The sequence below is a fragment of the Oryza brachyantha genome, chromosome 6 (assembly GCF_000231095.2).
Source record: "Oryza brachyantha chromosome 6, ObraRS2, whole genome shotgun sequence".
Taxonomy (NCBI): domain Eukaryota; kingdom Viridiplantae; phylum Streptophyta; class Magnoliopsida; order Poales; family Poaceae; genus Oryza; species Oryza brachyantha.
In genome coordinates, this window is record NC_023168.2 from 1,370,174 (window position 1) to 1,508,067 (window position 137,894).

Here is a 137,894-nt window from a genome sequence, read left to right on the forward strand (position 1 = left end):
ATAGCTAGTAGGATATTAATTATCAACACCTCCAACAACACTTAATCATTTCCACCCTCACTGTTTTGAGTTTTTTTTATGGAAGAAGCTAAACAAAATATTTCTAAGCGAAAAATAATTTATAAATAAAAATATATATGCGTTCTTAGTTATATAAAAGCAAATGATGAAAATAAATTATGATAAAAAACTCAAAAATTAAGAATAAAAATTTAAATTTTGGCTTAAAAGCGTAGGAAAAGAGAAAAGATGAGGCCCTTCATCTATTAATTTTACTACTCCATTCATCCCAAAATACTATAAGCATTTTAAATTATTTTACCAGAGATTAAGATTAAGAGAAAAATATATTTGGTATGTCTTAATAAGTGTAGGATGAATAGAGGTGGCCGATGGGTGCTAACTTCGAAGATACATGATAAGATGCATGGAAATAAATTTGAATTTACAGTGAATGACTGGACATGTGGTATTGTCAATGCTATTTAAAATACTTTTGTATATATATTATAAAACAAAATTTAAATACTAGAAATATTTATATTTTGGGACCGGTGGATGCGATTGTTATAACTACTAGAGGAAATTAATGATTAGAGCAAGCTAGATATGTAGGAGTAATCAAAGAGTTAATCATACATGCATACTTGATTTGAACATGCTCTTCAGGGTAAGCTTGCACGTACATATGCCTGCAATATAAGCAATATAATGCTGACCGGCTACTAAATAGTTGCAGTGTTAAGTACTTACGTTTAAACCATAAATTAATCGCCAATAATTAAGTGAGATTTAATTAAGCACGGCAGAGCAAACATATGCATGTATGAGTGAGTGATCGAGTGACAGAGTAGGCCGGCCATGCATGTGAGGCCGGTCGATCAATATGATTCGACAGTAGTGATAATGATGATGATGCAGAAAGGCAATTAATTAAAGTTGGGTCGATGGATGGATTGAGCTCATCTGAGCTGGTTAATTTAGACCGATCTTAGCTTGTATGTAACATGGATCATGGATGGGATGGACCGGCCGGTATAACCCACTCACGCACGTACGTACACCAGCATAATTAAACCCTTCTTTTAATTAATTAGTTAGTTAATCACACTGCATGATTACCACAACATGGCATTGTCGATCGGGCGCAATTCTATATATATATAGCCCGTGAGTCGGGGTGCAAAAACATATCAAATCAGCTCTAAATTTCGATTTATATGCTTCACTAGATTCTTCATATCAAAATCTGGTAGCACGCAAAAAAATTTCATTTTTGAAGTTTTTTAAGTATTTTTTTGAGATTTTTAAAAGTGATACATAACACATTGATTATTTTATTAGTACTATATTAATAAAATAATCAATGTGTTATGTATCACTTTTAAAAATCTCAAAAAAATACTTAAAAAACTCTAAAAATAAATTTTTTTTGCGTGCTACCAGATTTTGATACGAAGAATCTAGTGAGCCATATAAATCAAAATTTAGAGGTGATTTGATATGTTTTTGGACCCCGACTCACGGAGGAGCCCGTGAGTTGCAACTCACCGTAGCTATATATATATATATATATATATATATATATATATATATATATATATATATATATATATATATATATATATATATATATATATATATATATATATATATATATATATATATATATATATATATATCATCCATCACGCTCAACTATGTTCTTGTGAAAAATATCCTGCTTTGGTCAGGTTTACTCGCTCTATTTCAGAAATTCAAATTTTGTACCATAATACATGCATGCATTCGTGGACTGATTCAAAAAGATTCTATTAACTATTTCAATGACTCTAGAGTCAATTAATTGCTTGTAAAAGAAATCTAATTAATTCAAAATTTAAAAATTATTAATTGAAATCAAACCTTCTGTTCTCATGTAGTTGACCATAATATTTTAACTTTGACCACGGATAACTTTTAAATAATGATTATGGTTAACACAAACTTGTGTGATTGTGTTTATCTCACGTCACACATTGCAAATATGACATAATTTCAGGTATATAATTTTTTAAATAAGACGAATAGTTAAATTAAAAGCTAAATAGTAACAGCTGATAATTATTTGGAACCAGAGGGATTATATTTTTATATACATTAATTATTTTCACAATATATAATACAGCGAAGTAATACTTTTTCAACAAACATCATCATGATCGATATTCCACACCGAAGTTCAGTGCCCGTACGGATTCTATATTTGTGCACATGCATGATCAATGTTAATTTATCATTAATTATCCAACTAACGCGTACCCAATCAACAAACATATCTATCTGTTATGAAATGGAAGATTAATTAATTAGTTAGTGCAGCATCACATTACCAACATCCTGACCCAAACCATTACACTGCTAATTAATGGCTTAATTAGGAAATAAATCATGCACTACAACTCATCTGTACATGTACTCCCCCGTCTCAAAATAAATCAACTTTTTAGTTTTTAGATATAATATTTAACTCTTCGTCTTATTAAAAAAATTTACGATTAATAATTTTATTTTTATTAGATGATAAAACATAAATAATATTTTATGTGTGACTATTTTTTAAAAAAATTCTTAAAAATTTTTTAAATAAAACGAATGGTCAAATGCTCGACATAAAAATCGAAAAGTTGGTTTTTTTGGGACAGAGGGATTACTGATCTACTCCTATCATATATGCAAATCCTTATAATCTGCAACTTGCATACTCACAATTGGCTCCTCTCTGTCTCCAGATTCTTCTCCAAGTACAACTACTGTGCAATGAGTTCTGCTACCTAAAGCTAACCTAGCAACTTATAATTCAGACACAAATTAAGCTGGCAAATAATCCAGGAAGCTAGGGTTAAGCTGGCTTGCATAGTTGTGTGTCGATCCATCCATCATTAGGCCCATGATAGATGAGTTGAGTCGAAAATGATTAGCTAGGCAAGCAGCTGCTGCTGCTTAGGCTAAACCGACCGACCGACCGAGCCATGAGATCAGGGCTCCACCCAGCAACAGTCATCCCGACAAGGCCCAAACTACACTGTCGTCGCTTCACCGGGGACCAATAGTTCTGGCATGATTTATGTTCCCTTTTGTGTCATGAATATGTTTTAATCAGAGCAGTAACAGGAAATTTTATAACAACATTACGAGCATCAGTGATTTTAGAGCATCCACAACAGTTCATCTATCTTAAAAATAGAGAATAAAAGGTAAAAAATGAGCTCCAATAGAACATCATCTCATCCTCTATTTCTAAATGCCATCCATATTTAAAAAGAGTAACTCTATATCTATATTTGGATGGTATCCCTCCATTCTCCAAAGAAATATGAAGGATGTTATATATGAATGATCTGTTGAAGTACAAAGAGATATAGGCGATGAAACTGTTTTAGATGATTCAAATGAAGAGCTGGACATTCAGTTTATTATTATATAACATCTAAATAGTTATTAGAAAATTTTAAAAAGAATTAACAAGATATATTAAAATGAGATATATTGTTATATAAACATACATGTTTAAATTCGACTTCTACAAATTATAAAAAGACAAATTAACTAAAACTATTATGCACATGTTTACATTTAAAACTGTTATTTTTGTTACAACTTATATAAATTGAATTTGAACTTGCATATTTATGGTGTGATATATCTCGTATTGACTTATCTTTTTTTTTTAAAGAAGTGATATCCAGCTGAATGATAAAAATACCAACGTGTTCATGATTTGGAGCGTAGGAATTTTCGGAGGATCACATGAAGATCACGCAGAATTCCTGCATCTCAAAGAAACCCTCGACATTTACATTTAGATTATAAACTGGTTGCATATAAATTACTATCAGTCAAGCTTGTTAGCTCAAACACAGCTTGTGGTGGCTTTAGGCTCAAAACTGAAGCTCCTAGATTGGCACACCAATAGCACCTGAAACCGTGCAGCAGCATTCCATTATCTTACACAGATCGATAGCGACTGGAGCAAGCACGTACGCAAGAACAAATATTTTGGAGGCAGAGGAAAAAAAATATTCTCCCTTGACTGGACTAGTTTACTTCAATTAGCTGCTAATCTGATCACCTCACCTGGGAATCCTGAAAAAAGAATTATACTACTCACTTGATATATAGCCAAGGGGTGGATCTTTTAGCTTTCTCGGCTAAAAAACCAAACGATATATTTATAAACGAAAGATAATTTATAATTAAAATATATACATATTAAAAAATAAATTATGATAAAAAACTATAAATAAATAAAAATTTAAATTTTAGCTGATAAGCATAATCACAGGAAAAAAAACTTGTGCGTGATCGAGATCGATGTTTTGAGGTCAAAGCAGCTCGAGCCATGGCTGGCTCAAAGAATCTCCAAAGCAGATCCGCCCCACGCGCCACCAGCTCATCATTGTCGACCAATCTTTTCTTGTTTAGTTCCATGATTTGATCGATCCTCCCATCTATTTATACCCTCGATCGCTCTCTGCTCCTGATCACTTCATCGTCTCCGGCGCCGGCGTTAATTAGCTACTGTTCTAGGCTGGGCTAGGCTAGCTTGGTCATCGTTAGACATGGAGAGGCAGAGCTTGGATCTTGGCCTGAGCCTCGGGCTGGGCCTGGGAGTGACGTCGACGGCGGCGCCCCGGCTCGCCGCCGCCGGCCTCTTTCTGAACTCCGGTGTGGCCATTGCGTCGGAGCAAGAAGGGAGCCATGGTGCGGTGGCGGCGGAGGACGAGAGGGTGGCGCCGTGCTCTCCTGGGAGCCCGGTGTCGAGCGGCAGCGGGAAGAGGACGGCTGACAGGTCGGCCGGGAGCGGCGACGAGGACGACGCCGGCTGCGACGGCGGCGGCGGCGCGCGGAAGAAGCTCCGGCTGTCCAAGGACCAGGCCGCCGTCCTCGAGGAGTGCTTCAAGGCGCACCACACCCTCACTCCGGTAAGCAAGCGCGCGTCGTCGTGTCCCCCTCATTCCTCGATCGAACATGGCCGCTGATCTCCGTCGATCCGAGAATGACATGGCGTACGTTCTTCTTCTTCTTCCTCCATGGATGGATGTGCAGAAGCAGAAGCTTGCGCTGGCGAACAGCTTGAGCCTGCGGCCGCGGCAGGTGGAGGTGTGGTTCCAGAACCGCCGCGCGAGGACGAAGCTGAAGCAGACGGAGGTGGACTGCGAGCAGCTCAAGCGGTGGTGCGACCAGCTCGCCGACCACAACCGCCGCCTCCACAAGGAGCTAGCCGAGCTCAGGGCGCTCAAGGCCACGCCGCCGGCCGCCGCCGAGACGCCACTGACCACCCTCACAATGTGCCTCTCCTGCAAGCGCGTCGCCACCTCCTCCTCAGCCTCCGCCGCCAACGCCGGCGCGCCGTCGCCGTTCCCCGGCCACCACCCGCAGTTCTTCTGCGGATTCAGAGATAGCGCCGCCGGGGCCACCGCAGCGGCGTACGGCAGCTCGTCTGGACTCGCGAAGCCGGTCAGGGCGGCGAGATAGATCGATGCGCCGCCATGATCAAGCAAATCTCTAGCTAGAAGAAGACACTGAAAACTGTCACGACTCACACAAGCAAACTGAGGAAGAGTAGAACAGAGTTTAATTGATTAATCTCTCATTTTCTGTGTACTTCCAAGGATTAAGTGCAAGTTAATTAGTAGTTTTAACAATGTAGGATCAATCGATCAATGAGTTGCACAATAACCGTATGCACATGAAAGTTGATGAAATAACAAGAGCTAATTAATTAATTAATTAATCAAGTAACCCTCTGTATTGAATTCCTAGTTCTTTTCCCTCTATCAGTCATGTTTTTTAAAATATATAATTTGTGTATAATAATAGAATAATATTCCGGCATTTGCTCAACGAGCTATACCCAATCATTATAAAACCTGTGCATGAACAAATTCCACACGCACTGGCATAATTTGTGTAGGTGCTGAATCCTTCTTGTAGTTGTTTAAACACAAGTGGAAATGTTGTTGTGAGCTTAATTATGATCGAACAGTTGAGCTAGCTAGATTGGAAGTTGGTCTATCATTTGGTTAGTTGGACACACTTGCAGTAATGTGTAATGTAATAGTATCGTCTACGTCAGTTCTGAGCAGACAAACAAACTGCAACTTAAAGGTTGTGACTTATGATTTTAATTAGTCTGTTGCAAACTTACGATACAATTAGCGTAGTTGCACTTGTTCCCGTTGACACCTCGAAGCCTCGGAAGATTATTCTATTGGAAAGATGAAACAAAAATGAAGCAGTTGTCCAAATTAAGGCATAAATGAAAATTACATCCAACATGGTAACCTTCATTTTAAAATGAAACATTAATCATTGCATAACATGTATTTTATCATGCACCAAAATATAGTAGTAAACATGTCAATTTGTAAAAATAAGTTAATTTACAAAATATGATTGATAGCTAGCTAATCAAACATATTTGAAAATTGGTTGATATATGTAATTTGAGAAGATATACTGGTGATAAATAACTAAGCATTTTTAGGGACTAAAGGAGGCCTATACGAATCTATTCTTCGATCACCCGTGGCTTAAATCTCTTCTTAACCTTTTCAAAATCAAGTCATCTAAAAATCTCCTTCTCAATGTAGCACAAAATCAAGTGATTGAGATATTCATTAGACATCATATTGAGCAAACCGGGGTTGATTATATTCGTAGTTGAGAAGACTCTTTTTACATATGTTGTCGCTATAGGTAGACACAATGCTAACTCAATAAAATGATTGACCAAAGGGAAAAGCAATATGCTTTTGTGTTTCAAACATCTTCAAGGCTAAGTTACCAAGATCATGACAAGTAGTGAACTCATCAATATGTCGCACGTGTATAATGAATGTCTCAAGTTGATTACTTGTATTAAACAGTCAGGAGTTGAGAAATCTTGGTCACATCTTCGTCCATTGTGCAATCTAATCAACATCAAACTTAGAGAAGGAGTCTCTTAGATCAAGACTAGAGAAGCAAACAAGCAACATAGATGATATCTCATTAAAGGGATGGTCCATCTCCATGGTAATAGAATCAAGGCCGCCAAGAAATTGTGAACATGTTAGTGAAGCTCAAGTATGATTAAGTTCTCATCACACCTTGATTGATCTCATCTTAGTATTGGTTCGTCCATATTTGGTATTAATTGTTTTTTGGAGAGGGGAAATTTTCTTGATCCTAGAAAAATCACACATGTCAGCTAATCATCAGTATTGTCAAGCTCCAATGTTGTGATTATCCTAGACCATGGTTTACAAAATTGTCAGCCCATAAACACCGCTCAATAGTTTCATTGATAACCATAGTTCCAATTTGTTTTCACTTGACTGATTGATATGTTTCGAATATCTTACCATGTCAATATGTCCAATAACCGTCGCTTGATGATACTTTCCACCTTGACCCAGACTCTTACCTCTTGGTTGGCTACAATCTAGACCCATGAGCTAGTTATCGGGATCAGTCGCTCTTTTATAGGTTAGACCCTAGCTAGATACATGTCCAAGATGAGATCCAATGACAACCGCTAGACCCAAGTAAATTGGGCTAGCCCTGGCCCGACCCAACTAATCTCAAAATAAAGTAGTACATATTTTGGGCTGGGCTTGGGTAGAGTTTGGGCCCGATTGGGCTCGTTTCTGTTATATATGGGCCTACTCTGAGCCCGGCCTGGCAATGGAAGCTGTAACTGACTGCATGTACAGCATGCATGGATGGATGCCCATGTGGCACGTGCCTCCCGCACCGTGCGGTCGAATCAGATGCCGTGGACACGAGCGAGCGCACACCTGCTAACGGCGACGAAACTGCCAGGAAAGCGCTACGGCCGCATTATTTTAATCCATCACTTTTTTTTTAAAAAAAAGGTGTCTCATATACCATTTGGTCATATTCAAATCGAAGAAAAGAAAACATAAAAAAGAATCAAAGACGAACTAACTGAAGAGCAGAGGAGAGATGATCGATCGAGAGCGTGCAAGGTGGGTATAAAAAATATATGCACTCGATAGAAAAGTAATAAATGTGTACTATAAAGTATAATACTAAAGAAAAATAGTGGCGGCGAATGTTGACCAGGGCCTGCACGTGTGGGCGACATGCATGCCCGTACGCCCCCGCCCCGCTGGCCGCCTTGGGATTCCACGCGACGCCACCGCATCGCACATGCCATCGCCATTGCCCGCTCCCCCTACACCTTCGTTTGCTTACTTCTCTTCCTCCCTCTCTTCCTTCCGCCGTGTGGATTATTACTCGGTTTTTACGTACAGTTATCAAAATACTAAATACTTTATATTTTCGAAAATATATGTATAAGTTAAATATTTCATTTATATAGAGTATTTTTAAAAATTATAGTTTATCCTATTATATAGCTATGAAAAATAGAAACAATCTTTTGTAAATAAAAAGAACATAGCCTTCGGTGGTGGTGTTTGGGGGCATCAATCCATCATGCATGTTTGCACGATCACCGAGGCAGCCATACATGCAGCTAGCTAGGTAGCTGATGTGTGTATATGATTAATATATATCTTAGTTAGGCCAGTGACATTAGCATAACCCGCATGTTGTCGCCTACTTTAATCAGTGCTAGCTTAGAGCAAGACTAATAATATAGTCAACAAGCTGACTATAAGACTTTTTATAACCAGCTCTTAGTCCACCCATATATTAGTTGGCTCTTTATCATTAATGCATGACCCACATGTCACTCTCACAAAGTTTTTTGGTTCTTGTGCCTGAGCTGGCTGTAAGCTTACAGCTTGCTTTTAATCTCTCTCATCCTCTCTCTCCTTCACATAAACATTTAGCCAGTTTATAGTCTGCTATTATACTTGCTCTTAGCTTAGCTTACGCATCGATCGACCTAACGAAGAAGCTAGCTATACTATGGCTTTACCGGCTTTGTTGAGAAACCGACCGGACCCGGATTTGCTGCACTAAGCTCGCTGTCAATGACCCTGATTGCACGCATGCATCTGTGTCCTTTAGTGCTAGCTATAGCAGGGCATTTTTTTTATTTTTCTACTATCTGGAATTAATATAACCCTAGGTAAATTAAGCTTCCATTCCCCCCCTACAGCTAGCTAGCGTCTAATTAATGGCCGGCTACCAAATTTAATTAGAATATAAAAGAAAAAATATTTTATGTATATAGTACTTCCAACTAGAAATATTAATTTAAAGCCAATGGTATGGTTATTAAACAACAACGGCATCAAATATTATTGTCCGAATGGAGTATATATATGGTTTTCTAAGCTCAAACCATTTTCTTGTGCTAACCATTTCTACCATTAAAAATACTTCATCCGTCTTGATATAAATATATTTCTAGCACTGTACGGTCAAATTATTTATAAGAGAAAAATAACTTAATTATCTCTCATTAAATAAAGAGATTGTATAGAGCAAGAGATATGTTTGGGTAAAATGGACAGATATTTGAATATGATCAAAGTGATTGATGGGACAACTAGTACTAAACAAATACACTTTTTTTAGACAAATTTGAATTCTAGAAATGCAATTATCACGGGGACAAATGTAGTATGTACGTATTGCTTTTCTTCTTTTGCACTCTTTAATTAATCTATCAACAGTATAAATGTTTGTGCTCGTCGCGCGAGATCAACCGATGATTAGAATAACTAGTTTGAATCATCCACAATGCCACTATGGCATACGAGTATTTATTGACAAGCAAACAAACAAATTAACTAAGGCAACCACGCATGCAGCTAAGCTAGCGTCCCACGTACACAATTATTGGGAAAATATATTTGCTACTCTCTATTAACCTGTTTGGGGATCGAAGCTTTAGACTATGAGAAGCAGCTATTTATTAGTCAGCTTTTGAAAATCTGGGAAAACTCCTGAACCCAGCTTCTTCAACTTCTGGATTCATAGTTCATTCTTCAGAACTACAGATTCTTAGAAATTGTGAATCATTTAGGACAGCTTCTAGCAGAAACAACTTTTGGAAAAAGCTGCGGCTGTGAAAAGCTCCCTCCAACAGGCCATCTCTCTCAGATCATGCAGGAGGAGCAGGAAATGATGATGCAGGAAATGATTACGAGCACAGAGAGGCAGCAGCCATGTGCAGCAGCAGCACACAGCACCGGCCGGATCAACAATAATTTTAGCAGCATCGATCAGTTGATTAGTTGCAGATCCATCCAGCTTAGCTGCAGGTTACAACGAATGAAAAAAGGCAGGCAGGCAGGCAGGCATGCAGCTTCCTCCCTGTACATGTCAGCCTGCCACAGTACTAGCTAGCTTGTCTCAGCAAGCCAGCCGGCCGGTGTGCATGTGTGTGTGTTTTGTGTTTTGACAGCATGGAGATGTCGGCTAATGTATATGGTCAAATTGAATCAGCATGTGTGCATGATCTAGCTTGCTAATTAGCTAGCTATAGCGGCAGTGATAATTAAGGTACAAATGCAAGCTACTACATACTTCGGTTTTTCTTATTTGACAGTGCTGATTTTGGGATCTACGTTTTAACTATCCGTCTTATTTAAAAATTTTATGCAAATATACAAAATTATAAGTCATGTTTAATGTACGTTTAGTGATAAATTAAATCGTAAAACGTAATAACTATGTAAACTTTTTTTGTTGAAACTAATGGTCAAACGTAAACCTAAAAGTTAACGGTATCAAATTAAAAAAATAGATGGAGTAGCAGCAACGGTAGTATTATTGGCACATGACAAGTGGCCTACGAGGAATGTGGTGTGTGTGTGGATACCACAATGTAGTAGGTTCTCCGTTTGTTGTAGTGTTGTAGGTTGCTTATTTTGTGGAATTTGCTAGCTCAGGCAAAATTGTGGCAAATATTTATACGAGTCAAGGAAATGGTTTTAAAAGCCAATAAAAGATTCAAAAGATATATATATACATCTTAAAGCAGATCTGAAGGTCAGAAACTCCCTAAAACCACATCCGTGATGTATAACATTTCAGAAAAAAAAAGTTACAATGACGACCGATGGCCCAGTTCATGGATCGCATGCATGCACCAATAATCAAATACAAAACGTTTGGCTAATTACCTTTTTCCATGGACGTATGTATGCGTATGCATCGACCGATCCATATGTCGTCCAAAGTGCACTGATTAATAATTCGTCAGTCGTTTTGTGCGTCCTTCTTCTTCTTCCCCCATGGCCACACCAATCATTAATTCCATTGATGGATGGACCGCTGGCTCAGAGAGAAAATGATATTTGCACACATATGCTTGCTAATTGCTTCTAGTACTACTATACTGCTAGCCTCCATTGTTCCTAGCTAACTTTCCGTTGGAGCGAGTACAATAGCAGGCTATAAGCCAGTTATAAGTGATAAGAGAGGAGAGAGAGTTATAAGTGATAAGAGAGGAGAGAGAAGAGTAGCGGGCTATAGATTTGTAGTCAGCTACAACACAGACTCCAAGACACATGTATATATGATAGGTAGAGCCAGATATTAATTGTGTAGTATATGACTGTTAGAGCAAGTTCAATAGTATAGTCAACTAATAGCTCTAATTCATCTATAATCAATTCATATAATAGTTATCTACAAAACATTAGTACATGGTCCCACATGTCATCTTAGAGTCCGTCTGCAGCTAGCTATAAATCAGTAGCCTACATCTCTTCTCTCTCCTTTTTTATCTCTTTAAAATATGTTATAGCTGGCTTATAGCCTGCTATTGTACCTGCTCTTATATGAAGTGACAAATAAGTTGCTATAGACAATTTGTAGTTAGCAGTTGGCTATACTATTTGAATTTGAACTTGCTCTTAATGCATGGGTCGTTCGATCGATCGATCATTGAATTTATGGTCGCGCATACATGCATGCAACGGAAAGCTAACAGACGACGGTCGAGCTGGCCGTCACGCTGCATGCCGGCCGCCATTGTACCATCGTGTACTAGGACCAGACCTATATATCGATCTAATTAACTTCTCATTGCACATTTTGCAAACAGCTCTCCAACTAAGGCCCCGTTTTTTTCTCAATATTACTGATTATGCATCATCACGGACACACATTTTCTAAACTTATAAACGGTTTGTTTTGTTCAAGAAAAAAATATAAATATAAATATATATATATAAGTTTACCATCTGGCTTTAATTTTCTCTAAAATACGTAAATTTCTAACTTTATATTAGTTAACTCGGTCTGCTATAAAATCATACGAATGAGAACATGTAAAAATCTCGTGACAGAAAAGGGGTACCTGATTAATTAATACAACTATACTAGTGCCAGTACATTGCAACATGCATCTAAATTAACTGCAACAAAAGTAGATGGGGGGGGGGGGGGGGGGGAGAAAGCGTATGTGCACACATGTGGTGGCGTACGTATGCTTTGTACCGGCCGGTGTCTGACTTAGGTAGCTTTCAACTTCCATCATCATTTGAGGAGATGATCGTGCATCGATCTCATCTGCAATTTGTACTACTACACCACCATGTATGGTCCATGCATGAATGGCCCAATAATTTTCCTAATCCAATTCTCATCATCCATCAACAACAGCAATTAATCTTCACCACCAATCTCCAGCTAATTCAATTCCTGGGGTGTACTAGCACCACTAAGAGCAAGTTCAATAGTATAGCCGACTGCTAGCACCAAATTATCTATAGTCAATCTACATAAAAAAACTTATATTATATTATTAATATCCGGTCGTTGCATCTTAGAGTCCATTCTGCAGCTGACTATAAATCTATAGCTTGCTACTCTTCTCTCTCCTCTTTTATTTTTTTAAAATATATTTACAGTTGGCTTATAATCTACTATTGTAGCTGCTCTAACCACACATGCATTATTACCGGCCATTTTTCTCTGCCCAACACAATGCAAGCAGCTAATCATGGACACACACATTCTGCTCCAGTAGTAGTCAATAATAAGCAATAATATATTGTCAGTGATTAATAATGGGCCAAGCAAATGCAAAGGTATACCTAGCAAACATGCATGATTAATTTGGAGGGGATCTGGGATCCAATGACGAAATTAATCATAAGCTAAGCTCAAGTGGAGAAAAGCTTGAAAAAAATAATTAAAATTAAAAAAATGTGAGCACGACCACCGGGCTGGCGGCCACGAGGGCGGCACATGGGGGAGTCCCCGTGGGCCGCGTACAGGTGGGCCCGGGCCGGTCGAGCCGCCCGCATGATTGGCCGCACGTGAGCGACAGCTAGCTCACTAGCCATGGCCAGCCAGTCATCACCCTCAAGTGCCATGCTCCTACTACTTGTTGCTGTGTGCATTGGGGCTTGCACTCCCTAAGTTTTTTATTATTATTATTTTAAGAAAACAAGGCACCAAAATGTTACATCCACACACCAAATGTGTCACGTACTCCATCCGTTATTAAATATCGCATCTGTTCTAAAATGTAACCATTTTTAGGTTTAAGTAATTTAGTATGAATTAATGTTAAGAACAAAATGTAATAGTGCTCCTCAATTTATAAATGAGGATTAGATGGAGGTGTGAAGGTACATAAGGAAACATGAAATGAGAATAATTTTGAATGTGAATTGATTGACAGAAAATGCGGTAATACTGTAAATAGTGTCAAAAATATTTATATTTGGTAGAATATTTATATTTTAGAACGGAGGGATTACGTTACTGGTACCACCACGCAAAATTAACTGCGGCAGGGATAATTGTATAAACGATTAATTAGTTGGCGGTGGAAGGTTATTTGATCATGTGTTCATGTGTGTTTGAGTGTTTTCTTGACTTTGGAGTGTCAATTAAGGAAAGTAAATATTTTGGTGGTCTTTTAATTAATTGGGTGTAACCAGTGGAGCAAGCTAGCTAGATCATCAAATCACCGATCACTTTCATAAGAGAAAAAAGAGTAAGAGCATTTAGCCCAGGAAACGTCAAAAGTATTGAGGTGGAGATTATGGGGATATGTATGAATCTCTTATCCCTTTTTTTTCTGATTGATTGAGACATTAGACTCTGAATCACAAGCCAATTATTTGGTACCTGATGCTTTCTTTTTTTTCTAATTACCCTGTGACGCATTCTTAGTACATTTTGTTTTGACAGATAACCATTTCATAATCAAGAGTACATCCACATATTTATCTTATTTTTAAAAAATCTTCAAAATGGTGCTAACCTTTCTTAATGATCACATTCCAATTAGCATATAAACAAAAGTAGTAGGAGCACTACTACTCAACAAGTATAGGTAGCATATGCCTTGAAATCGGTAGGGTCAGCTCTAGTGGCCGTTCACTGGCTAGCTAGCTAGCTTGTGCATGTAGTGACTACTAATGATAATTTGATCACAAAAAATAAAAACTAATATAATTAAAGAATAGGAAATTAAAAAAAGAATCACCACTTGACCCGACAACAGCATCTAGGGGACTTGAACGCCACCCTAAGTGGACATCCTACAAGCATTATTCAAACACACCCCATCTGCTTAATGCAGCTTTGAGCACAAGATTGGACCTGTCCTCTCTGTCATGTCAAGATACATAAACATGGGACCTATCATTGCATTGCATGCTGCCCATCACCAGTTCCCTCTGCACAAAGGAAAAGCAAAGAAAAAAAAGTCCCCCAAAAGATAATCATGTATGTATGTAGAGCATTTTTTCCTGATGTACCAAGTACCAAATTTTTATATAGAAAACAGTGGTACCTCATAGTATCTTTTTAAGCCTTAAGGATAGAAAAAAATAACTTTCTATAACCTTTATAGGGAATTGGTTAAATTGGAAGTCTGACCAGGTTATAGGTTATGTTAATTGATTACTAGTCAATTACTTGGTTTGTGGAATGGACAAAAGTTCTAGTCATGGATTAATTAAATTGTCTAATCCCTCTAGCTAATCTGTAATTCTTTCCTGGAAGGCACATTAATTACTCCACCTTAATGATGTTGAGTGGCTTATTTCTAACTGATGGCTCAACTTGTAACTCGAGAATTTGTTGGTTTACTCCCCAAAATCCTAATATGATCATGTCTGGTCAGATTCCACAAGATTTGCGCACATTTGTTTATCATCAATCAATTCCAAGTCAAATTGAACAAAACGGCCGGTGAGGAAAAGTGCAGATTTTTCTAGAGCAAAAAAAGCAGAAGTTATCAGGGAAGAGATAAGAGATAGAGAGAGAGAAATTCATGATGCAATCATAGAGTGTATCAGGGCAAAAGTTGGTGGCCCCACATTCCAGAGAGAGAAGGGAGGAACAAACCATATGTTGGGATGGGGAGGCAGCCATGGCCCACCCAATAATTACTCCAACCTGGGGTGAGGTAGTTTGGTTGGAGTACTAATAGAGTTTGGAGAGATAGATAACATGTCTAATTAAAAGGTTGGAAATTAATAAATGAATAATAATGCTTCAAAAAAGCTGTGGAAATATGACCGGCCATTTTGCGAAAAATGGGCACACTGCCTTGCGTGGACAGCCACCACCTACTACAAGCAAACCTCTTTTTCAAACAGCCTGCATATCAACAACCTCAGTATACATCACCAATATATGTATAACTCTATTATATCCATAAGCCAAATTGATATAATATGTTTTATAGCGTTAAAAATAAAATTATTTCTTACAAAATTTATAACAATCAGAGTAATGATCCTCTCTCTAATGGTGTAAAATGCTTAATGTTAGTATAAGATTCACTCAAAATTTTAAAATTCCAATAACCAATTTTGTATTATAATAAATTCACAGTAATATCTAATAAGTGCATACAGTAACTTTCGAGGCAAATCTACCTATGCCATTTTCTGTCCTTTCTAATATAAGCATTGGAAAATTATTAACCGCCCGAATTGCAGCAAAGAGTTTGGTCTAATCTTATATAAAAATCAAATACTTCGACTTTTTTTAAAAAAATCTCCTGGGATTATTTATGCCATAGAAGCAGTGGAATTAAAGATGAAAAAGTTATTTTTTGGGGAAAAAATAATACAGGGGTTTGGGCGGGGGGGGGGGGGGGGGTAATGATGAAGGAATGAATAGTTTAAGTACAGCAGTTGGACTGGGGAGGCCCAATGATTGCGGGGAGGTTGTGGGGGTGTCAGCAAAAGTACCGGCAAAGCGAGCCGCACGGCCGGCCCCGTGGGCCCACCCTGTCTTCCCACTCCCTCCCACTTCCATGTGGGCCCTACTCCTCAGGGGGGGGGGGAATCGTGGCCCTTGCTTGCTTTGCTGCTGCTGCCTCCCTCCCTTCTTTTGTCTCCCCCGGCTTACTGATCGGCTCGGCTCGAGCTGGCTTGGGTTTTTTTTTTGGTTGTGAGTAAACTAAACTGGGTGAGTGATTTGGGAGAGGAGTTCTAGAATGCTTGCTTGGGACTGCCATGCATGGCTCACCAGCAACTACAGCTGGAGTGAAGCACTGCTGCAAGGAAAAGATTCATGCATGGTGATGCAGTTTGTTGGTTCAGCTTAATTCTGTTTTTTTTATCGAGGCAGATATATATACCCTCATCTTTTGTTTTCCGTTTATATTTATAAGCTAAATTTTAAATTTAAAGTAAATTTTGAGATTTTTTTATCATAATTTATTTTTCAGCTTTGGCTTTTGCATCGCTAAGGACACTATATAATCATAAATAATTTTTTATTTATAAATATATTGTTTGGTTTTCCTCTGAATAAGTCAAACAATCACCACTATAATCTTTTTGATACACTTGGATATTTTTTTTTGTTTTTTGGGTGTTCTTGAGTGCTAGAGAAACCCACTTGATTTTATACGATATAAAATAACTAACCATTTCCCAATGCCACTTTTTTTATGGATATGAGGATTATCAATTACTACTATATATAATATATCCCCGTGTTACTTGCTAGCTAGATGACAAAACCTTTGAGTAATTAGGAGGGCATATGTGCCTGTTGCTGCTTAAATTGCTGTGTAGGTTAGCTAACCCCAAATTGCAGGATTAATATTCATGTACCATCAGCCATGCTTGGAGTGATTAATTAGCAATTTTATTGGTTTTTTTTATTACCTAGCCTGAACGCGCAAACGCAGACGACATGTATGGATTGGAAGCTAAACCCGTGCTGTTTCGCCAGGGGACATCCATCGACTGATCGACAACCTACCGCCCCAGGAATTCAGACTTAAATTAACCTAAACGCGTGCGTGATCTGATCTTTCAGAATTCAGACATTGTTTGACCTCTTCTTCCTCTCGATCCATGATCCATGCAGTCCTGCTCAGCTAATCGCGCTCCATCGATCGATCTGTGTCCTGCGTTGATTGATCCATTGTTGTTTGCAGGTTTCGCTCCTTGGAATCTGCGTCGCTGCTAAATCGATCGATCTTCAGAGATGCGGTGCATGATCGATCTTGCTCTGAATTAGTCTGAACCATTAATTCGAGCTTTTTTTTTTTTTATCTCTGTCTTTCTGTCGGATTGATGGCATAGGCATGTGTGTGATCGATGGATGAACTGGTCAGCAGTAAGATCCAATATTCTTGTAGACGATTCCAAAGCAAAACATGTCATGCCGTTCCTTGACAGCAGCAGCAGAGGCAGCTTAGCTCGATCTGAATTTGTCTTTTGGACCGGCCAATTAACCTCGTATAGCTGCACCAGCTGCACTTTCGGTTTTCTTATTATTTTTTGGAAGAAAATTCAGTATATACTAGCTCATGCATGCTGGAATCTCTGGAAAAACAAGTGTATATATATGCATGCATGCTACTAGGATTCAAGGATCCCAACCGTAGAGAAGAAACAAGGCTGGTTTTGTCGTTCTACAGCTCGACTCATGCTTCCTACAATATGTACGTACAAACACGTACGCCTCAAATCTTTATGTGAAACACCAATATACTTGTCCCTGCATTTTCAAATACTAAATCTACTTCATAAAACTTCAATACATGAATACAATAATAATATTTACGAAACAAATAAACTAAGCTAAAAAATCATCATTTTTTCAGAAGAGAGAGACAGCAAGAGCATGTCCAATGACAAGCTATAAGACAACTGTAAACATATTTTAAAAAAATAAAAGAAGAGAAAAAAGAGCAGCTGGCTACAGAATTCAGCACAGACTCTAATACATAATGTGTGTATAACAAGTGGGACATGGTAGTATATTTTTGTAGGTAACTATTATATGAATTGATTATCAGATTAGCTATAAATAAATTGGAACTAATAGTTAGCTGTAGTACTTAACTTGCTCTAATGTGGTACTGAGAGCAAATCAAACCAAGCAAAGCGACAGGCGGACGAGCCGGCAAGAAACCAAGTTCCGACGCTCTCCCCGCGAAGCGAGCCAAAGCCAAGCCCGAGGCAGGGTCGGCTCAAGCTCAAGCTCAGGCCCAGATCGAGCCGAGCTCACCGGCGGCTCGGAATTAATAATTGGGCGCGAGCGAGAGCGCGACGAGATCCACTCGCACCAGCTCATCATTTGCTCCTTCTCCTCCACCTCGTCTCCTCTATTTAAAGCTTCCACCCTCCCACTCATCTCCGACCATCTCCATCTCCACCTCGTCGCCGATCCATCGCTCGCCAGCCATGATGCAGCGCACCATGGATCTGGGCCTCAGCCTCGGCCTCGGCCTCGCCTCTCAGGGCAGCCTCTCCTCCTCCACCACCACCACCACCTCCTCGCCCCCCGGCTGGGCCGCCGCGCTCAGCTCCATCGTCGGCGACGTGAGGCGGGAGGCGGCGCAGGCTGCGGCGGTGGTTGGGACTGGGGGTGGGGGTGAGGAGTACGGACAGGGGAGGGCGTCCACGTCGCCGGACAGCGCGGCGGCGCTGTCGAGCGCGAGCGGGAAGAGGGAGCTCGAGCGGTCGGGATCCGGGGTCGACGACGACGACGGCGCGGATGGCGCCGGCGGGCGGAAGAAGCTGCGGCTGTCCAAGGACCAGGCTGCCGTGCTCGAGGAGTGCTTCAAGACGCACTCCACTCTCAACCCGGTAAGCGCCCGCCTCCCCTCCCTCTCTCGGTTTACTTCCTTTCCGGCCATGATCCATCTAGAGGTGTTCGTCCGGCCATGGCGGGAGCTGATCGGCGGTTATGGTGGTGGTGTTCTTGTTGCAGAAGCAGAAGGTGGCGCTGGCGAACCGGCTCGGGCTCCGGCCACGGCAGGTGGAGGTGTGGTTCCAGAACCGCCGCGCCAGGACCAAGCTGAAGCAGACGGAGGTGGACTGCGAGTACCTCAAGCGCTGGTGCGAGCGCCTCGCCGACGAGAACAAGCGCCTCGAGAAGGAGCTCGCCGAGCTCAGGGCGCTCAAGGCGGCGCCCTCGCCGGCTTCCTCTCTCCAGCCATCCTCCGCCGCCGCCACGCTCACCATGTGCCCATCCTGCCGCCGCGTCGCCACCGCCGGCGCGCCGCCGCCTAACCACCAACAATGCCACCCCAAATCTAACACCACCACCACCTCCTCCTCCCCCGCCACCGCCGCCGCCATCGCCGGCGCCAACGTGCTGCCCAGCCACTGCCAGTTCTTCCCGGCCGCCGCCGACCGGACCAGCCAGAGCACGTGGAACGCCGCCGCGCCGCTTGTCACCAGAGAGCTCTTCTAGAATCGACCAATCCATCCGTCCTCGCCATGACAACTTGGAAAGGATCAAGCTTGATCGGTCAGACAGAGTTTTTACTAGGTGGTGATTTGGTTAATTAATTAATCAATTAATTAGTTAATCAATCAAGAGGAGGAGGAGGTGATTAATTGCCCTTGGTTTGGTACCTAATTAGTAATTAGCATCAGTAGTAGTAGCAGCAAATTTGGTTTGGATTAATTCAGTTGGATTTCTTACTACGACGACGACGATGATGATGAACAAAGGAACAAAGCAACAAAAAATGGCTGTCTGCTTTTTCTTGGACGGCATGTACCAATTCACCAAACCTGTTGGTTGGTGGATTAACAGCTTGATTGGTATATTGTTGTACTAGTACCACTAATTGATTGATCGATGAAAAAAGTTAATGAAATCTTTCACTTCATCTCTTTTCATATTCTTCAGCAACAAGAGTATTATCTGGAGCAATGTCCATTGATCAATCAATCAGATCGTACTATGTGTTCCTTCTTTTCTGCTGCAATGTTTGCAGGTGACCTAACATTTTGAGACTTCTTTAATCTCAAGGATATCTTTCTAACAGTGACACCTGATGAAAGTTGGTGATGTTGATCCACATTTCATCACAATACTACTTATTCAGTTTCTTTCTGGGATGGAAAAAAAAGGACAAATGATTATTGATAAAATATGTTGCAAGATTAACTTAGTCATGATCTTTAATAAAAAAAAAAGGTAATCTTCAGACAGGTGACAGGTTAAAGTCATGGTCATCAGATCTTTAGGAGATGATGATGTGATTAGATTATAATCCTCCCCTGATTAGTTTTTTTTCCCACCTGGGCCAAGTTGTTTTCAACCGACAATTGTATCTTTACGCGATTCGAAGAGATCAAAGTTAATTGAAAGTTTGCTTCCAGCTTTTCAGCTCTCTGCTCTCTCTCACAACAACTTGCAAGATCAATCAATGGAAGAGGGAGAGCTAACCTAACTCTCATCATGGCAAAGATGAGATAGGTAGCTGCATAAAACAGCAGCAGCTTATTTCGCCTATTGACTTTCCTGTCTTCTGAAAAAGCTATCTGCTTTGCAAATGAGACTGAGCCAGTGCTTCATTCATCATTATGTCCTGCTTTGCAATGCAGATTGCTGTAAGGTCCACTGATTTTCATGAGATATATCATTAATAGCTGAGATTATCTTAGTTGCTTGCAAGCTCTGCTTTTTCCCTGAGGAATAGACAGCCCAACAGTATACAACAATGACAAACTGACAGCATAGAACAACTCTCTGCAAGCTTCATATTAGTTTTTCATTAAGTTGTCCTACATTCAGGTCAAATGTTGAGAGATCACTAATTACAAGCTTACAACACATTATTACAAATGGCAAAGGGGAAAAAAATAATTGTTACCTTCACTAGGACAGTGAAGTGGAATGCCTGCCTATGAGCTAGGAAATAATTTCTATATTTTGATAAAGCTGCACAACTTGAACCTCTTTATGAACACCACTTATCTTTTTTTTTCTTTTTTGAGCAAACATGAATACTACTTCTACACTAGATCTGCCAAAACTTTACATTTTGAAAAGAAAAGAATTCATCAACTGCAAGATTGCCAACATTGTGGAGGATGCAACCCAGAATGTGCATCAGCTGCTAGCCCTTTGATCTCCAGTCCATGATTGCAGAACGAAGGGAGTGATTGGGTATCAGGTTCTTGTGGGGCAATCGCAGATTTGTCATAGGGGACTTGTCATTCATACTAAGCCACAGCTCGATTGCCTTACGGTCATATGTGTAACCATCTGATGCAACGTATGGATCAACCATCACTTCCTGAAACATCAGTAAGAACACATCAGTAAAGTTCCTTTGATTCTCTCTTTCAAAAAAGATAAAAGTAAAGTTACTGTCAGACTGTCACTACTATGACAAGTGAGGATTCCACACCTGAAGTATGGGGCAAATGAAGTGACTTGGAGGTGGTGTCTGGCCATGAAGAGCCATTTCTCTGGCCTTGGCTGCAACATCCTTCAGTCTCTCCAGTGCCGGAAGAACATGATCACTCAAGTCGGGACGGTCTCTGCGCCTCATTTCAGCACACTTGAGGGCTAGGACAGCCAATTCCTGTGCCTCTTTCTGAGGCCACTGCCCAGCAGATGCATCCAGAATGTCCAAAAAGTGTCCCTCTTCTAGTGCAGTCTCCACAACATGAGCAATTCCCATTGGTGACTTCGCTGTCAGCAATTGCAATATCACTATCCCTAGCGCGTACACATCGGACTTCATGGAGACCACACCAGTTCTCTGGTACTCTGGATCTATGTAACAGAAAGTGCCCACTGGGGCAGTGTTCTTGATCATTGTGGACAGGTATTGATCCATACTAGGAAGCAAAGTTGATAAGCCTACATCACCTATCTTGCTAACCAAGTTCCTGTCAAGTAGTATGTTTGCAGGCTTCAGATCCCGGTGTATGATAGGCTCTGGTTTGGAACTGTGAAGGAACATAAGAGCAGTGGCAACCTCCCAAGCAATTCTTAAACGGTCGAACCAGGTCAAGGACGGCGTATTATTTCTCCGTTGTAGCATGTCATCCAAACTACCATTTTCCATGTATTCATAGACCAAGCAACCATGTTCAGGGCATGCACCTAGCATCAGGAGCAAGTGAGGGTGCCGGATTTTACCTAGGACCTCAAGCTGAAAAAAAAAAGATGAGTTGCACCATTTAGATTGAAAATGTTATGATAAGTTGAATAAGGATGATCAGAAACAGTGTACTGAACAGCTAAGAACATGAGTGTTGGGGAGAAAGTGGTAGTACCTCCTGTTGTAATTGCTGAGTTCCACAGCCTTCCGGGGAGTTCAAAACTTTTACTGCTGCAACTGTATGATGAAACTTAGCCTTGTAGACTGTGCCATATGATCCCTTGCCAATCATAAGATCAACAGAGAATGATGAAGTCGATGCTTGTATCTCCTCCCAGGTATACCTATTATACTCATCAAAACACCGCCCAAAAATCCTCTCTTCTGTCTTATTCTCATCACCTTCCTGAATATCATTATTCTGTTTTGCTTCCCTTTCAGCACTATCACTTTTGAATTGATCCTCTCTTCTGGCAACTTCCTGTTGTTCTCTCTCTTTTTTCCTTATCAATCTCCTTACCTTTTCTTCTGTCAGTTCACTCTCTTTAAGCTTAATTTCATCCTCAATGTCCTGGATGCCCAACTTATGTAACTAATAGCAAAGATTCAACAGGAAACAGTTATAACTTGTAGGCTATGCCCAAATTTATTCTACTTTGGATAGCTCCTACTCCTAACATTAAAAATTAAAACTTACTTTCTGACTGGCATCAAATGATTCATTCTGAGCTATCTCATTAAGCTTCTGAAGATGCCGTAGTTTAACCCTCAGCCTGTCAATCTCAAGCTTTAGATACTCCTGCTTAACAGAAGAAGACACATCTGGGTATGAGAAACATGTTGGAAATTTGATTCATGTATATTTTCTTGAATGGATTCGATACCTGGTCATGAGAATGTTTCAGATTTGTTGCGATGTCCGAAACAGATGCCTGGTCAGAGTTATCAAATGAATGATCTCTATTGAAGCTCTTATAGATAGACTTCCCACTGCTGCTACTACTGAACTGTGCTTCTGAATTCACCGAGTGCGAACTTGTCAGGACTGTATCATCATGGTAGGAGATTTCAGTCCTACCACTGCCTGAAGGGCTACCTGTCCTGTTATATAATTTGTTCATGTTTGCCAGTGCTTGGTCACGCTGAGATGACAGAGATGACTGGTGGAATGTCACATTTGCTGACCCATACGTGTCTCCCCATTCTGCAGAATACAGCATATTCAATATAGAGAAAAAAAACACAAGATGATCAAATACACAAATATTACGGCATCTAATTAAATTCATTAAATAGTCTAGGGTGCTAATTATGCTATAAATCGGATATTAATTTCCGTGTTACACCAATATTCTTCCATTGAATTTTAAAAGTGCAAATATCAAGTACGTGAACTGATGAATCTCAAAACATGCAAACGAACTCTTCATTGACATCGTTCAATTAAAAGTTGTAGCAACAAACACACATGACAAAACATGCAGATTTTCTGTTACCTGAGGGTACACTGGATGCAAGGCTTCTAGAGCTAGGGGATGAAACAGTTGAAGAAGATATGGATTCAGGTGCTTCAACATTATCAGATGTAGCTGAGTGAACAGATGATAGTTTTCCTTTTGAGACAACGTATGCTGTGCAGAAGCTTGGAATGCACTCACAGATTCTCGATGCAGTCTTACTTCCTTTGTGTTTCCTGAAAGAATAATAAAAAGTGTTAGCAATGTGCCCAACATTGTAGGTATATATAAAGCACATGTTCTAAATCTATATTGTACATGCTGCGAATTCTCAAAATCATAAGAGTTAAAAGGTTTAGCCATTTAGGACATACATAATGATGACCATTTTAAGATTGTCATCAAAATGTTCTGGATGTACTATTGCCTTGAACAAAAAGTTTATGTGAAAAAACTGAACTTTTATTACTAGTGGCTACAATATGTAAGGACTCAGTACTAACAGAAACTTTTATTGCAGTACTCTTTTTGGTAGATAGTTAAATGATAATTACAAACATTGTTAAAGGTAGAAATTAGAATCAAAACATATCAGCCCCTGCAGTAACCAATGCCTTTTTTTTGCAGTCGAATTCTTCAGTTTGGGTTGTTTGTCCAATTTCATTATTGACAAATCATGCAATCAAGTAGTTGCATTGCACACCTCAATGGTAGGCCGTTAGCTGGGGTATTAAATGAGAAAGCATGGCCATTGTACCAAAACTTAACTTAGTTTATGATTTCTTATGATAGACAAGCTATCAACCTAAAAGTTAATCACATTTGCATATGTTAGGGTCTTTTCAGAAAGTAATAAGTAAGAATTAGGAAGGTTCCTGATGGATTAATAAATGTAAATAGATATATCGTTGTTGATTCTGATTTTTTTAATCAGAAGACAATTTTTTAGCACCTGGCCTACAATTTGCAGTTAAAAATGTTTTGCAAGCATTTTCAGTGGTCATAGGTTGGCACTATATTTGGTAATATAATAAATGTTCAGATGGATTATGAAATATCAGGGACTAGGATTTACCTTCGGAATATGCTGCTAGAAGAACCTAAAACTAACTTAGAGACGTTGAATTTGTTGATTTCTTCGCTTAAAGCTGTAGGAACATCATCAGATTCGAGTAGAACAGCTTCAGCCTCTACCTGTACATCAGATAGAGTAAAGATGCTATTTTAGTCACCGGTTCCACAAACTGCAAGTAGCACACTTAGAGGATTATGTAGGGCACCTTTCTCTGAGCACACATCTTCTTGTAAGGAAGTAGCATATTGTTCGCTTGCCATTCCACATCTTTCCTGTATGCAGTTGCTACGTCTTCTCGCACTTGTGTGATTGGAATGAAATTTCCCACTTACAAAGGAGACGGGAGAAAAAAATAATAGGTCAGTATTAAAATTTTCAAATAGTAATAACAAGAAAAAAATACACCCCCTAAATACAAATTATCCTCAACTGGTACACATAAGTTATGGAATTCGTACTCAGACACCTATTATTGCAGCACACTAAACCCTATAGTTGGTAGTCGGTAGTTGTGACATTACAATCACAACTTTGTTCATAGATGATTGGATGGTACTATTGGGCAGATCTAGATCCATTATTGAAAGTCTGAAACTGATAAAAATCACTTCAATTTCCTGCCTCCCTGTTCTATTGAAGCTAGGAGTATATCCTCAATGGCATGAAAGGATACCACATAGATACCTTGGGTACAGAGCGTCAAACATTTATCTTTACACTAGTTGCACAAGAATGAAATATTTCTTTATCATCCATTAGTCCCTTCTTGCAAATCAGAAGTTTCTTTCTTAAAAAAAATCAAGAGCTCAAGTTTTACACTCATCAACCGGGTTGGTAGGCAGGCAACAATGACAATGTGCATTGTATTTGGCCAGTCTCTGCAGCTTTTCGAAACAAATTCCACATTTGGTGCAATGACCAAGTAAAACCTCTAATTATAATTCACCTCTCTAATCTATCAAATGACACCTCCTCCAATTGAAACTTCCTAAACAACAATATATTTCCCCTCTTTGATAAAACAGAAAAAACTCATCACAGAGACTAGTATTCTCCATTTCTTTTTATCTCTGAAGACTGCAAGAACTGAAGCTTGTTCAGACAATCAATCAAGAGAGGTAGTATGGAGGGAAAAAAAATTCTCACTTGGAGTGGGCACCATCTTGATGATCGGGCGGACATGCAAGATCCGGAAGAGGACCCTCCCCTCGGGCACGAACTTGTCGAGCGCCCACTTGAGGGCGTGCCTGCTGCTCTTGCTCCCGTTCACCGCAATCGCCACTGTGCTCACGCTCGGAGCCTCCATTTCCAACCCATCCTCCCCGGCGCCCGCGGCCTCCTGGATCTCCATCCCCCCCTACGGCCGTCGATTCTTGTTTCCTCCTCCTGACTAATCACTGTTCCAAGAAAACAACCACAGGATTAGAAACAAAAGCAAATCAGCTCCTAGTTTTTCCCCCCTCCTTGCCCCCGTCCAAGATTCTTCCCCCAATCTCTCGCAACACAATGCACAAACAGTCCCGAGAAATATTAGAAACGCAAATGATATCCCCGTTAAAAAAAAATAAGCCATGATCCATTTGGCAAGGCAAAGAGAACGAACCCAAAAAAACACACCACGACAAGAACAGTTCAGAAACCACAGAGGCGCCAAGAAAACCCCCCCAAAGGCGACAACTTTGAGCCAAGATTGACGTTTCTGACGAAGCAAGAACTCGCTGGGCCAGAAAGATTCAGTTGCCCATACGTACGCACCTTGGAGCCATTGCCATGGAGGAGAGGAGAGGAGAATGACGACGAGAGGGGAGAAGACTGGAGCCCAAGGCGGCGGGTAGAGAGGAGTCAAGCTGCAGATGCCGACATGGACGGGGCGCCTCCAGTTAAATCAGTTGGAAGGTAGTAGCAGTAATAATTGCAAGAGAAAGAAATTGTGTGTACAAGATTAAAAATACACGTTACATTAGTTCTTTCTTGGATAGTGACACACTACATTAGTGCTATGCACACAGACAAATCTACCAGTAGACAGTTGAGTTATCAAATGGGTTGTTTCATGTAAAAAAGTTTGAGGGTGGGTTTTGGGTTTTCATTTGCATGCTTCTCAAACAACTAAAAATGTGTTTTTGGTAAAAAAAATATTCTGTGTAAAACTTTCTGAAATACTTTTACAGAATAAATTTCTCAACTTTGTAGGAGTCAATGGACTTGTTTACATCCAGAAATATCTATCATGAAAATTAGACAATCCATTAATTCATTATGTTTTCAGTGTGGCTAAGTGTGACAAGTAAAAATAGAGTGTAGAACTATTTTCCACAACAGCAATTGTGCACATGAAAAAAAACATGGTTTTTCAACATATGTTGGTTTAAAAAATTGTTGTTATGCATCAAAATGTCGTGAAAAGTCAGCAGGTATTATTTATATTTTCATTTCAGAAGTGAAATAGATTACTAAGCTTCATTTCCATATCTATTAAGAAAATGTCGTACTTAAAGAACACATAGCATTCTTTTGCACTGTTACAGTGCATACTAGTACTCGACTTTTACGTGCATGCTTTTTAAACAGTTAAATTGTGTGTTTGCGAAAAAAATTATATATAATTTCATCATTCGCCAATTTAGAGTGATCTTTTTTACTTTGTGCTAATTAATTTTATCATTTATACCATAAAATAACTATCAAACAACTAGATTATCTTTTATCTTTTATCATAACAAAACACAACATATAATATAGCTGTACAACAACAGTAATCGCTATCTCCATATATTATTGTTGACACAGTGATATGATAATATAAACAATAAGTACAATACCACTTGACAACTCATATTTGAGTCGATCACCTAATATGGTTCAAACCAGTTTTAGGTGTTTAATGTCATCAAACGAATCAAAATGTGAGTTCACAAAGAGAAATAGACAACCAACCGTTGTACACTGTAGGGATTAGGGACACAATTTTTTCAAACAAAAAACTTGTTTTTTTTAAGCTAGAGGACTGTCAATAGATGATTCCATTTGCATGGAACATGAAGTGACTGGTCACTGATGCAGGGTTGGTGAATAATGCATGTGGTTAGAAAGGTTTTTTTAGGTGTCATTGGGATGCTGGGGTTTCAGGAGTTCTTGACCTTGGCTCCACAAGGGAGCAAGTCAATAGTGTTAGGTGGCAAATCATGACGAATCTAGGGTATTTTGTTATGGTTAGGCTACCTTAACGACCTTCAGCGAAACACATGATTAAATTTTTTGGGTAATAAAATAACACTAAAAATAAGAAAGATTAGTGTATCTCAACACTAATGACACCGGTGAGCCAATTTTATAGCTTTGTCCCTTAGTAAATAAAGTATGAATCTTGTTGCTTGCAAAAGCTTGTTTTGATACACAAGGTAATTTGGTAATTTGTTGTGAAATAATTTACTATTTTTCTACGTGCAAACTATATAACTAAACATAAAACATACAATTTCTTCGTGTCAAACAAATTCCCCCCCCCCCCACACCCACACCCACAATAGACTATAATTTTGGATTGTGCTCTATATATACAACACGAAAACACTAGTTGTTCTCGCTACAACATGAGTTTTTAGTATTGTCAGACTTCCTGAATTGACTCATAAGTCTTATTTTGCTCGGGGAATTCCCGTGTGACCATAGCATTGCTCAACATGAGCACGAGATGATATGATTAGCAAGTTGGGTTTATTCAAGCAACTGCTTTGACCAGGATGGCATCTCTATCACTTCCAAGAGAACACCAATCAATCAATTTATAAATTCATGGTCCAAGCTGGATGTGAACACGAGCGAGATTGCAGAAATTTCTTCACATGGGAACAGACAGAAACAGGATCGGCAGAAATACCTTGCTCGATGCAATTGCTTCGAAAAAACACCTGTGATTCTGAATGTGGCAAGAGACATTTTGACCTGATTGCGATCGATCTGAAGGTCGCTGCCATGGCCAGTTCATCGCTTCAGCTTACATTCTCTTCTGGTCCTATTTACTGGATCATACTCCTGGGAGTAGACGAGTAGTCTTACGTGAATTGTCTCATCTTTGTAAGCTTAATTAGGTTGAACCTGTGAGGTTGTGACGTATAACCGAGTAACCGATGGACTTTGAATCACATAATATACTATTATGTTGAATATCATCACGACCACTGATACATGGTCTTATATATTCTCCTACGGACCTATATATCAGCGACTATAATATCATTGTCATAATGATAGAGAAAAATAGATAACGGATAACACATAAAACGCTACGATTAATATTTATGTACGCAACTAAAATAATTTTGTACAGATGTCTATGATTAAATGCTACGAAAATGTTACATTTCCCCAAACGAGTAACCAGCCATCACTAGAGATAAAATTTTAAAGTCGATTGATTTTAACATATATCCTCATCTTTTTGCTTTTGCTTTTGCTTATAAGACAAAATTTAAAATTTTAATATTAAATTTAGAGTTGATTTTGCGGTTTTTTCTCACCGAGTGATTGCCTCTAAATACGAGGCTATTAACTTTTCTAGAGGTTGTCCATAACAATATATCTCTATAGTATGAAAATGGATTTCCAAACTGTCTTTTTAATTTTTTAACATAAAACTAGATCGAACTCCATGATTTTTTTTCTCGAGGCACACCTCACAAATAAAAGAGGACGGTCCCTTTATTCTGTATGTTATGTTGATACTCCGTACATAAACATCTCTTATAACATTTAATTTGGACACACATAAATTTCATTAGCACTAATCCATTCTCCTTAATTGAGATGATCTTCTGGCTCATTAAATTTTCATGTTGCATCTTGGTGCCTTGCATGCATGGCTGCATGCCTGAAACGGTCAGGGCAGTTGCAGTTGCAACTGTCAAGTGAATGGACGGGCGGCGGCGTAACCGTAGCCGGACATATGGCATGCGGACAAGGGGTTGGTCTCGCGCCAACCCACCAGTAATTTTTATTATTCTTTTAATTTTTTCAATTTTAAACTAAACTTCTTCAAAATTTATTTACATAAATCTCTGTGACATGTCATTCTATCTCACATGGTCAGATAATATTATTATACCATGAGCAGTTGACATATAAGTATTTTTATATATGACCAAATAACGCTATCACGGAAGAAGAACATCATCCAAACGAGGGGTGACAGACGTAACGAAAAGATTCAGATCTAGAAATTTGTTCTATAGTTTTAAAATTAACAAATAAAAAGGTATAAAAAATTATGTAAAAAGTTCCCCGCTGGTGGATCCGAGCAAATGGCGCTGTATGGGCCAGATTTTTGTTGGGCCGTACGCGGGTGGGTGAGTAGTTGAAGAACGTGGGCCAGATTAAACTCGTTTCACTGCCTTATGGGGCCCACCCAACCACATCGCACAAAAAAGTTTTTTTTTTCCAAAACATCTTAAAACACTATGCACGCCCACCCTCGTAAATATATACACGCATATCTTACTTCTACTTAGACTGCGTTTAGTTGCCAAAAATTTTTAGAAGATAAGCCATATCAATACGTACAGTTACATATTTGAAGTATTAAACATAATCTAATTATAAAATAAATTTCAGATTCTGTCTGGAAACCACGATGCGAATCTTTTGAGTCTAATTAATCTGTCATTAGCACATGTTGGTTACTGTAGCACTTATGGCTAATCATGTACTAATTAGTTTAAAAGATTCATCTCATGATTTTCCCTATAACCGCGTAATTAGTTTTAATGTTTATGTATATTTAATGCTTCATTGAGATGTCCAAAGATTCGATATGATGTTTTTGGTAAAAGTTTTTGGAACTAAACATGGTCTTAGTATCTGCAGTTTGACCATATCGGGAGATTGATGAAATCACCATAAATAACAAGCTATTAATGAATACATCATCCACCATAAACAAATAATTAGATACAAAAGACATATAAGTACGGTTTGGAATAACTTCTAAAAATTCTATATGAAACTGAAGCTGCGAAAAGCTCCCCAAACAATACATGGAGCGTTTGGAGAAAAGAAATAGGTAATAAATATGAAGCCACATGAATTTCATAAGCACCGACATAGACCAACGCTCATGGTTTTAGTTCACTTTTTTTAAAAATAAATTAAGACATATACCAATATACACCATGTGAAAGTAAAGTATTATTGTGCCCCCACTAAACTGGTAGCCTTTTGATTAGACACCAACCCTCCAAATTTCTGTGGAAGGACAGAATAATGCGATCGACATAATGAGAGAAAAGAAATAATATAGGGTTCCATGCACATAATTAATGCTCTAGCTCTCAACTTTTCTTTTCCTTTTTTCTTCCAATCTACCAAAAGTGCAGTACATATTTATACGCTTCACTATTTAATTAGCACTGGCCGGGCTGCTGGGGTTGCAGGTGGATAATTTTGTTATGACAGGATTCTGTCAGCATCTTTGAGATTAATTCTTTTGTTTTTTTGCTGGGAAGGAAACAATTGGAACTTTCTTAGATAATTGTATACGCTTTGGTAGTTTGGCTGATTTGGACATTGGAGAAGCTAACACGTTCTCTAACTGCCCCAAAAACACTTCAATGAGATACAAAAAAATTCACTGGTTTTTCGCTCGATCATTTTCATTCCTCTCGATCCAGGAAATATATATGGCTCATCGTACGACATATTATAAACAAATAATCTATAAATAAATTTTTTATACACATGTTCTTGACGATCTAAAAATAAGCTATAATAAAAAAACTCTAAAATAAACTTCAAATTAAAAATTAAAAATTCAAATTTTAGCTTATAAAAATAATCATAAGCAAAAATACATGGCCGATTGCCCATGATGATTTTCCAACAACACCCTGATACCACTTATAAGACCACATTCGGTAAGAGGGTGATAAGTTAACTTAATAGATTAGTATATGATTAATTAATTATTAAAAATATAATAATAATATGAATTTTTTTAAAGCGGCTTTCTTATAGAAATTTTTTTAAAAAATACACCATTTAATCGTTCGGGAGTTTTGTTAACTTTCCCTCTTAGCGATCGCGGCCTAAGAGATGGTAGGGGAGATTTTACTGTACTGGCACCGTGTGGATCTGTCGGATCACTGATATGTTTTCTAATATAGGGTAGTACCGTGTATCACAAAGGTGCTCTCGAGAAATTCGTATAATTAGAACATTGTAAAAGAATTGTAATATATGATTTGGTAATTTGGCTGGTCTGGACATTGGAGCTAGTTGGCATGTCCTCTGACTGTCCAAGTACAATTGAAAGATGAGAGAATTTCCTTGGTTTTTCAATCCATCCTTTTATTCTACACCAACCTGGCCTATATACAGTTTCTAGTAGGGAACAATAATGGCAGTTAGAAAAAGAGAAAAATTATGGCAGGTACCTGCTAATGATGTATGCTCTCTGAACTTGATTTGTTTTAGCTAATATGCACATATCATCACTTCAGCATTAATTCATGTGGATATATAACTTTGACATTATGGATTCTGACAACTTCTATAAGATTATGCAGCAGCTTTATTGGTTGAGAAGGAAACAAAAAACAACATTTATTTGACCTGGCATCATCTTGCTGGATGCTGGCAATTCTGCAAGTTCTTCAGGAAAATTCAGAAAGAAACCATTGGTACGACCAGGAGCTCCAAATCGTTCACAGAAAGAAATGAACGAACGAATCATCATCACAAGCTGAAGAACAAAGGAACTCGTTTCACTTTGTTCCTCTGATTAATAGTACTGGTTCTTCGATCATCCCATACATGGAGCTGAATAAAACTTAATTTCAGCCTAATTAAAAAGGCTAACCCCATATATACAAAAATATTACATATATACAGACATAGGTAATTACGTATACATGTATATGCTTGGATTTGGATGGAATCAAAATCGAAACAAAAAAACTGAAGATAAGAGAGCAAAAGATTCAGAAAAAAGCGTCCTTTCTTGAAGAACTAAAACCAACTTATCAGGATGCAGAAATATACAGAAAAAGAACAAGACGAAGACGAAAATAGCAGGGAACAATTTACAGGTTTCTGACGATCAATCAATCAGGCGATGACGGTGGCGGAGTCGAGGCGGTCGAGGCGGCTCCACACCTCGCCGAACGTCGGTGGCCTCCGCCGGCTCCGGCCGCAGGCGACGACGAGCATGATCCGCTGCAGCTCCTGCACGAGCCTCACCATCCGCCGCATCGGCGCCAGCAGCAGCGTGAACGGCAGCAGCCAGATGCCCACCTCCAGGATCAGCATCACCGATCAAACAATCGGTCTCTCTCTCCTTCCTCCTCTTTCTTGGATGATTTCTTGCTTAATCTCTTTCTTGGCCACTGCAAACTACTTGAGCTTGCTACGATGGTGAGATGATCTAGCAGACAAGAACCTTTCAATTCTGCTAGCTTCCAACAACCAAAGTATGCTGCTTGCTGCATATATGATTGATTGATCACTGTTTATCTCGAATTCTCCCCTGATTCATCTCCTCTCTCTCTCTCTCTCTCTCCTTGTAAATAAGAAATGTATTGTCGTGTCGATGACTAAGTAGCTAGGCTAGCTAATGGCTGGGCAAATGCATGATTGGCAGGTTGGCCCCAGTTGGCCACACACCATAGTCTCCACGTAGGCGCCCCATGAACACACTCCACCAGATTCTCTCGGAGATAATAAATCCTCACCAAATGGATAGGTTTAGTTTATTATATATATGTGGAGCCATTATTTAGTGGTTGTTGCGAGCTTAATTGTCAGCTAATTAATAAAAATGGAGAGTAATAATGGTGGCCGTGAGCTTCTTGTGACGTGCTCTACCTTTGCTTGGCTTGGAGGATTTGATACGCCTAATTTGGTCGCTTTTTTTCTTTTTTGTTGGTTGTGTTTTGGGACGGTTTGATTTCTACCATGTTTCTGTCTATATGCACCGACGACGACGTTCTTGTAGGCTCCACTCCACCTGGAGTGCTGCTATTAGCTCAATACATTGCGTGTGCGAAATTAATTAGTCAGGTGATTCGCTGACGTGTGTCGCTGACGTGGTCTAATATAAGTTATTTACATGAAATTTTAGGTCCTTTCATACGTACCTATGTATCAAATATTAGGTATACTAAATTTTACGCTAAAAAATATAACAGGAACCATATCTACACAAGCATGAGAAGTTGACGAAGCAAGCAAGAAACTGTCTTAAGGTAAGCAAAGTGAGACTTAAAGTTTATGCGCATCCTCTCGTAAGATGAACTTTTGATATTTTTAACAGTTATTTCTCCAATGGGTTAAAACTCATTTTTAAATTCCCACTGAACACATCAATTTTATAGGATTTGTTTTTCGATAAAGAAGAAATTGGCACCAAGTGTATACCTAGTTGCTGTTGCTGAATGTTCCAACCAAATAGGCACATGGGATATGATAAGTACTAGACAGTAGAAACATGGAGTAACGTTGTGTATATCTACAGGGCAACGTGGACAGGTGTGAAGTATCAATCAGACAAAGGCTCCAATAATTCAGGCACCATGACACTGCAACACCTCCCTGGTCGCCTGAAACAAATTAACCAGTCCAAATCTTTTTTTTTTTTTGAAAAACCAAGTCCAAATCTTGTCCCTCATGAGGCTGCAGCTTCTCCTCAACCAGTTGTGATAATTCTGCTCCTAAATTCTGATCAGGGAGGAGCAAAACGTGCGTCCTTGCGCATCTGTACTGGTTGTTTTCCCCCACAATAATTGATGTTTTTTGTGGCAGATCAGATGTTGGCAGAGGAGATGATCATGGCGTCTTGTAATTATCTCTGAACCTTGCAAACATGTTTGCTAACCTCGTCAGACCTACCCATATGTAACATAGTAGCACACCCTCCGTTCCAATATAAGTGTGTTTACAAATTAGTTACGAGAAAAAAATTACTTAAATGCCTCTCGTCAAATGATATTGTATGGAGCGAGAGGTACACATGAGTACTGTATGACAAATTTGAATTTTAAAATACACTTATTATGAGAAACAGATGGAGTACTTGATGTCTCGTTATTATTATTATTATTATTATTATTATTATTATTATTATTATTATTATTATTATTATTATTATTATTATTATACCTTGAAAACTGTTTGTTGATATGGTTTTCCAACAGCTTTTGCACATGTTTTCTACAGACTGAAGTGTCCTGTTCTGAATGAGGAATGTAAATCGGTGGCTCTGCAGAACCAAAAACCAATTAAAAATTCCAGGGTAGAGATCACTCCAACTGTATGTTTTCTATCGAAATCAAGAAAATTTACACGCTATCATCTACCTGCACACACATGCGATCGGGTTCAGAGCACACCAAAATCAACTCCGAACTTGGTGTGTCCGGAAACCCTGAAACTTGGTTTGTCTGAAAATCCTGAATCTTGTATCCTGAATAAGATTTCTAAATTCTAATTATCCGTTGGTTTGGATAATGATTCCTACATTGACTAAGATTAGCTTGCCAACATTAAGAATACTGTGTTGAGTCTTCATGTGTCTGAAAATTCTGAATCCAAGTGTTCTGAATACGGTAGAACGGAAACGGAGGGTGCAGATGCGTGTCAAGATTCGTGCAACGCGGTTGCGATCGCGCGCGCTTCAGTCAAAGCTTCCCGCCACTGCGCGCCTCGTCGTCGGAGACGGAGCCGACGACCCTGGACCAGAACCAGTGGTCGCGCCACACGGCGGCGACGTGCTCGATGGGCACCCCCTTCGTCTCCGGCAGGAGGAAGTACACGAAGGCCGTCATGGCGGCGAGCCACGCTGCGAAGAAGAAGAAGATGCCGGCCCTCATGTGGCACAGCATGGCGAGGAACGCCTGCGCCACGAACACGGTGAACACGAAGCTCACCGCCACCGTCACGCTCTGCCCCGCCGACCTCACCTCCAGCGGGAAGATCTCGCTGGGGACGAGCCACCCGAGGGGACCCCACGACCACCCGAACCCGGCCACGTACACGGCGATCAGTAGGATCAGCACCGCCGCCCACGCCTTGCTCACGCCGCCGTCGTCGCCGAGCTTTGCGGCCATGATGCCGCCGATCAGCACCTGCGACGCGAGCATCTGGGCGCCGCCGACTAGGAAGAGTGTGCGGCGGCCGAAGCGGTCCACGGCGACCATGGAGAGGAACGTCGCGCCGACGCCGACGACGCCCGTCACCACCGCCGACAGCAGCGACGCGCTCTCCCCCATGCCGATGGTGCGGAGCAGCACCGGCGCGTAGAACGCGATCGCGTTGATCCCGGTGACCTGCTGGAAGAAGGGTATCATCACGGCCATCACCAGCTGCGGCCGGTACCGTCGCTGGGAGAGAAGCATCCGCAGGCCGCCCCCGGTCGTCTCCCCGTTAGCCGCGACGATGCCGTCAAGCTCGTCGGCGACGTCGTCGGTGCCGCGGATCTTCTTCAGCAGCGGCTCGACGTCGCGGCGGTCCTTGCCCTGCTGGATGAGGCTGTTGGGCGTCTCCGGGAGGAAGAGCGCGCCGAGGGTGAGGAGCCCGGCCGGCACGGCGGCGAGCGCCAGCGAGACGCGCCAGCCCCACCCGCCCCTGATCTTCTCCGTGCCGTAGTTGATGACGTTGGCGGCGAGCGCGCCGACGCCGACGCTGAACTGGAAGCCGTTGCTGAACGCGCCGCGGTAGCGCGACGGCGCCATCTCCGACAGGTAGAGCGGGACGGCCTGGTTGGCGAAGCCGAGGCCGACGCCGAGGAGGACGCGCCCCAGGATGACCATGTAGATGTCTACAGCGGCGCCGCCTATGGCCGCGCCGGCGAGGAAGGCGGCGCCGCCGAGGAGCATGGACGGGCGCCGCCCGCGCCCCGCCGTGACCCGCGACGCGGCGAAGGTGGTGAGGAGGCCGGCGACGTAGAGCGAGGAGGTGAACGCCGTGAGCAGCTGGCTGTCGAACTTGCAGTAGTTGCTGACCCGCACGTCGCCCTCCATCCGCCGGTGCACCTCCGGGAAGAACTTCCTCAGGAAAGGCTCCATCGACGACACGCCACCTGCACGAGCACGACACCGTCGTCGTCGCCGCCGCCATTAATCACGCTTCATCTTTCTCGATCGCCATGCACGCACGCAAGTACGTACCTGCGATGCCGATGTCGTAGCCGAAGATGACGCCGCCCATGCCGGCGGCGATGCACGACAGCACGACGAAGGCGGTGACCCTTCCGGCGGCGCCGCCGCCGCGCTCCTGGCTCTCGACGCCGACCGCCATGGCTGACCACCGATCAGCTTCGAGCTGCAGCTACAAGTGATGAAGTGCTGCACTGCTGCTGCTTATTGCTCAATTGTCTCCATCACGACGCAGCTGTTCATCGTGGAAAATCTGGACAACCTAGTGACTGGTCATGCACTTGTAGTCAACGGCTGACTAGCAGCTTGTGTTGTTGACTAGTTGAATATGCGACGTTGATGGGATGATTGCTTCTTGCGTCCATTTTTTCTTATATTTATACTTATAAGTGAAAATTTAAATTCTTAATATTAAAGTAAATTTTAAAATTTTTTATCGTAGTTTATTTTTAGTATTGACTTTTAGATAAATAAGAACATATGTATATAAAAATTTTATTCATAAATTATTTTTCATTTGTAAATATGTTGTTTGATTTTTTTTTCTGAATATGGCAAACTAACCACCCCTTGTTCTTCGCCTGCAATCAGAGCATGATACGTGTCGGCTAATGATAAGATAGCACATGTTGATGCGACCATCATGGAATATATGATGCAGATGCTGAGATTAAACATAAACCACGATAAAATAAGAAGTCCAGTAATGTAGGCAACTTACAAAGTAACAGCAATTAATTTAGTACTGTGCTGTTTATGAGGTTTCACGTTATCAGAGCTCCACTTGTTCCAGATTTCCAGTACTAAAATCAAGGACTGACGAGAATTATTTGTCACTAGTGCGATGAAGGGAGCACAAATTTCAAGGCTGCTCCGGTGTTGCTATCCTTCCATTATTCAACAGATTTGTGTTGACCAGTTGAAGATTGATGTAGATGCAGGTTAAGGTTACTTCTTGTGCAATAGATTAGTCAAAGATGTCACCAATAAGCTGGCTAGCAATGAAAATCCAGACACATCATTATCTGCACATCCATTGCTGCGCTTGCCCTCTCAGAAAATTCAACTCTGAACAATAATTGAGGCAAACGGATGTACTTAAGGGCAAATTAACTTGAATATTGCAATTTTATTCAAGCAGAATTATACCACTCAACATTTAAAAGATTGACGTAGTGTACTAACAAGCATGGAAAAATTCCATGCTCAATGCCAGTTCTCTGAATATTGCAGGATACAAACATCATCAGCACAAATGTGCTGTGCCTATACACTGTAACATATAGCATGCTAAAATGACCAAAAGAATTGATGTACGTGTTCTGTAATCTGTACTGCCCCAAATCCTCCAACGAACCTTGTATACTTGTCTTGATCTTTTCATACAACCGGCAATGGACAACATCAGATCTACACTAACCAATCTCCTTTCGTCGTGTGTTGTCAAGTGAATCCAGACTCATAGGTTGGAGAAGGAGCTAGGCACCTTTGGTGCTCCTTCAAAAGCCCATGATGATATCAGGTGGTGAGCAATGGCAAAGGGTCCGGGGAAGAACATTGGAGCAGGCTCCTCCGTTTCAACATTGAGGTCGGCAGAGATGCTCTGTCCTTTCTCAACACCCTTGCATATTTGGTTGACCTTGAGAGCATTTGTTCTCTGAGCTTTCTCGTATTCTGCAAATGTTAACGCTTTCTTGACATCCTCACGGCTTTGCCATTGAGCATCTATATTCATAAAAGAATGGCAGTCCAATAATTATTACAAAGTTCATTTGTAGAAAAGTATCTTCAATATCTTACAGATCATCAATTTAACAATTCAATTGAGTTTTAATCAGTACTATTTAGTACGTAATTATTCAAAATATTGCATAAGAAAATAACAGAAGACCGAGATTATATGGAGTTATGGACGGACCAGGCCAACCAGTTGAGGGAAAAAATAAAGAAGGAAACATTTAATACTGACGTACCTTCAAGCTCTTTCTTGTCCACATGTATCTCCAGTGATTTAGCATAAGCAAAGAATCCCACCATCAGTTGGCAGGGCATAGTACTCGGCCCAACTGAGAAAAGCATCACAAGCAACATGAATACTATCAGACTGAGTTAGGTAAATCATCACTGGTTCTATTAATATTTTCTTTTACAGCTCTAAAAAATGACGACAGCAGTTCATATTATATCCCAAAGCACAGATAATTTTGTTTAGAGAATCCATTCTAATGCCAAAAGGGAGCCTAGTACAGGTCTCCTGGTATGCAGTGTACACCGACCACCCAAGTTCAAGTACTATGCCTATTTCTTCTTTATTACTTTAATTTGATGTAGGTACTTCCTAGTGTATTTTATTATAAGTACTGCATTTTGACACGATAACTAGAAAGGTCAAAACGTCTTACTAGTCTTCTAGTGCTATCCGTTCATGTGGCTTTCATTGGAAGGGAAATACAATGAGAACAATTCATTACCAGGCCATGGTTGAGAACTGTGATAAATGACTTCCCCAACTTCAATGCCAGTCTCTTCCCACGTTTCCCTTCTTACTGCCTCTTCCAAGCTTTCTCCTGGCTACAAAAAGAACAGTTGCAGCACGCATAAGCTTCTTGCAATGTAGGGGAAGATGATGAACTTGCTAGTTACCACAGAAAGTTAAAGTTAAACTGAAGAATAAAACATGTTAAATTTCAGCGTATGGGATGAATTTATAGTAGTTAGGACAGTGAGGTGCTTCTAATAATGTGGAAACGGTAACTTTTTTTTCTTACAAAAATGAAGGATACTAAGGAGGAACAATGCATCAAATTAAGAGAGAAAAAAGGTTCTTCCCGAGTCAATTTCTAAGTTTTATTAACCCAGGACGCTCTTTGTTATTGCTAGAAATTTGTATGTTTTGTTTCAGTCAAATTACAACTTAGAATTTTCTGTTATTTTTATTATATTGAAGATTTATCGCATTACTTTTTATGATGCAATTAGTAGACCATATATATTGGAATCCAATATCTTTCTTATTTCTCTTCTTCCTATCATTCTTCCTTTGATCCAGATCCCTTTAGTTTTAAATCACAACTTAGAAATAGGAATCCAAGTTGAGCCCAAGAGTATTCAAACTACATTCCCTGCTCCTATCAACTAAGCTATGAGATGGTAACTCATAAATAAGATCTAACCAGGATATGTATGTATGTCATACAATTTGCTTTTCACTATCTGAACCATCTCTGCAATATGCAATAACAATCTGGGTGTAATACAACCAAGTTATTTTAGTATCCTTCATTTACATCCAAACAAAAACAGCATAAGAAAATCACAAGAGGAACGAATGCAACTAAGCACGTACTAGTATGCCGAAGATATGTGAACATTAAGCAGAAGAAAGCATGACAATATAAGAGTTAATTTGCACCTCTATAAAACCAGCAAGACAGCTCCACATCCGAGGTACGAATCTCGACTGACGGCTTAAGAGGGCACAGTCATTTTCCTTATCAATGACCAACATAATCACAACCTGCAAAACACCAAAATGGCTAAGCAAACGTTGAATACAAATGGCCAGGTGGTTGTTTCCAACCTCCAGCACTATGCAAAGGTCAGGAATTGAGCACAGATCATACGGGATCAACTCGAGGGTATATCCTCTTCTTGCAGGACTCGTTGCTGCACTGCTTCCGCCTTCCGGCTTCAGCCGGAACAGCCCTCGATCCACATGCTCCGCAGAATCTTGCTGTGCTGTGCCATTCTAGCAGCGCCCGCGCCTGCTCCAATCAGAAATCAATGGATTTTAATATGAGTAATAGTATTGCATAAGAACGCAGGAACCGCACGCACGTGGCCGGCGATGGCGAGGTCGCCCATGGCGTCCCTGTCCCTCCAGTCCGTGGCCACCATGAGCGTCCTCAAATCCACAAACGCCGATCCATCCCCGGCGCCTCCGACACTGCCCCCCTCGCCCTCGCTGACGTCGACGGCCCAGTACGCCGAGGCCTCCTTCCCCTCCTCCTCGCCGTGCGCGCCCAAGAACACGAAGGCGTCGGAGGGGACGCCGGGGACGCGCGCCGGCGGGAGCCACGCGAGGCGCCAGATAGGAGGCGGGGAGGCGGGGGAGGATGGCACGTGAGGAGGAGGAGGAGGAGGGTCCTGGGAGCGCGCGAGGGGCCGGCCGCGGCGGAAGGGGAGGATCTTGGAGAGGTGAGGCTGCGCGGCGTCGGCCCCAGCCCCAGCCCCGGCCCCGGCGTCGAGGAGGGAGCGGAGGGCGTCGGCCGCGGCCGAGGGGGAGACGGCGGCGGCGGCGGCGTTGGAGGCCGAGAGGCCGCGCAGAGGGTTCGCCGCGAAGGCGTGGGCGCGGAGGTGGATGGACATGGCGGCGGCGGCGATCGGGCAGTGGCGGGTGGAGTGGACTGGGGGTAGTTGCAGCTTCCCGGCAAGGTGGGGTTCGTCGGCGGTTGGATTGGTTGGAGAAGAAGACCTAATGGGCATGGGCTCTGTCGCTGACATGGGGACCCACACATACCAAGACATGTCTAAAATTAATCCCTAAACTAAAATTTGGGAATTGAGGAAGAATTTTTAACATGTTTTTAAAAATATTCCTAATATTTACACATGGCTAAAAATTCATTTTTAGATTTTTGTTGGAGAAGGACATAAATTTTATGCCTAATATATTTTCTATGAACCCAATACAAACTTTTAGAAAGAAAAATATTAACATCCTCCTAAGGATGCTCTTACACTTCCAGCCTATCAGGGAACCTTTTTATTTTTATTATTTTATTGTTTTTATATTTACGAAAATATATTTCCATTGAGAATATATTTTGTATAAATATGTAAATATGCAAAACAAAAAATATATTTTGTAAATACTAACAAGATACAATATAAATATCTCTTAGGAGACGATAGCTTAGTGCTCGAGTGGATGGGCTTCCCGGTTAGTTGTAATTGGGTGAGTAGAGAGTAAGTGCAAAACTTTAATGATAAAAGTTTGTAATTAGGTGAAATGAGAATACATGCATACTACGTAGTAGAAGTTATTACATTTTAGGACAAATTTAAATTGTATTTTGGGATTGAGGGAGTAGAACTATTTTTTCTATTTGGCCATTTCAAGCATATGATTGAAGCTTTCAAAATCCTATAAAATTCTTTTAGAGTGGGTACTGTGTATGGCTCTCACTGTTTACTTGTTAACTGAACTATGAAACTTAATTTAAGAATTGATTTTCAGGGATTTTTAATCATAGTATTTCTTCAACATCGGCTTTTAAACCACTACTAGCACAATTATCTATGAATTATTTTTTTCTTTGGTTCATTTTTCTGCAGACTATAGATGAATTTTAGAACGAGGTCCATCCTCTTGAAAAAAATTTCTTGATGAATGGTTTCTTGCATTTTTTTCCTTATGTTTTTTCAATCATCCACACATATTCCTAATAAAATGCTTTTAAAAAATATTTTTTTATCATTCCTTCATTTCAAATAGAGCTTAAGTAAAAAAAACAGTTTCTTTTTACTATTTGTACATTTTTTTTATTCCTCGTTTCAAAGGGATGTTAAGCAAAATCATGTTTTTTATCCTCTTCGAAACAAGTGCCTCCAATAAACTGCCTCCGGTTAGGTTTATTTTTTGTTTCGGACAAGCACCTTAACTTGTTTTCATTGTATTTTCTCTGTTCTAAACGTTAGTTAATTGTGTCCGGTGGGAGCAGTATCTATATTAAGTATAAAACTTGGACATGTTCCAACGAATCTAACTACCTAAACTATGCTAAATTTACTCTTACAGCGTGACTTCGATCATCTTTTCAAGAATTTTCATTGAAGATATGATAAAAAAAAAAAGTGATATAATAGAAGAGTCGTAAAGATAAAGATTCAATTTTATACGACAAATATAGGCAATAGAAGAATCTTGGGAGACATCGAGCTATGGATTTTTATGTGAGTAGAACTAAAACATGTGAAAAATACTACAGAAAAAAAATTACCACTAAACTTTAGGAAGATAACCCAAAATACCAGAGATACATATATAGTAATGCATAAGCAGTATAGCATACTCTAAATGTCATAGAGTATTCAGTCAAAAAAAAAAGTCATGAGTAAACACAATGTAAGAACAACAGATAAAGCCTTCAAACTCAAGTTGAGGGCATACTCCAACAAATTATTGCATAATTATATTGGATGCTATGATTATAATGGATAATGCAAGTGCATTACCCCGTACAATCCAGCAATCTCTGGACTTACTTAAAAAGCTAAAATTAAAACTCACACGTAACAATTTGGAAGCTAAGGTACTTCTACCACCCTTGCAACCATGCAGTACACTTAGCAATATATCAGCACGTTACTACATAGTTCTCTCATCCATAGTTTCTGGGTGAGCGTAACAACTGACAACAGTCACTTTATTCATCCTCGGCCAGCTCGTCACACCTCACGATCTTGGTCGTTTCAGTCCTCTCTTACTTCCCATTACCTGCTGCACAGCATGGAAAAAAAATACTTGTTTAGATCGTCAAAAATTGAATTTTAAAACATAAATTTAGAGTTGATTTTATGGTTTTCTTATCATTGTTTAATTTTTTAGCCTTTGTTTCTAGACCACGAAGAACACGTATATGAAAATTTTACCTGTAAATTATTTTTTAATCATTAATAAGAAGTTTTGCTTATGTTAATTTAAGCGAAACATAAAACATCGGAAGAGGTTAGAACTGAAAAAGGTGCCGTGTGCAAAACAATGTCTAAAGGAATTTGATTGATCAGATGGCAGTCCGAACTCAGAAAGATAAATATCAGATAGCTACTGTCTACTGCTAGTTATGTAGATTTAAGTAATTACTGTGATCTCTTTAGCATCAAGTATTGCATGTAGATTCAAATCAGAATGCATATACCTGATTAAAAAGGCATAGTAAAGGCACACCAAAGTACTATATAGTATATACCTGCTTCCCTAGGTGCATTGCACCTATAGCACTCAATCCTACTTGCAAAATTGTGTACATTGCAGCCAGGCCTGAAAAATAAATAAGAATAGTAAACTTTCATGTTCAAAACATGTTTAAAACAACCTTATATTAACTTCTAAAGATGCTGTCCTCTGATAAACGTGATGTCTTACCATGCATGACATTATTTCTTGCCATGCAACGATAATTGAAATGAATAGCACCCGGCAAAAAAAAATGAAATGAATAGCATAGCTAACTAACCTTGCGCATATCCAGTCGCCTGATTTCCACCCAGCACGAACTGCGCTGCTGTCCAGAGCAGCACGAGCAAAGTCTCCGTCGGCGATGCCACCACCTTGGCCTGCTGGAAGGTCCTTCACAATGGCGCCACATTTGAAGCAGCTTGCTCGGCTAGCAAAGTTGTGATAGCCGCAGTTGCAGTACCAGTCGCCCGGGCGAACGTCCAAGGAGGTCAGCACACCACCTGTGACATGGCCATTGCCAAACTGCAGGTCCTGGCGCGGGGTATGGCAGCGCTGGCAGTAGTCCCGGCGGCTGAAGTTGAGGTGCTCGCACGATTTGCAGTTCCAGTCTCCTGGCTTCCTCTGGATGTTCATTCGCAGTTAGTCCCCTGCAAGGCATAAGGAAAAAAAAAGTGTCAAGAGAGGCTGTGATATGGAATGAATATAATATAACAAAAGCTTATGCTGAGTACTCTTCACTACTCATTGACTCATTGATTAGTTTATTTGTATACTAAAAAAACCTTGCTGCCTTGCAGTTTTAGGAATATATCCAAGAACCAATGTGATCATGGTCTGGCTAGGTTAGATATAGAAGACCAAGAATGACACTGTACACAAGTCTTTTGCTTCTTTTAGTCTACATGCACTAGACATGCATGCAATCACGTGCAAACTAAAAAGAAAGAACAAGGCTAGCTAGACATGGCATGCATAGAGAAATCACAAAAGCTACCCCAACTAAACTTGGTAGATATATAAGATTAAATAAATTTTCCAGGTAGGGTATCCAAATAGAAACAAACTAAAACAAAAGGAAGACCAAGCGTGAAAAAAATAGTTCAGTCCATCTAGGACAGAACTAAACAGGAGTTAGTTGGCTATCACTTCAATCAACTATCATGCATAACACCACTCACCCTTGAAGACAGTACTTTTTCAGAATTTCGTAGAATATTAACAGCCAGAATGAATGAATATGACCTTTTCAAGAATACAGAAACCAAAGAACCATCCCAGTTCATAGAGGGGCCACAAGAACAAATGAGGAACACGAAGGGACACATACCCTGTGAACTTGTAAAGCTTTCAGAGGTGGTTGTTCAGTTCCTGTCTTGTCCTTGTTGTGTGCTTGCTTTGTTGCGGTGTTCTTACTTCTTGTGGATGGCTCGCTTTTTATAGTGGAGTTGCCCCAATAATTGCGAATCCAAGGAGTGCTGTGCAGGCGCGGAGATGCTCTGTTCTGATCTTAGCCTTTCTAGCTGAGCTATCCAAATTGAACAAGAGGATGAAATCAAAGAAAAAAAATGGGGCGCAGTGGGGACAGGGGGAAATGCAAGAGGGAAAATATGAAAAAGATAGGGTGAGTTCACGGTGTTACAATTAGGGTCTATGTTATGGAATATTACTTCTGAATATGTGCATATTGACCAATTATTTCAAAATCAAATGCATTAATAGCCACAAGGAATTAAATAAATGGTTCCAGTAACATAATTTGAAGAAGATATCTATGATATAGACTTAAATGCTAAGCTGATAAGCTAGAAGAGAATACATGTAGATGGTACATGATTAATATATTTAATTGCGCACCCAAATACTGTTTGCATTATGAATGAGTAACTAGTTTCATGGAGATCTCATGTTAGGGCAGTAGTCTAGGTGTGAATGTACAGGCAGGCTACACGGTATCAATTAATAGGTACAAGTCATAATGATGCCAGTGGGGTGTGCGGTATGCTATACATGCAAAATAGATGCTAAAGCAGTTAAAGAACTGACGGTTAGATTTGCAATTCTTTAATTTAAATATGTACTAAATTGCTTCAAGACTTGAAATAGACTCCATAGATATCGCTATACTCAAGAGTAACAATTCATCCCAATGAGATGACCAGATCAACGAGAAGCTATTATTTTTATTCCTCTAAGGAGAAACTTTTTTAGCTCACAAAGATTTTTTTTGAAGTTCTTTGTGGACGACAGCTTTAATAATTTCCATAAGACATAGGTGCAAGGAACTATGGACCGAAGGATATATCACTTTATACTTTGATTCTCCCCAAAATATGTACCTGGGGAGGTGCAGAACTAGCAATAATGCACACACCGTGTGGCTAATAGAAATCTGATGTTCCACGGTTTAGATTGAAGTGCCACATCACCTACATAATTCTAACACCTATATAATTCTAACAGCAAAAGAAAAATGAAGAACAAAGGAGACAAATATTAGTTAAGCAGATAGCTGTGGCCGAATCTGAATTCATTCAGAATGTAAATAAAGTTCTGAGTCACACAAGATGCTAAAGGCAAATCTCACCTTCACTTGGTTAAATCAGACTTTCTTTTCAGTATCTCTCTCGTTATGCTGGTTGTAAGTGCAAACTGCACTTAGTTTCAGATCGTAAATGTTGCAAATCATGAATCAATGAACGCAGTTCTCTTTCACTATCATGTCCCTCTATCTTTTTTTTTAACCGAAGCCAGGCAAGTGCTGGTGTTTATATTAAAAGGAGTAAAACAGAGTATTTACAAGGTACCTTTCTGCCAACGGCAAAAGAAGAACTACCAAAAAAACCACATCGTCTCAACCTAAGCCGATAATCTCTCTAGATGTTTGGCTCCACACATTGACCACAGCTTGATTTCATCCATTATCTTGTTAATGATGCTGTTGCTATCTAGTTCCTTCCCTTTGAACAGTCTTCTGTTTCTTTCTGTCCAAATTTCCCAGGCCACCAAGATGAACACTGATGTCTTTATGGTCACTTATGATAAATAAACTAAGTGAAACAAATTTCACCGTACTATATGTAACAAACTATTAGGGAACCACAGATTTGAGAACCTTGTTCACAGAGCTCTGTTATCATAACTACTAGGAACCACATATTTGACTATTTGACAACCTTGTTCACAGAATTTTATAGATAAAAAAGAATGTATAGTTACAGGTTAAGCTGAGACATTATATGCTACTGCCTTTTACAGCTTCCACCCAGTTTCCTGTCTCATAACAATATGAGACGGACTGAGATGCTAGTTATGAGAGGCTTGCAGGTGTGCCACTGACGTCAAAAGTGGGAGTAGATAATATAACATGTTAAACATGTAGCTTACTAATATGGACCCATTAGAACTGTGGTTCTGTGAAATTGGTTATTAAAAAGTAATTCCTATCCTACATAATTATGACCATCTTACATATGGTTTTGTCACTGTGAAATCTACTCGACTACTACCTCTGTTCCAAAATATAAACATTTGTAGCTAGTTTAGTATAGACTAAAATGATATCAAAAAATTCTCTTTAAGTCACTTCAGTGGTCAATTTTTGAATTTTGAATTAATCAGATTTCTTTTCTAAGCATCTGATTGGCTCTAGAATCATTGGAATGTTTGATATCATGAGAATGAGTGCAAAAATGCTTATCTTATGGTACAAAATTTGAATCCTAGAAATGCTTATATTTTGGAACAGGAGGAGTATGGACAACCTGTTGGGTTGGCTTGTTGTCATGAGCGGTTCCATAGGGTTGAGGTAAATCTAAATAATCATTAGAGAGCCAATGGAGATAAATCAATAGTTCGATGAAGAACAAAGTGTCCAGAACTTTGTAGGCTTATTATTGGGTAAAAGAAACTGTAAGCTTATTAAATAAAGGGCAAAAGGAGAGAGAGAAAATAGGTAAAGCTACTTTGCTTCAGTTAATCTTTTAACTTTTACTAATTTAATTGCGATTTGCATCTCTTGTCAATTCTAGATCCTTAGCTGACTCCCAAAGATAGTATTAAAGTTGGCTAAATGTTCGAGTGATATGCCAAGGGCAGATGGGCACAACTACCGTGATTGTATTATTGGGGTTAAATATATATAGCCTTTTGAGAATCAATTCTCCACATACGTGCATGATCTATAGACATTCACAAAACCTATTCTGATCTACATATATTCTCCCAAATCACACCTTTCCACAATAATTCAAGAGGTTCCATGTTCACTTCTAGTCAGCCATCCGTACTTTTGTTTGCAAGAAAAGCATCTATTGTCACTGCCTATTTTAGTTAGCATTTATGTTCATCTACCATGCAGAAGTGAAACTCAAGTAGAAATGTAACCTGAACAACACGTTTGCTTTGGCATAGGCAAGTTCTCTTCATACCTTCATATGGATTCTGTATAAAGTAGGGTTACCCTTATTACCACTATCTCTCTTAAAAACTAATTTTGGAGCAATATACTTAGCTGAGTTGAAGTATATTGCTTGCCAATATAACTAACATGTCTATGTGACATCGCATAGGTGTCAAGCTATTAAAGCCGTGTGATCATGGTATGCATGTCCAGAGCATTGGATTAAACTGAACCAGTCAGATTGACTGCCATGGAGACAGAGAAATCAATTCTTTGGCACTGCAAAGAATTGCACATATGATGAAGTTCAAAGTGCCTATCTTTGAGTGGCAACCAATATACCCCATGCCTTCCCACACCTTTCCCTCCAACCATCAAAAGACACATCAGTAGAGCACTCCTCCTGTAGTAATGAGATCACTAACATAGCATTTATCATACAGCTTTCCCTGTGACTTGGATGCTTTAGCCCCATCTTTAAACGGTAGAGCAAGGTTATGTCGATGCTTCTGGCCTGCTGACTTGAGGAGGAATCAATTCCACGCGGAAGTGCAAAGTGAAAGGGATTATAGACGTTATCAGTTGCAAATACTGTTTCCACTAAATAATGCCGGTTCACGATTCATGGAATGTCGATCCACAGAGCAAATAAAAGACCAACTTGTGGAGATCTAATAATTCCTTCCTATGAATGGATACTGATTTGATGAAGATGAAATTCAGTCCAAATTGCAGCTGAATGATACTCAGCTTTCATAAAAAAGCAAAAGGTCCCAAGGTATTAATTCCAATATAATTATGATTTGCAAGATTGTTCCTTGTGTCCCCTGAGAATTCTCTTCTCTGCTCCCTCAGAGGGAGCTCCGGTGTTGAGACTCACCATTGCCCATTTAGATTTTTCATTCCGTGCCGCCAAAATTCTGCATACAGTGGTTTTTTTGCCTTGTATTTTAGTCGGTGATTGAAAATTCGGAACAGCGTGAAGTAAGATTCCTTAAAGATTAGGCACAAATGTGAACTACATATTTATATGTTGAGATGACAATGACATCGCTAGTCCTCTAATCTATGAAGCACTAAGTTCAAAAAAGCGCAAATCAAAAGTACTAAAAGATCTCCACTCCCTTTTTTCTCAGTATGAGTATAATTTTATTACTTTTTTTTAGGCTAAGTATAATTTTATTACTCAACCCCAATATGCAATGGGAAAGCAGCAACAATCCGAAAACGAAAAGGTTAGCAACAGGGTCAGTTCATCTTTTGATCTCTTGCTGCGGCTAAACAATCCGAGTAAAATATTGGCAGCTCATCTTTTCATACTCATGGTGGTAGAAAGTGTTAAAGGAGGCTAAGTGAGGGAGGGAGGGACCAGCCGGTAGGGTACCTGGGGCAGATTTGGTAGGGTTTGAAAGCCGCACGCTCCTCGGATCCGAGCAGCTCCTCGCTTCGCCTCCCCATCTCCGCTCGTCGGCCCGTCCTCGACGAGGAGTCACCGGCGAGGTCGACGGAGCCGGCGCTCGCCTCCTCCCGCTCCGCCGTCGCAACCGCCAACTCCATCGAACCTTAGCGTTGCTGTCCCCACCCTTCGCGGTTCTCTCCGCTGGTTGCCCCCGCTGCGCCGGATAGCCGGAGAGGCCGCCGCCGTCCGGCGCTTCGCTCCGCCGCCGCGCGGTGACAAGTTGGGCATAAGAGGAGGATCATATGGACACAGAAGATTTTCGGTGTTTTTCACTTGGAAAAAAATGGATTTATTTATTCCTAAAACAAATGGAGAAATACGATTTTTTTCCGAAAACGCTTGAAATATTTGGATATTATTTTATTGTTTTTACTATTTTTATCATTTAGTTTAAAACTAAAACACTTGTATTTGTAGACTAGGGTGTCGTTATACTATTAAATAATTATAAAAATCAATAATCTTTCGTACTTTGTCTAATAACATATAAGAACTCTGAGATTGGGCGGGCATACCACTATAACGGGGTCAAACAACATTTCAGCCATAAAGAGCGGGTGTGACGTTTTTCTCTGCCGCGGTGATTCGTACTGACGTTTTCCTTTTCCTCTTTTTTATTTTAATAGCATAAATTAATACTAATTATTGTTTTATCATTCAATAAAAAAATATTGATCGTAAAAAAAATTAAATAAGACCAATAGTCACAAATTATATCCAAAAACTAAAAAATACGAGGAAGTATTCTCTTTTCTTGCAATATAAGAGTACTGTGTTTCAGTTTTCAGATGAATTTTGTAATCTTGATTAATCATGGAGAAAGTAGTTTAGAAAAATATTATGACCATTTGGGTCGTTCTTTATGGGCCTATCTAAGATGGGCCACGCGAAACATTATCTGGGCTGGAATTCTGAACACCTTCCTAGTACCTTTCTCTTAGCCTTCATCATCCGTTTGATGATTGGCGATTTCGTTGACAAACAGGCCATGTCCAGCTCTTCTCTATCACATGTGATGTGAGCCTCTCTTAATTGACATGTTTTCCTTTCATATATAGTACCTAATTAAAGGATTAGGAGAAGAGAAACAGTTTAAACTTAAGCTCATTATTAGTATCTGCTAGCATTAATACAGACTCAAATGCATAATCATGTCCAGAAAAGAAACACACACAATCATAATCATGTTCAGTAGCCAGCTATAGTTAGCCACTTGATTCATTAACAAGATCGATATCCATGAAGGCTCATGCTCATTCATAACCCTTATTAATTAACACCCAACACCTCAATTACACAGACTTAGTTAAGGTGCTGGGTGTTCTTCCTGGACAGCTCCACCACCTTCTTCTCCCCGGCGATGAAGTAGGCCATGCCAGCAGCTGCAGGTACCGATCAATCAAAGATTCAAAGTACATGAATTAATCAGAAATCTGGAAACTTTTTTCAAGTTCTATCAGCTGGGTGTAATTTTTCTTGATTAATTAGCTAGCATCGAGCATTTACCGTAGGTGATGATGACTGTCTTGGCGACTGGGTTGCCCAGGCTGGCCCTCGCCCATTTGGACAGCCGAACACTGGCAAACTGCAAGGAATTAGCAGTTGTTGGTTCAGAGTAATTCGGACTAATTTTCGCATTGCTCTGACAAGAACGAAAAATTTGGTTTCTTTTTTTCACAGGAGTTAATTGTGGTGCTGCTGATTTAATCTGTTTGCACTCACGGTGGGGATGGCGGTGCAGACGGCAGTGACGGCTGCTGCTTTCAGCCCGGCAATGGCCGCCTCTGAAATTATTAAAAAAAGATGAAGAAGAAGAACAACACCCATACCACCATGCATTAACATCAAGCAAGAAATGATCCATCAAATAATCTTAGTAATAATTTGATCGTGCTAATAGCTAGCTAGGCAGGAGAATCACCATGGGAGCTCTGCTTGGCCATGGCGACCTTGTGCTCGAGGTGCGAAGAACTCGTAACCTTGTCAGACATCTTGATCGATCGATGCACACTAGCTAAGCTAAGCTAATCTAAGCTACTGAACAAACAGATCTGCCAATGGATCGATCAGAGAAGAGATTAATCGAATCGATTGAGAAACAACCATCAAATCGACCAATTTATAGGCTGCTGCAACCGGGAAGAGATCGAGAGAGCTACACATTTCGTCAGGCAAGCAAGAACAGCGACCCCCAGGATTCGCCATGGCGGCCGCGGAGGGGGGCAGACGGATCAAACCACGTCCTCGCTCAGGCGCCCGGCGCAACAAGAACTGCATGCGTTCATGCGTCTCTGCCTCGCTGATCTTGGCCGCATCCGGAGGCGTCCTTGGCTTTCTCGATTCGCCTCTCCTGGTTTTTTTTAGCTAAAGATTTTGCATTATCTACAAGAAAAGATGAAGCTTTGGAACTGATAGCTTTCTGTAAGTTGTGATTGATTAAAAGCTTGTCTTGTATAGCTAGCTAGACTTGTACGTGGCTTCGAGCCTGTCAGTGTGTCACGAACTCGTACTGATCAGGACATCGGCCAAGAAATCTAGACTAATCTGTGGGTTTTGAGGGATCACATGTTTACGCATAGGAACTCAGAGCATAGATGTCTAAAATTGATCTCTAAAACTAATTTTTGGTAATTAGATTAGGAAATATGTCTCCAACAAATTATCAAATACATTTCTAATATTTAGACATGTCTAAAATTACCTCACGTGTATTCTAAATTTGAGGCAAAAAATAGGGTTCCCAACCCAATTTATTTATTTTTAGATTTATGTTGGAGAAGTGTGTAATTTTTATGCCTAATTTTTTTTAAAATAAACCCAATACAAGTTTTTAGATATCAAAATATTAGTATTCTCTTGGAGATGAGAGCAATCAGCTAATAGGTAAATCTATACTGCTTTTAAAAGAAATGTGGTATCCGGTGAAGAAGGGAGAGGAGAGGAAGGGAGAGAAGATGGAGGAAAAATAAGAAAAATCTGATAAATGAGACCCATCGAATGTCAAGTCATTAAAACAGGTGAAAATGGGTTAATACTGCTAAGTGACTTTTTTAATGGATTTTATGAGCGGTTAAGGGACGAAAATTTCAAGTTTAGGGACGTCGGGTGGACTTTGTCCGCAAAAGAATACAGGCTTGTGAGGACCTAGAACTTGGCGGCCCATTAGAACGGGATCCCCGGGAATGCACCGGGCCCATTAATTTATCACGATTGTGGCCCACTCGCGGGCTGGTTCAGCGTGGGCTCAAATTTTGCTTATGTATCGACAGTTTTATACGTCCTGACAGAGCGCATTAAACAGCTCTCTACTTGTCCACTTCTCCTTACTCCCTCTGTAAGATTTTACTTATATTCATTCATCTATATAAATATGTTTTATATATATTTAGATAATTTTAGCTTTATCTTTTCATTCCTGTTTATATTTATAAGCCAAAGTGTAAATTTTTAACCTTAATTTTAGAGTAGATTTTAGGGTTTTTTTTCATCCTAGTTTATTTTTAAATCTTTGGCTTCTAGATCATTAAGAACCCATATAAAAGTTTTATTCAAAATTTTTTATTTATAAATACGTTGCTTGGCTTTTTTTTTGAAAAACTAAACAATTACCCCTTTATTTGCATTCGTATTATTATAATGTGAAATATAGATAATAGTTAAATAGCATGGAAAAGAGTACTTTACTTAGGTGATAGGAACATGCTAGAAATATTACTATTAAGCCTTCTTACAGTCCTTGAGGTAAACTTGGTATCTCCGTCTATTAAAGGTTTGATACCTATAAGTACTTTATTAAATACAATAAAATTTATCATTACTATTACTAAGGGTAAAGCATGCAACATCATGATCATCCGTGTACGTATACATACGTGAGAACAACTTCTTGCATGCATGCATACGATAGTTGGAAGTTAAGAATACAGTAGTCGCTTTCACGCATGATTGATTGGGAATAAGAATCAAACAAAAACACACATAGAGTATTCAATTGTTCCGCTGTCGAAGCAAGCAGCAGAGAGTATATATAAAACAACTCTAATCTGTCAAAACCGTCAGCAAGTGCAGACTAAACTGCCACCTTTTCTGCATCCTGATTATTGTATATTTGAGACTTTTGAGATCGATCGGTCCATATAGGAGGATTCGAACCATGTAAAAGATGATCACCCATAAGGTGGTACAGCACAGTGTTCGTATATGTTGCTCAGATTACAAGCTAGCCTCACTATAACCCATTTTACCACTCGGTCATTTTAACCATTTTGATTTCTGAACAATTAATAAGTGTTCTGGTTATGAAGAATCAACATATGCTGGTCGGGAAAAGTACCACTTGTGATTACTGAACATTATTGCTGCAGCAGTGATAGATGTATGCAGTTTGTAGCAGTACAAGATATAGCTGCATTACTACATCAGCAGCAGTAGTATTTAGGTTGCTAATGGCACAGATGAGCACACCCCTGCTCTGCAGAAGCAGCTCTAAATCACGACACAGATTACAGATCACAGACGACAGATCATCGAGCTAGCTAGCTAGATACTTTGATGAAGCTGGAGAGCATATGTGCAGCTACAAATCCAGCGATGCATCCCATGCACATGGTGTGCTGCTACTGCTGTTCGATCATGGCCTGAAGAAGGCAGGGTGAGGGCGGCCGGCGCACTGGAAGGAGGTGTTCTTGAGGTGCTCCGGCGCGTTCTCGAACGAGTGCCTCCTCGCCAGCGAGAGGATCTTCTTGTCGGCGGCGACGAAGTAGGCCATCCCGGCCGCCGTGCAGATGATCAGCGCCTGCCCCGTCGGATTGATGTTCGCCTTCGCCCATGGCAGCATCCTCACGCTCGCCAGCTGAATTGAAACACACAAATTCAGCTAAATCAGTACTGAAACTCGCAATCTCGACCAGCTGAAGAACTGACACAAGGTGAGGAAGAAGAAGAAGATACTGACGGTTGGAACAGCAGAGGCGATGGTCGCAACCGCTGCCGCCTTCACCCCAGCAATGTTCGCCTCTGCATACGCATCAGTTCATATATATTCAGATCGATGAGCAAGCAGTTCATCATCCTAGCTAGCACTACACGTTCCAGATCCAAATAACATCCTATACATCTACATGTTTTTGCATGAAAACTATGCGTACCCTTCGAGCAGCGCTTGGCGAGGGCAAGCTTCTGGTCCAGGTGAGCACGAGTCACCGTATTCGCCATTGATCCTGTATATATCCAATCCAAATCTAAGCTAGTTTTGCTACTGAAATTTGTGTAGTGCAGACAGAGTAATTAAGCAACCCAATTAGCTCGTTAATTCTGGGTGCAGCGAGAGAGAGAGATGGATTGGAGAGCCATGGCGCTGCGAGAATTTATAGGCAGCCAAAGCGGATGAAATCGGTGGACGAGGTAGATAGGAAGGAGGAGGTAGGAGGCCGTGGTTTTGGGCGAAACCATGTACGCACGTGTGGCATCGTCCGTCGTCTGCTTGCTCCGTCCATCCGTCCATCCATGGCCGGCCATGCACGCGTCCTCTGATGGTTTGATTTGCTGATCGATGCAGCGGCAGTACAGGTCGGTGCATGGGACTCTCTGCGACTCTGCCCAAGCTGGATTAATCTAATCCACTCGCCACTGATGGAATCCCACAACGTCTCACAGGGCGCCCAAGACATGAATGAATCATCGAAATGGATGCAATTTCGAGCTCTCTCTGATCTCTCTCACTTGGGCTTAACCTACTCTGTGCATGCATGTAGATTCCCGGCAAATGAATCGGTGGAGGGGCGAGTAGTTAATTAGTGGTGCGGTATATTTAAAAATATTGGAAAGAAAATTTATATACATGTTCTTATCCATCTAAAAAGTAAGATTGAAAAATAAATTTTAGTGAAAAACCTTAAAATAAACTTTAAATTTAAAATTTAAAATTTGGTTTATAAGCAAAGGGGAATAAAAAAGAGAGGGCGTAGAAGTAAGCAGTTAAGCACTACTGCTCTGTTTACTAGTTAGTCAATTTGTCTGCACCTAATCATGTGAGTTCCCGGTCAGATTCAACGTTTCTGCGAGTACTAGATGCTGCTAAGTGCTAGTAACCAAATGGCCACCAAGACACATGTCAACAAGTCAAGCCTCACTGTATTGATCTGCAAGTTTCTTCCAAACCTGTTTTAAAAATAGCATCCTTACTGTCGCATCAGAAACAGCAGTATATCCTAGCATCCAAGGTGCAACACACAACAAGTACATCGAAATACATAATCACTCATTTCTGGTACTGGTAATTAACCAGTAATCATCTAGCAGTAGCAGTTACTAGCAAGTAGCATTATTTTTTCTCACCCTTTTCTTTCTCTGAAACTGAAAACTGAAAATGGAGATGGATCCGTATCATGGTGGATCTGCCATTCTGCCGTCAGTTTTGGGCATTTCTGGGGCGGCGGGAAGCCTGAAACTGTGTGGCGCTCCCAGTTTTCGGCTGGGCTTAGCAGCTAGCTTTAGCCGACGTCACTGCCATCTCTCTCTAATCTCTATCTCTCTGTGGGCTACCACTCTTGTCATCTTGTCTCCATGCTCACTGCTGCCCCACTCAAAGTCCGGATCGCTTATCCGCTTCTGAACTTTTGATGCCATCTCATCTTATCACCAAGATCCATCCAACTTTGCTTTACTGACAATCTACTGAATCTTTTCGTATACTCACTTTAATTACTGTTCAATTGATAACTGGTGGTAAGTAGCAGAAAAATCTGTGTATGGATTAGTAAGGATCAGCTAAGCAGCTAGCTACTGTAGATGATTAGATGAATCAATCAGTGCCCATGGTATAGATCAGATCAGCATCCTCCTCCCTGCTTTTTTCACTGTGTCCATGGCAGCTGCTGCCGTTAAACAGTTGATGCATTGACTCTCTCTCTCTCTCTCTCTCTATCTATCTCTGCGACTCTGCCCTGTCTGTCAGCGAGACAGATGAAGGTTGGCTGAAGATATTTTATCTCATTCTCTACAAAACCAGCGGCAGTTTAGCAGCTTGATTTGGGAGATGGAACTTTGTTCGTGCATCAATCGGTTAATATTTGCCGTATTTGAGCTGAGATGATGCTCTCTTGGTCTCAAAATGTAGCATCTAGAATATGACTTGACGATAAGCTATGCCTGACGAGTTGACGTCGCCATGTATCAGTTGCAGATCGTCATACCGTTGCTCCGTATATACTTCATTTTTGAAGGCTCACATCACCATTAATTGTTCTTTTCATGGTGCACGCTAAAACATCTTTACACCGCTTCAGTACTACCATACGTGCTGGAGTATCTGCAAATCTTTTAGCTAAAAAATACAGCCTTCTTGGCTTCACTCAAACTAACCAGAAAGCCATTATGTTTTATTCATCTTTTGGTTTTTTATGTTTTTTTTTCCTTCTCTTCTTCTGGCAAGAAAATGTTCTAATTTTTTCCTGAATAATATTCACACAAGAGTTTCAGAGAATTCAGAAGCGAGTGAAGAAACGGAGTACTAGCTCCCATTGATTTCATCATCATCATCAACAACAGCAAGACAGAGCTAATTACATTACAACCACCATTACACAACAAAACAAAGCCATATTGCTCAGTAGTTTAGTTTAATTATTCAGGGCTCCATCAGCCACTGGGAAGTTCAGTGCTGCTCATGGCCTGAAGAAGGCCGGGTGGGGGCGGGCGGCGCCCTGGAAGGAGGTGTTCTTGAGGTGCTCCGGCGCGGCCTCGAACGAGTGCCTCCTCGCCAGCGAGAGGATCTTCTTGTCGGCGGCGACGAAGTAGGCCATCCCGGCCGCCGTGCAGATGATCAGCGCCTGCCCCGTCGGGTTGATGTTCGCCTTCGCCCATGGCAGCATCCTCACGCTCGCCAGCTGAAACAAACCATGGCAAGATCAGTCGCTGTCCGTCCAGCGAGATGCAATGTCAAAGAAGCTCTCGACGTCTCGTACCGTTGGGACGGCTGACGCCACCGTCGCCACCGCCGCCGCCTTGGCTCCGGCGAGCGTCGCCTCTGCAACAATTTCCCACCAACCAGTGTCAGAACCGAGCAATACTGTATATGCATTCATCGAACCGAGAGCTAAGAGATGTTCACCTCGGGAGCAGCGTTTTGCGAGGGCGAGCTTCTGGTCGAGGTAGGCACGACTCACCGTCGTCATCTTCTTCCTCAGTTCTTCTACAACAACAACAGCAACAACTAACCAAGAACAGCTAGAAGCAGAGATGATTTTAGCACTAGCTGAATAGCCGATTACTACTCTGAACCTGAGCTTGAGTCTAAGTTCGAGTTCGAGTTTAGTTTGATTGCATTGCCAAGAGAGCAAAGAAGCAGTGAGATTTATAGCCATGGAAACAAGAAAAGGTGGCGAGCGATCGATTGCGGCCACGGTTTTGAGCAGAAACCCACGAGCCGCCGGCCGGGGGGCAGGTTCAGTGGACCTGTGCTTCCGGAGTTTTACTCGTCTGGGAGCCATGGAAGTTGGTGGCCAACCTGCACACTGCACTCCACTCGTCATTCAGATGGTATCAGCACTGTGCGCTTTACGGGACCAACGGATTTGAGCCTGAAACTGCGGTGCACCCACAGGGTTTGGGGGTTCGATGAGGCGAGAATAACTGAATATTTTTGGTTGGTAAATTGGTTGGTTTCTTTTCTACCCAAATCTGAATTGTTCTTCAGGATGAGAGATCTGGTTAGGTGGAATAACTCTAGTTAATTAGCTGCTTGTAGTATAGGTAGAACGTAGTTAGTGTGTGCACCCTACGTTCCAAAATATATAAGCATTTTATTAGACTTTTTACCACCGTACAAATATTTCCGCGCTGATTTTCTATATCATATTTTTTTTGTTCTGAATGATCTGAATTTAAGTTTGACCCATGGAATAACTAAAAGAGAATATTTTAATTAAATCTTTGTATTTATCAACTAAGTTAAAAATTGTTGTATTTTAGAACAGATGTATTAGTTCCGGAAATAAGTTGATGACCTCAAGTTTTCTCCTAACATAACGTAGTCCAAAAGAAACACAATTCGCTGGATTCAAAGCGCTGAAAAATTCGATTGTGCTGGGGAGACAGAGACAGAGAGAGACTTATAGTGATGGAGTCAAAAGGGTGACCCAATTAGGGAGAATCGATTCAACACGCATATGCATTAGGTTTTTCAGTTTGACAAACACGGATTTTTTTACTCATGTTTACTTGATCTACATCCGTAGATTCGGCTGAGAAATGGAGCAAAATTTTCACGTGTGCCTAAACCCGGCACGTTGTTCTCTGAAGAACAAGGTAGGTGAGTGATGCTGCCACAGTAAACAGCTGAATTTTTTACTGCAATTTGATGATGCAACGGGCCGCTCGTTTTTTCTTTTTTTCATTTTTTGTTGTTGTTTTTTGCCATCAGTTTTGCTCTGAATCCGTGGATGGATGTGCCGCGTGGTCGCCGGCAGTTTTTGCGATCGCTCCGACGACGAACGCCGCCGCCGCGCAAAAACGAACAAAAAACAAAAACGCTCCTAGTTTTCGGGCAAAACCGGCAAAGTCAGCAACGTCGTCGTCGCTCTCTCGCAAAAGACACCAACGCTTATTTTTCAATTTTGTTTTATATATGCTGCTTTTCTGGTAGGTGAGTTCATGCTGGTTTTGATTGCTTGCCTTAACTTTCTTTCTAGACGTTTTGCATGTTGCTCTGGCCCCACCTGTCAGGCCGGCACTGTAGGCAGATTAATGGAACACCGTACCGAAATGAGGAAGTACTTAAACGTGAATACAATGATAAAATAGTATTAAAGTGGTCTAGTAAACCTTAATCATCGATATCTTGGCCTCAATTTTCGAGTGTAACCATTGTTAAATTAACCTTTTCCTCAAAAAGGATCACTGTAAATCTGGAGTCAATCGAAAAGCAGGGCATCGTCTTCTGGGCGACCGGCCTCTGAGTTTTCTGAAACAGCAAGATCGATCGATCGATCGCCGGGCTGGAAAACCATATGCCGTCGGTTGATCGTCGACGGCGTGGGGCGCTCCCGGTTTCTGGCCGTCGCCGTCGGCACCGGCCCCCACCACCGTGCTAACTGACATGCCGTCCTGTTCATAGGTGTTCTAAAATACTCTAATTAATATAGACAGTTAGTTTCTTTTATATCGGGACTATTTATAATACCTTATTATAGATTATCTTTTACTGATTGCACGATCAGAATTCATGGTTATGATTCTTGTACCGATAACACTATTAGTAGAATACTATATGTATGAGCATTATAGCCGAGAGGGTGATCGTTTAGCTTATTATTTAGGGAAAAAATCAAACAGTATATTTATAAATAAAAAATAATTTATAAATAAAATTTTAATACATGTATCTAATCAGAAGTGAAAAGATAAACAAGCTCTCCTACGTGCATTTTGTATCTTATCCGATATAAATCTCCATCAATGTGGGCTCTGCCTTTCTGCAACTCTCTCATTTTAGCACACAAAAATGCTAAAGGCTGTTGGCTCTTTGCGTTGCCAGCTGCTGCTGAATGCTGATGTATGACTTTGTGCGCCGCAATTTGATTTCTTCGCAGCTGATACTAATCAGCTGCTTCTGCTTCGACCAAGCTACGGTACTGTTACCGTCTCATCTTTTCGCTTATCTTTATATTTATAAATCCAAATTTAAATTTTAATTTTAAATTAAAATTAATTTTAGGATTATTTTATCGTATTTTTTCTAGCCTTATTTTAATCGCTAAGGATAATTATATAAAAGTATTGTTTATAAATTATTTTTCATTTATAAATATGTTATTTTGTTTTTTCTTTAGAAAAAACAATAGATGGGCACCTTTGCTCTACGGTTTGAGGCCTGAAAAGCGATTAGTTGGTGATGCTGTTGCTTATAGCTAGCTGGGTGAAAAATGTCAGAAATTTTATGAAAGAACTTAATTAATCTAACCTTTTCTAATTTAAGGATGCGTTTGTTTTCAGGGATAGGATGGGTTGGGACAGAGCCAACCCATTTCTACCTTGTTTGGTTGGTGGATGGGTGAGATGGGTTGGACCCCAACAAATCCCATCAAAACGGTGGAACGGATCCGTCCCAGGACGTACAGATAGGTGTTCATTTTATTTAGTAAATTTATTTAAAATATATTACATGTATAAATATATATTCAATTACTTTGGGTTATTCGTATATTAATCCTAGTATTTAATATTTTATTTTGGATACGAGAGATAACCTTTATCCCATCTCATCCCTTCAACCAGACAAAAAAAACAGGTATAACCCATCCCATCTCATCCCTTACACAAAAAAAAAGTCTCATCTATCTAACCAAACAGAAAAATAGAACCAACACATCCTACGATCAAATAGACCCAACCCAACCCATCTCGTCCACGAACCAAACACTCCTATAGATACATACAAGAGTTTTTTGCGATGCTCCTGTTCGTGTTGATTGAACTAATCTAGCTTTATTAATTTAATAGATCAGATTTAGTTATACTATCATAATTATTGAAAATAGAATATTTTTACTAGTAGTAAAAAAATAAATTAACAGTCAAAGATTCTTATACAAAATTGTAAAATAGAGCACTTTATTATGTGTAGTAAATAATCTGACAGGCAGTTGAAATTTGTTTGCGTTCGAATTCGAAGAGCAAGAAACAACTTGTCGACTGCACATGAACCATAACCTCCACATCACTCTAGTCTCTAATAATTCATTCACGAGTTCAAAAGATTGTTTATTACAAGCTGGATCATGCATTAATTACACTGCATCAAAGCAAGCTTCTGCATTTCATGCATGGACAGCACAGGGAAGCATCCCTGTTCTGAAGCAGATAGCAAAGCAGCAGTTTTTGTACATAGCTGATCAGGAAGTGCTCGTGAGTCATGCCATCGTTCGATCATGGCCTGAAGAAGGCCGGGTGGGGGCGGGCGGCGCCCTGGAAGGACGTGTTCTTGAGGTGCTCCGGCGCGGCCTCGAACGAGTGCCTCCTCGCCAGCGAGAGGATCTTCTTGTCGGCGGCGACGAAGTAGGCCATCCCGGCCGCCGTGCAGATGATCAGCGCCTGCCCCGTCGGGTTGATGTTCGCCTTCGCCCATGGCAGCATCCTCACGCTCGCCAGCTGACCGAAACACACAAATTCAGCTAAATCAGTAATGAAACTCACCATCTCGACCAGCTGAAGAAGAAGAAGAAGATACTGACCGTTGGAACGGCAGAGGCGATGGTCGCGACGGCTGCCGCCTTAACCCCAGCAAGGTTCGCCTCTGCAGACAACGCATATACATATTGCATCAGTTCATACTCAGCTCAGCAGTCAGCGCATTAGAGCCGTCGACGAAAGCCATGAATAATCTGTAGACGGACGGACGGACCACGAGAGCAGCGCTTGGCGAGGGCGAGCCTCTGGTCCAGGTACGCACGGGTCACCGTCGTCGACATGGCGGATCGAATCGGATCGGTCGATGTAGCTGAAGATTAGCCGGAGGGAGATGGAGATATATAAGTCAGACAGACCAGTACTGATGATCTACTGAATTCAGTGTGCGAAGGAGATGTGATATGCAGATGCAGGGGAGCTCTGAATTTATAGGCAGCAGCAGCAACTGCAACGAGAGGGAGGGACAAGAGAGAGAGAGAGGAGGATGATGATGCGAGGGCAGCAAGGTGGGGAGCACCCAGGAGAGGAGAGGAGACGACCATGGTTTTGAGCTGAAACCACGAGTGGAGTGGAGTGGAGTGCAGTGAGTAGTCGGGAGGCGGTTGTGGGTCGGTGGCATTGGCACCCCTTGTTTTCTCTGCTGCACTTCTCCACGTATGTATACAGCTTATCCGTATTCCTACGCTTTGCATGTGTGTTCTTTTTTTTTCTAACTTTTGCTTCGTCGTTTTCTGAATTTGTGCTTCACGACTCGCTTTTTGTAGATATTTTCTATTCAAAACTTGTCTTAATAACCATAGCAACCCCAATTTTTATTTAATTAACCATACACTAATTATTTGCTCGGTTTACGTGCACGGAGGATTAGTTAACACCGTACGTACGCATTCCGACAGAGTACATGGGCCGAATAGAAAATACGCACAAATATGATGTAATGTTTATTGAAATCTCGGATGAACTACTAAACACATTGAAAAGTTTAAAACCTCGCACATGAAATCTTAAGTCGCGGGAAGATGAAAGCATGAGGTAGGGCTTCATGCTTTTTTCGGAAAAAAAATTAATATGGGCTGTCCAGCAATTTTATAGGAATAGCAAAGGAATTTGTTATGTTAAATCCTCGTTCCAAAATACTATACACGCAAACCCTACCGTCGGCAAGATCTATAGAATAACGAAGTCACCACGGACACATCGTCTTTCACTGAAAGCACAAAGTCATTAGAATCCTAAAAAATTCGCTCCAAAAAAATCAAACTCAGAAACTCAAATGCTACTGAGGTCTTATATAACCACTAGGCTACATGACATTTTGCCTATAAAAGATAAACTCACCCGTTCTTCAGAAAATTCTCCGCTTTTCCGTTGTTCTAAAAAGCCCTTAAAGAGGGTATAACATAAACTCACCTGTTCTTCAGAAAATTCTCCGCTTTCCCGCTTTCCCGTTGTTCTAAAGAGCCCTCAAAGATAGGAGGTGAATAGAGCCGTCCAGAACACAGCAGCACGTGGAAGGTGACACTGGCCGGTTTGTCATGTCAGTCGATCTGCCAAACCTCTGATTACACATTTTAATACTACCTCCAAAATTTGTATATTTCGGCGTCCTGCGTTCGACTGTTTATTTTATATGAAAATTTTATAAAAAAGCAAAAAATAGTTATACATAAATTATTATTTATGTTTTATTATCTAGCAATGATAGAAATACTAATTATAAAACTTTTTAGATAAAATGGTTAGTCAAACAATCGAACATAATCAGTGTAAAAGTGTACTCTTTGTGAGACCGAAGGAGTAAGGTTTGTCAGTCTGCTAACCCTCTGATCACATATCTTTAATAGAACAATGTTAGGGTAACTTTTACATGATGCAATGGTCGTAGCGCAGTAAAATTTATATCTAACTATATATTTTTATAAGTATATTAAAGATTTTATTCCAAACTTTAGTAAGATATATGTATCAATTTATTTATTTTAAAATGATATATATATGATATATAATTTTATCGCAGAGTTATATTTTTTAGTTTCAACATTATCTTTACAGTTTAGTGATTACAGTTTAGTGATGTAGTAGAATAAAATTAGATCCTTTGAATCTAAAATAGCGAATGGCTCAACATCGTTTAAGGGTACCTAAAAAAAATCATCAGGGATGGATAAGAGAGGAGAGGCAACTGCATCGGATGGATCGCTGGGAAGGAAGAAGCAGCATGTGTGTGTGTGCACTGTGCAGCGTGCTGCTGCCCTCGGTTTTGGGCCAGATTCATCGCAGCAGAGATGGCGCTGCCGCTCCCAGGTTTCGGCCGAACCGGGGACGGTGCCAACGAAACCGCGAGCGGTTTGGGCGTTTATGCCTCGGCGATTGCTGCATCTGATCTGCACCGTGTTTGCTTTGCTTCCATGTAGTGTGGGCAGCTCGCAGAGATGCTGGGCTTCGTTTCCGGCCGTGCGATGTTTTGGGCTACAGCTGCACGCAGTGTTAGGCTTTCGATGGTGGAAAAGGTCCATTTTAACTCCCTCGGCTATGACTCATGTATAATTTGGATAAATTTATTGAACCTGGGAAAGTTATTAATTCATAGTGTAAAATTTTGGTATCTCAGGTATAGGTACCAAAGTTCCACAATAAAGAAATGTCGTCCTTAATGTATTATATTAAGAATGGTAAAAAAACTCATATAATTTATTTCCTTTAATCACAAAACTAGGTATATACGCTCCATCATATACCAGAACTGGTTTAGTTTACATCCACAGTGGTTTGGAGGGGCGGTTGTCCGATGTGTTGCTTACGTGACATTTAGTTAAAAAGGAATAAAAATATAAAACATACGCTGGGGACATGTTATTTTCTCACTCATCACTTTTCTCCATGGTGGAGCTACAACGAAGTGGTGGAGGTATCACTCATTGTATTTGTCTTTAGTTTGTTTTTGACCAAATTTAAAATACTTCGGGCGCCTAAATTTAAATTTATGGTTACATATATAATAAAAATTGATGAAATATAGCTGTTTTCAACCGAACATGACCTAAGTACAAAAGGCAGCTGCATTGGATCGCTGTAGGGAAGGAATCAGCATTTTCATCTCTCGATTGGACATTCACTTTTTTCTTATATATTATCTAAATAGTTATATAATTATTTTTTAAAAGATAATAAATTAATATGAGATATATCACTTCGTAACACATGTAAGTTTAGATTTAACTATAGTTAAAACATGCCAGGCTTCTGTTGGGCCGATTCATGTGACGTTAGTAGATTAATTTAACATCACATGTGACTATTTGAGTGTTTTATTGAAAAAACAAATTGACATATTTGTAAATAAAAAATAATTTATAAATAAAAATTTTATATATGTATTTTTAGCCATCTAACAACAATGCTTGAAAAATAAACTTCAGTGGAAAAATCCCAAAATCAACTCCCCAAGTCTAGTCATGATCCCGTCGTTGTTGACTGAAATTAACCTCCAAGTCAATTGCACGCACAGAAATAAACCAATCGTTTCCGGACACAGATATCTCATGCACACTCACACCAACACCTTATATATTTTTAAACCAAATTCTATTAATAAATTAGTTCGTAAGCTAATTATTTATCACATAATATTAATCACGCATACCCCCTAGATCGAGCTCCTATGAGAATATACAGCATTACCATTTTTTCTGCTGGTACGTACGTTGGCAACTTTCTGCACGTATGCTCGTTAGCAGTACCATCAGGTACCAACAAGGACAGCAAGTTTTTCTCAAGTCGGCCCGGGAAAGAAAGATTTAGACCACATAGAGTATTTTGTCGCCAATCATAATCTAGCAATAAGTACGTCAAATTGGGCTATTTATGATATGCTTAACTATTTCATTGCCAACCTGACCGTGTTGAGTTTCTCGAGAGAGGGAAAAAAAATGCAAAGTCTAATGAATCACATGCCAATAAATGGCATTCCAGACATGTTGAAATTTAGGAGACGCTCAAATCCTGAAATGAAATCCATACAAGAACATGCATAAATCAAGCTTAATTAATTAATTAATTAATCGGTCAATCAATTAATTAATTAAATTAATATTGGCTCCTCTTCCTCCTGCCTGTTGCTGCTAGCTGCCTATAAATTGGCACCCAACCCACACACACATGACACATATAAGCCTGATTATTAGATCATGTTTATTAGATTTGGCCATACTGAAATCATGGCAGTTCTCCTGGCCACTGCTGCTGCTGTGTTCCTAGCATCAGGGCTCGTTGCAGAGGCGAGGGTAGTTGCCATCGTCCACGGCGTAGTGCCATGCAGCATCGACACTGTTTCCATGGCTGCTGTGAGCAGCTCTCCGGTGTTCGCCAGTAAGCGATTACTGCACAAGAGAGCAATTTTACGGTACTTGAGTAGCTACACCTAGTATAACGTGTAATTAGTAAACAAAATTACGACACATTAAGAGCAGGTACCATAGCAGACTATAAGCCAGCTATAAATATATTTTAAAAAGATACAGGAGGAGAGAGAAGAGCATCAAACTATATATTTGTAGCCAACGGCAGTATGGATTGCAAGACATAATATGTATATGACATGTAGGTCTAAATATTAATAGAGTAGTATATGTTTTGTAGGTAACTATTATATGAATTGAATGTTAAATTGATTGTAGATAATTTAGAGCTATACTGTGATACTTGCTTTAAAATCTATCGTATGCACGCATGCAGATGCTAGCGTGCATCTGGTGGTCGGCGGCAACGACGACGGCAACCTGATCAGCACACGCACGAGGACGAACAGCAAGGGCCATTTCAAGATGGTACTCAACGTGACGTCGAGCGACATGATGGCCGCCCTGCAGGCGGGCGGCAGGGTGGTGGTGACCACCCCGCCGGCGGCGTGCGACTCGTCCCTCCCCGCCGCCGGGACGCTGACGGCGCCGCTGCTCCCGCTCGGCTCCAGGAGCCTCCTCGCCGGCGCCGGCGGCTCCTCTTCTCCGGCGGACGACGACGACCAGCTGCGCGACGCCATTGACGATCTGTGTGGGTTTCTCGGCGACCCTGATCGTCTTGCTGCCGCAGGAGCAGGCTTGGCTGTTGATCTCGCCTGCGTCGCTGTCAGCCTAGCTGTTCTTCTGGGCGGCAACGACACCATCCCTGCAGCATCTTATGATGTTAACAGTGGTACGCTCGATGGTTTCACTGCTCTTGGCGTCGGACCCGTCTCCTACTCTGCTGCCAATTGATGCTGCTAATTGCAATGCCTGGCTATAACTAATCAATATGAATAAGAATGTCATTGGTGTATCTGTTAATCCTAAGAATCAACAAATCTTCAGATTTTTTTAATAGGTACAACAAAATTTGCCAGGCTTCGAACCAATCTCCATCATTTCGACATATGCAGGAACCATTGAATGAACCAAATCTGAGCAAATGTTTCTCCCACAAACAAGCAAATCCTTAACACGCGCGTAAAGCTTTTGCTCGTTCACGAAAAATCAAAAAATGTTTCAGTTTGTAACTTTGTATCTTTCTGTTTTGAAAGAAAAAGAAACGAAAAAAAATTAAACTGTGCTGGAGTCGTGCCGGTTTGATTCTTGACCACACGATCTCCATCGGACGGTCCCGTGAGCCGAGGGTGGTCGGAGGAGAAGGGTCTGTTTGGGGAGCTTCTCCAAGTTACAGCTTTTTTCAGAAACTGCTTCTGTCAGAAACTTTTTCAAACGATTCACAGTTTCTGAGAAGATTCTAAAAAATAAACTAAGAATCCAGAATCTAAAAAAGCTAGGTTTAGAAGCTTTTCCATATTCTCAGATGCTGGCTACCAAGCAGTTGCTTCTCGAATCTAAAGCTTTTTAAACAGGCCCGAAATCTCCGACCACCGCCTCCGGCGAGCCACCGTGCAGAGGGCGTGAGGTTATCGTCCCGACAGGTAGGAGAGCGCGAACGAGTTGCTGAGCCCCGACGACGTCGCCCGCATCCCGCCGCCGCTGGCCGGCGGCGGCAGCCCGAACGGTCCGGGGCCGCGCGACGGGTCGAGCGAGAGGAGGTCGACCACGATCATGTCCGACGGCGGCGGGGCCTCCACGGCCTCCGCCGCGGCGCCGCGCCCCTCGAGCATCTCCACCACGCGCGCCATGGACGGCCGCGCGCTGGCCTTCTCCTGCGCGCACCATAGCGCCACGTGGACCAGCCTCCGCACCGCCGCCTCCTCCACGGCCTCGCCGGACTCCACCACCCGCCTGTCCAGCACCTCCATCACCCGCCCCTCCCTCGCCTTGTCGGCGGCGACCTTGGGGAAGTACGTCCACCGCGGCGACGACGACGACGACGCGTGGTTGTCCTCCGCCTGCAGGTTGCGCCGCCCACCGACCATCTCGAGCAGCACGAGCCCGTAGCTGTACACGTCGGACTTCTCCGTGATCCCCACGCCGAGCAGCCACTCCGGCGCCAGGTACCCCGTCGTGCCGCGCACCGTCGTCACCACCCGGCTCTGCTCCTTCCCCATCAGCTTCGACAGCCCGAAGTCGGAGAGGAGGCCGCGGAATCCGTCGTCGAGGAGGATGTTCTCCGGCTTCACGTCGAGGTGCAGCACCTTGTTGCGGCAGTCGTGGTGCAAGTACGCGAGCGCCCTCGCCACGTCGACGGCGACCTGGTACCGCGCCGCCCACGGCAGGAACCGCCGGCGATCGCCGGAGTGCGGGAAGATCCACTTGTCGAGGGAGCCGTGCTCCATGTACTCGTAGACGAGGAAGCGAGGGCCGCGCGGGACGAGGCAAAAGCCGACGAGCCGCACCAGGTGGACGTGCTGCGCGCTGGCGATCGCCGACACCTCCGACTTGAACTCCTTGTCGACGTGGTCGGCGCCGTCGATCCGCTTCACCGCCACGGCCGTGCCGTCGTCGAGGATGCCCTTGAACACCGTCCCCGACGACCCCCGCCCCACCGTGTACTGGAACCCGTCCGTCGCCGCCGCCAGCGCCTCGAACGAGAACTTGCACGGCAGCCCGGCGACCTTGCGGAAGTAGCTGTACTCCACGCGGAGCTGCTCCTCGCCGTCCATGGACGGCCGCCTCGCCATGCGCTCCGCCCGCCTCCGGGCGCTCAGCGCGTGGTGCAGCAGCGTCACGACCGACGCCGACAGGGCGGACGACACGATGACGGCGGTGGCGAGGAAGAACGGCCTCGACAGCCGGAAGCGGAGGTAGAGAGCGAGCTCGAGGACCAGCAGCACGGCGACGCCCGTGCCGGCGAGGATCTTGGCCTTCTTGCTCTCCATCGATGATGGATCACACCATCACCGGCCGGCCGGCGACGCCGCTCGCCATTGCTGGTTTCCCAAGATCAGTTCTTGCACACTTGCCTGTGTTAATTCCGAAATTTTGACAAGATGGGTAGTAATTAATACATAGGGAGAAAACATGTGAATTCTTAAGAATGATAGCTACATTTCAACTAACATTTGGGCTTTATCTTGCAGCGGCAAAGAGCTGACCTGATCAAAATTTTTCATTAAAGAAAAGAAGAGGAAATGATAGGTCGGTGTGGAGATCAGGAACGGTTCAAATCAAGAAAAATGGATTAAATTGCATTGCAAAATGGAATTATGCCACGCCGAATTCGTCCAAATTTTCAGTATTCTGTGGGAGAAAGAACACTTTGGTTGAATGCCTCTTCACTTGAATGACATCAGTGTACAGTGATGTGTGTGGTGTGTGGTGGTGGTTTGGCCAAATCCAAGTTTGAATGCCTCAGTCTCATTCATCAAAGCAACAAATTACCCACGTAAGCAGCTGGAAATTAAGGATCATATAAAAAAATTACACATTTGACTGTTTCATCGAACTGCTCTGTTATCATTAAAGATCAAACATTCAAACTCAGACAACTGAACTGGATAGGAGGGAGAAGGATCATCAGAATGTTGACTTTCATTTGTTTAGAGTTCATTGAACAGGGCCAAATGTGTGGGAAATTATCAGATAACAGGTCATCCACCAAAGTTCAGGTGACCATTGAACATGGGATCATCCAAAACAAACAAACAAACATATCTATCTTGATTCGACTACGGTGTGCTGAAAAAGAAAAGTACATCATTGTTTACTGGATCATGTTATTTGCATGAACAAATCTCTAAAAAAGACAACTGTGTTTTCCAAAACCCGATGCTGCTCCAAGTCATCAGAATTGAGGGTTGACATGGATATGGCCATATCCAGTGTTTTATTACTAGAGATGACTTCTCCAACCTTAATGATGGTGGTGATCGTCGTCTTCGTCATCATGCCCATCAGGGTTTCCTCCTTCTCCTATCACCTCAAGCTGTGAACATGAAGTTGGAAGTTGATAGCTCAGTAAACATGAAGGCAGCATACAAACACGCGTGATTTAGCGTCTCATGCCAAAATTGCTCTCACAAGGCAACCGAATTTGTCAACAGAAAACACCAACATACCGTGAAATACTGCGTGCAGACAGGGCATTCATGTGGCTTGCCTTTCTCCAACCAAAACCACACAACGTCATGTTCATCCTCTGAAAATATCAAACATTGCCGTTTGCAGTTTAAGTTAATTCAGTTGGTAGTGAGTCAGTGTACATTTATAGAAAATATGCAAGAGATGACACTATAAGCTTCTTTTTCGTTTGTCACGAGCGTAGGATCTAGTGTGCACAGATGCTATACCTCCGTCACCGCCGGGACAACCAACAATCCTCTTGTTGTAGTATGACTGAATAACAGCTGGAGCTTCCTATACAACAAGGACATGCATATTGATTCAGTTTGATCACACAGGAGTGAAATGACTGAACAGTGACACAAAAGGTACAAAGGAACCAAATCAAAGTTAGACACAACACTCTAAAAAGTACTAATCATCAACATGCTAAAAACAAATGGAAGTAGCGCCCATTAATACACCCATGCTAATAACCTTATCAGATGACACCTAAGCAAGTTGCGGGGCAAAGTTATGGAACACTATTCGTGGGAAAACAGGGGTAATAAAACAAAACAAACCACTGAATGAAATCAATAGAGTAATCTAAACTTAGAGATAAGAGATATATGGGAAAAGGAAGAATTTTGAAAACACTTCACTTTTTTATTGGCTGGAGGTAGACAGCAAAGAAATTGCAAGTTCATGAATCATTATTGAGCATTGAACAACTAAAAGGTCCAACACTGCTGGAGTGCTGGTTCAACTAGAAAATTCCATATTAGCCAGGGTCCACCTTGACAGAAACCAAACTCACAAAATACACTAGCAGTGTTTTCCAAGTGAAACCACAATTCTTTGAGCATGTAAAGGAATGGTCTTAATGTGAAACTACAAACAAACAAGAAAAAAATAAATAGAACAATTCTCAAAAGAAAGGACAGCGTGAAAAGAAAATCAAGATGCCTGCAAGTACTAATATAATAGATACTATTTGACGTTGGTTAGTTCAAAAGAGTGGAGTATAAGATATGCCACCAGAATTAATGTATGAAAATTCAGAATGTTATAACCTACAAAATCCTCAAATCTATTTAACACACTGAAAAAATGTTCTGCTACGGCTAACATTAATACAAAAAACAAACAAAACCTCTTATTGGCACAAAGGCAACACAGCCCAACCTTTGTTAAGCAAGCACATCCAACAAGTCAACAAAACAGCCACTTAGAAAATTCTGAATGCTATAGTGCTAAGTTTTCACATGCTAGAGGACACTAAGTGGACAACGTAGCATGCATACAGCCAGGATAAAACGTCAGTTGCCATTATCCCACCAAATCACACATTAGTGTAAACATAAACAACATTACCTATGATGGAGCGATTTCATGAACAGGAAATGTTTTGCCTGCTAAAACTTCTCTATGCAGAGAAAAGAACCAGTGGCAGAACTCATATTGTAATCTCACATATTCATATCCAGTAAACAAAATCCCAGCCATGACCCCTGCCCGCATCCGCAACATCTGAAGCTAACACCTATCCCCTCACTAATTCCATAGAGGGCAAAGAAAATAAGTTCATTACTACTACTCTGTTTCATAATATAAGATGTTTGACTTTTTTAGTTACAATGTTTGATCATTCGTCTTATTCAAAAATTTAGTACAAATATAAAAAATGTCAAGTCGTGCTTAAAGTTTTTTTGATAATAAAGTAAGTCACAAGCAAAATAAATGATATTTTCATAATTTTTTGAATAAGACAAATGATCAAACATTGCAAGCAAAAAAGTCAAACATCTTATATTATGAAACGGAGCGAGTGCTTCATATCAGAGTGGAACATGTCAAGCTATAAGAGAGCGTTGCATCCAACATCCATGGCCACAAGTCTAAAGACTATATATACATCAGCATTAATTCAGTCCGCATTACGCACTCGCACACTTCATCTAACCAGTCAAATCGATCGCTCTCAAGCACATGCGTCAAAACATCCATTCTATGGATGTGAAATGGAAAGCTCCTACCTTGGTACCGAAGGGCCCGACGGGTGCGTCCATATCAAACCTCTTCTTCCCCTGAAACGAAGATTTTTTTTTTAAAAAAAAATCCAACCTTTCAGCTAAAAAATCAACCCTTTCATCGATAAATCCATAACAAGAGACGAAGCCGAGGCGGCCGAATGGGTTGGTGGTTGACCTGGAGCTCCGCGGCGATCTCCTCCCGCTCGAGCCCGGTGGCGATCGGCATCACATCCTCCACTCTCGTCCTCACCTGCGCCGCATCTGCGGGGGACATTACCGGCCCTGTCAAATCGCCTCCTCACGAGATCGGGGCCGGAGTTTCGGGAGGAATGTTACCGAGCGTGGAGAAGGAGGAAGGCGCCGGCGGCGCGCGGAGGAGGAGACCAGCCGCCGCCGCCGCCGCCGCCGCGGAGGCTCCCGCGATCGCGGGGGAGCGGCAGGTGAGGGCGGAGTGGTGGTGGAGGAGGACGGAGGTGGCGCGCTTCCACATGGTGGGCGGGCGGCGGAGGCGACGCGAGATGGGGAGGCAGGGTGGTGGGTAGAGGAAGAAGGAAAGGAGACAGCTTTGGGCGATTTGGGGTGGTTTTCTCGGCCCACGGAGAACCTCCCCTCCCACTTGGGTGTAAAATTCTCCAAATTTTGCAACGAAATTCGTAAACAAGTGTGTAGTAGAACATTGAGATGGTTGTTTAGATGCTGCTACCGTTTGATTAGTTTGACTTGTTTTAAACTAATTGTTGAGCGTTGATTTCAAGTTCAATTGTAAACTAGAGTTAGTTGCACGGTGGATGACATAGTTTGGTGAACCAATCTGGCTTGATGGTGTACTATTTGTTTTTATATTTATAGTTGTCATGATGGATTGATAGTTGTTTGATTTAAGAAATAATCGACCATAAGTGAGATAACATGAAGCTTCTAGGTCACGTTTGTTCGTGGCTGTAAGTTAACTTATTACTCTCGTTTTTCGCGCGCACGCTTCTTAAACGGTGTATTTTTTGCAAAAAAATTCTATAGAAAAGTTGTTTTAAAAAATCTTATTAATCTATTTTATATTTTTTTAATAATTAATAATAAATTAATCATATATTAATCTAGTACTACGTTTTCTGTGTCAGGATAAGTTAACTTATCTTTATCCAACCGAACACGGCCCTAGTTTACAAAATTTGTTTTTATGCATATTAGATTTGGATAGCAAAAACAAGGAAATAAGACAATGATTAAACATAATATAGAAGCAATTATGTGCAGAGTATTTTCTAACATCATATGCACATTTGTTTAAACATTTACATATTAGATACAAGTTCTCGAATAAAATTGTGTATTTACGATAAACAAAAACATTGTGTTATAGCATAATTTTCTACGCGTTGATAACATAAACAAAACGGAAATAAACACAAAAGGAACGTAAATTGTTCCTCGAGTTCTCAACTTTTACTTCTCAAAGATAAATTATTGATATATTGTGTTGTTCATATAAAAACACATTTTTTCATGCATGAGCTCACACTAACAATGAACATGCCCCTTGTCAAAACTACATGAAAAAAACCAAATCTAAAATTAAATTCTAAAATTTTTGACTTAGGAGGTCACCTTTTTTAAAAAGAAAAAAAACCAAATGGCATATTTATAGGCGATAAATAATTTTCGAATAAAACGTTTATATATGTTTCTACCGTCTAAAAGTCAAACCAAAAAATTAACTACTATAGAATAACTCTAAAATCAATCTAAGTTTAATATAAGCGTAAAGCGTAATCAATATGACAACAACACTCAAAATCCAAAATTACCTTTCCTCGAGCTCACAGCTTCACACTACATGAACAATCTCCTTCAAAAGATAACATCATCAACTTGCAGCACGATAATCAAAGCACAATCCGACGGCGGAGACGCACGGTAGCCACCCTTTAAAAATCTGAGCTCCATAAACCCTAGAAGCGGAGCGGAGCAGAGCAGCTACCAAAGCCGTCGTCTTTCCCGCAAAACTCATCACAACAAAACCCTCGTCTTTCTCCCCCATGGCGTCCCTCCCCAACGGCGGCGCCGCCGCCGGCGGCGGCGGCAGGGGTGCGGCAGAGGTGGTGGACAAGGAGGTGGACTACGCCAACTACTTCTGCACCTACTCCTACCTCTACCACCAGAAGGAGATGCTCTGCGACCACGTCCGGATGGACGCCTACCACTCCGCCGTCTTCCGCAACGCGCACCACTTCCGCGGCAAGGTTGGGGTGGGCTGAAAGATTTCTTCTTCGATGCGATTCTGGGCTCCGGCTTGATGGATTTGGTGGATCTGTCTGTCAGGTGGTCCTTGACGTGGGCACCGGGAGCGGCATCCTCGCCATCTGGAGCGCCCAGGCCGGTGCGAGGAAGGTGTACGCCGTCGAGGCTACCAATATGGCGGAGCACGCCCGGGAGCTCGCGCGCGCCAACGGGGTCGCCGACATCGTCGAGGTGATACAGGGGTCCATGGAGGACGTTGTGCTGCCGGAGAAAGGTGATTCTTGATTTCTTGATTGGCTGTTGGTTGTGTTATCTTAAAATTGGGGAAATTGATGTGGCTGGTGGAACTGTACTACATTTAGGATCGAAATAGTAGAGGGTAGTAATTTTTCATCTCAGGAGAGGAAAGCTAAAATTATTATGATGATATAATCTAAGCAGGGGACTCATCATGTGCTGAGTATTGATTACTTCGTTTGTCTATTCTTCATTTATTTGGAACGGCAGTTGATGTCATCATATCAGAGTGGATGGGGTACTTTCTATTGAGAGAATCGATGTTTGATTCTGTTATTTGTGCGCGGGATCGTTGGTTGAAGCCAGATGGTGTAATGTAAGTAATCTTTATATGTACTTCTATACATGCTAATATAGGCGATTTTTTATTGCTGGACAATCTCTTCATTCTCTGAAAAGTGAACAGTGGATAAAAAATGTGAAACATTGTTTTGCTTTCACCAATGCAAAATGATTCTTTTTGTAGGTATCCCAGTCATGCTCGGATGTGGCTAGCACCAATAAGAAGTGTTCTGGGTGAAAAAAAGATGGAAGATCTTGATATTGCTATGCATGAATGGAATCTGTTTGTTGAGGATACTGAGTCTTTTTATGGGGTCAACATGAATGTTTTGACAAAGGCATACCATGCAGAGCATGAAAAATATTATCTCAAGGTATGCCTGAATCAGTATAAATACTATTTTGATTTAATCTTCTCTGTTGCATGTGCTGTGTGCAAAAAAAAAAGCAATTTAGGCAAAATTCAATAATTATATTTGTTAACTTTTAGTAGTAGTAAGAATCCGATCATGACAAAGATAAAGATCAAGGTGCTTGCAGCATATATTTGATAAGTCTAGTTCATTACATTGTATTCCCTGTGTAATATAGGATCCACGGATGAACTTGTTTGCTTTCCCTAAGATCTCAGCATAAAAGAATAGTGAATGGAAATTATTGTTTCATGTGTGTTTTCCTGCATGCTCAGTGTGCATTTGATTATATTCTTCTGCAGTCTTCCATATGGAACAATATTCTTCCAAACCAAGTTATAGGGCAAGCTGCTGTTATTAAGGAAATTGATTGCTTGACAGCAACAGTTGATGAGATCCGAGAAGTTCGAGCACAGGTTACAATGCCAATCAAAATGGATATGGCAAGATTAGCAGCTCTTGCTGGATGGTTTGATGTTCATTTTCGAGTATGTCAAACTGAACTGTCAATTTATCTCATGCTTGAGTGAGAGATGCTCACTATTTTCTCTTAACACTTTCTAGGGTAGCAAGCAAAACCCAGCAACTCAAGAAGTCGAGTTAAGCACAGCTCCAGATGAGAATGGTGGCACTCACTGGGGCCAGCAGGTTGGCTTCCTGGAATTCAGCTATTACTTTTGTGCTTGCAGAAATTTGTTACCAACTACTATATATTTTGAACTGTTATACGTTCTTTTTAACATGAGCCAGTGAGTGTTGATACATCAAGAAATCATGTATAAAAGGGATGTTTCAGTCCCATTTTTTGTGAATTCATTGTAAGCAGAAACAGAGAGCAAAACCTTTCTTGCAAAAGTGATACTTAAATAAAGAGCAATACATTTTTTTCAAAGGCACCTGCTTACATATGAGGCTTTTTATTCAACACAATAATAATTTATTTCAATTGATTATCATTATGGAAATGCATATCACTCATAGACCATAGTTATTTGGCACAATTCAAGACATTTACTGTTCCTCTGATTATTTTCAAGGTATTCTTGCTTACTCCACCTTTGAGAGTTAGTGAAGGGGACAGTGTTAAAGTTTCTTTCACAATGGTTCGCTCTAAAGAGAATCACCGGCTCATGGATATGGAGTTCACCTATGAATTGCACGAGTCATCTGGCAAGCAGCTTCCAGCAATCACAACCAAGATTTTCTTAGAGTAGAACAAGGTTTGGTTCCTAAAAGTACAATATGTTTATGACTTCTGCTTTATTCATTTTCTTGATTATATACTATGCCAATATATAAGCAGTAGTGGGCACTAATAGTCATCATAATATCAGGCTATCAGCCACACAACACTGTAATTCAGTCATCATGATGCCAGGCTATCAGCCACACGATACTGTAATTCAGCGCGTTCTATAACAATAAGGATTCAACCTAACCTGGTCTTTTTTTTTTGTTGTTTGTCGTTACAGAACGCTGATTAGATCTGATTCAATTGATGGAAAGATTGTGTACTGGCTACCATATCTGAGCCTTACTTGATGGCTGCAGCCAAGCTTAAGTCGTCCCAGGTGTATTTGGTTTTTACTAGAGGGCCTAATGGCCAGAGTGTAATACTATCCAGAATATGTACACCGAGGTTATTGTTGTGTGAGGCATGATAAAAGTGCCAGAGATTTTGTTGTACCATTGATTAATTAATCGGCTTCATGATTGCTATCATATGCCCATGCCCATGCAACGCAACGATGTATCTGAATTCTGAATATTTTCTCAAAACACTTTACAGTAGTTGATGCACAGATGCACTCCCAGTTTCAGGGCCTCTGAGGGCTCAGTAATGATAATCTTTGCTGTTTTCTGAAGAAGCTAACAGCCTTAAAAGGATTTAGCCGTCAATTCACATTTCATACCCAATTTCACCAATTTATTATTTCATTCAGGGAGGATTCACTGCACCCAAAGTTCTTGTTACTCAATACACGCAGCTCTCTTCACTTGAAATAATACACACACATGACACATTTATTCCTCAGGTATTTACATTAGCAAGAGTCGTCTTCTTCCTGTTACAAGCCTTGGCAGGGTAGACAATCGCCAAAACAGGGTTCATATCATGTACAGGCCCCATGAACAAATTACAGTAAGCATCTCGATCACAGAAAAGACTTGCAAATGCCGCAGCTCTTTAGAGTGGTGCACACAGGCTTCTGCAATGGTAGTCAGTTTCTCCTTGCAAAGACCAACATTGCTGTCTTTTTACCTGCTCAAATTTGGAGCACATCTTTTCCTTTTTTTTTTCTGACATCGTTTTTCTTCCCTATTATTAGTTACTTCATCAACAGAAGTGCATCTCGGTGTCGCCCTAGGAGGGTCAGTGCAGTTGCTGCGATGTGATGAGCAGTCAGCCCAGCCATGTCGAGCTGCTCTGCAAGTGAAGCGTGCTCTATGTACCTGTCCGGTAGCACAATGGGTCGCCACTGCAAATTGACACGAATAACAGTCATTGTTTGAAATTATCATTTGTAAAGAACATGAGTGGAACACAGGGCAAGTGGCATGTTGCAATATAAAAGAGTGAAGCCCCACTGCAAATTGCATTAGTACTGGATACATTTCATGCAAAGGTAACAAGACGACAACAGCCAGTAAAACTAAAATCCATGCAAGAACTCTAAAATACTTGCCTTTATTTTGCCATCAAGTAATCCATCGAGTGAAATAAATTGAGAAACATGTGAGCCAAAGCCACCAACAGTTCCTTCTTCTACGGTGATTAGAAAATCGTGTTGCTGGCACAACATTCTTATCAGATCAATGTCAAGTGGCTTGCAAAATCTCGCATTAGCAACAGTTGCCTGGATGCCAAAGTTGAACAGAAGAGATCGAGCTATCAAGCATCTCTGGACCACCTCACCATAACCAAGAAAAGCTATCTCTTTACCCTCTGCAAGAATCTCTCCTTTACCAATCTGAAAGTGCATCCACAAAACTATAAGAACAAATTGCAAAACTTTGAAGCATTCATCTTAACATCGACAGTGCAGCAAGGTTAAGTGCACAAGAGCATTGGCAGTTCTTTAACTTCTTAGTTCACCAAAGAAGACAGCTTTTAGGTACACATGAATTAAGTCCAGCATTACTGTGATAATTTAGCAACCAGCTTTCAAGCTGTACATTCTTCCAAGTGATCTCTGCTTAGAATCAAAGATGAAAAAGAAGTAGAGCTACCTCAAGTGGATTCCCATATGCTAAAGTACCACCGGTCCCAACAATGGCACCCCTGGGATACCGGAAGCAAATGGGTCTGTCCTCAACCATTGCTGCCGTTGCCACCATGTCAATAAGCTCATCCTCATTAGATGGCGACATGACAATCATGTTTGGCAGGCATGACATGAATGTAATATCAAATGGTCCTGAGTTGGTCGGGCCCTCAGATCCCACCAGACCTGCACTTGTGATTGCAAAGCGAACTGGTATCTTTTGCATGTCCACATCTTCGACTATCTGCATATATATGAACTTTATGAAATGCGACATACTTGCATTAAAGCAGCCATACAGATAAATTGGAACTTTAGTATATGTCCACAATCATAGAAACAATGTTTATCATTATAGAAATCAATTCTAGTGGACGAAAAATCTGGGAGAATACCTTTTTCAAATCATGTAAAAACTAAAGTTAAGCAAATAGTCAAGAGTCAGAGAGGAGGGAATATGTGAGGAGATAGGGAGCTAAAGGCACCTGATCATATGCTCGCTGAAGAAAGGTGGATGGAATTATGCAAAAAGGATTTAAGCCTCCACACGCCAAACCAGCGGAAAATGTAACAGCATGTTGCTCAGCAATACCCAAATCAAAAAATCTGTCTGGAAATCTGGACTGAAATAACTGGATTGATCGATCTATTCCCATGCCTCCATGAACCACCACAATACGCTTGTCATTCTCTGCTTCTGCTATTAGTGATTCTACAAAGCAGTCATTATATGTTCTAGAAAGACCATTTTCTAAAAACTTCCGAATGTCTTGGCTTGACTCTGGAGGCCCTGCTAGCAGCGAAAAAGAGTTAACAAATTATAGATTCATTTGGCCGTAATATCCTACATGACTTGATCGTGCAAAGACATGTAGGAAGGATCTCAAAGGATAATGCTGGGTAATTGACTTATACATTTAACATTTAACATCATTAATATGTGACACCTTAAAGGAACCCCGGAATTTTGTGAATTGTGATTAATCCTACAGGTGAGAGTTGGCATATTTCATTTGAAATTCCAATATTGATTTATACCATTTTTCAAACAAATACAGCATTCACATGCATATTGCCACTCAAACAAGCCCTTGTTATGCACTGTTTCCTTCCTTAAATACTGCGCTCTCTCTTTCACTGTACTTGTAACAAAGCAAGACATCTGAATATAAAGTGACAAAACAAGGAAAATAGCAAGCACATTATCATATTCATAGGATTGCAGAAAATTTCACTGACAATTTGTAATTGCACACCTTCCTCGTTTGGAGTAATCTCACTACTAAAATCTCCACCTGAGTCTTTTTCATTCTCAGTGATTACATGAACAAGTACTGGGCCAGTTGAATCTAAAGTTGCAACCTCCTTGAGTACACAAATGAGATCATCAATGTTATTCCCATCAATAGGCCCGATATAATATAATCCAAGTTCTTCAAAAAGAGTTGCTCCATGGGGACCTATCATACCACGGGCATACTCATCAATTTTGGCTGCAAACTCATGCATCCCTTTACCAAACCATTTGGAAAGTCCCTAGGAAGGAAACAAAATTCATATCAAAGTGGGAAACTCAAGGCAGTGTAAGACTGCTGCTAAAGTAGAAAGACAGCTCCCATGCCAAAACTTCCTGGAAACTTTTCGTCATACTATGTACAGTGAAGTCAGTTGAATTAAGTTCAAAGTAACAAGGACATTTGTCAGTACAAGCTAAAAAAGTGAGAACTGAAATGAAACAGTCAACTAGAAAATAAACGTGTATGCCATAATCATAAACAAGAAATAACAGGACAACATTTAAAACAACTATGCTCTAGCAAGTTTAAATTTAATAAATTATGTCATATAGAAGCATAAACTTTTTACCTTTGCAGCCTCCCTAAACTTCCTAAATCCCTTGCTGGATTGAACCTTGCTCAGAGCACTAGAGAAGGCATTAATAGACATCTTTGGCTGGCTATCTGCTTTAGGAAGTAAGGTGTGCCGGCTATCATTTAAAATCACTACCATGTTAGAATCAAGGAAACCAGCATGACCCATTGCCTCATACACCTGACCAGCCATAGTTGTCCAGTTACTTATAACTGTTACTATTCGGTTTTTCCTCCCACCAAGATCCCTTGCGACTGCCATCCCTGACAAAAGATCATTTTCAAGCTATAAAAGAATAAAAAGGAAATGATTTGGCATAAAAGATAAAACATCAGGAGGTTCATGGTTGAGTGTGGAAACAATTTATGGATTCTAGTAGGCTATGCTGCTATGCAAACTTCTACAATGGTTATCCACTTCATTAACAAAATGAGATAGTTCAAGAATCCTGTGTCATGACTGCTGATATCACACGAGGGATAGGAACTTGACTTCTTCAATTATATTTTTAGATGTTATCTACCTTGGTCTAAAAAGTAAGAAGCACTGGTTTTTATCTGTTTCAGTAGCTGAACTATTGATAGAGTGCATGCAAGCTAATCGCAATCGAAGATGAAAATAACTATGAAGTACCATTCAAATTCCAAACACACTTGAAATAATTATCTTAAAAGGAATGCATTGAAATATAAGGATAGGTGCAGTACTTAATATGCAAGGTACAAATGAATGCATTAACATAGGCAGCATTATACCAAGGCCTGCGGAGAGACTATTGCATCCATGTCCAGCACCAAAGGGATCATATTCACTCTCGAAACGAGATGTGAAACCTGAAAGGCCCTTTCTTTGCTTAATAGTATGAAAGAGAGAGCGCCTCCCAGTGAGAATCTTGTGTGCATATGTCTGTAAATGAGAAAATTATTGAAAACAAAAGGCAAAACAATTCCGATTATATGAAATGGTACATGGTAGCTTATTGGAGGTAAAATCTTAGCACAAAGCCAAAAAAGATATAGAGAGATCATACATGCTGACCAGCATCCCATAGTATCTTATCCATTGGGGCATTGAATACATAATGTATAGCAATAGCGAGCTCCACAACAGAATGTCCAGTGTTACATGGTTGGCATTTTCTCGACATTATGAAAGAAATCTCTGACCGAACTTCACCAGCTAGCTGCTTTAACTCCTGTCTTTCAATGGGAATTGTCAAAAATTTCTCAGCCATAACATGATTAGAGAGTATGCTTAAGATAGTATGGCTGACGACCTTACTAGATAGATTTTTCAAATGGATGGGTGCGTCAATCGTATCCAGGATTGGAGTTGGATCCTTCTCCCAGAAGAAATCATCGACGTCTGGTAGTGCAGCCACTCTTCGATTGAAGTACTGTACAAAAAGAGAAAGAAACATTCACAAATCACAATATGTGAGTCCAGGGTCCTTGTCCGGCTGCAAATGTCTCTGTAACAAAATGGTCATGGAGCTCTGTCCGGCTGCAACTAAACCCCACGATGTACTCCATTTGTGTATTCTTTGTGGGACTAAAAATATCTACTCTGAAGCTAAAATGTCAGCCTTGTCTGCACAATGTAATGCAGCTCCCGAGAAACAACATACCCTTAATGGCAAATTGACCGCCAGTGTTCGGCACGGCTTCAAATTTGACGAATTGCATCTCAAACACCAATAGGAGTTGTGACAGCAACTTATTGAGCGCAGAAGAGCCGATTCCTCGCGGACTAAATTAGCAGCAGGTGGAGAATGCAGATATGTCACACCCATCCCAGGCACTGAGCGATGACCAAAAACCTGCAATTTATATCCTTTAACATGTAAGCCACTTCTTGGTTTTGAAAAGTAAAAGACAAGATCCTAGATTCATCATAAACCATTGTCGACATATGAGTTTCAGTATTCTAGATGAAGATGAACACGCAATCAAAGTATCATCCCTCGCATACCACTAATCATCTACAAATCCGTTTATCCAGGGAGAGCTAAAATGGAGAATCAGACGACCAAATTTCGTATCGTATCCCCAATCAACACCAGGCAACTAACTAGCTCGCACCAAAAAACCGAAAAATAACAAGGGAAAGAATCCATCTACATCTAACTCTGACCTCAACCCCAACCTCCCCTGCTCCTCAAACCGGCCGCCGCCGCCCCCACCTCAGGATCGGCGGCGATGGAGCCGGAGCCGGAGGCGGCTCAGCCTGCACGGGAGCTGGCGTTGCTCGCAGCCGCAGCAACCCTAGCTCTGGATTGGGATTCGGGACGCGGAGTGCTCCGCTGCTCTATTGACATGACAGATTAGTTAAGTCATTAATCCAAACAGAAAGCAAGAGGATGATTAATAATTAGGAAGAGGATTAACTATAAACTAATCTCGTCTCCTATTGATCGGCGCGAGGTAATCATGCCGCAAAGCTCAATCATTTGCTCGGTTAAACCACTCGTCGGCATGCGCGGGGCCCGATCGGCAGCGGCTCATGCGCGGGAAATTTACGAGCTTGCCCCTCCCGGGCTTATCGATAGAGTCAAGTAGCAGTATCGGATTGCATCGAGGGAGTGAAAAAAAGCTTCGATTTTTTGCGCGCGGCGCTGCAGAAAGATGGCGGCTTTCGCCTCCGCGCTCCGTGCTCTCCCCTCACCGCCGGCCGCGGCGCGTCCTCAGCAACGGCGGCGGCTGCGCTCGGTGAGCCCCTCCGCGCGAAACCCACCGAAGGATACCTCCTCCTTCCTCTTCTTCCTGCGCTCGCTGGAAAGCTTTCTCATTTGCAATTTTCCTTGCAGATTTGAGGGTATTGCAAATTTGGCGCACATATAATTGATTCGTTGATTAAGATTGGCAATATAATCTTTTGATACCACATTGTGTCTGTCTCAAACTTGACACCACTAAATACCATATGTGTCTATGCTCTACAAATCGATATGTTTGATAAATTAGTGATCCTTCATGGTGGATGTTCGGCTTTTGTGAATTATTCTTCAGCCCTAGTTTTTTAGAGCAGGTTTGTATGTCGATTAATAGAGTATAGGTGGTGAGTCTATTTAGTGTCAAATAATCTCATTGTGGTTAGACGATATTGTTTTTCTTTTTGTTGTTGATATTCACCATTATAATTCGCCCACACCTCATTTTTCTTCCGTCCTCCACCACTGTGCGTTACTGTGTATATGCGGAGTAAGATGTTTAATGTTTCTTTGTGTATTTGGTGGACCGTGCCGGTGTCCATGGTGGTCAGTGTTATGCCTGCATAGTGCTCGAGCATATGCCAAAGAGAGCTTAGGATTACATGTATCACGCTGACACTGAGATTAGCAACCAATGTTTTCTTGCAAAATCGGAATGACGTTACAGGCTTTGGAGATTGCATCTCAGCTTTTGTAGTTCTACGGGCCCTTGACTATGACGTTCAATGCTGATTGCAATCTTTATGCCTTGTGTTTGCTGCAGAGAGAACAAAGCCAGGGCTGTAGATCTCGAAGGTATTCAAAAGTCGTGGCTTACTACGGTCTAACTACTCCGCCATATAAACTTGTACGTACTCCTTACCTTGTTGATATTGCCTCAACAGACTGCATTCTGCCGTTTAAGGTACTAAATACAAATATTTCAACTCATAGCTCGTTCTGTGGTGTCCAGGATGCTCTGGAACCTTATATTAGCAAGAGGACAGTTGAACTTCACTGGGGTAAGCATCAACAAGACTATGTGGATGGCTTGAATAAACAGCTTGCTACCAGCATGTTCTATGGGTACACTCTGGAGGAATTAATAAAAGAAGCATACAACAACGGCAACCCATTACCAGAATATAATAATGCAGCACAGGTAATATTGTTATTTGTCATTTTTTTTACCATTAGTTGGATATTCTATTTGTAGGCACCAAATTTTCACCCTGATTTCTTCAGTGTACCTGTTTAATTGTTGCACATTACTGAAAGCCTGAAAAAAAATGATGAAAGGTAGTCTTATTAATTATATGGTTCTGATTTTCAATCTTATTAAATACAGGTCTGGAACCATCACTTCTTCTGGGAATCAATGCAGCCAGAAGGTGGTGGGTTGCCAGAGGGAGGTGTGCTGCAGCAGATACAGAAGGATTTTGGCTCGTTTACTAATTTCAGGGAAGAGTTTATACGCTCAGCCTTAACACTTTTGGGGTCTGGCTGGGTTTGGCTTGCCTGTAAGTTTATTTTTTCATTTTCTTTGAAGTTCAGGTGCTGCTTATTTAAGCTGTTTCCTGAACTGTTGTTTTTAAAATCTAGACTTAGCTTTTGAAGTTGGATTTATACATGTCTGATCTATCTTTTGCTTGTTGCAGTGAGTAGAAAAGAAAGAAAACTTTCAGTTATCCATACACAAAATGCCATCAGCCCACTTGCTCTTGGTGATATTGTATGTTTTCTGATTTCTTTTTATGTGTTCTCTGTTGAAATGCTTAGAATAATAGTATCCCAAGTATAAACTTTTGTGGTGACATTCCATGCCCTGTTTTCTTGCAGCCAATAATCAACCTAGACTTGTGGGAGGTAAGGAATTAACACTGTGTTTAGATCTTACCTTATGCAAGATACTGACATATCTACTTTTGTGTTTCAGCATGCTTACTACTTAGATTACAAGGTATTTCCGAAATCCTCTTTTTTCTGTTTATACCTAATATTGTAGCTCAACAAGCACTAAGCTATCAGAAATCATTAGTGATGCTTACTTTTAATGATTCAGGATGACAGGCGAATGTATGTTACAAACTTTATCGACCATCTTGTCTCTTGGGATACTGTCACTCTACGCATGATGCGTGCTGAGGCTTTTGTGAACCTTGGTGAACCGAATATCCCAGTGGCATGATATGAGATGATATGGATATGACCTGGAGATATGTAGAAACGTATCCTCATCATAGAGGTAAAACTCAGCACTTTGCAGTTGCAACATTACATCCTGGCTCATATGCAGCTTAATAATGTAGCTTGTCATTCACTATAGAAAAAGAAACCAGGGAATCCTTCAGTTTTTGGTGATGACTTATTTTCAATCATGACGTACCTTAAGTGTTAGCAATATCACAAATCATGCTTCTAGGGACATTATCATATAACACAAAAAGGTTTGTCTTGAAAACTAGAAATCAATCATATATTGGGATTGACATTTAAACACATGCTGCTGGGAGCCGGGGAGTATTAGGGAGCATGTGGCTTGCTGCTGCTTCTTTGACAGGGTTAAGTAACATAATCAATTGCCCTCAAAGAAATGGAAAATGACACATGCATGATAGGATATCATGATGAATTAGATTGAAGACCGTAGCAAACAGGTTGGTAAAATTTGATTGCATGATTGAATCTGAGTATTAGATTGTGCAGTGATGAGTATGGACAGCTTAGGGTTCATTTATCCACCTTTACAGGTATGGTGATTAAAGAAAGATCCTTTCATAAACCTTGCATGGCAACTGCATTAAGAAAATAGCTAATTTGCCAATTGCGCTTCAACTAATACTTATGGACTTAACTTAATCGACCACTCACTATGAAACTCTTAGGGAGGTATTTTTCTTGGGAAAGAATGATGTTTTGTTACTCCTTTCCATAAGTCCATTTTACTTATACAGTGTAGAGTCCCGGTTCTTTTGCAAGGTTTCCTAGGACTTTGAACTTGCCAGTAAACTGGTATCCTGTGGATTTTTAGTCTTAATTACACATCCACAACTTCAGGTTGATGCTATATCCTTGCAAAAAGGAAAATTGTTATTAAAGCATTACTAGCACTATTGCTTTCCATGTCCTACACTGAGCTATTTGATGCAATGTTCTTGAGTGGGCCCTATTCCCCGAAGTGGTCCTCCGGTCTTTTCTCTGTAACCACAGGCAGAGACAAGTTTATTTGTTTTTAGACTTTACATTGTTTTGCTTTATGTGTACCATGGGTGGGTTATGCTAAAATGTTTTTATTTTATTCTTTTATACATTTTTAGTGACTTCGAGGAATTTATTGACCAGATTATACTTGATGCTGAGATTTGCATGAATGAGAGACACTTGGACCACCTCATGTCCTGCATGGTGAAATAGTGGAAATCTGCTTGAAGATAAACAGCTTGGTTTTACCTTCGATTATCTCTAGATAGCCATGTTGGAGTTTGATAGAGAAGCAAAGTAGCCATCGACACTAGAGATGTAGGCTACAGAGCATGGGCCATCGATCTAACTTCTTCTTGAAGCTGCACCACTTGTTGAGTTGTTGCAAACGTTTATGCTTCACACTTTCACAGGCTCCTATTATTCTGTTTGATTAGACCTTCCTACTAAGTTTTGATTACTCATAGCTGTAGTTACTTTCATCTATCTTTTGTGACATAATTCGGTCATTGTTAAGCCTAGCTTTGATTCCTCCATAACTCCATTACATACCTTGACCTTTATGTCCCTATCGCTAATTCCTTTTGTCGAACTGAACTAGTTGATGTGATGTTCTTGCATCCATTGCTGGCAGGCTTTTGCTCAAAGTCACAACCTATCAGCCTTCTTCTCCAAGTTCTTTTATCAAATGAATGTAAAGATCTTTGTAAACAAAAGCATCCTTGGATTGTTTTCTGCACTACTCTGTCATGTTGGTGGAAATCATGTGTTAGATTCTTGAGATTTCAGAAATCTTTGGATTACCTCTGCCTGAAGATGGTTGTTGCTTCTTTCTTGAATGCTGTGATCATTGATCAATAAAGCTGCTTTTGAAACTACCCAGCAGATAAGAGTATGGGCTAGCATTCAATCCATGTAACCATATTACCTCTTTCATTTTATAACACTGTTGCAATCCATAAGAAACTAGCATGAAATTATCAGAATGGCCTTAAATCCATTAGCCATTGTGCAGCACCACATGCTTTAAATCCATCAGCAATTGGCCCATCACTACACTCTAAAGCCCCCTTTGAAACAAAAGAAAACCATAGGAATTATGAAGGATTTGTTTCCTATAGGAAATAGGAAATAATCCTATGAAGCCCCTTGAACCAATTTCTTTGAAATTCCTATGGAATGAGCTATTCTAGAGAGATTTTGGAGGAAAATAAGCACGAGTTCTCACCTCGTGTTTTGGCTTTATTGTGTCTTAAATTTCTGTGTGCTAATCTTTAAAGTTTTCCTGTGTTCTAAAATCGGGTAAGAACCGGCCTTTTATTCAATATTTTTTCTATTCTTAAGATTTCATAATCCCGTGTTTCAAAAATACCCTAAACTGACACAAATAGCCTGCCCATGTCTATTACAATAATGGTTGTGCCCTGCACCAACTGCAAATGAAAAATTATTTGCATGGTCCTTGCTGATAGGTATGGCAGGTTAACCTGCCCAACCTGTTACTGGATCGATCACCACAATAGGAAGAATCTGTTTGCACCGAACACCAACCCTGCAAGAGATGTTTCGCACCCAGGCCGCGTTCGTTTGGGTGAGGAGGAGGGTTAGTTATCTGACGCGAAAAACATTGTAATAGATTAGTATATGATTAATTAATTATTAATTGTAAAAATTATAAAATAGATTAATATGATTTCTAAGCAACTTTTCTATAGAATTTTTTTTTAAAAAATACACAGTTTAGCAGTTTGAAAAGTGTGCGTGTGAAAAACGAGCGGATTTGGATAACTTGCCCGGGCTACCAAACAGGGCCTAGACATCTTCAGCAGCTAGACCTAAAGCCAAAGGAAATATGAGGGAACGAACTTCTATATAATTTTTTTAAAAAATATTTTTTTAAAAAGCCGAATAATAATATAAAGATAGAATGTATGAAAGATCGTAACCCACGTGGCTGCAGACACCATTGTCTTCTTCTAACATCCAGCCATTGGCTCATCACTGCACTCTATTGCATTGCTACCAAGTTACAGGTCTACTGTCATGATGGTTGTTCCCTGCACCAACTCCAAATGGAAAACATCTGCATGTTCCATGCTGATAGGTATGGCAGGTTAACCTGCTCAACCTGCCACTGGATCAATCACAACAATATGAGGAATCTATCTGCACCAAACACTAAACCCTGCAAAAGATAATTTCACGCACATAGAAAGCACTTCAGATCATTTCTGGGTCTAGAGTATTAAGAGCAAGTATAATAGCAGGCTATAAACTAGCTAAATGCTGATGTGGAAGAGAGAAGGGAGGAGAGAGAGGAGAAGCTGGCTATAAGTTTATAGTCAGCTCAGGCACAAGAACCAAGACAACATGTGAGACAGACATGTGGGTCCTGCATTAAAGATAAAGAGCTAACTATTATATGAGTGGGCTATAAGAAGATTACAAAGAGTCTTATAACCAGCTTGTTGGCTATATTATTAGCCATGCTCTAAGAGTTCATGCCATGATTACAATAGTCTTTTTCAGAATCAAATGCTCGAATCTGACAAAGTTTCCATCCACTACATGCTTATTAATTTTGCATATTGAAAACGAGCTAATAAACTATAAAATTTCCAAGGGTAGGAGATGGAGGCGATCTCCATCCTCATCTTGCTTATGGCTTTGATTTGGCGACCTAGTTGCAGCAGCAGCAGAGGCAGTCGAGGCAGCACTCACAGGTCTCGTAGCAGCAGAAGCAGCACAGGGCGGTGAAGATGCTGCAGTCAGAATGAGAAACTAGTTAGTGAGCTCAATCAGGATTGTGCCAAAAAGATTTCACAAAGTTTCATTTGATTTGTATAAGCTTAAAGTTTGAGAACATCAGAAACAACTGTAGGAATACGATAGAGTTGAAGCAATTTCATCCACTTTGCATCTGATGATTTCTGGAGATGTGCACTGCCGAGTTTGTCTCTCATTCACACCCATAGTTGAACTGAATTTCAATTTTCAGCAGCAAGCCAAGCATGAGCTCCAATTTATGGCTTGAATTTCTTAAGAAAGACTAACAAGTGATTTTATTATCTAAAACAATCGAGATAAAAAGAAGCTGAAGAAATTTGCATGAAGAACAACAGCTTGCTTAGAAAAATCCCAGGAAAAAAAAAAGAGAAACGAATCTTATGAAATATCAAGGAGGGGAAAGAGAGAGTTCTGTCAGCTGCAAGAAATTAAGTTTCAGATCTTGCTGAATAATCAGCTTGACCAATACTCATCCTCCCTCTTCTTGAATTTTCTCTCAAAAACACAAGAACAGGAAGAACACTACAAGAGAAATAAAAAAAACTCGCACCATGCATAGAGGCAACCCTTCTCTTCATGGCGCCTCTGCACATGTTCATAGTAGGACATCTCCTGTGCCATTGGAGCGTTATACATCTTGTCTCCCTTCTGCTGATCAACTGGCACTACCTCACTGAAAGGGGTTGCAGACTTGCAGGGAAGAACTCAACTACTCAAGGGCCAAGTTTTTTTCTTCTCCTGTCCTCTCTTGTTGCTTGTAGGATTGGAAGTTTTGGATACCATTTATAGGCCAGGAAAGAAAGACCACACCATATAACAGATAGATACAGATACTTTATCTTTTCGTTTCTACTTATATCTATAAGCCAAAATTTAAATTTTTAACCTTAAATTTAGAGTTGATTTTGGACTTTTTTTTACAGAATTTTATTTCCCAACATTGGCTTTTAGATCACAGAGAATATGTATATACAAAATCTTATTCACAATTATTTTTCGTTTACAAACATGTTGTGAAAAAACCAAACAATCACCCCAGAGCGAAGACGGATGGTGACGGAACTTGAGGAGCCCAAATATCAGGCAGTGATATTGTTTTTTGTGAAATTATTTGGGATTAGTTACTAGGGAAAAATTGCATTCTTTTCTGTTCATTGGTCCTATCTGACTGTGGATAATCTATTTGACTTTTTTTCTTGGAGCAGGAGGCTCCTGTTTGAGTGGTCAGTTCATAGGCTGGAATAAGCACAGAGCTCTGCGCCAACTAAACAAACCACCAATCAACTATAAAAGCAAACACACAATTAATCATCTCTGAATCCTATGAAAGACTAAGGAGTGGTCCATGGTTTGTGCCTGAGGAACAAGATCCTCTCTTCCAACTGGCCTCTGTCCACTGATTGTGCATGCAAGGTCAGCAACTCACCATCTGTTTGCCATCATTTCTAGTCTCTCATCATGCATGGCTTTAAGTGTTAACATTAACAAAAGGTTATGTTTGATGGCCCCAAATTTTCTTGTCTTGTCCATTCCTCAATAATTAGCCCAAGTGCAAGGCAGTTACTCCCAATGAAACTCCCACAGCTTTGCTTAACTCATGCTATGGTGAGCCTTTATTGCTAATTAAATCGATGAATTGTTTGCAGTTGAAGTAGAAATGAATTGCAAGGGATTAAGGGAGCAGGAGATGAATTTAAAAAAAAACAGAACGAGATTGTGCAAGGGAGCAGAGGGATTCGACAGAGACTGCCCAACAATTCTGGATTTATTCCAAAGAAAAAAAAAGTTGCAACTTGAAAGAAACACGTGAGAACTATTATCTGCTTCCCCTCTGAACCAGGTTTCAAAAGCAAACGCCTTGGAAGAGACACGACACAGTTCATGCATAGTAAAAATCAAGAACAACTAGTAACTAAATGTCAGCAATAATTAAGCAGTTTAATTACTATTAGTAGCACAAGAGAAAGGGGAGGAGAGTGATCTGACCATGCATAGAGGCAGCCCTTCTCCTCATGCCTCTTGGTGCAGTGATCATAGTAGGACATGCCCTGCTGCGCCGGAGGGTTGTACATCTTGGCTATCTTCTTCTCCTCTCCGATCGATCAGGCTTACCAAAGCTGACTTCTCCTCTAGCTTTGGTACACAGAAATTGGATTTGAAATGGGCGTATTTATAGAGGAAATGTGCAGTGCTTTTCCATTGCCAAAGTTGTTGCCTGCTAAACACCCTTGCATCATCATCAATGGTGGTTTTGTTTCATTTGATTAATGTTTCTGCAACCATATGTATGACCCAGGAGTTGTTTCCTTCGAACCTAAGATTTCTGGATGTTCATTTATGTACTTACTCCACTATTAATCTGGATTGGTTCTGGTCATTTATGTTTGGCAAAGGTTCAGAACAACAGGCACTACAGGACACAGATTCCATGTACTGCATGCAGTGAAGAAGAAACATATGTTGTGTCTTTTTACACCAACAACTTCAGTTCACCGAACATTGTTTGCTGCTAATGATGTCATTTGGATGGAGCCAATCAAGTCATCAATGCTCACTATATATGTTTGATAAAGATCATGCATCATCAAGAGACTCATCTTTTCGCTACTGCTTATGCTTATAAGCCAAATCTTAAATTTTTAAAGTTAAATTTGAAATTAATTTTGGGTTTTTTCATCATAGATTATTTTACATCATTTGCTTTCAGATCAATAAGAACACGCATATAAATGTTTTTTTTATAAATTGTTATTTATTTGTAAATATGTCATTTTGGTTTTCCTTAAAACACCAGACCGTGACCACTTGAGTTGTTTATTTGTTTGTGAAATTTAAATGGGCTGTGTAGTCCATTTGCTAGTAAAGTAATAATGTGATACCTACTGACCTGTGAGATTGATTGAAGGTTAGTTAGGAAAAAGATCAATCAGTATGTAATGTTTATCAGATTGCTTGGGCTAGCTGCTGGGCGCTTGGATGGATGGATGGAGCAAAACAGCAAATGTAACTCGAAAGGTTAATGCAAATGGGATGAAGAAATGAGAGGATTGAGTGCCTTTGTATTATTACAAGTATATTACGAACTTTTATTAAGAAAATGCATGCAGTAATTAGAGTGGCCACTGATTTTTTTTCCCAAAACATCATTCTTACGGCAATGAAACTGTAAGTCATATTCATATGAACACCTCTAAAAATTAGGCCGCCATATTTTAAGATTGTATTAGTTATCGTGTACGGGTATAATAATTAGCCGTAAATACGAGCGTTAGGCAGATAGAATCCACCCTAAGAAAGTTGGGCTACACCTAATTCCTTGTCGATCTTGGTCTAGTATTTGTCAAAACTACAAAAAAACTGATCTTTACTTGGTGGCTAAGAGTGTGACAAGTGGAATATAATGGCTAGCTAGCTAGCTGACTCTTTACGTCTCAATCCGTGTGTGGATGTATTAATCTCCATTGCTGACAGCCAGTGAACCTTCCGTTCTATGCCTATGCTATGATTGTTATGTATCTGTCCGCCCTGGGATTTGTCACTTGTTGATATAGACAAGCAAGCAATTAGAGCTAGATAGGCTCCGGGGTGGATTGTTCATGAATAAAAAAACGTTATATTTACAAACGAAAAATAACTTATGAATAAAAATTTTATATAAGTATTCCTATCGATTTAAAAGATAATGCTGAAAAATAAACTTCGATGAAAAAAACCCAGGCCCTAAACTACTTTAAATTTAATGTTGTAAATTTAAATTGTGGTTTATAAGTATAAGTCGAAGAAAAAAGATACGTCACCAACTTTTAATGCATGCAGCTAGCCTCGCGTACGTGCATATATAGTCGCAGCTAGCGTATAAACCACGGCGCTGTTAGTGACTATCATTCAAATGCTCTTAATTCACGATCCTTGACCGATATAGTTAGAGCCGTACTAACAATTTTGGATGTTTGAAAACGGGATAAATGAGTTTGTCCCCAGAAAATAGATTTAAAAAAAAGTGAATCTAGCTTTTCTCAGCTTTAAGGTCTAGCTGAGATATAAAGCTCTACCAAATAAGCCATTAATCGTCTGAAGAGAATGTTGCAGTTGAGCAGGGTTTGCAATTTTGGAACGAAATTTGGGGAAGTTCGGTTCTTCCGGTTGGATCCGGTAGCAGTGGGTAACAATTAAATATTTTGGAGCAAAAAATTTACAAAAAAAAAATTGTACTATTTGCATCTCTTCATCTCTTGCTCATTGGGTGCAATGCCAAGAAATCAATTGATTACAATGCCAAACTTCTATAAAAAAAAAACCACCATTAAAATTGGGTTGTATTGCTCTTACTAGACGTAGTATTTTAATTGGTTTTGATAGTTGAGGAGTGTGAAATATATTGCTTTACAGTTGAGGGTTGAGGTCTAGACTTCCTTAATAGTTGCGAGGGCCCGAAATGGACATAGCCCTCAAGTAAGACCTACAGCAACGGGCTAGCGGGCCGTAGAAAGAAATGGCAAGACCCGTGCATGGGCCGTACGGGGAGCAGTGGGCTTCGTGGGCTGGGCTCTACGGCCCAACAGGAGCTTCTTTCTCTTCCCCCTCCCTCCTCCTTCTCGCTGCCAGTCTCAAAACACGCACAGGATGTGATCGGATCAGGTAGCTTACGGTTGCTGCAGCAGCAATTCCAAGCATAATACCTGTGCGTATTTGCTGCAGCGGCTGCATCATGATGATGGGCGACGCCTCGTTAATTCAGGCTGCTGTTACTCCCTCAAGTTCCTGCAAAACCATAGATTATAAGTCAATCTAACCATAGATTTATATATACATAATAATAAATCTACACGTATATATACAAATTATATATATCTGAGGTGGTGTTTAGTTGCCAAATTTTTTTGGCAAAAACATCACATCGACCGTTTGACCGAATGTCGAAAGAGGTTTTCGCACACGAATGAAAAAACGAATTTCACGGCTAGCCTAGAAACCGCGAGACGAATCTTTTGAGCCTAATTAATCCGTCATTAGCACATGTTGGTTACTGTAGCAATTATGGCTAATCATGAACTAATTAGACTCAAAAGATTCGTCTCAAGATTTCTTCCATAACTATGCAATTAGTTTTTCGGTTTATTTATGTTTAATGCTTTATTTAGTTGTCTAAAAATTCGACGTGATGTTTTTGAAAAAAAATGGGAACTAAACAAAACCCTGAATCTATAAAGGGCTATAGATACTAATAATAAATCTACTTACATATACAAATATTATATATCGATCAATGAATGAATCTATACATAGCCATATAAGCATATAGTCTTATGATATGAAACAGAAGAAATAACTTATATTATCTTCGCTTCATATTATAAAATGTCTTATTCTTCTTTCGGTCAATCTATCCATGGATTCATAAAAACATATTTATTAATTCATCGATGAAATTAAGTATAACTAAAACACCTTATAATATATCTACTATTAAAAGCAGAGCAGAGTTGTCCTTCCTCTTCCTATCCCACGCACTCAAAAAAACATTACTTCGAAAAAAAAAATCAAGTGGTTAATTTGAGAAACAGTTTATTTTCTCCATGGGCATGTCTCTCTTTTCTCTGTGGACATGTGCAGTCCATCATCAATTCCATGAATCATTTTTTTTGTCATGTTTCGCGGTACACCATCAGTCGTATGAACATGTCACTGTTATATATGGAAGCAAGGGAGTAGCAATAATTTTAAACTTGAATAGAAGTTGTTGATTTTTTTAATTAAGTTAGAGGTAGTGATTCACAAGGTTTGTCGTATACACAGACGAGGCTGACATATGTACAACTCTTCCTCCCTCGGAACTGCAGTACTTAAGTTTGCCATGATCATATAGAGAATTTAGATAAATTCTCTGATCATATATCATCATATAATTAATAGTATAATGCAGAATTGAAGATGCTCCAGCCTTGCAGACAGACATTTCAGGACAGGCTTCATCGTCATCCAACTCCCAACTATTAGCTGAGCTTGCAACTTAACAACCGACCTCTTCAATGTTTGTTCGTCCTAGCTCTGATAATAGGTTAATTAATTCGATCTCCAGAACCATAAAAGAATGTCACCCATCTTTTTCTTTTATGTTTATACTTATAAGCCAAATTTAAATTCTTAGCCTTAAAATGTAGAGTTGATTTTAGGAGTTTTTTCACCGCAGTTTATTTTTCAACCTTAACTTACGTATCGATATATACATATGTTTTATTTATAAAATATTTTTCGTTGATAAATATGCCGTTAACAATCATCACGTATCATTCGCATTACAGTAATCATTTTTCCTGCAGCTAGCTAACAGAAGTACGAATTGATGGTCTTCATTTACATCGATCCAGAGTAGTGCCGTTCATCACTAGTAGCAGCTCCATTTTACGTCGTGGTCCGGGTACGTACGATCCATCCAATTAACGACCATCACTAGTAGCAATTAATCTATAGATTACTTTACTCTGCTTTGATCGATGCCCATGGAAATTAACGACCCAAGTACTGCTGCGTAGTGAGGGTGGTAAAGAACAATACTATAACGTATATAACAATTGAAAGCGTCAGTCATCCAGCAATTTTTTTTATGGATGTTTCAACTTATATAACAATTTTAACTGTCACAGATATAACATATAATATATATGATATACAAATATAAAATTGATGTATATGTTAATAAATTATATTTTTCTTATATTTTTATTTCCTTATAAACATATGTATATAGGCATAACTGGGCTTTTGGATGGTCCTAGACCACCCTCTAGATCCCCTACCGTCAGGTAAAGTTGAAAACAAATGTATTAAAATTTGAAAAAGACAAGAGAAAAATACATTGGGTTTGAAAAGGTGTAAAACATTTTCGTCTTTACAGTCCTGTGTAGTTATATGTAAGAAGGACTTGAAAGTAAAGTTTTTTTTTTTACGGAAAACGTACTAACTAGCAACCTCTCCGTTGCTGTAATTAACCTCAATTAATTAACCGTGTGATCATACAGTAGTACTACAGCACATATGCACTGCACTAATTTACTCTCTTCTTACACAAATAATCAACGTATTTGGATTTTTCACCCATGCAAAGGCTAAATTTGCATGTATTATCTCGCATTGAATTATCATCATATCCTTAATTTTAAGGAGAAATCGTATGCATATGAGAACAAAACAACACCATACGTCAAGTTTACACGTATGCATACATGCTCGAGGCATGGAAATACTCATTCAATCCTGTAACAAAACCAACATAATATGTTATACATAGATCAATTTAAAAAAGAGAAATAAAAACTAATGCGCTGGACGGAGGGACTAAGTTTCTAGCTAGTTTATACTTCCTCCGTTTCAGATGTTTAACTTTTTTCTTCCGATGTTTCACCATTCATTTTATTCAAAAATTTAGTCAAACGTAAAAAATAATAAGTCGTGCTTAAAGTTCTTTTGATACTAAAGTAAGTCACAAGCAAAATAAATAATATTTTCATCAAGCAAAATAAATAATATTTTTATATTTTTCGAATAAGACAAATTAAGAAAAAAAGTCGAACATCATTATGGAATGGAGGGAGTAATAACGTACTGTAATCCATATTAATAAATATTTCCTTTAGTAACGAGTTAGTAGTTGTGACTTTAAGTATATACGTATTTATCTACCAAAGTACTTGACACATAAAGTAGCTGGTAGCTGGTAGCCAGTAGAAACTTGAACACATGAAAATAGCAAATTAATAATTCATGATATGGTCGACAAAGTAATTAATTAAGCAGCCATGCAGAGGACTTGAACATTCAAATTTGATCGATCGATCGGTCACCAAACTATGGTAGAGCCAAGATAGTTAATTAGTTTTGACTAGAGTTCTTATATATAATGTCCCGTAGATTAATAACACAGACGCCAATTTGGACTAATTTTAACTTTGTAAATTCGTTCTACTCTACGGATGACGGCCGTCCTGATTGGACCGGACTGCATGCAGCTGCCCATTCTAGCTGCACACAAATCTCTGCTAATTATTTTTTGTTTTTTCTAGTAATGGATCTGCATCGGACCTCTCGTCTCATTAGGTAGCTTATAAATGAGAAAGACATTTTACAATATAACAATTAGTATTAGAGCTGGACTAATTTAACATTCGGCCTGATGTACCTGATAAAAGACTGGTATATGGTGAAAGAACGATGAACAGTCAAGGAATATCGATATGTGAAGGGTATTGGTTGCGGAAGAACCATGTGTCTATTATAGCTCACTTTATTGATTAGTTTTTTAGATAGGAAAGAAAAAAAATGAAAGGCCATGGGAAAAGACAAACTACATAATTACAAATGAAAAATAATTTGTGAATGAAACTTTTCTATATGTATTCTTAACGATATGAAAGTCAAGACTGAAAAATAAACTACTCCGTTAAAAAACTCAAAATCAACTCCAAATTTAATATTAAAAATTTAAATTCCGGTTTATAAACATAAGCAGAAGCGAAAAGACGGGAGGCACGATTGATTACTGCCATAAATCGGTCATGTTGCTTGTTTAGCTCTGTCGCTCAGAAACCACACACACTGATGCAATCACGTACGGTGGCCGACGCAAGGAGGGACCTAAATAATCATGTTCATAGCCTCACTACTATGACCTGGAGTAAGTAACTACTAACTTAATTGTCCAGGAAGGTCACGCCCGTATGTACTTTTCAACGTTTTTGATCAATTCATAGCAGGAGTTGATGCAAACACGAACAATTCAAAACGGGGATGCAAACACGAACAATTCAAAGTTGGTACCTACGTACATGGCCGAAATGAATTGACTTCCGTAGCTAGCAACAACGACATGAGAAAAAAAAAAGTCTTGTGTTAGGAGTTAGAACGAGGTAAGAAAATATGTAATTTTGTTGAACCTCCATTTCTAACCCAAAAAGTGACAGGAATTTCTGCAAATTTTCATCTTCCATCGAGCTTGACCGTCAAGAGTCAAGACCATAGAAATAGTGTATCTTTCTGCCAGTCTAAATCGGTGACGCTCTGACTGATATTTCCTAGAAATATAAACAAAGTAACAAAAATAGTTTATAGATAAAATTCTTATGATTGAGTTACCATCGTTACAACTTTAAAAGCCGGCCCTACCCAGTTCTAAATATAAACATTTTAGAAAAAGGGAATACTAGAAAGGAAAATAGATCATAATAAAAAATCCTAGATGAGCTTTAAGACTAAGTCTGAAATTTAAATTTCCATCTCCGGTTCACTTATGCTTATAAGCCAAAATTTTAATTTTTAACTTTAAATTTAGAGTTGTTTTTGAGTTTTTTTTATCAAAGTTTATTTTTCACTCTTAATTTTTAGATCGCTAAGAATACATATATAAAAATATTATTTATAAATTATTTTTTTTACAAATACATCGTTTGACAATCACCTAAAAAGCTCAAATTAATAATCCAATGATCATATATGCAACAGTTTTTCTTACCGTTTTGGTAAGACCACAGTTATCTGATGATATCGTGTTTTTGACAGTAACTATGTGGTCATCATAAAGCTGTGGCCACACAGAGAGGTGATTGTTTGATTTTTAACGGAAAATAGACAAAATATCTGTAAATAATACTTTTGTATATATGTTATTAGCAATAACCAATGGTGTAAATAAATTATAATAAGAAAACTCTAAAATTAATTCAAAATTTAAAGTTAAAAATTTAAATTGTAACTGTAACCCTAAAAACGAGAGTGCAACTTAAGAGGTTTCAGAAACCACGGGAATCATCGCGTGAGGTTATCGCAAAACCGTTGTAAACCTTTGCATAGAAGCGGACGAAGCAAACAAAGGAGAAACTTTTTTTTATTATCTGGGTAGTCATCAACATTTTTTTTCTATATTATATTATGAGACACATTTTTCTATAAGTAACATATAAATAAATCTAGTTAAAATAAAAAATACAGAGCATATTAATAGATATAAAAAAATTAATAAGATATATATATATATATGTAAGCTTAAATTCGCTTCTATAAATTATTAAAAATAATAACAAATATAGTTTAAGAGGAAGGGCTGTGTTTGGTGAGCAGCTGGGGCCACCGGGCTAGCGGGCTGCACGTGGACGCTGGCCGGTGAAGAGAAACACCCTGGCAGCATCAGCATCAGCATGGGCTACTCTCTTCTGGAAGCTACCACCACCATTTCCTCAACTGCCCCTCCCTCACAATCACACCAATGGTTCAGAATTCAGAAACCGTCAGAATTTTCTCTGGCAAAATCCATCGCCTTCTTCCAGCTCTCCAGCTGCCTGCCTGCCTCGCAACAGCAAACCTGAAACCGATCGTGCTTGCATGCACCGTGAAATCCGAATCAGCTGATGCATGTAGTAGTAGATTGTTTTCTGAAACTCTGAATTCTAAGTTCTTTTATCTGAAATTCTGAACATTGCTGAACCTCTGGTTCAGTTTTTTCTTTTCCCCTTTGTTCAGTGCAGAGATTAAAGGTCACATGTGGTGTGCATCGACACACATGTCGTATGATACTGGTAGGTGTACAGGGCATCTCAAGGGAAGGGAAGGGAGAAAGGTAGGTAGGTGTACAGGAGCCATACCATGGATGCATGCAGAGTTTGTATGTAGCAAGAGAGGATCAGAGAGCCTCTGAATTTTTCAGATAAGAAGAAGAAGATGCTGGGCAACAGCTATAGTGATGCTGGGTGGCATGCATGCGTCCAGAGAAGAGGATGGATGGCCAATTTTGTGATGTGCATGCACAACATGTGGCATCAACACTCAACAGCGCTAATCTGCTGCTATCATTGGTAAACTGCATGCGATGGATCCGGGGAAGAAAAGGATGGATAATGAATGAGGCCATTGAGGGGGAAAAATCATTCCTTTTTCGCAAAAAAACTGATAAAAGACTGAGCTTTTATGGCGACATACAAATGATATCCAAAACTGATGCTTTTCAACAGAATTTTACTGTTGCTATCATCACAACCATCTTTTCCAGCATCCGCATGCATTAATCTGCACTTATTTAGGGTGAGTTCTCTCTCAATTCTCAGTGTTTTTAAAAGTCCTAAATGGTGTGACTTTTGAGAAAAAGTTATACACAATGTTACAGAACTATTCTAAATATATTTTTTAATTTTTTAATAGTTAATTTATTCATTTGTAGAAGACACACACTCTTACAGCAGTTAATTATTAACAGTTTGGTAACTTAACACAGGTGAGCTGCCTTGCCTGCCTAACTCTATTAAAAAAATATATTGCCTTCCGAGTCTCACACAAAATTCGCTGGCCATGCATAATAATACCCTTCTCTTTGTCAAAGAGCTGGCCAAAAACGATTAATGATTACTCGAAGATTTCGTGCAGAACCATCGTGCCAGCAAAGAGAACTGCAAAAAGGAAAAAGAAAAAAAAATACATTTTTGGTGGGCCCCACCGGCGCCGCACGGAGCTGACCAGGGGCATTCGCGTCATTTCCATACACCGTATAAAATACGTATACCCTACGCGCTCTGTATATATACGCGCCTCGGCTGGACGGTAACGGCTCAGTTCGTCGGAGAGAGAGCGAGAGAGAGAGAGAGAGAGAAAACTCACCTTTCTTCTCTCTCTGCACCGCGTGTGAGTTGGCGAGCCCGAGAGGCGGAGGCCACCACAAGTCTAATCCGCCCGTATCTAATCCGCTCAGCCGCGCGTGGGTAGGCGAGGAGGAGGAGGAGGAGGAAGAAGGGAGGGAGGAGTTGATCTGGGCGCGTCGTCTCGTGGAGTGTCCGGTGAGTTTCTTGGCGATCTGGCGGCGCGTGGTTGCTCGCTTCGCGTCTGTGGCTTGGATGATGATTTTGCTGTGGTTTCTTCTTGTTGGGGGTTGCATTTTGGTTTTTGGATCGATTTGGTGGAGAGTATTGTGTAGATCTGGCGGTTCTGGCCGATTCCGATGTACGGCGAGGCTGTACCGGGGCCGGAGTGATGGCTGATTTTGTGTCGGTGTAAATTTTTGTTTCGAAAGGAGGGGTTGTTTCGATTTTGAAGGCTTTTTTTTTCCATGCAAACGCAGTGCAAGGTTTCGCTTTTCTGTGTTTTTGTATGGAATGGACATGAACAGACTTCAAACAATGGAATAGTTCGTACATTGGGCGCGTTGCGACGCTGTACTGGTCTTCCGGCGTGATTCGATTGAAGAAATAGCATGACGAATATTTGTTTTTCTTGTGGGAATCCTCATTCCTGCTTGCTGCACATTCATTCGTTTTTCGCATTTCTTGACCTGAACGGGATGAAAAGGTTGCATTTTTTTTCTGAGCTTAGGTGGTATCTTCTGGTCTCGGTATTTGCTCCTACCGGATGCAGAATATATTTATTTTGTTTGATTGGTGGTTTACCTCCTCTTGATAAATTGCTATCTAATGTTTTAGAATTTCACTGTACTAGCGTTGCCCCCAAAGCAGACTGTTTTTCGCAGCTGGATCCGGTGTTTTCATTTCAACTTCTTTTTTTTTATCAGTTGTATGGAAGCTATGATTCTAACTCAAATATGCAAAACCTCAATTTGCGTCATTTTTGTAATTACTTAGGTCCTGAAAGTCAAATCTGGAATTGTTAAGCATGCTAGGATCGAATTCCCCTTTAGCCCTTATACATTTTCGTGCAATTGAATATATCATATCATCTCATGAAAATTCATAGTTTTGTTGATTATTTGTTCAGGTTGGCCCTTCTGGTGTGTAACTTGTAGCAAATTTGGACCCTGAAGTGCAGTTCAGTCATGGCTGGTTCTCTTGCAGCCTCTGCATTCTTCCCTGGCCCAGGGTGTTCGTCCGCGGCATCGGCTAGAAGCTCTAAGAACACAGCCGGTGAATTACCAGAGAATTTGAGTGTCCGTGGAATTGTAGCGAAGCCTAACCTGCCACCGGGGGCCATGCAAGTTAAGGCGCAGGCGCAGGCCCTTCCTAAGGTTAATGGAACCAAGGTTAACCTGAAAACTGCAAGCCCAGACAAGGCGGATACAATACCATACAGTTCTCCGAAGACGTTCTATAACCAATTGCCCGACTGGAGCATGCTTCTTGCAGCTGTCACAACCATTTTCCTGGCAGCTGAGAAGCAATGGACTCTGCTCGATTGGAAGCCGAAGAAGCCTGATATGCTGGCTGACACATTTGGCTTTGGTAGGATCATCCAAGATGGGCTGGTGTTTAGGCAAAACTTCTTGATTCGGTCCTACGAGATTGGTGCTGATCGGACAGCTTCTATAGAGACATTAATGAATCATTTACAGGTGACACAATGGCACTCTTGTTTTACATATTTCACTATTGATACATTCTGTTCAGGATGGACTCAGGGTAATTGATGTTTTTACAGGAAACAGCTCTGAACCATGTGAAAACTGCTGGTCTCCTTGGAGATGGTTTTGGTGCTACGCCAGAGATGAGCAAACGGAACTTGATCTGGGTTGTCAGCAAAATTCAGCTTCTTGTTGAACGATACCCATCATGGTACTTTTTCTGGAATCCACTACTGTCTATATCATTTTCTTGAATGGCAAAGCTCCCCTTTTTCTTCTTAATTAATAGCATTTCTTCCATTTTTTATGGAGTACTTCTGTACCAGGCGCATTTAGTGTCATAATTTAATGTTTGCATGGTACGAGAAAGATTCCTTACTCAATATCCACGGTGTAATATTTTTAGCTAAACTGGACCTCAATCCATTTTCCTTTTCCCTACTTATAATTTTTATGTGTATCGTAATTTTCTATGGACCATAAATTCTTTGAGTATGTAAAACAGACTTCAGACTCTTGCATTCCTTATGCGACATGAGGCACATGCTTGAGTGTTTATCACTCTACATGTAAATCCAATAAGTTGCGCTTCTTTTGTTTTGCATGTTCCTTATTTCTGCGTGTTTTTCCAGTGCCTTGAACTTTAGTAGGTTCATGGCATGGAACTTTAGTAGGCATAACACCTTGCAATAATATGCATTGCCTTAGAAGAGTGATAAGTCTTTTGAAATTGTTTACTGATCAAAAAGTTCATTTGTTTGACAAGATAATTTATATATGGCCTAGAACTGCTCAACTAAGTGGTGTCTGCCATATGTCTCCTTTGGTACAAACTGTTGCAGACCTTGTTCATGTTCAGTTCTCACATTTCACCGCTGCAGGCATGTTTACAAATTCGTTTGATTTTACATGATGTTACCATGTTACCCTTCATAACTAACAAATATATTGCGGATCCACCAAATGTGTGGTGAAGGCGATAGGAAAGGGAAATTAATAAGCACAAGAGGGAATATGTTCATTGGGAAATATATATTTGTGAACACATAAAGTAACAAAAAAGTGGCAAGTATTTGCCTACAGAGAGGGTACACCTCAAGAGAAAAGTTGCCTTTATTGGTGGAGTAATTGAATTTAGTAGTAAGCAATAAATTATGTGGGCCTGCCAAAGGAGACATCCCTGATCTAGATCGGTAGACTTGTTTTGATCTGATGCTACATTTAATCTTCCATGCCAGCAACTTTCAGTAGCCATTATTAAATTGAAAATGTCCTCTTCTGACAATAGATGTAGTTTTAAGTTCGTGAGAAGGAAAACTGTTCTACCATTTTGTATTTCAAATGTAGTTTTACACAATTTCTCATAGGTTGAAATGCTGATTAAATTTTGTTTTCACCAAACTGTAATTTTAGGGGAGATATGGTCCAAGTTGACACATGGGTAGCTGCTGCTGGAAAAAATGGCATGCGTCGAGATTGGCATGTTCGGGACTACAATTCTGGTCAAACAATCTTGAGGGCTACAAGGTTTGTGTTTATGGTTTACATCTGTTAGATTTGTCTTTCTGATTCATGCTGTTTGGCGATATCTTTTCCAATTGTTAATTGTCCTCTTGTTTGCAGTGTTTGGGTGATGATGAATAAGAACACTAGAAGGCTATCCAAAATGCCAGATGAAGTTAGAGCTGAAATAGGCCCGTACTTCAATGGTCGTTCCGCTATAACAGAGGAGCAGGGTGAAAAGCTGGCTAAGCCTGGGAGCACATCTGATGGCTCTGCTACCAAACAGTTCACAAGAAAAGGGCTTACTGTAAGTCAGATAGGTCTTGTTATCATAAATCATTTTTGCTGATTATTCTCGTGCATAAAATTTCTCACAAGGACTCCTTTGTTCATGTCAGCCTAAGTGGAGTGACCTTGATGTCAACCAGCATGTGAACAATGTGAAGTACATTGGATGGATACTTGAGGTAACTTCTTTCTCCTTTTCCCTATCCAAACATGTGAACTCTAAATCAGAAAGGATCACTCTTGTGTATTCAAAAGTTAGTCAAATTTCTGAGCTGTTTTTGTTTTTCCCTCAGAGTGCTCCAATTTCAATACTGGAGAAACACGAGCTTGCAAGCATGACCTTGGATTACAGGAAGGAGTGTGGCCGTGACAGCGTGCTTCAGTCACTTACCACTGTCTCAGGTGAATGCGTCGATGGCACCACAGAATCCTCCATCCAGTGTGACCATCTGCTTCAGCTGGAGTCTGGAGCAGATATTGTGAAGGCGCACACGGAGTGGCGACCAAAGCGAGCGCAGGGCGAGGGGAACATGGGTTTTTTTCCAGCTGAGAGTGCATGAATACTTCTGTAGTTTATCCGGCAAGCAACCTCTTTGAGAAGTGCAGATTCTAACTTGGCTAGCACAGGAGAAATGATTGTTGGTGGGAAATTTGGCACGCCGTCGACAGCCGCCCATAACCAGCCTGGGTTTTGTGATGCACTCATCCAGATTTGAAGATTGCAATGATTCTTACTGGCAGCTTGTTCAGAAAGATGCTGAGCAGTTTGGGAGAAAATCAGCTGATTGGGAAACCTTATCAGGATGATGAACATGACTGGTGGTTGTAAAGAAAAAGGTTTGAAATCCTTTGCATTGTTCATTTGTTGCCTTTCTGGAGCAAGAGTGACCCCAGTTAATTATCACACAGAGGGTAATGGGAGTTGTTTTGTGATGCTGATTGCTGAAGCTGGATTTGTTTTTGAACTGTGTTTCTGAAAGAAAAAAAAAGGAGAAAGAAGAAGCTGGATTGAGCACGGAGCAGAGATATTACAATCGACATAGATAAATAAGATAAGATGTGATGCTAACTTAGCCCAGGTGGTTTGTGTGTGTGGAGATGCAATCCATTGTAGCAGCCTAATTTGTACATTCTTGCTACCATAACTTATTAATCGAATGAATCGCAGTTCTCCTGCGTTTTGATCAAACAACTACAGATATTTTATCCCCTTCCTACTCTTGTCTGAAAATGATCACATTTTTCTTCTGTTGAATCGTCCTGGAAACAGGCTGTTCTTGTTCAGAGCAGACTGTTCTTGGAAGAACCCCATCCTGACCCTGTCGTTAGCACAGCAGCTCTGAGCTTGCTCTTTTCTGTATTTTTGGTTGAACGGAAGGTGCAACTGTAAAGTTCCTGACCTTACACTACGGTTGGAGCAAAGCACAGCGACGTGCAAACGACGATTAATCTGTCACTCTTTCTACCTTTTCTTGAACCTGAAACCCTTCGAAGAAAACTAGGTGTTGGCAAAGAAAAAAAAGAAAAGCAAATATATTACCACCGATTTGGCCGAATCAGACAATCATCTCCCAAATCATTTCTGGCACCAACTGCATGCATGAGCAAATCATGAGAAATCTATATGCAACAAAACAAACAGCAAGTAGCATAACGAACAGGAGTAAACAAATCGAAGAGAAACAAACATGGTACGTATAGGTTGCATAGATGACTGCAAGATTCAGACAATGGCTGTGGATGGATGGATGGATGAATGAAGCAAGCAAGAAAGCAAGGCAAGCTGGCGTTAGGTTGTGAGCTACTACCTAAGCGAGCGGCTGGAAGCAACGCCATTGCATCCCAACCAAACCCAACTCAACTCAACCGCCGGCATTTGGTGCGAAGAAATGGATGTAGAGCTTGTTGCATGGGGGATGGGTCCCTGTGACAGCCTGAACACAACACAACAACACAACCCATGTTGCAGAATGGAACGGACGATTCGATTCGATTCGATTTCGATTTCGGTTCGATTGATCGCCCAATTCAATATGGCATGGGGAACTTTTTGTAGAATCTGTCCCATCTGTCATCCGTTATCACTTCTCAGAGGCGTTAAATCAGTTCCCATCTGTCATCTGTTATACTTCTCGGAGGCGTTAATTTGTGTGCTAAAATATCGCCAGCTCCTATCTATCTATAATTCTAATTTTGTAATTTTATTTGTGTGATACTTGTGGAGTAATGTTTTTTTTTCTAAAAGATATGGTACTCCCATAGTATTTTAATAAATAACGTTGTTAATTTCTGATATACATTTGAGCATTCGTATTATTCAAATGCGGGTGGAGTATTTCTTTAGCGGTGTATTGACTTATCATCTCTAAGATGTGGACAGATACTGATGGATGATGAATTTGTTCATATGAATTGTATGTTATAAAATCTAATGAATAAATTAGAACAGTGCAGTCTTAGCAATGCTAGTGCAGATTTTTTTTTATAAAAAAAACATCATACTTTTGGAAGCAAGGTACGAATAGTCCGTGGCCAATAATCCGAAAAGAATTGCCCTGTCATACTAAGGCATAAATAAAAGATTGCACGAATCTCTGGATGATACTTGACAAAAAAAAAAGAGGAATTGTCACTCAGAAGAATTATTGGATGAGATACCAAACATAGGATCAACTCATGATAATCTAGTATTTAGATGGTTTGGTGATCGAACTGAACAGTTGAGCAGCATCTGCATCTCTCTCCTCTCTGTACGCACAGCTGTTGCCTACCGGCCGCCGGTGCTGCTGCGGCCGGCCGGCCGGCGATGGCGGCGGGCTAGCTGGACGAGATGACCGACGCCGCCGTGTTTATGGCGATCCGGCGATGAGGGGGAGCAGCGATGGCTTAATCCATTGCCTAGCTTGCTCAGGTGCCTGTACCAGTAGCTGATGCGAGGCCGTCTCAACTCTGCACTGTTCGAGCGTTTTCAGCTACTTCATGCCTACTCCAATGGGTGCTGTGGATGTGTGAATGTGTGATACTCCTTCCATCCTAAAATAAACCAATTTTTCACTTTTTACCTATAATTTTTGACTCTTTGTCTTATTTAAATTCTTTTTGCGAGATATTTTTGTTTTTATTAGATGATAAATCATAAATACTATTTTACGTGTGACTAATTTTTTTCTAATTTCCTAAAAAATTTTCAAATAAGACGGATGGTCAAACATTGGACACGGAAACCGGAGAATTGGTTCTTTCTGGGACAGAGGGAGTATATAATAGTTTGATGTTTTTTGGCTTTGGAATTTGACGTTTTTTCACCGAAGTTTATTTTTTAGTTTTTGTTTTTACATTCCCAACATGTTCTTGGGCCTCACGTAACTGGAAGCCCAGACAACATAGGCCGATCGTAGGTAGGCCACAGTCAAGTTACGGCCCAAACAAATGGGCCGCGCGAAATCGAAATCTAGTTTCGGCCCAATCCTCCTATCCTTTGGCATCTCCATCAGCCCGGCCCATGGTGAGTTACCTGGGCCTCCAGCCCGATAGATCTCTGCTCTCTCTTTCCGTCTGCTCGTCGACTGCTTCGAAGGCTTCGAATGCGCGCGGCGCGCGGGGGATGGCGGCGTCGCGCGGCGCAGGCGCACCCCGACGGGCGGCGGCGGCGTTAGGGCGCGCGCTCTGCTCCGCGGAATGCGCGGGCGCCGTCTCCTGGAGCAACAGGCTGATGGCGGAGCACCTGAGAGCCCGCAGGCTGGAGGCCGCGCGGGAGGTGTTCGACGGAATGCCGCGGAGGGACGTCGTGTCGTGGAACACCCTCATGGCCGTGCACGCGCGGTCGGGTGCGCACGGGAGGGCCGCGGGGGCGTTCTTGGAGATGAGGCGCCAGGGGTTCCGCCCGGACCATACCTCCTTCTCGACCTTGCTGTCGTGCTGTGCACGGTTGGAAGCTCTGGAGCTGGGGAGGTGTGTTCATGGGCTCGCGTTCAAGACACGATCCTCCGGTAATGTGTTTGTGGGTGCTTCGCTTATCACGATGTATGCCAACTGTGGGCTTGTCAGCTGCTTGGAGCAGGTGCTGGATGGTGTTGACAGTCCAAACGCGGCCCTGTGGAACGCTCTTTTATCGGGCCTTGTGATGAACCATTGTGTAGCCAATGCTTGCAAGGTTTTTGATCAGATGCCGGTGCGTAATGTGGTGTCCTGGACAGCCATGATAAAAGGGTATCTTACAGCGCACAAGGTCGGCATGGCATTTCAGCTGTTTAAATTGATGCCCGTGAAGAACTCCGTGTCATGGTGTGTCATGATTGGAGGTTTTGTTACACATGAGCGATTCAGTGAGGCAGTTGAGTTGTTCATTAGTTTAATGAGGAATGGGGACGAAGTGACAAATGTGATCCTAGTTAAAATACTGAATGCTTTTGCTGGCATGAAAAGTATTAGAGGAGGCAGATGCATTCATGGTTTTGCTGTTAAGTCTGGCTTTGTGTATGACCCTGTTCTTGAGGCTTCGTTGGTTTTGATGTACTGCAAATTATTGGATATCAGTGAAGCACGATTGGAGTTTGATAAAATGGAAGGAAAGCATGTTGCTTCATGGAATGCCATGTTATGTGGCTATATTTATTGGGCCAAAATAGACGAGGCTCGGAATCTTTTTGATTCCATGACTAACAGAGATAAGATCTCATGGAACTCAATGATTAACGGATATATAAACCATGGAAGGATTGCTGATGCTACTGAGGTGTACTCAAAGATGACTGAAAAGAGTTTGGAAGCAGCTACTGCTTTGATGTCATGTTTTATAGACAATGGAATGCTTGACAAAGCACAGGATATTTTCTATAATATGCCCCAAACAGACGTAATTTCTTGCACAGCTTTGTTGTTTGGTTACGTGAAAGGAGGGCATATGGATGATGCATTGGACCTTTTCCACAGGATGCACAGAAGGACTGTTGTCACCTATAATGTAATGATATCTGGTTTGCTTCATCAAGGCAAAGTTACTGAAGCATATAAGCTCTTCAATGAAACTCCCAGACGTGATTCACTGACTTGGAGATGTTTAGTTTCTGGCCTCGCTACAAATGGTTTAATCCATGAAGCACTTCAGTTCTACAGAAGAATGGTACTGTCTAATATACGGCCTAATGAGTCAGTTGTTTCTTGCATCATGAGCTGTTTGTCAAATTATTCTATGATGGTTCATGGCCAGCAGTTTCATGCTATAACCATCAAGATTGGACTTGATTCGCACGTGCTAATCCAAAATTCACTTATTAGTCTATACTGCAAATGTGGCGAGATGATTATAGCTCAAAGTATTTTTGACCTGATGGCTAAGAGAGATAAAGTGACATGGAACACAATGATTCATGGATATGCACTCAATAATCTTGGTCAAAATGCTGTTGGAATGTTTGAGAATATGAAAAAGGCACAAGTTGATCCCGATGACATCACATTTCTTGGTGTACTTTCCGCATGTAATCACATGAGCCTTTTGGAGGAAGCCAAATATTTCTTCAATGTGATGGCATATACTTATAGAATTTTACCTAATATTATGCACTATGCTTGCATGGTTGATCTTTTTTGTAGAAAAGGCATGATTAAGGAGGCTGAAGGATTAGTGAAGTCAATGCCATTTGAACCTGATTCAGCAATATGGACTTCTCTATTGAGCGGTTGCAGATTGACTGGCAATGATAAGTTAGCAGAGCATGCAGCGAGTCAATTAATTGCTATTGATCCTTCTACAAAAATGCCTTATCTGCACCTCATTAGTGTGCATGGACTAAACAATAAATCAAGTGTGATTGATAGTTTGAGAAGTCAAATTAAAAGCACTGCAACTGAAAAGGATGTTGGTTATAGCTGGATTTAGCATCCCATTTTGATTCACAGATGTGTACTACACCAATGTCATTTGATCATTAATGCAGAAAATTTCTAGCAAACAGGTAAATATTCTAGCTAAGTAGATGGGTTCTTGGTTGAGGTTTATCCGCGGTATTGTTCTAATGAGATGATAAATTTTATTTCGTGTTATGCAGATGGCTAAAAGTAGCGTGCAGAGTAGATACTCGGTCTGCAATGAGCTGATTAACCCAGCCAGCATATTTAGGAGTGAGGGATAGAACAAGCATGAAAGATGAAATGCATTTGTTGGCTACAACTCAGGTTGCAATTCCAGCTGACTTCCCTCAGATAGCAGCAAAATGGCATCAAACAAACTGGGGCATGGTAGTTGTGTTGCCCATTCTGCTACGGAGCTTCTGAAATCTGAACAAAACTGCTCACTGTCCGCAAGTAGACTACTGTGCAAGACTGGTATCAGGTAAACATCCAGCAGAATTACGGCTATGGATTAGAATTAAGAGTTTAGACTAGCACACTGAAGTCTATTCTAGATGGATGGATTTGACATGAACTGACATTTTGATATCTGTTCTCAAAAGTTTTACGCTTGACTGCTTGACTGTGAATAGTATGGCCATGTGTGCTTATAAATTTAATTCTTTCACTCTTCAGGAATGTAACAGGGTTTTGTCGGCATGGAGACAATGAGAGTTTGCCGTGCGCGCGGAAGGTTTCCCTTGTACAAAGTTTGTAAATATGCTCCTGTACGAACTCTTTTCCCCCTTTTGTCAATATATATAAGTTTGTAAATATGCTCCTGTAAAATTCCCATTTTATATATATGTGAATATATGAACTGTTCACCGGTAAATATATATAGATGGTGCATCATACTAGTGCATTGGCTTAGCAATCATATCATGCAGTTACAATAGATCTTCGTTAACCGTGATACATCTTCAGAACAAAAGATCATACGTACCAGAATATCTTTGAGAACATCCTACAGACAAGATCCATAACTTTGGTGATTCAACTTAACCATGCTACATTATTCATTTGTAAAGCATCTGAGCAGTAATTAGTAAACCTTCCCCCCAATAAAAAACACCTGCAAGTGTGCATCGAAAAGTACGGTATATTAGATCATGGCGAAGAGAATCAAAGTTCGTTCTGAACCTTGAATTCGCATAACGCGTACAGCATACCACGTAAGGAACTTGGCTATCAAATTAATACACTTTTATCCTAGCCCTATCAATTTGAATAACTGTTTGACAGATGCATTCTGTTCTGTTGCGCACATGCTACCTACCATAACCATACATTGGCCTGATCGAATTTTAACAGATGAAAACTCTTCCCTATTTCTGAATGTTTACAGGGAATGACAGAAGAATCCCATCAAATGTTATGTATCTCTGATTGCTATATTGACGTTCACAAGAACAGATAGGGATGGATGATTTTTCATATGTTTTTCTCTTTTTTGTTGGTCATTCACCTCCACCTTGCACCTCCCAATCTGATTACCTCTTCAGTTCCAGAATCCCTGCGAGCTTTATCATCAGCTGTATCATCCTTCGTGTTTGTTGCGTCACCATATAAATCCTTCAATTTTGCCAAGTTGGACGACTCTGGTGGTTTACCAAACGGACTAGAACGATGTTTTTCACCATCAGCTCTACTACGGTTTGGACTCCTGCTCCTGCTCCTGCGGGCACTTGAGCGTCCGTGACGATCAGAGTCCCTGTCCCTCCTTTCACGGCCTTGTCTGTCATCATCCCTACTTGAATAGCTTGGACGACGGTAATCACGGTCTCTGTCATCACGGGAATGCCGATCATGCCCCCTATCCTTGTGCCTATCACGGTCACGATCTGAACGGTCATGCTCAGAATCATGCTCACGACTCTGACTTCGGTGCCTCTTGGGTGATCTTGCACGTTCACCATCAGAACTCCTTTCCCTATCACGTACAGAAGGCAATGTCTTTCGAACTGGGGATGAGTCCCTTGTGGATGCACGGTGTGGGGCACGCTGACCAAAAGAGACAGACAGAGAAGCCTTTACTGAAGGAGGCCGTCGGGCAGTATCATCTGAACCAAGGCGACTAGAATCCCCTGTCATTCCTGACTGCTTTGTTGGGAGCTTCATCTTCTCAAGATGGCCTGTGACCTGTCGCAAAATCGGGAGAGGCACTCGCGGAAGAAGACTATCAAAGTAGTACTGCAAAAGGATAAACATGCATGTAAACCAAGTTTTTAATATATGTGTGAATGGTATTTATGAACTAAAGCTAACAAAACAAATGCTCAACAAAGAAATATTGAACAATAACATCAAAATGACCAACCAAAATGGCACAAAGCAAATATGTTTGCGAGATTAATATGTTATGTCTCCACACGCAGGTATATAGACGTGGGGTGGCACTCTCAGTAACATGCAGCTCTAAGCCTCTATCTAACATCAGATGTGAAACAAACTGTGATAGACTCTCTCTGTCTCAAAATAAGTGTCCTTAAATTTGAACTAGAGGGCTGCGCTTATTTTGGGACAGAGGTAATAGAAAATAATTTGGAATTATAAAAACTCTAAAATTAAACTATCCAATTGTTTTGTGATTGTTTCCAGCCAATTGTGTAAACTGCTCAATTCACCTGTGAAACAGTCATCTCAATTTGGTACCATTCTCAGCTATCTTGCATGGATAATGAAATCTACGAAATATTGGATCTTAGTCTGCTCATGCAGAAATATTTGGATGAATTTCTGACTAAAATATCACAGAAGCCCTACTTGGGCGACAAGTAAAATAAATTGCATGATCATATCTTACTATTTACTAAAACTTGGGTAGTACTCACCCATTTCTGTTCACTATGAAACCTAAATAAATTACAAGTACCTTTCAATCTAAATAAATTACAAGAAACTTCCAATTGTTAAATGATTATTACACACTGAACTTTGTTTCCATTTTTGAAAGGAATATGGACTTGATTTTCTTCATAAAATGTACCCGTATAACTATTCCAAAATATCAAGCATGGACAGAACACTCTTGCCAAAGAAGAAAAGGAAGTATGAAATATAGTCCTCAACAAATTTAAACAGAATAGAGCACCTGAAAACTTAAAAAGATAGTAACATAGCATACATCATTTTCCCTTGTTATAGACCCTTAATCAGACAAAACATAGGAAACTCTAGCAAAAAAATGGAAAATAATATTTGAGTAACACATCATGACAAACCTTATACAAAGTGGTTACTGGTGGAAGAGGTGATGTCTCCTCTTAAAGCAACTCCACAATTGAAATTTCCGCTCAGTATGCCAAACCAACAGGTGAGTGATTCAACAAACACTAATTGCATTTATGTTCAGAAAATACTATGTCAATGATGTATGCCATGGATGTGCTTGGGTAACTTAAGGACACTGTAACAGAAAACTTTACGATACTGTTCTATTTAAAGGCAGAAACACAAGGAAGTTCACAAGATATACCTGCCCAAGGAGGAGATCTCGCACATAAACACCCATGGTAGTCATTTTACCATTAGATCCAGGAGAAAACTCCTGAACAAGAAGAAAGAAATAGTATTCATAGGTAAGTTAGGCAGGGATTGAACTATAATTATAAAGAAGAACAGATATTTACAATTAATAAAAACACATAAAAACTAAAATTTAACATGTTACCAATAGATCCAGATGGCTAAGCATTCAGTTCACGTTGCATGTAATATGGTTAGGCTAAGAGGCAATTATTATTAATCTAGTGTAGAAAGAATTAAGTATTTCAGTTTTTTCTTTCTTAACATTGCGTTTGTTTTCATATTTTCAATATATTCTTTCTGGTTTGTACAAGCATTGTGTCATTTCCTTAACAAACGGTAGGCATCCATCTTATACAGATTTAACATGATGCATACCATCTACTGGGAGCAGCGCTAAAGTTTGCTCAATACTTTGAGAAAACTAGCAATTGTCCTCTAGCAGCGTCAGCACATCATCAAACAGATGCAAAAGAAGCAGAAAGTTACCAAAAAGGAGATAGTACCTCATCATCTTTAATGTAGGGTTCATACCAACTCCATAGCGTCTTTGGTTCCGCAACGTATCGCAGGTAAAGAAAACCGATCTGAAAAATAATGGTTTATTATTGTCTAAAGAACTAAAAGTTAATTGTTTTAAACACTAAGTATTCCTGATACTCTACAAGCCAGTGCCAACAATGGATATTTTTCTGACACACCTGGTTCAGTGCTTTAGCGAACACAAGAAATAAAGAAAATCTAGTAAATCCTCTACATTGAATTGAGCATGGAGCAATAGAACATGCCATCACAATGCACAGCAACAGAAGTTAAGATTGCAGAACAAGAAAACAATATACTCACGGCTCTGATGTAAGGTGAATCAGGGTGCTTCAGCAGGCCATGCATCTGCTTAACCGTGAGCTTCATGGTGAAGAACTTGTAGAGGAGGCAGAAGGCGCTGGAGGGGCCGCGGCAGTTGCCGGTCATCCATGGCTCGACATGGTCAACCTGGTTGTAGATCTCGTCGATGACCTCGTGGTAAGTCTTCAGCCTGTACAGCTCCTTGAAGTAATCCGAGGAGAGGATGTTCACGGACAGAACCTTCTCCATGAGCACATCGATGGGCCTCCCAGATGACTGTATCTCCATTTCCCCTCTGAAATCATCATCACATGAAATCAACCACCCAATCAATCCGGGGGCCTCCTAAACCTAATGTTAATCTAGCGGGTGTCTCCTAAGACCTAAACCCAATGTCAATCTACGCACTAATTTACTGTTCCACAGAACCAACAGCTCAAAGTTTCTTACAACAGATCAAAAATTTTCTAACCGGGACAGGATTTCTTGCAGACCAGATCAAAAGATCGTTCTTTTTTTCGCATATACCAAGAATTAAAGATCCGAACTTTCGCCATGGAAGCTTACCTCTTTTCTTCTCACCGGGACGCCGGCGAAAAAGCTACGGCCGCGGCGGTGGCGGCGGCGCCGCCGAGATGAGGGGCTCGTTTTGGATTGGGGATTAGGGCGAGGGGAGAGAGAGAGAGAGAGAGAGAGAGAGAGAGAGAGGAGGAGGAGGGGAGAGAAGAGGATGCTTGGGGAGTCGTGGTCGTGGCAAGCGGCGAGGTCAGCCACATCGTGGCCGTCCGTCGCGAGATCTACGGGTGGCGCGCGTACACGTATGCAGGAATGCAAAATGAAACGGGAGTTGGAGAAATGGAGAATACTGCTGTATGCGTTATTGACATGTAAAATTACAGGCTACACGTTTCATTTTTCATATGTAATGGTATTTTACAAATTACATATCTCATCAATGATATCTTATCTATTTATAATAACTATACTAAATAAGCTCTAGAGCACCGTGTTAACAAAAAAATTTAACCTTTGATAAATTGTGTCATCTTGACGGTTAATTGAAACATTCTATAAGTCACCATGTTAACCAAAAAGATGTCAACGTTGATTAGATGGATCGTGTCATATTGATCGTAGATAACTAAGAGTCCATGACAATTATAACCTGTTAATCACTCAGAATAATAGTTAGTCTCCCCATCCAAAAATAATAAACGTATAGCAACTATGCACTAAAAATATCTCCGTGATGCTCATGGCTTAGAACTTGTAGGTGCATTGATTTTAAGCCGTGAAAATAGCAATAAGAACATTATACACGGATCAATATTGGATTCCTTCTTTTATCTCTTGCATGGATCATTCTTGGATCGATGAAGGAAGTTTATCGGATGAAAATTCCGTAGAACGAGAACAACGACATCAAAAACGCCATGACAGGAGGCAGAAGGATAGGTAAGCAAAGATGGCAAGACTTTATGCAAAGCAAAAAATGATGGTCGCGCTCGACAATGTGAAGCAAATTGTGGTTGCGTTAGCTGCATCTACTGATAAGAGCGAAAACATGCCTAATATCTAGCTATACCCCTATTGGGAGATAAGCACGTGCATCATCCTATCATGCATCCATGTGATTTTGGTCGTGTACACCCATATTAGGTGTAGAGGTCAGATTTATTTCCTTTTATAAAAGAAAAAATCATACATCCATGTGTAGCGGCTAATAAATAGAGAAATGGCTTAGAAAATATCACCCTCATATTTTCACTCCTCTTATGCTTAAGCCAAAATTTAAATTTTCAACCTTAAATTTAGAGCTGGTTTTGGAGTTTTTCATTGTAGTTTATTTTGGAGCATATGCTTTTAGATTGCTAAGAACACGTAATAAAAGTTTTATTCATAGATTATTTTCATGTATTAATATACCGTTTGGTTTTCTTTCTGAAAAAGTCAAACGATCACCCTTATTTATGTTTGAGCAAGAAAGTGCAAACTGACGTGGAGGGTAGAAGAAAAGCAAATAAAACGATAAAATTAATCATAAACTTGGGAGGACAGCCTTTGGAGAAGCTAACCAATTCATCCATGCATTACCCTCTTATTCCAACTAGGTACACTCTAATCATATGTTAAGCTCAAACGAGAGGCTAAATCAAATACAATTAAATGCTTATTAATCCTGAATTTAGGAATTATTAAATCATGAATCATACAGGGGTAAATTTATTCTCTAATACCAGAACAAATTATTAGTTACAATTTTTTGACTAATTAAGAAAGAATACCAAATCGAAACTCCAACATTTGAACAAATCAGTTCTTATTAATTATAAATTATGAAACTATCAGTTTAAGAAAAAACACCAGAAGAATTGTGAATAAATAACATTGTTTCGACTTTAGAAAATACCAGAACAACTATTCTTTTGGGGGAATAGCCATATTCAAAATCCATCTATTATGCACGTAGTTGGAATCGGGACTCAAAAACAAAATATATACAACTCTGTTTTTGTTGGTTACAAATCTGAGACTTATTAAAACATGGGAAAAAACCCCCATAATTATGACTCCAAATCGAATACAGCTCTATATATATTTTACGAATTTCAGAATCATTGAATTATGAAAATTTTCTTTTAATATTTTTAAATATCAATAGCAATAGCTAACTATGCAAAACACGGGTTGGCGACCACTGGTGCTAGCTAAGTTTGTTCGTGCTCTAAAATTTTTCTCTATCCTTTATTATTGTAACATAGTCACACCTGAGTATGTACTAGGGTAATTGTTTTGGTTTTTTTGGAAAAAAAAAACCAAGCAGTATATTTGTAATCTAAAGCTAAGGATGAAAAATAAACTTTAGTAAAAAAAATCAAAAATCAACTCTAAATTTAATGTTCAAAATTCAAATTTTAGCTTCTAAGTATAAACAGTGAAAAGATGGGAGGATAAGCTAGTAAGTCTAAGCATAGCGGCAATTACAGGAGAAAAGTAACATGATTCTAGAGTATTTATCTGAGGGAGAAAGCACGACTCATCTGCGATCACGAAAGCCTTGTGTCAATGAAGCTCGTCAAAAGAACGATCGATTGAGATCAAATATATTCCATTCTCTTTTGATAGTGCAATCCCAAACAAAGCAGCGATCGATAGCCGCAAGACAGCCAAGTCCTTGTCATGCCGTTAGCTTGGTTAATATGCAGCTACTACCACATTGTCTGAATTCTGAAAGAGATGCCAGCCGGCCCGTCACTCGATCTGGATATGTGCAACTCGTGAGAAACATTTCTGAATTCTGAAGTGGTTTTATTCATAAAAAAGAGATATTTTGAAGTGACCTTGTTGCTCGTCGAAAAAAAGGTGCTCTTGTTCTTATCTGATCTTGAGGGGAAAAAATAAGTGTTCTTATCTGTATTTATCTTCTGGTACAGTATAATGCAACCCTTTTTTTCCTCGTGCTATGCATTATATTATGGTCTTATCCTCGAACAATTTTGTGCCATTCATTTGAGAGGAAAAAAAGAATGGAAGCTTGTGGATATCAGATGGCAAAAAGTTCAGACAGAAGTGATGTCTGAACTTCTGAAGCCTGGGCACAGCCTGATCAATTGAGTGGGCTAGATCAAAACCCAATGGCATTAACCATTACTTTGCAACAACTACCCAATCACATTCTGGTTACATTCTTCAAAAACTCTTCCATTCGATCAGAAGAGATGAGCACCCGAGTTATTTCCACCTGTCCTATCATAACCCCTCCCTAGTTAAACACAACACAAGAACACACCAACAAATTAAAGAGCCCTTGACTTGTTCTTCTCCTTGTTCTTCTTCTAATTTAAGATTTCTATCTTAATTAAGTTCTTAATTAGCCTCCTCCGAGAAGCACTTTCTTCTACCGTGCTTCTGCTGGTCAGAGCACTTCTGCTTCTGCTTCTGCTGCTGGACTAATGGTATAGCGAGCGAAATTTCTGCTTCTTGTCAGGGCTGCGCTTTGTGTGGCGCCGCCGCGACGGCCTCGGCGACGCTGAAGAACACGCGGTCCGAGCCGAACGTCTTGCCGACCACCGAGTTGTACAGCCTCTCCGTCACTGATCCCACCGGGTTTGCCAGTACCAGCTGCAAAAATGAGCTCGTGTTAATCACTCACTGTCACTGACAACAATCTGATCACTCACTCACTCACTCACTGACAAGAACAGCATTTTCAATTACCTCGACGTTTCTTTTGTCCAGGACCCTGTTCAGCTCTGCAAGTGCATCCAGGCCACTCGTGTCGATCGCTGCCACAGCTGCAAGTTCACCGATTTTCTTTGTCAGATTTTACTGAATAATTAGCTACTGATTTTACTGATCAAGATTGTATCTTTCTGAGAGGTTTGTGCTTACCACTCATGTCGAGGATGATGCATCTGACAGGGCACTGGTTCGACTTGAGAGCCCTCTCTTCTTCCTCCCGGAGAAACCTCACGATCCTCTCGACGAGGTACATGGAGTTGGCGAAGTAGATCGCCGACTCGACGCCGACGACGAGGAAGGACGGCACCCTCATGGCCTCCCTGTACTGCACCATGCTCCGGTAGCTCTGCGTGCCGGGGATGACGCCCTTGATCACCATGTTCGGCCGGGTCACCTGCAGCAGGATCTTGAACAGCGAGATGCCGACGGCGATGGCGAGGCCCATCTGGACGGAGACGAGGAGGACGCCGAAGAAGGCGGCCATGCAGGCCAGGAAGTCGAGCTTGTCAACCTTCCAGAGCTTGGCGGCGCCCTGGAAGTCGATGAGGCCGATCACCGCCGTGATGATGATCGCCGACAGGATCACGTTGGGGGTGTAGTGGAACAGCGGCATCAGGAACAGCAGCGTCACCAGCACCGCCGCCGCCATCACGATGTTCGACACCGCCGTCTTGCACCCGGCGCTGTAGTTCACCGCCGACCTCGAGAACGATCCTGCATCCATCGTTGCCAAGGTGAGCCATGGCGATCATCTACCACCACCATTGATGCATTCAGAGGAAGCTTGTGTGGTGTGTAACTGACGAACCTGTGGTGACATAGCAGGATGCACATGAGCCTGCCATGTTCATGACACCAATGGCCATCATCTCCTTGTTTCCATCAACCTGGTAGTTGTTGATGGATGCAAATGTCCTGCCTACGGCTATTCCTTCCTGCAAATTCAGTCATTTTTTTTTCTCATGTTCAGACCAAACTCACCATGTTGCAGTAATTCAGGCTACAGAAAAGATTGTGTTTTTAGAAGGAAAAGAAAAGTCTTTTTTGGATGCTGGTGTCTTACAGTGAGAGACAAGATGCCTGTCATGATTCCTGTGTTTATGGCTAATCCTACATAGGAGCCACTGAAGGTCAGCATGTTCACTGAAGGAGGGTTCAATCCCTTGGGGAGGTTGCCAATCTGTGTAACACACAAAAAATGGTATTTACAGATGGATTAGTAACTAATGCTTGTCTCATGTTCTGAATGTGAAGTAGCAAAGATTCAGAAAGGGTGTAGAAAAAGATGCTCACAATACTAATGCCATGAGCTTTGCAGACGAAAGAGATGATGGTAGAGATGATCACTGATGTCAGTGGAGCAGCTGCTGACACCCAGAAAAGCTTTGGATTCCTGGAACTCTGTAAAAATTCAGAGAAAATTGTTACTTGTTGCATACTTGCATCAAAATTCAGAGAAAATTGTATACATCAAACTGAAGAATCAGTAGGTAAAAATTTTATAAGCAATCATAAATAAAAAAAATATTCACCTAATGAATTCAGTAGATTTCGAATCACACATGACAAAATTCAGGTGGAAAGATGTTAATTTATCAGGGCCCATCTCCTCACATCTTCTGAAGATTTGTTCTGAAATGGTCCCAATGACCGTGGAATTGTCGCATTGACACTTTTAATCATTCCAGGTAAGGAACGGCATAATTCCAAAGCAGATGACTACTTTTTATCTCAGAGGAAAATCATTAACCGTCTAATGGAGGTTTTTATCAATCATTCTGTTTAGACTGAAAAGACCCCCAAAATCACAGAGATGACCATGTGAGCAACCTGCTTAACAGGTGACGCGCCAGAGGCCAAACCAGACCCATTCTTCCCAGAAGGGAAAAGAGAAAGGTTCCAATTGACAATGACTTTACTAGAATAGATTCTAAAGCCATACACAAGCCTTACTTTAATTGATGCATATGGTCTAATCGTATTAAGACTAATGCAAGCTATAAAACATTCTTTGTTTTTTTTTGTTTAGTTAGTTGTACATCCAAACTGATACTAATGCTCATGCTGGTTTAAGAGTGCTTCATGACATTTGCTTTGTACGCACGATTGGTTAATTAATTACTAAAAGAAATGGTGCTTTTCTACAAGTGTAAGGGGAGTAAATATTAGTTTAAACTTCTTTCACAATTATGCAATTTAACAACCTTAAGTTCTTCTGGTGACGCGCCAAAACACTATCTTTTTGACACCATGTGTCAGTCTAATGTTCAGATATCTCGGAAGGTACATATATTAGGCATAAAGAACAGAGCTTTTATTGGCATGGCAACTATTTATTAAGTAAGTCTAAAGAAGTTTTTAGATTTCCCTAAAGTAGTACTATACTTGCTTACATAAGTTCAAACGGTTTGAAAAAATTGAGGAACTTTTATGTGATCCCCTGATTAAGAAATCAACGCAACTAATAAAGTAAGATATTCGAATTTCGCAACAATCAATTGTGTGAATGGAATTCCTTTGGGAAAAAAAAGAGAGATCAAAATATCCCTGCATTATGAGATCCCTATAATTTGGAGATAGCTTAACTTCACCCTTCCATTAACTATTGGCTATTAGTTTAACTGAGTGGAGTCAAATTCCTAGTTAGTGGCAAGCACCCTTTGGGCCCCTCCATGAACTCCACTTTTAATGGTTTTAATCACCACCTTTCCTTTTGGCCATACTATCTTTCCTAGCTACTAGATAAGCTACATGTATATCTTTAACCATGGTCAAATAATCATTAAAAAAAATTTGCCGACTACTTAACTAACAATAACCATGTAACCCTACTTACAACGGCCCCTAGCCGAAAGTGTTTTTGTACTCTTTCAATTATCCGAAAATTTAGAGAGCTTGCACATAAATCTATTTATAGACATTTTTACTGGTCAATCTTACGAGCATGGCCGTTACTCCGTTAGCCTGCTAAAACGGGACTATAGGCAGGTACATAGGTCACTCCACTTGCATCCCTACCTATTTGTACGTGTGGCTGTTAACTGCGGCTCCGACCGAAACCTCTCTTACTATTTTCAGCGCTACCCATTTTCGTACCTAGGATTTTCTACTTTTAGCAATGGTAATTAATTAGCACTGATATAAAATTACCTTGTAATTTATGGACAATTAAATAAAAGCGGAGGAAAATAGGCAAATTAAATTAAATTAGGAGAGCATCTAGGTGGGGTGGGGTAGGGCTTACGATGTGGCGCGTGGCGAGGAGGACGAGGAGGAAGGCGAGGCCCATGACGATGGTCTGCCACGCCCACTCGTCGCGGTGCTTGATGACGGAGTGCATCACCTGGATGAACCCCATCTGCGACGTGAAGTGGACGATCCCGAGCAGCCCCTTCAGCTGCTGCAGCGACACGATGATCGCCGCGCCGCCCATGAACCCCGTCAGCGTCGCCTTCGACAGGAAATCCACGATGAACCCCAGCCTGTGATCGATCGACCGGCCATCGGTTAGCTACCTAGCTTAGCTTCGTCTTCGTCTTCGTCGTCGTCGTCGAATCAATGGAACAGTATGTGATGAGGTGAGGTGGTAGTGACCTGAGGAAGCCGAGGGAGGCCTGGAAGACGCCGGCGAAGAAGGTGGAGGTGAAGGCGAGCTGGAGGTAGAGGATGGGCTCCTGGTCCGGCGACACGGCCTGCCGGAGCATGGAGCCCATCACCAGCGACGCGATCGACACCGGCCCCACCGCCAGGTCCCGGGAGCTCCCCAGCAGCGAGTAGATCAGCGGCGGCACGAAGCTCGAATCTGCAGACCCGATCGACCAGTTAGTTCATTACACTATTCACCGCGCGAGCGAATGAGCTCGAATCAATGGCGGATCATGATCATTTCAGTTACTACTCACACAGGCCAATGATTGGAGGCAGGTTGGCGAGCTTGGCGTAGCTGATTCCCTGCAAAGAAAGCGGCGGCGGCGACGTGGTCAGTTCTAGCTAGCTCGTCGGCATAGGAATCTCGGGAATGGCATGTGAGGTGACGATGGACGTGACGTGCCTGGGGGATGGCGAGGCTGGCAATGGTGAGGCCGGAGATGACGTCGGAGCGGAGGAGGCGGAGGTCGTAGGCGGAGCCCCACTGGAAGATGGGGAAGAAGTACTGGAGAGCCAGCACCAGCCGCCGCGCGAACGACTGGTTCTTGAACTGGTGCAGCGGGTCGTCGGGGAAGAACACCTCCGCCAGCCGCTGCCGCAGCGCCTTCGCCGTCGACCGCCTCTCCGGCGCCGACACCTTGTGCACCTCCACCCCTACGCTCCCCGCCGCCGCCACCGGCGGCGTCATCATCACCATCGCCGCCTCACCCCGCGGCGTCGGCGGGGCAGAGACCACCGCCGGGGTCGCCGGCGGCGCCTCCACGTCGTACGAGAGGCTGTCCACCTTGTTGTTCACCACCATGTCGGAGGCGGCACGGCAGAGGAAAGGAAGGGAAGGCGATCTGCTCGGTTGGTTTGCTTGAGGGGTTGGGCGGAGGAAGAGGAGGATTGCGCGCCATTTATAGGGGGGAAGGCGAAGCGAAAGCGCGGGAGATGGGAAGATGGCGCGCGTGTGGGTTAATTTAGGTGAATCCTATTACTGGCCTCCATTTAATTAATATTCGCATTTCGGACACATGTTCCCTTACGGCTAACTAATTAAGGCCTACCCAAACATTTGCCCTGTCACTATTTTTCAAACTTTTCAAAAATTTTATCACGATTTAAAATTTCATAGTACTTGTCGCGTGGTTTTTTAAGGGGTAATTGTACCATTAACCTTTTCAAAATTATAAGGATTTAAAATTCTTAACACTTGTCGTGTGGTTTGTTTAAAGGATAATTGTACCGTCCTCGAAAAGATAACTTGAGTAAAGATAACTTTCTTTAAAAACCATAATTCTTTTATAGGGATATGTACATACATAATACTATTTATGTACCCATTTAAGTATTTTGGAAAACTTAGATATGTTTTATTTTATTATTATTATATGAGTGAATATTAATTATAAGCCAGATTTTATGTATTTTTACCAAAATATTAGCTTGTTTCCACATGTTAAACAGGGAAATGGGATGAGAAGAAAAGTCTACCCAAAAAGGTGATTTTAGTGAGCATCCATATAAAGCCGAGTAACAAGCATGAGTTGGACATATCATAGCTCAAGCAAAATTGCTAAGAGAGATAAGCTGCAACAAGATTCGTAAATCTTCCACTGCGAGAATTACGGTCGATGGTCACTCTCTTTCTTTCTTAAACCCGAATCTATATTCTTACATTAATACAAATATCTTCCCTCTAAAATTCCCTGCGAATTACGACCACTAGCGTCTCCAAGAGGAACCAGTTGGTTGATTCATGTAAAATCTGAAAAGGGAAAAATAATTCTGGGTTGAAAGTTAATATTTTTAGAGATTTGCTCCGGTCCAACAAAAAGTATCCCGATGTACCGGTACCTCGAGGTACCAAATCATTTCTCATCATTGGATAGTTGAGTAGGATGTGCGTTGTTAGATCCAATGATTAGAAACGATTTGGTACCGCGAGGTATTTTTTTGTTACTTTTTGTTGGACCGTAAAATTGCTCATATTTTTATTTTTCATTTGGGCAATGGATTCTGAATAGGTCTATGGAATTGGTGGGATAAATTCTCTGAATGAATCACTTGTAAATCAGTGGGGTGGCCATTTTTAACGGTTGTGTATATCCAGTCGCCATGGATGATTCTGAGGCCAATTTTGGTTTTTTTACATCTTTGGAGAAATAAGCAAAATGACGTATTTACAAATGAAAAATAATTTTGAATAAAACTTTTATCTAAAATTTAAAACTAGAAAATAAACCACGATAAAAAGAACTTCAAAATAAACTCTAAATTTAAGATTAAAAATTTAATTTTTGGCTTATAAGCATAAATATAAACGAAAAGCTAAGGGTGTTTGAGGGGAGATGCTGATGTGGCATGCCAGCTTTGGTCCCGTAGGTGGGTCCACGTCAGCGGCAAGGTAAAAAGCATTTGGAACTTGTATGAGCAAACCCTTTCCTTAATTAATTTAGTATTAGAGAAATCTAAATGGAAATGTTCTGTTTTCCTCTTTTTTGAAGGTAAAATGGCTCGGTGGAGTAAATAAAGCGACCAATAAAGAAATTCACTCTCCAAATCTTAATAATCTATTGGAAATGGGAGATAAAGTAGTAAAACATGGAATTATTCATGTCGCCTGGAGATTCTATCAAAGTAAAGCCACAAATTAAAGATAAACTCGACTGCAAAACACTCATGAGGACCACTTATAATGCGATACATAATGCAACCAAACTTTGACGAAAACTTCACCTGACAATATAAACAGGCTCTTTCCTCGTAAATAAATATTCATGATTTTCATTAAGTTGGAGGGTTTTCTATGAAGGTTTCATGTAAAGAATGATTTGTTCCTTCATAATAGTACTCTGAGGTGATTACTAAGAGAGATGACATCTATGGACAGCATTGAATAATCATATCCACTTCACATTCTTGAGAGCAATTTGTAACATTATTTGAGCTACTGCAACAACATTCTTCTACAAAAAACTTCTCAAAACTCACTTGGCTAACTAGGTTTACATCAGAACTTGAACTGAAGACATCACAAATTCATAGTATCATGCAATGGTGACCCTACACCAAAGGTAAAGTGATCAATTGCAATCATATATATATACCGGCCTAGCTGCACATTCCTGACACATGTTAATCTAGCAGCTTCTGGGCCATCAGTTGTGACAGGAGCACCAAGAGACCATGATCATAACAATATATATTTTTTCAATGATAAGGCAAATCTACCACTTACAAAATCAAGTGGAATTTCCAACCATCCATGGACTCCTCCATAACCTAGCCAAACCTTTCTTTCTTCCAAAGTGTGGCCTATGCTGCTATGCCAGTGGTAGGATGCCCCAAATTTTTCTTGCAAATCTTGATAGAAATTTTGAATGCAGAGAGCAAGAACAGCAAGTGGAATCTATCACCAACTTAATGCATATATAGCACCTATTGCTGGCCCTAATTGTGGTGAAGATGTGATATTAGAGGCCGTTGGCAACTGTCGGCCAGCAATTAATGCACCTTCAAATGGATATAAGTGGAGAAACCAAAACTAGCAAATGCTAATTGAGCAGTAATAGAAGCTGATTTGTGTGTTTCTTCTGTTTAAATCTGTTCTTTTTTCCTGGCTTTTTCACATGTTTTGTATTCTGCCAGCTAACTGCTGGTGGCTTGTGTAGTTCTGTTCTTTTGTAGGAAAAAGATCGCTGTCGAGTTATCTATTAATAATCCTTGCAAAAATAGAATTATCTATTAATAAAGGTTTGATGGCAATTGACAAACACTACCCAACTTAACCAAAACAAACTAGGTAGTGACAGATACGCTTGTTTCTTTGCTTTAATTCACATGGCCATGAGAATCTCTCAATATGAGCTTGTCTCTCAAGTTAGTTGACACTTGGCACGTTTGCTTAGGCAACAAATTTCATATTAACAGTTGAAATAAACTTTGGAGATTTTTGTAAGAATTTAATCTCTTTTACTCTATTTCTGTTAGTGAAAGAAAAACATCAAAAGATCAAAGCTTTTTATTCCCCCTTTTTCCTATATTTTCAGCCCGAGCAATTTTACAGTTCTTGAGTAGGTACTAAGGTACCAAAATTTTAGCGTAAAGGGATACTACCTTTACACTAAAATTTTAGTACATTCTTAAGGACGGTAAAATTGCTCAAAGAGCCTTGAATCTTTTGCCGTCACATTTTTCTCGCATGAACAAGATCGACTTGATGATCTTCCTTTCTGAAACCAACGAATTAATGATCTGTATGACCGAAGATTGGTTATATTAATCCAATCGGTTGTATCAGGCGTGCGTCGAGAAACAGATTAATTAACTGCGTCTGAACAGCAGATCGAATTGCAGATTTGAAGAACTGAACTGACTGCTTAAGCATGCAAGCAACGACCAATCTAACTACAGTACATAAAGTGGAAAGATGAGAGATTATATGCTTTAAGAGATTTAAAGTGGATTGTTTTGCGGCTAACTGCATGTGTTTTGGACTCTGGAGTCAAAAGGAAACCTCATGTGTTAGGATTAGGGCACTCACTCTATAGTTTGGCATGCAGCTAGATATAGTTAACTGTCAAAAGGAACATCGCAGTTCAGTTCATTTTTTCAAAAGACAAGTTGAGTTTAGTTTTCTTCCATGATCACATTAATTCATTGTTATCTAAGATATACAAATAGTGTTTGATTGGTGGAATCAAATAAGATGAGACATGCGAACTTCAGTTAGTTATTTTCCTTGTTATTTAGGTTGGTGTCTCCGACTCAGTACAAATGCTCACATTATCGACTAAAATGACTATTTATTCTTTTAGTGATAGGTGATCAAACAGTCTACAAAGGTGTTTAGGATGGTTTTGTCAATATCAAGATATATGAGCCTAATCTCTCGAATGTGCTTATAGAAAGGTGTATGTATGCGCATTTATAAGGGATAAGTATGCACACAACGGTGGAGCCAGGATTTAGACATGGAAGGGGTCTAAGAGTCTTTGAGGGGGATTAGTACATTATCATTTAGGGTTAGTTATGTAATAAACTAGATGACTATATCAAAAAATTATTGTAGGGGCCAAGTCCTTGGCATCCACTTGTCTCCGTCATTGTAACACATGTATACGATTGTTCTCATTTATACTATGTTAAAAAAACTAAGACATGTGAGATTGAACGAGACAATCTAGGATGAGTCTTCCCTAAAAGAAAATGTAAACATTTCTAAGATATTATCTTCTTATTGGTTGATCTACAGTTGACAAGTCATACTTTTATCCTAATTTTATTCGCAGTTTTAAAGCCAAGGCTAGAGATACTATGGTAAAAAAAAACCCAAAACAGCTCTACAATTAACTTTAGAATTCACAGGTGTTAAGCCAACAAGCAAACCATGAAATTTAACCATCCCAAAGCTGTCAATTCCTGAGGCGTGTTGACTCTGCTCTCAAATGTACATCAGACCATGGACCTGTAACCTGTTTGACTCTGTTCTTCCATATATCCTCCGTCCTCTTGTCAACCCTTGCATCTTGGAAAGTCACTGCATTTCCTTCAGATATGAGAGCGATGGAGATCAAGCTCGATCGATCACTGCACTGCACTGCATGCTTCACGCAATCAGGCTTGCATGGTGCGTTCGTTTGCTGTCTGATCTGCACCTGCCACTGACTGAATAAATGATGAACCAGCAGCAGAGTCAACGGTGACAGGCAGGCAGACACATTCCCTGCCTTTTCAAGTCAACGATGGTGTACTTTGATCAACGGTCTGGATCGATCGGCCGACGCGTACACGATCTGATCATGTACTGTACTACACTGAGCTGAAATGCCACTCACACAAACACAGAGATCAAGACACAAAGGCCACCTTTAGTTGGCAAAAATTTTTGGAAGGAATATCACATCAACACGGACGGTTATATATTTAAAATATTAAACGTAGTCTAGTTACAAAATAAATTTTAGATTCCGCCTAGAAACCGCGAGACGAATCTTTTGAGCCTAATTAATCCGTCATTAGTACAGGCTGGTTACTATATCACTTATGGCTAATCATGTTCTAATTAGACTCAAAAGATTCGTCTAACGATTTCCCCTATAACTGTGTAATTAGTTTTAGTGTTCATATATATTTAATACTTCATTTAAGTGTCCAAATATTCGATGCGATGTTTTTAGAGAAACTTTTTAGAAACTAAACAGGACCAAAGCGAGTGAGTGAGTGACAGGTTTAGTTAGGTCTACTGCTCGACCATGCAGCATGGCACTGAAGATTCGAAAGATACATCTCATCATCACGCAATGCATCAAATTCACATATATGCTGGGCTATGAAATCAATGTTGCTTGTAAAGATTGGGTTCTGATGATGATAATTTGTTCCAAGATATATATTAGCAACGTCGACTGGATCGGGCTTGAACCTGAAGCTATCTTAATCAGTGTCATCACTGAAAGGTGATGCATCATTTTCGACAGATCGATCTCTATCAGACTCTCCAAGAATATGGTTCTCGTGCATCATGCCGGGAGATCGCTGATGAGTAGCTTAGGCCAGCTACCAACAGAACAAATGCACGCATGAACTTGAATGCTAAGCTAGTTCATGCGAAAAAACAAACGACATATTTACAAAACAAAAACTAATTTATGAATAAAACTTTCATATATATATTCTTAATGATCTAAAAGCCAATACTGAAAAATAAGTTTCGATTAAAAAAAACTCAAAGTTAACTCTAAAATTGATGTTAAAAATTTAAATTTTGGCTTATAAGTATAAGCAGAAGCGAAAAGACGGTGATGTTGGTCCATTGAATTTAAATCGATCGGTCCCAAGATCCAATCCTAAGATTGCTAGCTGCACGTATCTGTACGTAATCGTCTCCTTTTCTACATATACCATTCGTTTCGTTTCAGACAAGCAACTTATACAGCAACTAGTCGATCATCTGCACTACTGAACCGAATGCCGTCGCCTGATCATATACGTCCCTGGAGTAGTATAGCATGCATATATGCACTACGTCTGGATCAATGCAATGTCATGCATCACAGCATCTGAATTTCTGAATATTGCCTTTACCCCAAAAATAACTCAAGACATAAATGCGAGTACCCATGTCAAATCTAAAAAATCGAATCCTCCGATACAAGTATATATACGACGAACCTAACCCGCTAAAGATATACCCATCGGTCTCGGAAATACTCGTAGGGATAAGATTTACGCGTGTGCCGTAGTATGGTCTTTACTGTGTTTCTGGAAAAAAAAATGGAGAGAAACAAATCTTGAGCATGGCACGCATGAATTCATGCGAGCAGAAGCTTGTATGGCTATAGCTGTAGCTAAAGAAGGAGAAAAATAAAGGAGAGGCGAAACGCGGTGACACATCGGCGAGACGAGCAGTGAGGCGATCGGTCGCCGGCCGGCCGGCGATGTGACGGTGCATTGGGTATGTAGATGTAGGGGAAGAGAGGAGAGAATCTGCTTTACTGTGGGAGTCATTTTTAGCCATATTCCGTTTTTTTCCTTCTGTTTATGATTATATATTAAAATTTGAATTTTTAGTTTTAAAATTAAAGCAGATTTTAGAAGTTTTCATCATAGTATGTTATTCTATATGTTACATAGATAATAATACATATATAAAATTCTTATTTATAAATTTTTTATTTATAAATATATCGTTTGTCTTGTTAGTCTTGTTAGCTCGAACATTCGATGGGATGGTCACCTTTGCTTTTGGGAGGGGAAGCGGCGAGTGGTAGGCGAGGCGAGGCGAGTGGCAGGGGTAGGTCGTTCAAAGCCTCGGAATTGCATTGGATTCGCCTAATTCGTCGCCGGTGACAGGTCGGCTCTCTCTTTTCTTTTCAATGTTCTCCGGTCCTCGCCACAGTGCATCGGCAGCATCTCGATCTACAAGCTTAGATGGATTGATCCCTTGGTATGTTGCTGCTGATAAGCAATGAGAGAAAAATTCAATCTTTTTTTGGAGTACCTACTTAATCTAAAAGTATTGCTATTCGCTTTGTTTTATATTATAAGATTTTTTTTTATTTTGTCTAGATTTATCTATGTATATGTTTTATGTATTTGCTTAGATTTCTTAGCATACACATGAATTTAAAGAAGATTAGAATATATGAAACGAGAGAACATTTTGAATGTGTGCTAACTAGGGTCTGTTTGGGGGAAGCTTCTCCCGGCTGCAGCTTTTCCCAAAAGCTGTTTCTGCCAGAAGCTGCCCCCAAACAATTCACGGCTTCTAAGAATCTGTAGTTATGCCCCCAAACAATTCACGGCTTCTAAGAATCTGTAGTTATAGATTCTAGAAAATGAACTAAGAATACAGAAGCTGGAGAAGCTGGGTTTAAGAGTTTTTCCAGATTCTCAGAAGTTGGGTACCAAGCAGCCGCTTCTCAGAATTTAAAGCTCCCCAAACAAACCCTAGGTGGAATACATAGTGTAGCAGATGACATATGCGCTTATAAATTATTCACTTTTTCCTAAATATTTATTATTGACGTTTCAACGTTAATCACTTGTTTTTGCAAACATTTAATACATACTAAAAAAATAATGTATTGTCAAAGCGTGTTGTATACTAAATATATGCACTAATCTTTTGTTAATTACATTCATTCGTTTAAATTATTACGGTTCAAAATTAGAAATAGTGATGATCAACCATGACAAATGCTATATGTAGGAACAAAGAGAGTACAGACACAACTTTACGTGATTCAAATCCTACGTCTATCACTAGTCTATCACTATTGTCCATCGATTTTAAAAGTGCAAGCGTGCAAGTTACGTTGGTATGCGTACCCGCACTTTGGGGAGCATTTGGTTCAATTCCTCTGATGCTATGGAAGCATATTTATATTTATAAAGGAAACATATTGTGTATGAGCTTATCGTGCCTCCGAATACGTACCGGAGTTGATCGTTTGGTTTTTTATGAAATAACATATTTTTAAATAAAAATAATTTTTGAATAAAAGTTTATATGCGTATTGTTAGCCACCTAAAAGCCGTTGGAAAATAAACTTCAGTGAAAAAAAATTCAAAATCAACTCCAAATTTAAGGTTAAAAATTTAAATTTTAACTTATAAGCAAAAGCAAAAACGAAAACATAGGGTGACTTTCTCCCCAAAAGAATATATAGCACGGTGCACTTAAAGTTTATAAAATGAAGACCTTTTATGAATTTACCCGGTAATCATCATTTGTGAAGTTGTCAACAAGAGTTATGTGTAGAGCAGTTATAATCTTATCTGAGCACCTGGTAACATAGAATGACCACAGAATCAAATTCTGGAATATGAAGAAAATCTTGAGGTAAATCCATGCACCCTAGCTAATTAGTGCGATTTATTAACCACACAATAATATCCCTGAATATATACTCACCATCTTAACCACTACTGGGGATGCATGTGAAAGTACGTTTTTGTTTGTACTACATGTTACACGACCAAAAGAACTAATAGTACTCTATGGAATATTTCTTTGTTCAGTTTGTTGTGCAAATTAATTAATTTTCTAACTTGATTGATTTTTTATAGAATTCATAATGGTTCTCTGAATGCAGTTTCTGCTCGGGTCAAACGAATATAAGGGGACAACACTAAAAGAGTACTCCAACAACAATCATTTGTGTAATTGTGTGGAACTCCAAAGTTTGTTCTCCATCCATGTATGAGAAAAAAAGAAATAAAGATTAACTTCATCTTGTATTTGACTATGCTTCGTTCTTTGTGAACCAAAGGAAAAGAAACTCTTGCCTTTGTTGGATTGCAAAGACATGGCTATTTTCAGCGCCACATCTCTTCGCTGTTGCTTATACTTATAAGTCAAACTTTGAATTTTTAATCTTAAGTTGATTTTTAGAATTTTTTCATCGAAGTTTATTTTTCAGTCTTATATTTTAGATAACTAGGAATATGTATATAAAAGTTTTACACAAGTTATATTTCGTTTACAAATATACCAGAAAAAAGCCAAACAATCACCCTCCAGATGTGAAAGGAATATCCTTGGTAGATCCTTAGTAGCCATGGTTTCACCTAGAGAAAAATCGGAGCTCTGTGCCTAGCATAGTATGTGGGTAATGATTAGCCCACCAATTGGATGGCTCAGGTGTTGGGAAGAAATGAAAATGGATGGCTCATGTTCAGGGGAACATATGCGCCATGAACAACAAGGAAAGGTGCCATCATTTTTGTGTGTTTTTGTCCTGCATCCATTAGTTTGCAACTTTGTCAGCTGTGTAGATCCAACTTATTACTAGTATATACTGCTGTGATGTGATTAACTCGTGACTAAGCAAGACGTAATCGACGATGAATCGATCTCTCTGACGATGAAACAAGCTGAGATGTGTGCCGCTCTAGCTGCAAGGCAAAGATATTGGCTATCCTGCTACAAGTCAAATCAAAATTGACCATCTCTAACGAATCCCATACATATCTTATTTTGGTATATATAACACTATTGACTTCATTAATCCAGTGCACTCTTGAAAATAAATGGCTCTCAGCATTTAGTTTTAAAATTTCTATGAGTTTATTTTCTTTGTTGGTAGTTTTATAGCTTATTATAATTTTGTATGATGTTATATTCTAAAAGGAGAATAGTAGTCAGTGTCATAGCCAAAAACTGAATGAAGTCAAACAGTGTCCTAATCTAAATACATGGTACTCCTTCCATCCCAAAATGAATTTATTTCTGCCACCCACCTTTTATTCAAAATGGAATGATTTCTCTACAAATCTATTTTAGCCAATTACAATTATTTTTTATTTAATTTTATCACACACATTCTCTTTTCGACCCATCACAATTTTGCTCTAATCATTCTCGCATACTTTATTATTCTTCGTGGCCAGTTCTCGCATCAAATCAGCTAGCAGTAGCAGGTGGGTGGACAGCTCTGCAGCAGGAGAGAGCACACACATGCACGCTGCAGGGCTGCCCGTCCGTAGACCACAATCTGGAGGCCGAGATCTGGAGCTTGCGGCCAGAGAGACGAGAGGAGCTCGTCAGTTGCTTTCTGCAGATCGCCAGGAAAAAAGCTTATATAGGTAACTAGCTAGGTGAATCTATCACCGATCGATCTCCCGCGTAACATGCATGGTCGCTGCAGTGCAGGCGCAGCACCCTAGTGGCCAAACATTCGACTGTCTGATCTCTATTTAATGGTATAGATAATAAAATTACTATTTAAAATAGTCTTGTATTAGAAATTATGAGAGATTTACGTCAACTTAAAAGTAGATGAAGTTTCTCATCTAATACTCTTTCTCTTTGATTAGGCTGGCTGTTCCAGCTATGGATATATCTATCTATTTTAGAAATATGAGATGATAATTAATATATATAAATTCCTAAAAACACAATGTTATGTGCAGAACAAGTTGAAAAAAAAAGCTAATAATAAGTTAATTGGCTCGAGGAAGGCAACGCATCACATCACAGTACTGAATTACTGATGGAGCTGGTTCGTCGTGGCCTGTAGCATGTTACGCAGTGTACATGTAATAGTGCGTGCACAGGCTGGGCCAGCACGGAGTGATCGATGCATCAGACGGAAAGCGAGAAGGTTTTCCGCCATTGATCGTGATCGAGCTTGGCCGAATATTGGTTGGTCGACAAGATCGCTCGCCGCGGATTCCGGATACATGAGAATTTCGATATGATACGTCGTCGCAACACATCCGCCGGCCGCCGGGCACGCACGCACGGCGATCAACATATGCAAAATGGATCTAAATTGCGATTTTACCTAGCTAATAGATTAGGGGTGTGATCGACGGTATATTTATAAACGAAATATAATCTATGAATAAAAGTTTTATATATGTATTCTTAGCGATCTAAAATTCAGTATTAAAAAATAAACTTTAGAGAAAAAAACTTTAAATTTAAATTTTAGTTTATAATTATAAACAGAAATGAAAAAAATAAGACGCGGCTAACTGATATCGGCTCCGGACAGACGGCGACACAACGTAAACCGTGGCCGAATTAACCTGCCCAACCCCCAACACGTCGCTGTGATCCACATCACTCTCGATCACCACGTACGTAACGTAGCAGGAGCAGTCGATCGGCGCCGCATCCACCCCGGTCCCTGCACAACGCACGCGCTATTTTCGTGCAAAATTACTAATTTCTGCCGATTTCATCAGCTGCCGACGGCGAGCGGGCCGGCGCGTCCTTTTGCTTATTATAAGCGTAAGCCAAACAACATATTTAAAATAAAAATAATTTATACGTAATATGTAAAACCTTTATACATTGGTTTACAGTGATACAAAAGTAAACGCTGAAAAATAAATAATTTATAAAATATTTAAAAATCACATCTAAAGTTAAATAGTAAAATTTTAAATTTTAGTTTATAAGTCTACGTGTTTTGTACCGGTGGAGAGGAGGCGGGCGCGCGGAGTACGCGGTCCGCGTGCTGACGGTGACGGCGGTCAACCCGCGGCCGGCGCACGTAGCCTGAATTATTTCCACGCGGGCCTCCCGTTAATTGGTTAGGTCACTCACGGAGTGATCAACTCGCTAATTTTGTCATTCCACTAAAACTACGCCCATTGACACTCTCCTCGACGATGGAAAGCCAACACTCCAGTATGGGAGTCGTATGTCTGTCTTGTCAACACGGCAGGAAATGGAGGAGAAAAACATGTACACATCAGCACAGCAGGTTTGTAACGTGCAAAAAGGACAGGTATATCGATGGTTACATGGATCTAAGTAGCATTCTAAAGTTTTTGCGTTTAAATCTTTATGAAAACAAGTTTACTTGAGAGGCTAATTTCCACGTCAGATACTGCGCCATATGCTCGATCAGAGCAGCTAGTAAAAACACATGCATGGCTCGTGATATATAGGCCAAACACAAACATCACGGACATCTTTAAAGCACATGGATTTTACACAAGATTTCTACATTAATCAGTTCAACTCCTAGAATGTTTCTTCAAAAATCATTAATCAAACATAAGAGGGAATCAAAAACAAGCAAGCAAGTGCTGGGTCAACTTGGCAGTCTTGCTAGCTAGCTCCACTGCAAAGGCATAAAAAGCACCACTCGTTTCTTTCAGTGATCCATTCCAGTCACCTCACCTCATGCCTTTCTGAGCCAAGAACACTGAGCACGATTAAAATCAAACACAACATATAGATGGTCGGTCTACTAATCTGGTTTTGGCTGGCTCACTGATCACCCAATTGCATGGCATTAGCCGTACTGCAGAACCGGATATTCCATGGGATTATCCCCCCACTTTTCCCGACAGCCAACTGCATCATCATCATCATCGTCCTCCTCCTCTTTAATTTTTCTCCTTCCTTTCCTCCATTGCCGCCTGCTTGCTTCTCCGTTCCACGAGCCATCCACTCAACCAGCTACGCAGCTATGGGCCACTCTTTTTATCTACCAAAAACTTTATTTTAGATCAATTTTTACCATCCTCGAGAAAGTATCAGAAGGTACCACTATTTTCTATGTACAATTTAGTACCTCTCTGTACCTTACATATAAAAAACAGTGGGACATCCTGATATCTCCTACGGGATGGGAAAAATGCTCTTAATTTTAACTTTGCCGCATGTATACTGATGCAATGTTAAAAATATTATAATATTCATCTTTTTCTTCTGCTTGCAAGCAAAATTTAAAATTTTAAACTCAAATCTAGTGTTGATTTTAATTTTTTTCCATCGTATTTTATTTTCTAGACTTTAATTTTAGATCGTGAACATCGTATATATAAAATTTTTATTTGTAAATATGTTATTGAAAAAGCGAAAGATGAGGCTGTCAAACTCTACTTTACATATGTTTCATGCCTTTTAAACTCCGGTGTACTTAGCTCCTACTTTGATGTATTAATGGTTTTAGAGATGAAGTTTTGTAAGACAAATAAATAAAATAAACTCTTCATGAAATGAAAATTGAGATAGTATGAATTTGTAACAGATTGGAGATGGCTAAGTCTAAGCTAGCTAATACCCTCACGTCGCCTCTCCTTCCTTTTCTTCCAAAAAGGCCAGGTCTTTTTTTTCTTCTAACTTTCTTTTCTCTTGCCTTCCTTTAGCTTGCAATTTGCATGACCTTGGTAAATAAGTGGACTGCCTAGTGAACGGTTAGTAATGGCTGTTAGTTTCTGATCAGCTCCTACTGATTAGGGTACCAATGCAGATTATCGTACCACCCCATATTTTAATAGAGGACTTTATTGACTTTTTGTTATATATGTTTGATCCTTTATTTTATTAAAAAATTATGCAAGTATGCATGCAAAATATAAGTTATAGTTAAAATATATTTAGTTATAAATCTAATCACAACAAATAACTCATAATTATATAAAAAAATTCAAATAAGATGAATGGTAAAACATGTAACAAAAAATCAATTACGTCATCTATTAAAATACGGAGAGACCAATATGTAATTACATTTTATTTGTATAGATATATAATTGAATTATATATATTATTTCACTAAATAGATCTTTGCATAGAAGAAAAAAAACACTCAATCCACACCATTATAATCTGAATCCATCCCGATCAAGTGGACACAAATATTTCCTCTCTTGTTCTTTTAATTAACATGGTAATTTCTTGAGTCCCAGATTCAACATAGGCGGGCTATTTTAGTCTTTTCGTTAACAGAATATTTTTGCCATCTAGCTAAGCATGTAAGCCACTTGTTTTGCTGCTAGTTTCATCACAAGATTAATTGCTTTCTAGAAACACGTTTGGCACGTTAATGCAGGTCGTTTTAGAGGCCAAAACTGTTGCTAATGCACATGCTCGATCGTTGCAGCAGCTGGTGCACGGTCCACGTAGCCACTGTTGCATGGCTGCGACATTTCAAACACATTTGTGTCCATGCACGTACGTACGTATCCTCCAGCTGGATCTACATCTACTCGGTCCTATCTCTAGAGAGAGAGATGGCCAATGAGTAGCTAGTATTGTTTGGTGTGTGATTTATGTGTTAAAACTGCAGATATTTTTGTTGTGTGTGATGATGCCATTGTTGCCAGCTTTAATCCCGTTGCTGTCCTTGTGATGAGGTACAGAATAATATTCGTGTGTGACGAAGGCAACTGCAGAGAATTAATCTTG

General features: G+C 40.3%; 19 protein-coding genes and 1 long non-coding RNA gene across 28 annotated transcripts; 6 read left to right on the forward strand and 14 right to left on the reverse strand.

The window, feature by feature from the left end:
• The first annotated feature begins 4,562 nt into the window (after window positions 1-4,562).
• Window positions 4,563-5,781, forward strand: LOC102713192 (homeobox-leucine zipper protein HOX28-like). The gene is made up of 2 exons (XM_015837960.2): window positions 4,563-4,964; window positions 5,089-5,781. Exons 1-2 carry the CDS (start codon window positions 4,602-4,604, stop codon window positions 5,515-5,517), a joined length of 792 nt encoding a protein of 263 aa, XP_015693446.2. The 5' UTR covers window positions 4,563-4,601; the 3' UTR covers window positions 5,518-5,781.
• A 12,719-nt stretch (window positions 5,782-18,500) lies between these two features.
• LOC102713471 (homeobox-leucine zipper protein HOX2-like) lies at window positions 18,501-20,040 on the forward strand. Its single transcript, XM_006656556.3, has 2 exons — window positions 18,501-19,001; window positions 19,126-20,040. The coding sequence occupies exons 1-2, from the start codon at window positions 18,597-18,599 to the stop codon at window positions 19,609-19,611; spliced, it is 891 nt and encodes a 296-aa protein (XP_006656619.1). The 5' UTR covers window positions 18,501-18,596; the 3' UTR covers window positions 19,612-20,040.
• Window positions 20,041-20,889: 849 nt separating this feature from the next.
• Window positions 20,890-26,641, reverse strand: LOC102722964 (U-box domain-containing protein 35). Of its 3 annotated transcripts, none has more exons than XM_006655710.2 (10): window positions 26,555-26,641; window positions 25,946-26,196; window positions 25,005-25,126; window positions 24,800-24,918; window positions 23,764-23,960; window positions 23,152-23,471; window positions 22,965-23,066; window positions 22,443-22,859; window positions 21,566-22,318; window positions 20,890-21,451 (listed from the first exon to the last, which is right to left on the reverse strand). In XM_006655710.2, exons 2-10 carry the CDS (start codon window positions 26,148-26,150, stop codon window positions 21,272-21,274), a joined length of 2,415 nt encoding a protein of 804 aa, XP_006655773.1. In that variant the 5' UTR covers window positions 26,151-26,196; window positions 26,555-26,641; the 3' UTR covers window positions 20,890-21,271. The 3 variants fall into 3 exon arrangements, with proteins under 3 accessions (XP_006655773.1, XP_040381156.1, XP_040381157.1); XM_040525222.1 differs by lacking the exon at window positions 26,555-26,641 and adding an exon at window positions 26,403-26,483; XM_040525223.1 differs by lacking the exon at window positions 26,555-26,641 and having other exon boundaries at window positions 25,946-26,236.
• Window positions 26,642-35,082: 8,441 nt separating this feature from the next.
• On the reverse strand, window positions 35,083-37,084 carry LOC102713747 (hexose carrier protein HEX6-like). Its single transcript, XM_040525414.1, has 2 exons — window positions 36,955-37,084; window positions 35,083-36,866 (listed from the first exon to the last, which is right to left on the reverse strand). Exons 1-2 carry the CDS (start codon window positions 37,082-37,084, stop codon window positions 35,467-35,469), a joined length of 1,530 nt encoding a protein of 509 aa, XP_040381348.1. The 3' UTR covers window positions 35,083-35,466.
• Window positions 37,085-38,028: 944 nt separating this feature from the next.
• LOC102714020 (nudix hydrolase 19, chloroplastic) lies at window positions 38,029-41,398 on the reverse strand. The gene is made up of 6 exons (XM_015837961.2): window positions 40,780-41,398; window positions 40,566-40,706; window positions 40,355-40,459; window positions 39,414-39,513; window positions 38,916-39,008; window positions 38,029-38,667 (listed from the first exon to the last, which is right to left on the reverse strand). The coding sequence occupies exons 1-6, from the start codon at window positions 41,308-41,310 to the stop codon at window positions 38,402-38,404; spliced, it is 1,236 nt and encodes a 411-aa protein (XP_015693447.2). The 5' UTR covers window positions 41,311-41,398; the 3' UTR covers window positions 38,029-38,401.
• Window positions 41,399-43,042: 1,644 nt separating this feature from the next.
• On the reverse strand, window positions 43,043-50,002 carry LOC107304508 (uncharacterized RNA-binding protein C17H9.04c-like). 2 transcript variants are annotated; one of them, XM_015838906.2, is made up of 5 exons: window positions 49,687-50,000; window positions 45,231-45,428; window positions 44,181-44,550; window positions 43,914-43,984; window positions 43,043-43,444 (listed from the first exon to the last, which is right to left on the reverse strand). In XM_015838906.2, the coding sequence occupies exons 3-5, from the start codon at window positions 44,534-44,536 to the stop codon at window positions 43,428-43,430; spliced, it is 444 nt and encodes a 147-aa protein (XP_015694392.1). In that variant the 5' UTR covers window positions 44,537-44,550; window positions 45,231-45,428; window positions 49,687-50,000; the 3' UTR covers window positions 43,043-43,427. The 2 variants fall into 2 exon arrangements, with proteins under 2 accessions (XP_015694392.1, XP_015694393.1); XM_015838907.2 differs by having other exon boundaries at window positions 43,127-43,441; window positions 49,687-50,002.
• Window positions 50,003-50,870: 868 nt separating this feature from the next.
• Window positions 50,871-52,108, reverse strand: LOC107304461 (early nodulin-93-like). The gene is made up of 4 exons (XM_015838550.1): window positions 51,683-52,108; window positions 51,484-51,545; window positions 51,268-51,346; window positions 50,871-51,143 (listed from the first exon to the last, which is right to left on the reverse strand). Exons 1-4 carry the CDS (start codon window positions 51,750-51,752, stop codon window positions 51,064-51,066), a joined length of 291 nt encoding a protein of 96 aa, XP_015694036.1. The 5' UTR covers window positions 51,753-52,108; the 3' UTR covers window positions 50,871-51,063.
• A 1,957-nt stretch (window positions 52,109-54,065) lies between these two features.
• On the reverse strand, window positions 54,066-55,387 carry LOC102699964 (early nodulin-93-like). The gene is made up of 4 exons (XM_006655713.3): window positions 55,221-55,387; window positions 54,909-54,980; window positions 54,716-54,777; window positions 54,066-54,613 (listed from the first exon to the last, which is right to left on the reverse strand). Exons 1-4 carry the CDS (start codon window positions 55,276-55,278, stop codon window positions 54,392-54,394), a joined length of 414 nt encoding a protein of 137 aa, XP_006655776.2. The 5' UTR covers window positions 55,279-55,387; the 3' UTR covers window positions 54,066-54,391.
• A 1,871-nt stretch (window positions 55,388-57,258) lies between these two features.
• LOC102699690 lies at window positions 57,259-58,173 on the reverse strand. The gene is made up of 3 exons (XM_006655712.3): window positions 57,872-58,173; window positions 57,726-57,787; window positions 57,259-57,647 (listed from the first exon to the last, which is right to left on the reverse strand). The coding sequence occupies exons 1-3, from the start codon at window positions 58,122-58,124 to the stop codon at window positions 57,426-57,428; spliced, it is 537 nt and encodes a 178-aa protein (XP_006655775.2). The 5' UTR covers window positions 58,125-58,173; the 3' UTR covers window positions 57,259-57,425.
• A 3,300-nt stretch (window positions 58,174-61,473) lies between these two features.
• LOC121054668 (early nodulin-93-like) lies at window positions 61,474-62,081 on the reverse strand. Its single transcript, XM_040524857.1, has 2 exons — window positions 61,992-62,081; window positions 61,474-61,908 (listed from the first exon to the last, which is right to left on the reverse strand). Exons 1-2 carry the CDS (start codon window positions 62,079-62,081, stop codon window positions 61,687-61,689), a joined length of 312 nt encoding a protein of 103 aa, XP_040380791.1. The 3' UTR covers window positions 61,474-61,686.
• A 5,310-nt stretch (window positions 62,082-67,391) lies between these two features.
• On the reverse strand, window positions 67,392-69,495 carry LOC102714297 (probable receptor-like protein kinase At5g20050). Its single transcript, XM_040525055.1, has one exon. The coding sequence runs from the start codon at window positions 69,233-69,235 to the stop codon at window positions 67,874-67,876; it is 1,362 nt and encodes a 453-aa protein (XP_040380989.1). The 5' UTR covers window positions 69,236-69,495; the 3' UTR covers window positions 67,392-67,873.
• A 371-nt stretch (window positions 69,496-69,866) lies between these two features.
• LOC102714564 (cytochrome c oxidase subunit 5b-1, mitochondrial-like) lies at window positions 69,867-73,041 on the reverse strand. The gene is made up of 6 exons (XM_040525056.1): window positions 72,770-73,041; window positions 72,609-72,694; window positions 72,437-72,487; window positions 70,646-70,712; window positions 70,415-70,494; window positions 69,867-70,281 (listed from the first exon to the last, which is right to left on the reverse strand). The coding sequence occupies exons 1-6, from the start codon at window positions 72,921-72,923 to the stop codon at window positions 70,210-70,212; spliced, it is 510 nt and encodes a 169-aa protein (XP_040380990.1). The 5' UTR covers window positions 72,924-73,041; the 3' UTR covers window positions 69,867-70,209.
• Window positions 73,042-74,404: 1,363 nt separating this feature from the next.
• LOC102714837 (protein arginine N-methyltransferase PRMT10) lies at window positions 74,405-77,385 on the forward strand. Its single transcript, XM_040524777.1, has 8 exons — window positions 74,405-74,673; window positions 74,753-74,945; window positions 75,179-75,284; window positions 75,435-75,624; window positions 75,966-76,151; window positions 76,228-76,311; window positions 76,701-76,883; window positions 77,136-77,385. Exons 1-7 carry the CDS (start codon window positions 74,470-74,472, stop codon window positions 76,875-76,877), a joined length of 1,140 nt encoding a protein of 379 aa, XP_040380711.1. The 5' UTR covers window positions 74,405-74,469; the 3' UTR covers window positions 76,878-76,883; window positions 77,136-77,385.
• A 608-nt stretch (window positions 77,386-77,993) lies between these two features.
• LOC102700244 (probable 1-deoxy-D-xylulose-5-phosphate synthase, chloroplastic) lies at window positions 77,994-83,113 on the reverse strand. Of its 3 annotated transcripts, XM_006655714.3 has the most exons (11): window positions 82,935-83,113; window positions 82,429-82,620; window positions 82,078-82,197; window positions 81,832-81,996; window positions 81,557-81,707; window positions 80,796-81,064; window positions 80,186-80,465; window positions 79,415-79,719; window positions 78,895-79,173; window positions 78,351-78,635; window positions 77,994-78,143 (listed from the first exon to the last, which is right to left on the reverse strand). In XM_006655714.3, the coding sequence occupies exons 2-11, from the start codon at window positions 82,591-82,593 to the stop codon at window positions 77,994-77,996; spliced, it is 2,169 nt and encodes a 722-aa protein (XP_006655777.1). In that variant the 5' UTR covers window positions 82,594-82,620; window positions 82,935-83,113. The 3 variants fall into 3 exon arrangements, with proteins under 3 accessions (XP_006655777.1, XP_015694110.1, XP_015694109.1); XM_015838624.1 differs by lacking the exons at window positions 82,429-82,620; window positions 82,935-83,113 and having other exon boundaries at window positions 81,832-82,000; window positions 82,083-82,169; XM_015838623.2 differs by lacking the exons at window positions 82,429-82,620; window positions 82,935-83,113 and having other exon boundaries at window positions 82,083-82,157.
• Window positions 83,114-83,360: 247 nt separating this feature from the next.
• LOC102715121 (superoxide dismutase [Fe] 2, chloroplastic) lies at window positions 83,361-87,702 on the forward strand. 4 transcript variants are annotated; one of them, XR_005812082.1, is made up of 9 exons: window positions 83,361-83,509; window positions 84,275-84,358; window positions 84,464-84,652; window positions 84,839-85,010; window positions 85,149-85,222; window positions 85,330-85,356; window positions 85,427-85,450; window positions 85,553-85,735; window positions 87,326-87,702. XR_005812082.1 is itself a non-coding variant. In XM_040525523.1 (8 exons), the coding sequence occupies exons 1-8, from the start codon at window positions 83,426-83,428 to the stop codon at window positions 85,676-85,678; spliced, it is 780 nt and encodes a 259-aa protein (XP_040381457.1). In that variant the 5' UTR covers window positions 83,361-83,425; the 3' UTR covers window positions 85,679-86,771. The 4 variants fall into 4 exon arrangements, 1 of the variants encoding a protein (XP_040381457.1); XR_005812081.1 differs by having other exon boundaries at window positions 86,808-87,660; XR_005812080.1 differs by having other exon boundaries at window positions 83,362-83,509; window positions 86,833-87,656.
• Window positions 87,703-89,064: 1,362 nt separating this feature from the next.
• On the reverse strand, window positions 89,065-90,248 carry LOC102700529. The gene is made up of 2 exons (XR_423581.3): window positions 90,029-90,248; window positions 89,065-89,453 (listed from the first exon to the last, which is right to left on the reverse strand). It is a non-coding gene; the product is annotated as an uncharacterized LOC102700529 (long non-coding RNA).
• Window positions 90,249-101,087: 10,839 nt separating this feature from the next.
• Window positions 101,088-105,782, forward strand: LOC102700717 (palmitoyl-acyl carrier protein thioesterase, chloroplastic-like). The gene is made up of 7 exons (XM_006655715.3): window positions 101,088-101,291; window positions 102,223-102,793; window positions 102,880-103,013; window positions 104,216-104,329; window positions 104,426-104,612; window positions 104,704-104,772; window positions 104,887-105,782. The coding sequence occupies exons 2-7, from the start codon at window positions 102,281-102,283 to the stop codon at window positions 105,151-105,153; spliced, it is 1,284 nt and encodes a 427-aa protein (XP_006655778.1). The 5' UTR covers window positions 101,088-101,291; window positions 102,223-102,280; the 3' UTR covers window positions 105,154-105,782.
• A 2,457-nt stretch (window positions 105,783-108,239) lies between these two features.
• On the forward strand, window positions 108,240-111,310 carry LOC102715399 (pentatricopeptide repeat-containing protein At4g02750-like; the record flags this gene model as incomplete). Its single annotated transcript, XM_015838859.2, has 3 exons — window positions 108,240-110,550; window positions 110,644-110,927; window positions 111,122-111,310. A coding segment is annotated over one exon (2,235 nt), but the record flags the coding sequence as incomplete, so codon positions are not given.
• A 351-nt stretch (window positions 111,311-111,661) lies between these two features.
• LOC102700999 (pre-mRNA splicing factor SR-like 1) lies at window positions 111,662-115,532 on the reverse strand. Its single transcript, XM_006655716.3, has 5 exons — window positions 115,427-115,532; window positions 114,860-115,154; window positions 114,520-114,600; window positions 113,964-114,035; window positions 111,662-112,678 (listed from the first exon to the last, which is right to left on the reverse strand). Exons 2-5 carry the CDS (start codon window positions 115,145-115,147, stop codon window positions 111,950-111,952), a joined length of 1,170 nt encoding a protein of 389 aa, XP_006655779.1. The 5' UTR covers window positions 115,148-115,154; window positions 115,427-115,532; the 3' UTR covers window positions 111,662-111,949.
• A 2,752-nt stretch (window positions 115,533-118,284) lies between these two features.
• LOC102701271 (probable sulfate transporter 3.4) lies at window positions 118,285-123,628 on the reverse strand. The gene is made up of 10 exons (XM_006655717.3): window positions 123,153-123,628; window positions 123,004-123,052; window positions 122,696-122,903; window positions 122,346-122,583; window positions 120,395-120,502; window positions 120,165-120,281; window positions 119,910-120,036; window positions 119,252-119,815; window positions 119,078-119,154; window positions 118,285-118,981 (listed from the first exon to the last, which is right to left on the reverse strand). The coding sequence occupies exons 1-10, from the start codon at window positions 123,549-123,551 to the stop codon at window positions 118,844-118,846; spliced, it is 2,025 nt and encodes a 674-aa protein (XP_006655780.2). The 5' UTR covers window positions 123,552-123,628; the 3' UTR covers window positions 118,285-118,843.
• Between the last annotated feature and the right edge of the window lie 14,266 nt (window positions 123,629-137,894).

Excerpts from the sequence above, each read along its gene's own strand:
- LOC102713192 (XM_015837960.2), top strand. The coding sequence starts at position 4,602 with ATGGAGAGGCAGAGCTTGGATCTTGGCCTGAGCCTCGGGCTGGGCCTG. Across the intron at positions 4,965-5,088 it reads CGCACCACACCCTCACTCCG|AAGCAGAAGCTTGCGCTGGC; the intron begins GTAAGCAAGCGC and ends ATGGATGTGCAG.
- LOC102713471 (XM_006656556.3), top strand. The coding sequence starts at position 18,597 with ATGATGCAGCGCACCATGGATCTGGGCCTCAGCCTCGGCCTCGGCCTC. Across the intron at positions 19,002-19,125 it reads CGCACTCCACTCTCAACCCG|AAGCAGAAGGTGGCGCTGGC; the intron begins GTAAGCGCCCGC and ends TTCTTGTTGCAG.
- LOC102722964 (XM_006655710.2), bottom strand. The coding sequence starts at position 26,150 with ATGGAGATCCAGGAGGCCGCGGGCGCCGGGGAGGATGGGTTGGAAATG. Across the intron at positions 23,472-23,763 it reads TGCATCCAGTGTACCCTCAG|AATGGGGAGACACGTATGGG; the intron begins GTAACAGAAAAT and ends TGTATTCTGCAG. Across the intron at positions 22,319-22,442 it reads CTCAGCAATTACAACAGGAG|CTTGAGGTCCTAGGTAAAAT; the intron begins GTACTACCACTT and ends TTTTTTTTTCAG.
- LOC102713747 (XM_040525414.1), bottom strand. The coding sequence starts at position 37,084 with ATGGCGGTCGGCGTCGAGAGCCAGGAGCGCGGCGGCGGCGCCGCCGGA. Across the intron at positions 36,867-36,954 it reads CTACGACATCGGCATCGCAG|GTGGCGTGTCGTCGATGGAG; the intron begins GTACGTACTTGC and ends GTGCTCGTGCAG.
- LOC102714020 (XM_015837961.2), bottom strand. The coding sequence starts at position 41,310 with ATGTCCATCCACCTCCGCGCCCACGCCTTCGCGGCGAACCCTCTGCGC. Across the intron at positions 40,707-40,779 it reads ACCTCGCCATCGCCGGCCAC|GCGCGGGCGCTGCTAGAATG; the intron begins GTGCGTGCGGTT and ends TGATTGGAGCAG. Across the intron at positions 38,668-38,915 it reads GGACAAGAAAGAGCTTGAAG|ATGCTCAATGGCAAAGCCGT; the intron begins GTACGTCAGTAT and ends TTATGAATATAG.
- LOC107304508 (XM_015838906.2), bottom strand. The coding sequence starts at position 44,536 with ATGAACATCCAGAGGAAGCCAGGAGACTGGAACTGCAAATCGTGCGAG. Across the intron at positions 43,985-44,180 it reads GGCGACTGGATATGCGCAAG|GCCTGGCTGCAATGTACACA; the intron begins GTTAGTTAGCTA and ends TTTATTTTTCAG.
- LOC107304461 (XM_015838550.1), bottom strand. The coding sequence starts at position 51,752 with ATGTCTGACAAGGTTACGAGTTCTTCGCACCTCGAGCACAAGGTCGCC. Across the intron at positions 51,347-51,483 it reads TCTGCACCGCCATCCCCACC|TTTGCCAGTGTTCGGCTGTC; the intron begins GTGAGTGCAAAC and ends AATTCCTTGCAG. Across the intron at positions 51,144-51,267 it reads GACAGTCATCATCACCTACG|CTGCTGGCATGGCCTACTTC; the intron begins GTAAATGCTCGA and ends CGGTACCTGCAG.
- LOC102699964 (XM_006655713.3), bottom strand. The coding sequence starts at position 55,278 with ATGGCCGGCCATGGATGGACGGATGGACGGAGCAAGCAGACGACGGAC. Across the intron at positions 54,981-55,220 it reads GACGACGGACGATGCCACAC|GATCAATGGCGAATACGGTG; the intron begins GTGCGTACATGG and ends GGATATATACAG. Across the intron at positions 54,778-54,908 it reads CGCCAAGCGCTGCTCGAAGG|AGGCGAACATTGCTGGGGTG; the intron begins GTACGCATAGTT and ends ATGCGTATGCAG.
- LOC102699690 (XM_006655712.3), bottom strand. The coding sequence starts at position 58,124 with ATGGCTATAAATCTCACTGCTTCTTTGCTCTCTTGGCAATGCAATCAA. Across the intron at positions 57,788-57,871 it reads CGCAAAACGCTGCTCCCGAG|AGGCGACGCTCGCCGGAGCC; the intron begins GTGAACATCTCT and ends AAATTGTTGCAG. Across the intron at positions 57,648-57,725 it reads TGGCGTCAGCCGTCCCAACG|CTGGCGAGCGTGAGGATGCT; the intron begins GTACGAGACGTC and ends GGTTTGTTTCAG.
- LOC121054668 (XM_040524857.1), bottom strand. The coding sequence starts at position 62,081 with ATGCAATATGTATATGCGTTGTCTGCAGAGGCGAACCTTGCTGGGGTT. Across the intron at positions 61,909-61,991 it reads TCGCCTCTGCCGTTCCAACG|CTGGCGAGCGTGAGGATGCT; the intron begins GTCAGTATCTTC and ends TGTTTCGGTCAG.
- LOC102714297 (XM_040525055.1), bottom strand. The coding sequence starts at position 69,235 with ATGGAGAGCAAGAAGGCCAAGATCCTCGCCGGCACGGGCGTCGCCGTG.
- LOC102714564 (XM_040525056.1), bottom strand. The coding sequence starts at position 72,923 with ATGTGGAAGCGCGCCACCTCCGTCCTCCTCCACCACCACTCCGCCCTC. Across the intron at positions 72,488-72,608 it reads AGATCGCCGCGGAGCTCCAG|GGGAAGAAGAGGTTTGATAT; the intron begins GTCAACCACCAA and ends TCTTCGTTTCAG. Across the intron at positions 70,713-72,436 it reads TCGGGCCCTTCGGTACCAAG|GAAGCTCCAGCTGTTATTCA; the intron begins GTAGGAGCTTTC and ends CTTGTTGTATAG.
- LOC102714837 (XM_040524777.1), top strand. The coding sequence starts at position 74,470 with ATGGCGTCCCTCCCCAACGGCGGCGCCGCCGCCGGCGGCGGCGGCAGG. Across the intron at positions 74,946-75,178 it reads CGTTGTGCTGCCGGAGAAAG|TTGATGTCATCATATCAGAG; the intron begins GTGATTCTTGAT and ends TTGGAACGGCAG. Across the intron at positions 76,152-76,227 it reads GGTTTGATGTTCATTTTCGA|GGTAGCAAGCAAAACCCAGC; the intron begins GTATGTCAAACT and ends AACACTTTCTAG.
- LOC102700244 (XM_006655714.3), bottom strand. The coding sequence starts at position 82,593 with ATGGGTGTGACATATCTGCATTCTCCACCTGCTGCTAATTTAGTCCGC. Across the intron at positions 80,466-80,795 it reads AGTTTAGGGAGGCTGCAAAG|GGACTTTCCAAATGGTTTGG; the intron begins GTAAAAAGTTTA and ends TTTCCTTCCTAG. Across the intron at positions 78,636-78,894 it reads CATATGGGAATCCACTTGAG|ATTGGTAAAGGAGAGATTCT; the intron begins GTAGCTCTACTT and ends ATGCACTTTCAG.
- LOC102715121 (XM_040525523.1), top strand. The coding sequence starts at position 83,426 with ATGGCGGCTTTCGCCTCCGCGCTCCGTGCTCTCCCCTCACCGCCGGCC. Across the intron at positions 84,653-84,838 it reads AATATAATAATGCAGCACAG|GTCTGGAACCATCACTTCTT; the intron begins GTAATATTGTTA and ends TATTAAATACAG. Across the intron at positions 85,357-85,426 it reads TCAACCTAGACTTGTGGGAG|CATGCTTACTACTTAGATTA; the intron begins GTAAGGAATTAA and ends TTTGTGTTTCAG.
- LOC102700717 (XM_006655715.3), top strand. The coding sequence starts at position 102,281 with ATGGCTGGTTCTCTTGCAGCCTCTGCATTCTTCCCTGGCCCAGGGTGT. Across the intron at positions 103,014-104,215 it reads GTTGAACGATACCCATCATG|GGGAGATATGGTCCAAGTTG; the intron begins GTACTTTTTCTG and ends CTGTAATTTTAG. Across the intron at positions 104,613-104,703 it reads TCACAAGAAAAGGGCTTACT|CCTAAGTGGAGTGACCTTGA; the intron begins GTAAGTCAGATA and ends TGTTCATGTCAG.
- LOC102700999 (XM_006655716.3), bottom strand. The coding sequence starts at position 115,147 with ATGGAGATACAGTCATCTGGGAGGCCCATCGATGTGCTCATGGAGAAG. Across the intron at positions 114,036-114,519 it reads CCTACATTAAAGATGATGAG|GAGTTTTCTCCTGGATCTAA; the intron begins GTACTATCTCCT and ends CTTCTTGTTCAG. Across the intron at positions 112,679-113,963 it reads GAGATCTCCTCCTTGGGCAG|TACTACTTTGATAGTCTTCT; the intron begins GTATATCTTGTG and ends ATCCTTTTGCAG.
- LOC102701271 (XM_006655717.3), bottom strand. The coding sequence starts at position 123,551 with ATGGTGGTGAACAACAAGGTGGACAGCCTCTCGTACGACGTGGAGGCG. Across the intron at positions 120,282-120,394 it reads AAGCTCATGGCATTAGTATT|ATTGGCAACCTCCCCAAGGG; the intron begins GTGAGCATCTTT and ends TGTGTTACACAG. Across the intron at positions 119,155-119,251 it reads CATCATCCTCGACATGAGTG|CTGTGGCAGCGATCGACACG; the intron begins GTAAGCACAAAC and ends GTGAACTTGCAG.